Source organism: Chlorocebus sabaeus, chromosome 20, assembly GCF_047675955.1.
Source record: "Chlorocebus sabaeus isolate Y175 chromosome 20, mChlSab1.0.hap1, whole genome shotgun sequence".
Taxonomy (NCBI): Eukaryota; Metazoa; Chordata; class Mammalia; order Primates; family Cercopithecidae; genus Chlorocebus; species Chlorocebus sabaeus.
The window spans coordinates 89,844,538-89,969,591 of record NC_132923.1 but is presented as its reverse complement, the minus strand read 5'-3'; the positions used below and the strand labels follow the sequence as shown (position 1 = coordinate 89,969,591).

Here is a 125,054-nt window from a genome sequence, read left to right as displayed (position 1 = left end):
CTTTATAATAGAATGATTTGTATTCCTTTGGGTATACACCCAGTAATGGGATCATTGGGTCAAATGGTATTGCTTTTGGCATCTTTGTCATGAAGTCTTTGCCCACACCTTTGTCCTGAATGGTATTGCCTAGATTTTTGTCTGGGGTTTTTATAGTTTCGGGTTTTACATTTAAGTCTTTAATGTATCTTGAGTTGATTTTTGCACATAATGTAAGGAAGTTTTGGTTTTTTCCATATGACTAGCCAGTTCTCCCAGCATGATTTATTACATAGGGAATCCTTTTTCCATTGCTTGTTATTGTTGACTTGGCTGAAGATCAGATGGTTGTAGGCGTGCAGTCTTATTTCTGGGTTCCCTATTCTGTTCAATTGGTCTCTGTGTCTGTTCTTGCACCAGTACCATGCTTTTTTACTTACTGTAGTCTTGTGGTATAACTTGAAGAGGCCTGCAGCTTTGTTTTGTTTGTTTGTTTGTTTTCTTAGGATTGTCTTGGCTATTCGGGCTCTTTTTGGTTCCATATGAATTTTTTTTTTTTTTTTTTTTGAGACTGACTGTCACTCTGTTGCCCAAGCTGAAGTGCAGTGGTGTGCTCCCAGCTGACTGCAATCTCCACCTCCCGGGTTCAAGTGATTCTTGTGTCTCAGCCTCCTGAGTAGCTGGGATTACAGATGCCAGCCATCATGCCTGGCTAATTTTTGTATTTTTAGTACAGATGGGGTTTCATCATGTTGGCCAGGCTGGTCTTGAACTCTTGACCTCAAGTGATCCTCCTGCCTTGGCCTTCCAAAGTGCTGGGATTACAGGCTTGAGCCACTGCACCCAGTCCCATATGAATTTTAAAAGATTTTCTAATTCTATGAAGAATCTCAGTAGTACTTTAAGGGGAACAGCATTGAATCTATAAATTGCTTTGGGCAATATGGCCATTTTCATGATATTGATTCTTCTTACCCAAGAGCATGGAATGTTTTCTCACTTGTTTGTGTCATCCCAGATTTCTTTGAGCAGTGGTTTGTAGTTCTTCTCGAAAAGGTCCTTCACTTCCCCTGTTAGATATATTCCTAGATATTTTATTCTTTTGTGGCAGTTGTGAATGGGAGCTCATTCATGATTTGGCTCTTGGCTTGCCTGTTGTTGGTGGAAAAATAGTACACATTAATTGTTAAACAAAATTAAACAGACAGTAAAGGAAATTAAAACTGCCTGCAATCCCATTTGGTAATACTACTATTTTCCTTCAATATTTTGTCTATTCAACTTGTATATTTTTAAATTACTATTATCTCACATATACCTATGTAATACATTTCTAATACTGCTCTTTTCACCTAATATTAAATCATGAGCTTTTCCCTTATCATTAAGAAGTTATTCAAAGACATAATTTTAGTTACTACATAATGTCCCATTTTATGGGCGGTCCATACTTTATTTTACCTTTCTCTATTTTTGGCCACTTACAGTCTTCCCTTCTTTTGACTATGGTATTAAACATTCTTGTACATAAATCTCTTGTGCAATTTTTAAACATTTTCTTAGAGTTTATTCCTTTAAGTAGAATTAATAAATCAAAAAATATGAATGTCAGTGGGATTCTCGATTTATTCTGCCAGTGGAATTCTGTTGAGTCATTTCTTTTTACATCGCCTGGTGTTCTGTTAAGGTTTGAAAAAAAGTAAAATAGAAAAATATATGCCAAATTAGTTGTACTAATTTTGAATTTAAAACCCTTTTCGTATCATCATTGCTACAATTGAAAAAGATAACAATCCATAGCCAGCTTTGATAAAGATCATCACTGTAATTTTTTAGAGCAAAAACATCAAAGACTTCTCTGAAGCAGATCTCCAGGCTGAAGTGAAAACGTTCATGATTGCAGGACATGACACCACATCCAGTGCTATCTCCTGGATCCTTTACTGCTTGGCACAGTACCTGAGCATCAGCAGAGATGCCGAGATGAAATTAGGGAACTCCCAGGGGATAGATCTTCTATTACCTGGTAAGATCTGTATGCCTATTTCATCCTGAATTTTCTTCTTATACATTTGATTATTTCTCTCTTCTGGTATCAGTGAGTTATTGTGCATTGAGATAGTCTGTGTGCATTTGGGAGGGTAAGGGTGCAGGCTAGAGTCCTATGTTATTTAAAGATTATCACTAGTTTTTATATAGAAAAACATTGTGTCAGTCACACAGTATTCAGTATATGCCCTATTTTATTCCTTTCCTCACTTCAGGCAATGGTACAATTGCAGAAGGAATAGTGTGCCTGCCTTAATGATGTCACGGAAGGCAGGAATATAACAAACCCCTCTTTCTCCAACATGCAAATGGACTTCTTAGGACTCCAGCTTTTACCACCTTAGATTGCCCAAGTAAGATATTCAGTCACTTAATATGAAAGAAAATTCACACCCCTCTTCCTTATCACCATCTCTGAACCTTAAACACTGCCACCCCACAATGATGATTATCCTTGAGATGCTGCGTATTTATGGTGTTAATAAAACCAAACGGATCATGTTTTAAAAACTTTTAAAATGGTGAAACATAGAACACATTCAAAAAGTACAGGGAACAGATGTACAGCTTAGAATGTTGTCTAACAAACAGCCATATAGTTGCAACCCTGGTTTAAAAGAAAAAAATTGCACATGACCAGCACTGCTAAAAACCTCATGCCTGCCTTCCCATTACAAACCCCCTCTCTTTCTCCAAGATGTGAATGTTTTCCTGACTTTAATAACATTCATTCTTTGTTTTTGTTTATGGTTTCGTGGCTGCCATGCAGGGTGCCCTCCTTAGATAGCTGAGCACAGTTGCTTTTTTTTTTTTCTTTTTCAGTCTTCCAACACTTATAGAAACAATTCCTTGTGTTATATTCCTCTGTTTGAACTACCTACTGCAGTTTCCATTTTCCTCACTGATCCTTAAATGTAAGAGTTGCATTCATATAAATTACTACTACAGACCCCACAGTGAATGTCATGTAAAGAAGACAAAACTCATCTTCTTTTAAAAAATACATAAAATAACCTGTGTCTACCAATCACTAGCAGCTCTTCCTGTTCTTTCCCCATCCCAGCCCTGCATTTCAGAAATGCACATGAATGGAATCTTTGCAAATTAAATATTGATTTCCCATTTACTGACACACTCTAGTTTCTAGATTATTTTATTTTCCTATTGAATGATTTCCATTAAAATGTTTTATAATATTATGTTAAGCATTCAAATATATGCTAATCCAGAGACTTAAAATTTCTTTTAGGAATTGAAAAAATTAGGTAGACTGGACAAAAGATTGCATCAAGGCAATGCCTTCTGGTAAGGGATACCATCTTGTCTCTATGGATGCAGAAAAGAGCACAGTTGTCCATGATATCTTCTGAACCAATAGAAAGATAAATTTCCCCGGCCCCCAAAGAGATCAGAACAATAAAGATGCTGTTTTCAAATAGCAAATAACACAGGAAACCACAAATATGGAAATAAAGCCAGAAGGATATGTCTCAGACTCCCATAAGGAAACAAAACTTTATTGAATGCCTACTCTATAACAGACACTATACTATGCCTTTACATAAGAACTCTCCTTTCATCTTCTCAATAACATTATGAAGGAAGTATTGCTATGGTCAGTTTGACAGGAGAAAACTACAGCTCATGGAGATTATTCAGCTACTAGGAAGTGGAGCCAGGATTTGAAATCAAATGTGACTTGAACCCTAAAACCCAAATTTTCTAAAATTTAGCTTGTGGGAGTAGCTGCAGAAGACAGTTGGTTCCAGGGTGACTGCCATGAACACCCTCAGGTCTCCACATGTTGACTCTGTGGTAGTGGATGTCAGTGAAAGCCTTCATCTGACTTGCCAACACCATAGACCCAAAACACTGGGGACTTAGAAAGACGTAAGAACTGTCTCTAAATACATAAATAGTTGCCAAGGCTCCAAGAGTTTTGGGTCTGCTATTCAATGACTGAGAGATCTTGGGTATGTCACCTGATCTCGTTGAACTCCTCTTTACTCATCTGGAATTGAGTGTAACAATAATACTACATACATCACAAGGCGGGTGGTACAGATTCAATTATATAAAAGTAATAAAAGAACTCTGAAAACTATCAATTTATAAAGAAATTTTGAGTGTGCCAATGGGCAAAAGTCATAAGAAAGGTTTGGGTTCAGTATTCTGAAACACTTTTGTGAATGATAGCTGCCTAAGGATGAAATGACTTGCTTCCTGAGCTAATGGGTGCCTCCATTACTAGACAGGGACATTGCCAAAGTTCTTAATACTTAGGCAGAGGAAGGGCTCTCAACTGGGTCTAGACATGGGTTCATGGTTGACCAATGCCATGAAATCATAGACACATTGTTGGTGCTAGGAGCATGTACAAGTTTCTGGAGAAGATTCATGATATTATTCCTATTTGGGAAAATGTCTATGATTCAGAAAAGGTAAAAAATAAAAACAACACTTGATATAACTGGCAACTTGGTTGGACATATTACACTTTATGGAAAAAGTTTAAGGTTACTGTTCAAGAAACTGAGCACTCTTTTTTGCTTCTGTGTCACCTCCCAGTTGAGGGAACAAGAAGAAAGAGTCACAGTATTTTGTCCAAGCCTATGTGGCTCCTTCAGGATGCTTGCCCACCCCCTCCATTCCTGGTTTACAACTGGATATTTGGTAATGAAAACTACTCCTTTCTTTTCTCATGAACCTCTTAACGGTTTTTGTAAAAAGTAACAGAATGGGAAAAAATCACAAAGAAGAGTTATAACCAAGGATTATTATCCACAATATATAAAGAACTCATAAAAATCAGTAAGAAAAAGACAACTCTATAGAAAAACAAACATAGACAGTGTACAGATAAATCACAGAACAATACAAAGATAAACATAAATGGCCAACAAATGTTTTTAAAATTTTAAATAACTTAAATAAGGAAAATAGTTAAATAAATTACAGTACATTCTCATTACAGAATACCATGAAACCATGATAAGGAATGAGGTAACTTTTATTAAGTGAAAAAATCAATAACAATATAGGTACTGTCCAGCAATTTTCCATTGTTATTTTAAACAGCCCTGAAACAAACAGTAGAAATATACTGTTTGTACCAAGTAAAAGCAAACCGATCTTGATTATCAGGATAGAGAGGAAATGAAAAGAAAGCACTGATCACACCAGTAACAGCTGACAGCTTACTTTAACAAAAAGGTCCTGTATAGAGGAGTTTCAACAAGATAATAATTCATTTGTCTCCTACATAAACGTCTTTGGAAGTTAGATGGTCCAGAGATAGTCAAGTAGTTTGCTCTACAAGGTCATCCTGGCACCAAGGCTCCTTCTACACTGTTGTCCTGCTCTTTTCAATATATGGCTTTCAGTGAAAGATCTAAGATAGCTGCTCTAGCTCCTGCCACCAGTCGCCTTTACGAAAGTGGGAAGGAGATAAAAGCAAAAGGGAAGGCATGTACTTTCCTTTTGAAGATATTAGCTGGCTGTTGTACACATCACTTCTGCTCACAGTTCTGCTCAAAATCTAGTCACATGACACATCTCATTGAAAGAGAGGCTGGGAATTATGGCAACCACGTGCTCAGCTAACATTTCTATTTCTGTAGGAGTGGAGAAAGGATGTCCAAGGGACGTTGAGTCACCTTTGCCACAAATAGCTTATGTTTTAAACATGGACTGGGATGTGTCCTTTAAAATAGAAGCAGTATAAAGGGTGGTATTGACTAGGAAGGGTGTCACATCATTTACAGTTCAGTAATCAAGAGTCATTCAAATTTCCCACGGGCCATCTGAGTTAATTTATAAAGAAAATGGCAAGGCTCACCACAAATATAATTATTGCTGTAAGTTCTAGAATGCACCAAGCACACATGACCATAGGGGCTGTAGGCTTCCACTTACCCTGACTCCATGCTAAAGCACTGGACATAGGTGACAAATTAAACTGGTGGTCAGGGAAAGCTGCCCCCAATTATTGGTGATTGATATGGTTTGGCTCTGTATCCCCACCCAAATCTCACTGTAATCCCCATGTGTTGAGGGAAGGACCTATAATCTACACATGTGGAGGGAGGGAGGTGACTGGATCATGGAGGTAGTTTCCTCCATGCTGTGCTTGTGATAGTGAGTACCCGGAGATCTGAGGGTTTTATAAGTGTTTGATGGTTCCTTCTTCAAATGCTAGCTCTGTCACCTACTGCCATGTAAAACGTTCCTGCTTCCCCTTTTCCCATGGTTGTAAGTTTCCTGAGGCCTCCCCAGCCATGCCGAACTGTGAGTCAAACCTCTTTTCTTTATAAATAACCCAGTCTTGGATAGTATCTCTATAGTGGTGTGAAAATAGACTAATACAGTTATCTTTCCAAATAGTGCATATGGACACAGAGAAGGCAACAGGAAAATAGGATCTATATCAGTTATTTGAACCCTGCCAGATATTTTTATATGGGGTATTTGAGGCCACTACCTTTGAGAACTGAATCCTCTCTATCCCTTCATAAACTCTTGGCAGGATATGAGTTTTGTCACACTAAGCATGGCGACTCTTCTATGTGGTTAAGGGAATTCTTGGTCTCACAAGCTATCTTCTTTCTCATACTTAGCCTCTCTCCTTATTAGATGCCTCAGGGGCCTACACCACTTTTACTATAGGATTTAGTCATAACCAAAATGTCCAGCAAGGCAAAGTATTGATGACTGCATAGTGAGAGTAAACCAGTCACAAGTACTGTCAAAATTGTTCCTATAATCAAATAGGATATCTTTGGTTAGTCTTCCTAATCTTAGATTTCTCCCAGTCCCTAACCACCTATTTCCAATTAATAAGTCCTAGCTTCTTTACCAAATGCCACCCAAATCCATTTCACATTCATTTCCCTTCAACTTCACCCTTGCCAAGCCACCACCATCTCTCCTCTATACATTGCAACAGCTTCCTAACTGGTTTCCCTGTTTCCCCACTCTTGCCCCTTCTAATGCACTTACTTATTCTCCGTATAATGGATGTAAAACTTGCTTAAAATGTAATTCACCTCGTATCTCACCTCTGATGAAAGCCCTTCAAAGGCCTCCTCCTGCACTTAAAGACAAGTCTAAATTTCTGATTAGGCTCAAATGAGTGATGAATCTGGAAATTATGAAGGCATTTCCCTTCAGGCTGTACAAGATTACCACCAGGAAAATATGCAGAATATATAATATTCTAGATAAAGGCTTTCTTATCCAGGGCTCAAAACTCAGAAACCTTAAAAAATATAAGTATCTTACTTCATGAAAATTTAAAAGGTTTTATATAGTAAAAGACATCATAAATACAGTTTTTTTATGAAAAGTGACAGAATGGGAAAAATTACAAAAAATAGTTATAATCAAGGATTATTATCCATAATATATAAAGAACCCATAACAATCAATAAGAAAAAGACAATTCCACAGAAAAACAAGCATAAACAGTGTAAACAAAATAAATATAAACATAAATGGCCAACAAACATGTTTTTAAAAAACTAGAAATAACTTAAATGCCCAATAAGGAAAATAGTTAAATAAATTATAGTACATTCATACTACAGAATACCATAAAGCCATGATAAGCGATAAGGTGAATTTTTATTAAGTGAAAAAATCAATAACAATATAGGAATGATCACATCTATATGAACACATTGCTGTATTTTACATAAAAAATGTATAGGAAACAGCCGAAAGAATGCACACCAAATTATTCTGTTTTCAGGAAAAGCAGTAGGATTGGTCAGGGCATAGAATCTAGGCTATGTGAGGTGAGATTTAAAATTTTTATTCAACATGCTTTTCTAGTGTTGGGAATTTTTGATAGTGAGCATACATGCACTTATTACTTGTGTAATTCTGAAAACTATTTAAAAAACAACAGAAAATATAGGAAAGTCTATTGGTGTATATAGCATTAACAGTAGTGAAAGTTTAACAGAAGAGATCTGAAGATCTCCCAAAGTCATATAGAAACAGATCTAGCTGACACACTGTGTACCTAGAAATGATTTTGGATCATGTGTAGCTTCACAGAGACCCCTGTCCCACCAACCTCCAATCCTCCCACCATACATTGATCCCTTTCTATCTGCTTGGATCATTAGCTGTAAATTTAACTTAAAAGCAAAGTATATTTAATCATTGTACCCTGAGATCTAACATTCAGAGAGTTTCTTCAGGTGCAAATACATCGCATTCTTGGGCTTGAGGATAAAGTGGTTGGAGAAAGTAGGAGGCCTGGTGGGGTCTGGAGTCACTCTAAAGTGGAGCAGAATCAAAGCAATGGCCACCTTTAACTGAATCATGGCAAACTGCTGCCCGATGCAGTTCCTGAAGACAAGAGGGAAAGAAAGTGATACTTGAAAAAATGATGTGTCTTCTGACTATATTAAAATACTAGCACAAGAAGTCTAAAGTACACAGTAAAGCGACATTTTTCCACCTAATGCCATTGAAACTTTTGAACTTTAGACTTAAATTGTTTACTGTGAGAATGTGAGCTGGGAGGCTCCAACATGATGCCTTCCCTATAACAAGGTGGCAGTTGGAGTTACTCATGAAATTATTTCCTTTGCTTTGAAGGTGGACTGCATTGAGCCTATGAGCAGTAGCTTATATTGTGGGACTGCTTTTGAGGCATAGCCAGAAAGGAGGTGACAGAGAATAGGATTGTCCTTTGTAAAACTAACTGATCCTTTGGGGCTCAAATAGGCACCAAGATCTATGGTTCCCTGGAAGAATTTATAGAGCTGAGGAGCTGAAAGGAATAAACTACTCTCAAGTAAACATCTTTGGATACTTTGAGCAACGTCAAATTGTTCTCACCTTGATCCAGCTGAGAATGGTAAGTAGGCATAGGGGTGTCTCTGATCACAATTCTCCTGAGAGAACCTCAAGGGGTCAAAGACCTGAAATGAGAGGACAAGCCCACCACCATCCCCAAAACAACATGAACACATTTCTTCACCTACTACCTAGCACTGATCAAGAGAAATATAATGTGAACTGCATGTGTAATTTAAAATGTTCTGGTGGCCACATTTTTAAAACGTGAAATTAATCTGAATAGAGTTTATTTAATCAAAAATTTTCATTCCAACCTGTAATCAATATAAATAATTACTAAAAGGAAATGTTTCACATTTTTTTAGGGTACTACATCTTCAAAATCCAGCGCGTATTTTACACTTACAGCACAATTCAATTCCAACTGGCCACATTTCATGTGCTCAGTAGCCGTATGTGGCCCGTGGCTACTACACTGGGCAGTGCACCTTCATACCTGCAGACCTTACAGCCTCCCAGTTGATTTGTCTGATACCCAGGGAAACAAAAGTACTATGGTAAGTGGTATTATTTTCACTATGGAGATACATACACCTAGAAATGGATGTGCATCCACTTAGAAATCAAGCCTAAATGATTATGTGGCCAATTGTTACAGAGACATACACCTCAGCTTCCTATTACATGTAATAGATCTTAAACCTTAGTGGCTTTTGTGAAAGAAATCACTGATACACGTCAAGAGTGTTTCAAGAACATAGAATAGTTTTACATTTCTTTTGGCTTTTATGTTTATTTTTGTTTACTTTGTGTCATTTCCCTTAATTATATAGTCATTTCTGTGCTTAGCTACCAAAAAGTGACTTGCACAGCATTAGTTCTTAGAAGTATTTACGTACAAGAGAGAATCATACCTTTGGGTTTTTCCAGACAGCAGGGTTGTGGTGAAGACCCCAAATACTAAGAACCACGGTGATCCCTGAGAAAGGAGGGAAATAAAAGAGATTGCAGGAGAAACAGCAAGTTGTGGGCTACTGTTATACTGCTCTTAAACAAGACTTTGGTTCTTAAAGGGAAGAGCTAGCTCCTGGCAATGCTCTGCCTGCTGTAGCTGATGACACCAGTGAGGAACACCTAAGAAGATGCGGCTTGGGTTGGCACCTTAGCTTTCCACACAACAATTTACTTAATTCATGATTCTATCTTAAGTAGCTGTTGGTGTCATATCGAAGTGATAAACCATGCTTATGTTTTCTGCTATGTTTGGAAATTACTTAAATATTTGTTTTTTGTTTTTGTTTAGAGTCAGGGTCTGGCTCTGTCACTCAGGCTGGAGAGCAATGGTGTGAGCATTGCTCACAGTAACCTCGACTTCTGAGCTCAAGTGATCCTCTTGCCTCAGCCCCCCAAGTAGGCAGGAATACACGCATGCAGTACCATGCCTGGTGATTTTTTTTTGTAAAGACAGGGTCTCCCTATGTTGCCCAGACTAATCTCAGACTCCTAACCTCAAGGAATCTTCCCACCTTGGCCTCACAAAATATTGGGATTATATGCATCAGCCACTGTGCCTGCCCTAAATACCTCTTAATGGACTATTAAGCTCCTCCTGGAGACAGTTTGGGTATTAAAGCACAGAACTGGCTGGGCGCGGTGGTTCACACCTGTAATCCCACTACTTTGGGAGGCTGAGGAGGGCTGGTCTCAAGGTCAGGAGCTTGAGACCAGCCTGGCCAACATGGTGAAATCCCATCTCTAATAAAAATACAAAAATTATCCAGGCGTGGTGGTGTGCACCTATAATCCCAGCTACTTGGGAGGCTGAGGCAGGAGAATTTCTTAAACCTGAGAAGCAGAGGTAGATGTGAGCAGAGATGACGCCACTATCTTCTATCCTGGGCTACATAGCAAAAGTCCATCTCGAGAGGAAAACAAAAAAAGAAAAAAAAAAGCACAGAACTGTGATTCCATCATGCAGATCCAGTGACAAATTTCTACTGGTGCCGTTCACATATGGAAAGTAGAGAGAATTTTGGCAAATATCCATGTGGTTTGGGGAGAAACAGAGTACAAAACAAAGGAGAGAGAATTTGAGGGTTATTTGGTTTCCAGAAATAATTCTAGTTTCCAGAAATTAATTCTGGGTCTGTCAGCAAAGTTACAGTAACAGGCTGTAGGTGTTTGCCACAAGCAATCCTGTTTGCTTGCTTCCTAAGACATGAATTAACAGAACATTGAATCAGGTAAGTGAAAATATATCTCACATGGCCCCTCTGCTTCCTATAAGCCCTGCTCAAAAACCTGTGTTGTTCCAAAAAGCTCTAGGCTCCAGACTCAGGGCCTCTGCACGAGTTCTAGCTCTGCTCACATCAGTTAACCTCATCTATACACTGGGGCTCCCTTTGGATTTCTGGCCACATCAAAAGTATTTAAATGTTTTCAGTAAACTGTAAGTCATTGTATAAGCATCTGTTAACACTGGATTCCAAGGGGAAAAATGAGATAATGGGTTTAAAGGCTCTATATGAACTATTAAATGTTGCACATTTATAAAGGTGATATGATGATGAGGTCAAAGATCCCCCTTGGTCTTTCAGATAAAGATACTGGTGCTATTTTCTATGAAATTTCAGCTGGGTTTCAAACTCAGTCAAACAAAGGTTATCTTAGAAATGATGTCCCATAATGTAAGAGACCCTGGGTTGGATTCCAGAGACATGGATTCTGGGCTTAGCTTTGCTGCAACTGGATATGTGCCTTTGGGAAAGTCATTGAAATTCACATCTGATCAAAGCATTATCCTCTGAGCTCCTCATAGGTGATTAAACCTAAGCCACTCGTTAGCATTATCTTTTGATTTCTCCAAGTGTTAAGAGACTCACTAATCTTTGTCACTGTGGTCTCCAGGATCCCACAGCCTCTAGGAACTGCTTAGGAAAAGAACATAAAGACCTGCAGGCAATGTGCATCCATCTGGGAAAGTAAGTGGCTTGCTGAGATCTCTGGAAATGGATGGGACTGCAGGAATCAATCGGCACGTCTCCTTGATGCACATTGTGGTGTACGACATCTCACCCAGTTGGTCCCTGTGAGGATGAGGGAGGGGAGGGACTCAGATATCATATCCGGTTTAATTTTTTTCTGTTCTATGTTTGTTCCTGGTCATTATTACCCTCAGGTCAAAGCCAATTTGCCACTGGGCTATGTAACAGAATTTTAAAATGGGACTCTCTGTTTTAGGATGAGCTGAGGCCCCAGAGGCAGAGGAACCAAATAAATATATCATATATCTTTATTATAAAGTGAGCTGCTAAACTACCAGTAAAACATTTGCTAAGGAGATTTCTGAAAACCAGTTTTGCAACTCTTAGTTCATCATATAAAGTAATAATGCAAAAAAATGGCGAAGGATTGAAGAGGAGACGCTTAAGAATTTTGAGAGAAAAAATTCTTTAAAGTGTTGTTGGAATGCCAGAGTGCCATGGAAAAGGAAGGGTGCTTCCCCCATCTTAAACAAGAGGCTTCAAGAGAATCACTTAGATGATCTGACTTGTGCTCCTTGGAGATTGGGGAGTACAGGACTAACGTGAAAGGCTGTAACTCAGAACAGACAGAAAGGCAGAGGACAGTAGCAGAGGCAAGGCAAGGATGTGCAACTGTGTCCTTGAACCAATTAACTGGCAAGAGGGAGAGCTCTGGGACCAGCTTGAAAAAGACTCTGCCTAAGGACAAAGATTCTCTTGTTCCCTGAATCACCACTGGAAAGTTCTAGTGAGAGAGTCTCCAAGAAAGGGAGTTTCTCCTTGAGAGAAAAGGAAGCATGGAATATCCACCAAGCCCTTTGGTATGATCACAATATTACCAGCCCTTTACTCCTTATCCCCTTTCCTCCTAAAACCATTCCTGGAAGGGCCAGAAACAGCAGCTACTGGGTATTGGGGAGCTGGTCAGTAAGAATAAGTCAACGATAAACCCCTTGCCCATTGCTGGCTTCTAGGCCCAAAGAAGTACCAAGCTGGGATGGAAAGAAAAGCTCAAGTGGATAAGCATTTGAAAGTTTCATTACCACACTGGGCCAGACAGTTTAATTACTGACACAAGACTGTTCTTGTGATTTAAATGAATGAGAACTCTATGAGACCCACTCAGGATTTTTCCCCAGAGACTTGCTCTACACAGCAAGTTTAAAGTTTGTAAGTGGGAGAAAAATAAAGTTTTGTTTTTTTAAAAATTTGCATCCTACCTAGTTAGATTGGTTCAATAAAATGACTGCATATAGTCTGTTTACCTTACTGTGTTTTTATGTTTTTCTGATTACTTATTTTGAATGCAGGCTTTGGCCATTAGGTAATGTGAAATTCTAATTTTGAATTCTTTCTTCCTCAAGCTCAGGATAAATAAGAGTAATTCTGGCTGGGCGCAGTAGCTCACGCCTGTAATCCTAGCACTTTGGGAGGCCTAGGTGGGTGGATCATCTGAGGTCAGGTGTTTGAGACCAGCCTGGCCAACACAGTGAAACCACGTCTCTACTAAAAATACAAAATTAGCCGGGCATGGTGGCACGTGCCCGTAATCCCAGCTACTCAGGAAGGCTGAGGCAGGAGAATTGCTTGAACCCGGGAGGCAGAGGTTGCAGTGAGCCGAGATCATGCCACCGCACTCCAGCCTGGGCAACAAGAGCGAAACTTGGTCTCAAAAAAAAAAAAAAGAGTAATTCTGTTTACCCTGGCACTTTGCATAATTAAAAAAACAATTTTGTCCATTTCAATCATGGAACAAAAGTTATCTTCCAAAATGTAGGAGAGATAAAGACATCTCCAGATAAACAAAAGTTGAGGGTGTTCACCACTACTAGAACCACCTTACAAAAAAACACTAATATGAATTTTCCAAGTTCAAATGAAAGAATACTAATTAACAACATGAAAACTGAAAACAAAAATCTCACTGGTAAAGGTAAATACATAGTCAATTTAGAATACCCTAATAACGTAGTGGTGGTATGTTAATTACTTCTGTCTCTAGTATAAAGTTAAAAGCCAAAACTATGAAAATAACTGTTGCTACAATAATTTGTTAAGGGATACAAAATCAGGGGACACATCTCCAAAACTAGGTAAATTATGACATCAAAGACCTAAAATGGTGGGCAGTTGGCAGAGTAAAAGTGTATAGGTTTTTTTAAGTGTGGAAAGTTACGCTGCTATCAGTTTAAAATAGCCTTTTATAACTATGCTTCATGTAAGCCTCATGGTAACCACAAAGCAAAAACCTATAGTAGAGCAACCAAAGATAAAAAGTAAAAATCAAAGTACATCACTAGAGGAAAGCACCTAATCACAAAGGAAAACAGTAAGAGAGGAAGAAAGGAACAAAAGATCTACAAAACAACAAGAAAACAATTAACAAAATGGCAGTAGTAAGTCCTTGTCTGTCGATAATTACCTTGAATACAAATGAATTAAATTCTCTAATCAAAAGGGTGGCTGAATGAATGAATGAAAAAGAAAAAAAAAAAAAAAACAAGACCCAAGCATATGCCTCTACAGATTCTCATTTCATCTTTAAGAACACACATAGAGTGAACGTGAAGGGTTGGAAAAAATATTCCATGCAAATAGAAACCAAAAGAGAGCAAAGGTAGCTTAACTTTTATCAGAAAAAATAGGCTTTAAGACAAAAACTGTAAAAAGAGACAAGAAGACCATTATATAATAAGAAAGGGGTCAATCAATCAGGAGGATAAGATAGTTGTAAATAAATATGTACCCAAAATAGGAACACCTAAATATATAAAGCAAATATTAACCCTATTCAACAAACTGTGCTGGGATAATTGGCAAGCCACATGTAGAAGCATGAAACTGGATTCTCATCTCTCACCTTATACAAAAATCAACTCAAGATGGATCAAAGACTTAAATCTAAGACCTGAACCGTAAAAATTCTAGAAGATCAGAAAAACCCTTCTGGACATTGGCTTAGGCAAAGATTTCATGACCAAGAACCCAAAAGCAGATGGAAAACCAAGCTGAAACAAAACAAAACAACCCCAAACAATAAAAACAACAACAAGATAAATAGGTGGGACTTAATTAAACTAAAACGTTTCTGCACAGCAAAAGAAATAATCAGCAGAGTAAACAGACAACCCAAAGAGTAGGAGAAAATCTTCACAACCTATACATCCAATAAAGGTGTAATATTCGGAATCTACAGGGAACTCAAACAAATTAGCAAGAAAAAAAAATCCCATCAAAAAATGGACAAAGGACATGAATAGATAATTTTCAAAAGAAGATGTACAAATGGCCAACAAATATATGAAAAAATGCTCAACATCACCAATGATCAGGAAAATGCAAATCAAAACCACAATGCAGTACCACCTTACTCCTGCAAGAATGGCCATAATAAAAAAATCAAATAATAATAGATGTTGGTGTGGATATAGTGAACAGGGAACACTTCCACACTGCTGGTGGAAATGTAAACTAGTACAACCACTATGGAAAACAGTGTGGAGATTCCTTAAAGAACTAAAAGTAGAACTACCATTTGATCCAGCAATCCCACTACTGGGTATCTACCCAGAGGAAAAGAAGTCATTATATGAAAAGGACACTTGCACCTGCATGTTTGTAGCAGCACAATTCACAATTGTAAAAATATGGAACCAGCCCAAATGCTCATCAATCAATAGTAGATAAAGAAATTGTAGGATGTATATACAATGGAATACTATTCAGCCATGAAAAGGAACAAAATAAAGGCATTTGCAGCAACCTGGATGGAAATGAGACCAATATTCTAGGTGAAGTAACTTAGGAATGGAGAACCAAACATCATATGTTCTCACTCCTAAGTGGGAGCTAAGCTATGAGGATGCAAAGGCATAAGAATGATACAATGGACTTTGGGGACTTGGGGGAAATGGTGGGAGGGAGGTGAGGGATACAAGACTGACTACAAATTGGGTACAGTGTATACTGCTTGGGTGATGGGTGTACCAAAATCTCACAAATCATCACTAAAGAACTTACTCATTACCAAACACCACTTGTTACCCCCAAATCCCAAAATCTAGGGAAATAAAACAATTAAATTAAGACAAAAACACTGGTGAAAGAAATTGAAGAAAACACAAGTTGAAAAATACCCTGTGTTCATGAATTGGAAGCATTAATACTGTTAAAATATCCACACTACCCAAAGATTCACTGCAATCCATCAAAATTCCAATGGCATTATTCACAGTAATTGAAAAAAAAAAACCCTAAAATTTGATGGAATCAAAAAAACTCAAACAGCCAAAGCAATTTTGAGCAACAAGAGCAAAGCTGGAGGCATCGTACTACCTGATCTGAAATTGACTACAGAGCTCTAGTCACCAAAACAGCACAGTGTTTCTAAAAAAAGAGACATATAAACTAATAAAACAGGATGAAGAGCCCAGAAATACAGCCACACATTTATTGTCAACTGAGCTACAAAGGTGCCAAGAACATACAGTGGTGAAAGGACAGTAATTTCAATAAATGCTGTTGAGAAAACTGGATGTGCACTAGTAGAAGAATTAAAGTGGACCTTTATCTCACTCCATATACAAAAATCAACTGAAAATGGATTAAAGATTTAAACATATGACCTGAAACTATAAAACTACTAGAAAAAAAACATAGGGAAAGCTTCTTGATACTATTCTTGGCAATGATTTTTTGGATACCACTCTGGAAGTATAGTCAACAGAAGAAAAAATAGATAATGGTTTTGCAGCAAACTAAAAAGCTTCTGCACAACAAAGGAAACAATCAACATAGTGAAGAGACAATCTAAAGGATGGGAGAACATGTTTGCAAATGATATATCTGATAAGGGGTTAATATTCAAAATATATGAGGAACTCACACAATTCAATAGCAAGAAAACAAATAACTTGATTTAAAGATCAGAAAAACCTAAAATAACATTTCTAAAAAGAAGACATATGAGTGGCCAGCAGGTATATAAAAGAATGCTCAACATCACTAATCATCAGGGAAATGTAAATTAAAACCATAATGAGACATCACCTCATGCTCATTACAATGGTTATCACCAAAAAGACAAATATTGGTGAGGATGTGGAGAAAAAGGTAAATTAGTACAGCCATATGGAAAATGGTATGGAGTTTCCTCAAAAAATTAAAAATAGAACTACCATATGATGCAGCAATTCCACTTCTGTATATATAACCAAACAAAACGAAATCAGTGTGTTGAAGAGACATCTACATTCCCATGTTCATTGCAGCATTATTCACAATAGCCCAGATACAGAATCAACTTAAGTGTCCATCATTGGATAAATGAATAAAGAAAATGTGGCATATATATAAACAATGGAATATTCATTAGCCATAGAAAAGATGGATATCTTGTCATTTATGACAACAGAGATGAATTTGGAGGACATTATGCTAAGTGAAATAAGCCAGGCACAGAAAGATGAATTCCACATGATCTCACATGTGGAAATCTAAAATATGGAACTCACAGCAGCAGAGGGTAGAACAGTGGTTACCAGGGGCTGTGGGAGAATGGGGGATTACAGGGATGTTAGTCAAAGGATATAAAATTTCAGTCAGACAGGAGGAATAAGTTTAGGAGAAGCATGGTACAATATGTGATCGGAGTTAATAAAAATTTGTATACTTGAAAATTGCTAAGAGGGTAGATTTTAAATATCCTCATCACAAAAAATAAGTATGAGTTAATGAACACGTCCATTGATAGATTTAGTCATTCCACAATGTGTACATATATCAAAATATCATGTTGTATATCATATATATATACACACATATATATAACATGTATATGTACAATTTTTGTCAGTTAAAAAAATTAAAAATGATTACTTAACATTGTATTTTGTGCTATATAGATTAAACCTTTTAGTTTATGGCAGGAAAGGGCTTCTATTTCCTTATAAAATGAGATCTCTAATATACTTTTATAATGTCAAATTTGGTTTTACAAATGTTCCAATTGAGTTGACTTTTGCATATGAAATATGGTGTTTTTTATCTGGTCATGCTGCTGAGTTGTCCTTAGCATTTCCATCTCCCTGTCCCTTTGACCAGATTATGTCAGGAACATATTTTATCTTTGCAAACAGCATAACCTGGGCTTTATTAACAGCAAGATATGCTTAAAGTCTAGCAAAATAGAGATGACAGTTTCCACCTGGCTAACTCCTACTTAGCCTGTAATAGTCAGTTTAAGTGTCGTATACCCAAGGAAATCTCCTTGAGCTCCCATGCCAGGGTAGGTACTTGTCTTCTGTGACTTTGTGTTAGCCAGCACATATCTCTGTCATTGCCCTCATCATGCTACACTGCAATCTGGAGGTCTGTCTCCTGTCTCCTGTATTAGACCATGAGCTCATCGAAGACAGGGCCCACAATAAATCATAGTCATAAAAAAAAGTCTCAGTATTTAAAATGTCCTCAGTCCATATTTGCTCAACTCAGCTATAGTATATATCATCTAGTATTATGTTTGAAGTCTAAAATCAATCCTAAGGAATAAAATTGGTGACAAGCGGATGGGAGATGTCGAGAATGAGCCTTAGATAATGTAGCTAATCATGCAGCTCTCTCAGAAGAGGAACTCCACTTGAACCCTACTGTTTAAGTTCTAAGTGTCAGCATAGGGATCAAGTCCTCATTTTCAATGCATCACAGCCAAGGTGAAATAAAGAAATAAGACATTTCACACACCATTGATGAGAAAAACAATGACAGAGAATTTATGGATAAACTCCCCCCCCCGCCCCACCAAAAGACAAAAGAGAATAATAGGGAGCTCTCTTTAGAAAGAACAGAAAAGTAGCCTACTTCTTCTGTTTCACCTATACATATCCTGAGGCACTAGGGTCACTAAGGTACCAGGGCAAAAAATAAAGCAAAATCTCAGGGGGAAAACTAGGATGAAAAATTTAGGGGTGCAGATCTTACCAGGTTATAGAACACCCATCCCCCAGGATGCCCCTGACCTCCTCCCGGCATCTCTCTTGATGCTCAGGGTTCAGAGCCAGGCAGTAAAGGATCCAGGAGATGCTTGCTGCCAAGGAGTCATGTCCTCCCAACAAGAACATGCTCACTTCGGAGTGTACATCAGTATCTGAGAAGCTGCTACCATTTTCATCCTAGAAAGTACAATACAGATATTTTAAATAAAATGCCAGTTTATAAATGTTTGGATATACGACCACAATCATGATTTTAAGGGAAAAATCAGTTGTCAATAGGGGTTTAAATTTTAATTCAGTTCGACAAATACGTGGTATAAACCATATTCTGCCCAAAGAATAAAGGAGAACCAAGGTTAGATAAGAAAAGCAGGCCTTACAAAGAGGGCCCTCAATCAGTAGGCCCGAGAAATTCTCTTCAACTCCCAGATTCCCCAGGACCTTATCATCACAATTTTGTATGTTTATCCATGTGACCATTTTACATGATCCCCTAAAATCCATGTATCCATATGACAATCCCCAAAAGTTGTCAAATCCTTCGTTTAGTCTTTACTAATCCTCCTCTAGCGATAGAGTTGCAGAATTCTCTCTTTGTCTCAAATTGCATGAAGCCACTCATCAATTCAAAGTATGGTTAAACTTAGTCAGTCGGTTTTATTCTTGTCTCCCCATCCCATTCTCACTTACCCACCTATTTACATAATTAACTGGCCACTTGAGCAGGCTTAGAAATTTAGAAGATTCACCTTGGCAGAAAGGACAATATCCAGAAAATCCTGGTACTTCCTCTTCTGAGTGTTATCCTGCTTTTCCCCAGCCTGGAGGGATTTTTTTCTTTCCTGGATTATCGCATCTGGGTAGAAAAATAGTTTCCAATTACCAAAGTGACAGCAAAGTCAAATAAATTATAAAGCAAGCCATGGTTAATGAATAGCTCCAAATCTTGCCTGATTTCCAGATGTTTAAATAGATGTCATTTTCACAGATGGTTTACTTTCCCATCAAAGGGACTTTTGATCAAAGCTCCAAAGATAAACAACACAGATCAAAAACATAGTTTCTATCAGTATGTGGGCAATAAAATTAAGATGACTTCAAGTTTAGATGCAAGTGACCAATCATTCTTTTCTTCCTCAGTCTAATATTTTATCTTCATGGAAAAGTTATTAAATAAAATAGAATGAAATAGAAGGCAGGAAATGAAATGCCAATATATTTATAATTGAAGGAGTTGAAAGAAAAAAAAACCAAAAATATGGAACAGAGGTAATATTTATTTACTATTTTAAAAATTTCAAATTTTATTTTAGATACAGGGGTACATGTACAGGTTGGTTACATGGGTAATATGCGAACTCTCTGTACTTTCTGCTGAACTTTTTTGCAAACCTAAAACTTTTCTAAAAATAAGGTCTATTAATGTTGGAAAAAACCACAGAATCTCCTTAATTAAAACAGTGTGATTCTAGTACACTGGTAGATAGATCAATGGAATATAAGAGAACATCCAAATATACTCTCATCCAAAATAGATACCAGTACGTGTATCTGTTTAGAATGTGATAAAGATGGTTATCTCAAATCACTTGAAAAGATAAACTTTTAAATAATGTTGATGGGACAACTAGATAAACATTTGGAAAAATTAGATCAATACCTCATACCATATATGGGAATAAATTCTAAATGGAGTTTAGATCTCTGATTTAAATACGAAAAGAATGAAATTATACGAGTACCACAAGAAAATATAAATAATTTTCTCTACAACCTGGGTACAGGGCAGTGGTTCTCAACTGGGGGCAATTTTGGCCCTGGGAACATTTAATAATGTCTGGAGTTATTTATGGTTGCCACCACTATCAGAGCTCTACTACATCAAGTGGGTAGATGTCAGGGATGTAGCTAAACATCCTATAATGCACATGTCTTGACAATACGGACTTATCTAATCCAAGAGGCCATTAGTGCTGAGGGTTGAGAAACCCTGGAATAGAGAATGGCTTTTTGTGATTACTAAAAATCCAGATGCAATAAAATAAAATATTGATAAATTTGACTAAATAAAAATAAACAATTTTCAAAAATTAGCCAGGTGTGGTGGCGGGTGCCTGTAATCCCAGCTACTCAGAAGGCTGAGGTAGGAGAATTGCTTGAACCCGGGAGGTGGAGGTTGCAGTGAGCTGAGATCACACCACTGCACTCCAGCCTGAGTGACACAGAGAGACTCCATCTCAAAAAAAAAAAAAAAAAAAAAAATTGAAAAGGTTTTAAATTTTGAATAAATTTAACATTTAAATATTATTTTCCTGAATACTTTGCATTGTACTTTTTCATCATAATTGTATAATATTTAAAAAGTAAAGATTGTTTTTACAAAGTTCTGTATAGCTTCCCCCAGATCCATTCCTCTCTACTCCAGTGAAGCACACAAACATGAACATTTTCTGTGCGTGCCATGATGCAGACAGATGGGAATGGTTGCTACTTATAATGCCCATGTATGCTTTAAATTGTCAATAACCTGCTTCTCTGAGTGTCCTCTTCATAATATCTATGTGCCTGTGTGCATATATGTATGTGTAAATGTGCATATGTTGGTGTGTCTTGCAAAATTCCTGGAAGCAAAGACATTTAACATAATTATACTTTATATTTAACATCTATTCAGTGCCAGGCACTGTCTTAAATGCTTTATATTTATTAACCCACTCATCGTAACAAACCTGTGAGATTGGTTGCTTTTTAATCTCCATTTTCTAGATGACACTGAAACAAAGCAGTAAGTAACTTACTAGTAACTGCTAGTAAGTGGTGGAGCTGATGAAGGATTAATTCACTGCTTGATAAGTATTTTCCACTATGGCATTCGTGACAAGTAATGTTGAATTGCTTAAAAAGCTTAATCTATTTCAACTTTTGTGTTTATGCTTGCTAAAACTGTTTTTGAATCAAGATTCTTTCAGGTCCATGTCCATGTTTACGCTGTTCCTCTCTCCATCCCTATGTTGCATGGTTTTAGCCTGTCATTATTATTACTGCAATCGCTGTGCAAAAAGCCATATTCCATGTATATTTTCAAGTCTTAAGTGCCTACCTATATTTGTATTAATAATAATTATCCACAGTAAAAATAGTACATATATATATGAAAATTCTGATAAGACTTACTGCTATGGTTGAAGCAAAGCCTTATAAAGGACTCAAGTCAAATTTCTTTGGAGCAGTGTCTATATAAAAGCTCCATTAATAACAAAGATTCTTTCTCTCGTTACATTAAGGTTTATCCCTCTAGACAGACACAGTACAATCATGACAGCATATGGATGTGGGCAACCCAAACCCAGCAAATACCTGTGTACTGATTCAACACTCGGCTTAACTTCTGGAAGCGGTAGCCCTGAGGGCTGAGTTTGAAAATTATGTCACTGTGATACAAGAAACTGTACAAGCGGTGAAATATGATTTTGCCGAGTTCAAATATGGCTTTTACATAAGGATCATGGGTGCTAGAAGAGAAAGTTGGGATAATGCGTTAATAAACAACTTAGAAAATGTGTAGAAATATCTTTTTTGCTCTCCCACCACTGACCTGTTTGTCTGGCAGTTGGTCTCCTTGCTGAAAGCGCATTTCATGATTATATCCAGAGACATCAAGTTGATGTGCTCATAGACCTCCACGCTTGTGTTCTGAGTGCTGCAAATCTTCTCCCACTTATCCTGGCACAGGAGGTCAAGGTCAGCATCATCACCACCACCATGACCAAACTGCCTGCATTTGAAGGCTCCTGCCTGGCCCTGCTTTTATGATTTAAGGCAGACAAACCTGACCCAGCAGGAACCAAAGGTCACATGAGTAAATAAGCTATGTGCTTACTTAGGGCATGAGGAAGGGAAAAATACACCCAGCGGAGTGAGAAGGAGCACGGAGAAACCTGCATATATGGTAAATGGCTGAGTTAAAGATCTGTGGCTTTTCAGTTATTACCATAACTCTGCTTTCAAACAGACCAGAGTTCCATTAAAACAATCATTGACACAAGACCCATAATTCCAAGGGGTTTACCCCAGGGCTTCCTCCATCTTCAATTCCAAACTTGCTAGATGCCCTGCCACTGCTCTCAACCACCATAGCCACATTTAAAATAAACTGAGAACATTTTCAAAAACATTTTGGATTCAAAAGTGGGAAATGGAGCAAGTGTGGAGAGGAGCTGCTACAGGGAGCTGCCCCCAGCGAAGCCTGACCTGGTTTAACTTCCCCGCAAAGAGACCTACTCATACTGCTTGAAATGCTTTGCCTGACATTTTAAAACTGTCACAAGGTCCTTGGTTGAAAATGTATTTGTATAATAAGCATACTTTTTGTAAAAATTCAAATAAATTGATATTTTAAAAGTTCAGGTTGACCAATAATAGGTCTTAAGCACCTAGCCCCTATCTTAAGACCTATCGGTCAACCTGAACTTTTAAAATTTCAGAGACGCAGCAACCACAAAGGCAAAGAGAATCTTAAAAACTTTTCCCTAAGAAAAAAACTGTCTAGTCAAAGAGCTTTTATCTCAACTATGTAAGTTTTACTGAGAGCAAATGGTGAATTTAGAAGAAATGAGAACAGGAGGGAGGCTTCCAAGCTTGAGAAACTGGAATGATTCAGCAGAGGAAGGAAGTGTGAGGAAAATCCCACAGAAATATGTGGCTGAGAAATGAGGAGGGGAGGAAGCGCTCCGAGAAATAGAGAGAAAACTCCAATGCAGCTCCAGTGCAATCACTGGAGGATCTGAAATTGTGCTGCAGCTGAACAGCGCTAGAATCAGAAAAGGATGCTCTCCTCTCTCGCTAGCTTGCGCCGCAGTCTCTGGGTCTCTGCCTTGAGAACTCACACTGATGTTTTCACCACAATCCTGGCTGACTTCGGGTTCAAACTGCTTCTGTGAGTTTGGCTGAGAACCCAATCATTGAGCTGTTAACAGTGGTTTGTATGGGAACAGGGATGGGTTTGCACATGAAGTGAGAGGAAAACTTTGTCTTTGTTTGTGGTATTTCAAGTGTCTATGATGAAAGTGTATTAGTGAATAACTTGTCTGATTTCAAAATAAATAAGATTTAAAAATCAAAGCCATTGTACAAATAGAGTTTTGGAGTGGAACTCATTTGTAAATCCAAGACCACTCACAGGAATGTTTCCCTACAATGTTCTTCCGCCCCTTTGAAAGGTGTAGGTCAGGGCCTAGTGATCCTCCACCAACTACAAGAGGAAATTCACATCTGCAACTTTAATACAGACATTCTCTTTTGCTTGGTTCTTTATAGCCATTGCAAGTCTATGCCAATCTCCAAACCTTTGTTCATGCTCCCTCACTCTGCCTTGAATACTCTCATTCATATTACCTACATATTCAAGTCCAGCTTATATTTCATGGCAAATTTGAGTTTCCTCTGAATCTGAAGCTGTTATAGCTGCTTCTGCCACCCTTGCCTCTCACCTTGTGGAGGTTAACACAACTCCATCTTGGAAGCTAATCTACCTTCTTGACTTCCAATTAACTTTAGTTCCAGGAATGCTCTGAGATTTCCAGTTTATCTATTATTCCTTGTGTAAGAGCATGTACTTACAATAAATCTTGCCCTCAGGGCAAGTTCTTACTATTAATAATTTCCTCTGAAGCATGTGTGCCCCTCCCCATGGTCTATAATTCCTGAGTCTGGAGGGTAATGGCACAGGGATCCAACATCTTGTGTCACCACTGTGTGAAACAGCCAAGGTTTCTGTTTGAAAGCCTCTATTGAATGTTTCTTTTTAATAATCTGTCAGCCTTTTTCTTCAGCCTCTCGGTTTCCTCAGACTTTGGGGTAAGTTTGTACAGACCTGCCGTCCATTAAACACACCTATAGCACTTACTATCTAACTGTCACCATTTGGTACCTGGTTTGCTGCCATAAAATCTCAAAATATATTTAAGACAGAGGACCAGATCTTCTTTTTATTAATATTATCACCCAAAGAACATAACAAATTTTTAGACACCTATTGTTCAATGAGTACTTGTACATTTGTTAAATTTTTAGAAACTGAATTTTAATTTTCATGGCCCACGAAACATTAACCTAATATTGTCCATTGCTGGGAGCATTTTGCAATGCACCAGAGCACTTTTCCCCTTCACTTACCAGCATCGTTTTCACAGAATGAGCCATCACCTCGATGTATGCTTTCAGGATGTTAAAATGGAATCCAGGAGTTAGCAGGCGACGATGCTGGAACCACTTGGGTCCATCTAGAGCCAGCAGTCCTTTCCCTTGAGAAATAAAAGGTGGAAAACCTTATGCCATTTAATCAGATGAGATGAAGGAGAGATGAGGAACACAGGCAGTGTGGAGTAACCATGACCTACAGGCAGTCATGAAATAGTGGAATATCAAAGTAGCACTTGTATTAATATACAATGCAATTTAATAGATAAAGGTGAATTTAGAAGCTTCCTTCTGGGATGGATGTATTTAATACTGTGAGAAGAAGTTTCAAAGTCTAATAAATTTCAAAGCTTTATAAGATGAGCGTGCTAATCCTGAAATCACCAGTTGCTACCTATGTAGTAACTGAATAAGTGACTTCAACTTCGTGAGGTTTAGTTTTCTCAACAACGAACTATGATACTAAATACCTTTTTCCCTGTGTTGCTGTGGAGGTTAACTGAAAGTGAATACCTAAGGTAGCCAACCTTCTCCCTAGGTCATACTAGTAACACAGCAAGTAAATTCCTTTCCTTTCTACTCCAAACCAATCCATAAACTATATGATGAACACAAATTCACAAGGAAAAAGACAAGAGTGTCCACTCTGTCTTCTGATATTCCCTCCTTGAGCGCAGGTCTGGGAATGATACTATGTGGAAACACTTAATTAAGGCTAATGCTTCACAATCTTCTACTGCCAGACTGGTCATTAGGATTTGACTTTAAAAGGACTTTAAAGTTTATTAATACATAATTGATACCATTCATTGAGTGCTTACAACATGCCAGGCTCATGATGCATGATCTGTCACTCATACAATGGTGGCCATTACATTTAGTGCTAAAAATATGTATTTCATTTAATCCTCATAACAGCCCAGCAAAGTGACTCTCAACCTTATTGTCAAAGATGAGGAAACTAAGATAGGGAGAGATTAAATGGCTTCTCTAAGATCATATTTAACCAGTCAGTGCAGGAGGGGGCAAGATTCAAATCTAAGTGGTTCCTAATACAAGCCTATATTCTTTTCTTTAATTCATGTCTTGTTTAACATAAATACCAATTATGTAATTAAAGAGCTTAATTTATCAGCTGATAGAATATTGCCAAACTCTAGAGCAAAACTTTACTGATTTACATGTGGAAATAAAGGAACTCCAAAAAGAAAGGAAAACATCCAAGAAAACGAGAGAGAAGGATAAAGAAAACAAGAATGGGGTGGTGAGACTGCAGTTTGGGTAGATTTTTTTTGGTGGGGGTTGTGGACAGAGTTTTGCTCTGTCACCTAGTCTGGAGTGCAGTGGCACAATCTCCGTTCACTGCAACCTCCACCTCCTGAGTTCAAGCAATCCTCATGCCTCAGCCTCCAGAGTTGTGGGACTACAGGCACGTGCTACCGCACCTGGCTATTTTTGTATTTTTAGTAGAGATGGGATTTCACCATGTTGGCCTGGCTGGTCTCGAAATCCTGACCTCAAGTGATCCTCCCACCTCGGCCTCCCAAAGTGCTGGGGTTACAGGCATGAGTCACTATGCCCGGCCGAGGCTGCAGTTTTAAAGAGAGAGGGGACCGATTCACATATTTGCTGCCTTGAGAAGAAGACTTTGTGGGAGAGAAATGGATGAAGAAGTTTTCTGGGAAGTGGTGTTGTGTTGACCTTAGAGCTCTCCTTCAATCTTTCCCCTAGAAAACAGTATAGCTCTACCTTACACTCTTTATGCTTTTGAATTCAGATTTCAGTTCCTTTGGCATGCTCTGCTATGGAAAGGGGACTCTGAATGAGAGTGGGCTCTACCTCTCATTTGCACATACATACCAATAAGTGGAGGTAAGAATTTCTGCAGGTACTGGGACTTGGGATCTGCAGAGTCAAGTAGAGGAAACAAAAGACATCATTAGAGGGAGCTTTCATTATCAGTTCAAGTTGGTAACGGTTTTCTGGTTTTCTGCGTTTCCCTGCACCAACCACAAACAGTGAGCAAAAGAGAGCCCAGGGCTTACTTCCTGCTCCCTTTGGCAGCCTAGGGAAAGACCTGTGTTAGTCCTGGCTCAGTTTCAGAGAATAGCCCTATGAGGCAGGCAAGTACAGAAACCCTGATTCTTCCCTCGTTTACACTTCCTCCAACAGAAAGAGAGTTTGCCTGAGGGTTGCAAAGTTTCCATAACCATAGTTGGGACAACATATATTCTTTACAGAAGGCAAATTAAGGATCCGAGTGGAGGCCAGCAGACACCAGGTACTGAGGTGCCAATGCCTCTTGGTGTTTTTGTGAACCCCAAAGTGGAAGTGTTCTACTGTTCTTGTCCTTAATAGGTGAACATGAGACAAATCAGAGCAGGGGGACTGGAAACATGGAGATAGTCAGGACAATGCTCTTCTTTTATTAGGTTTTATTAGGAGTGGTGGATACAATGTACAGGAAACACTGAAAGATAAAAACCTTCATTTTACGAAGTTGACAGGGCAAAAACTGGACATTTTAGTATTACGCTATGAAATAATCCACAATGAAAGCCTTAAAAAAGGATTGGGTGGGGGAGGTAGATGACTCATACCTGAAAAGGGGGCATAGTTAAGAAATATGTGGAGAGGAAAGCTAAAATTTGGATCATAATCAAAAGGTTTGATGGGTAAATTAAGGACCTAACATTCAGGCTTACATACTGAACCACCAGAGGTAGAGTTACTGCTGATTTCCCACTCTCTTGAGACTTATGCTGGAAACCAGCGGTAGGAATGGGAAGTGTTGCTGACAGTGAAGTCATAAAATCCACAGAGGCTGCCGGGCGCGGTGGCTCATGCCTATAATCCCAGCACTTTGGGAGGCCGAGGCAGGTGGATCACAAGGTCAGGAGATCGAGACCATCCTGGCTAACATGGTGAAACCCCGTCTCTACTAAAAATACAAAAAATTGGCTAGGCATGGTGGCAGGCGCCTGTAGTCCCAGCTACTCGAGGCTGAGGCAGGAGAATGGTGTGAACCCGGGAGGCGGAGCTTGCAGTGAGACGAGATCACGCCACTGAACTCCAGCCTGGGCGACAGAGTGAGACTCCGTCTCAAAACAAAACAAAACAAACCCAGAGAAGGCAAGGGAAGCCTTGCCTGGCAAATCTGGTAATGCCAGCTGGGTTTTAAGTTACAAGGACCTCAACATGCCCATGCAGTCCTGAATAAGACAAGGGACTGGGGAGGACATGGGAATCCCCTTCAGTCTTGGTAGGAAACCTGTCACCTCCCCATACTTGCTCCTGGGTCTCTTAAAGACCTCAAACCAATCTTTGCTTTGGAATCTTGCCTATGGGTTTTAAGCATTTCACTTCTAGGAGGAATAGGTCCCAGAGATTTCCCCCTCTTCTTACCTGTTCTGCTCAGAAATGTCTTTGCATAGTCTGGGTCATAGATATAGAAAAATGCCTGAAAGGGCCCAATCCAGAAAGGGAAGGCACGAGGGTATTTTTCAATAATTTCCTCAAGCTTCTCCATGTTATCATCCTGAATAAACTGCAGTGAAAAAAGTGAAAGTAATTAGCCAGCCAGGCTGGACCTGTCCCCTCTTACAGACACAAGCTGAATTCAAGTGATAAGGTCACACAAGCAGAGGAGCCTGAGACTTTTCTGGAAGTGACATAACATGCTTTCTTTGGAACTTCTAAACTTGGGGGATAATTCTCTTAACAAAGTTAGTGTAGTTATCTTCTCAATATTAATATAACCTGTACCGCCAGACCAAGTCACTGTTGAACGACATTTACTGTGAACTCTTGTCCCAATAGAGGGTAAGCTGAGTCACACTCTCTGCCTCACTTGCCAACATCACACACTCAGACTGGAGTGGGATCTGGAAGCTAAAAGATGTATCTCCTAAGTGGGAAACTAACAGTTACTAAATGGGGCATGACCCTACATCCAGCTCACCATTTCTTCTCCCTGTTCCTCTCTCTCATTATGCACCACTGATTATTTCTCATGACTTAGTAGTAAATGCTTCTCTCTAAAAAATTGCCAACTCTATCTACAAAGAAAATCCAAATTCTCCTCCCAACAACAGAAGGTCCGTTTACACAGATGTGTGAAGCTTAAAGCCAACTCAAATACAAAACTTTCAGCTTCCAACATTTACAAATGAGAGTGCAAATACTACCACCGGAGAAGGACTTTTTGCTTTTAGAAGCAGATGAGTAACGGGTCATTTACATTGTTTCTCTAAATCACTGAAAACAAGATTCATTTACATTTGCTTCTTGTGTAAAGTGGAGGGCACCTGCGCGTGTGTGTTTTGGTGTGCCCATCTATACACTTGAGCATGATGATGGGAGTCCCCAGCTGCAAAGTAATCTGAAGGCTGCCAGATTTTTCCTCATGTGACCAATCACACGTATCTGCTGCAGGATTGTTTGTTCTCATCCTCAGGAGAGGAGGACAACTCTGGCTCCCATTTTTCTCTGTTATCATTTAGCAATTTTAACCCATAAAGTGCTCTCTGGATAGTTCAAGGCCACTGAAAGGTTGAGACTCTTGAAATCTAGTTTCTAAAATACTGCACTCTTTTTTGCTAATGTTGCCATAATCAAGCCAGTGATAAGCGCCCACCATCCAGAGTAGTGGTTTTCAACAATGTGAATATTTTTTCATTTATTCATTCACAAACAATAAACACACAAGTATTTACTGAGTGTCTATCACATGTACCAGGTGGTAGAGATACAGAGAAATATAAGAAAGACAAGGCCTTTGCCCTCATGGAAATTATAAACTAATATGACAATTGTTTGTTTAGGTAAAAAACTTTCATAAATACCCCAGCCACATGGAAGTATTTCATTATACTTTTTAAACTCCTGACTAGACAAAAAGGACAGAAAACTATTGTGAATCCTGTACTATATTTAACTTATATTTTTTCATCCCGAGAAGCATCTAAATATACTTGAAAATGGGTACTACATATATTTAGTAAACATTGTTCAGAAACATTCAGAAAATGCACAGTGCCCCCAAATAGCAACAGCTAACATTTATCAAGCACTGCTATGAACTAGGCGCTGCTAAATGCTTTCCATGTTTTATGTTATTTAATAGTTACATCAAGAACCCTATGAAGCAGATATAATTACAATCCCTATTTTACAGATGAGGAAATTGAGCCCTACAGACTAGGTTAAATGATCTGTCCAAGTGTGTACAACTGGCAACCAGTAATGAGGATTCAAACTCCAGTTTAACTCTGGAGCCCAAGTGCTTTATACTACTTAGCTACAAAGATGCTCTCTGCAGTACATCCAAGTACACACACAGACACACAAACACAAACACACACACTTGCATATATACATCCTAGGTCCCATATGTTGGCTGAGATTCAGTGACCTATTGAATAAATGTCAAACCTTACCTGGCCTACTCTATGTAGTAAATTGATCTTTGAATAAATGAATTTTCTCAGCACCTAATATATTTATGCATTCAACAAAGGATTTACTGAGCACCTATTATGCACCAGGAACTGTACCATGCACTGGGTTTATAGTGGCAAACAAAGACCCTCCCTCTCACAGATTTTATACTGTAGTTAGTGGTGGATAATAAACGAACAAGCAAAAGAGTACACAGTATAGTGTCAGAGACTGATAAGGCCCAAGATAATAATAACAGGGCTGGAGATAGAGAGTACTAGAAGTCCTATTTTAGTCTGAATGGTCAGGGCAAGCGTCTTTTAGGAGGTAACATTTGTTCAAAGGCCTGAATAACTTGCAGGGAGAGTAATACAACCACAGACGTGCATGTTCAAAGCTCTGAGGGAGGAATATCCTTGGCATGTTTGAAGAATAGTGAGAAGACCTGTATTATTAAGAGTAAGGAATGAAATTTCTCATCTTGTATGGAATTTTCCCTACACACACTTTATCCTTCTGTAATCTTACGACTATACTTAAAATGTTACCGTCTTTAGACAGAAGGAATAAGTTGCGGTGTTCAATAGCACTGTTAACAATAATTTATTGCGTATTTCTGAAGAGCTTGAAGACGTGAAATGTTCCAAACACAAATAAATAATAAATGATGTTAGAAGTGATGAATACCCTAAACACCCTGATTTGATCACTGTACATTATATGCACGTATCAAAATATCACAGGTACTCCATAAATACGTACAGTTATTATGTGGCAATAAAATGTTACTGACTACGTAAAATAGTTTCACCTTTTGAGCCTTAGAGACTAGATTTCCTTGTGACTTAGGTGAATCACCACAAGGACCCAGATCTGAGTAAATGGGGAGGGTAGGTAATATTAGTTTGATAGGCCTGTCACCTCTAATCTGCAAAATTCTGATAGAAACCTCTCAACAACAGAAAAAATAACTTAGTGACAGTCAAGAGGGAATATGGACTCTAAAACACTATGAATGCAATAAATAATCTGAAATGAAATTAAGACACAAGAGCTTCAAAAAGAATGAAACAGAAATTTAACAAAAGAAATGCAAAATGAAATGTATACTTTGAAAAATACAAAAACATCGTTAAAAAAATTAAAGAAAGCTGGGCGTGGTGGCTCACTCCTGTAATCCATTCACTTTGGGAGGCCGAGGTGGGTGGATCATGAGGTCAGGAGTTCGAGACCAGCCTGGTCAATATGGTGAAACCCCATCTCTACCAAAAATACAAAAATTAGCTGGTGTGGTGGCATGTGCCTGTAGTCCCAGCTGCCCAGGAGGCTGAGGCAGGAGAATCACTTGAACCCGGGAGGCGGAGGTTGCAGTGAGCCGAGATTGCACCACTGCACTCCAGCCTGGGCGACAGAGCAAGCCTCTGTCTCAAAAAAAAAAAAAAAAAAAAAAAAAAAGACAACCTAAATAAATGGAAAGGCTTTCTGTGTTCATGGATCAGAAGACCTAATATTGTTAAGGTGGCAATAATCCCCAAACTGATCTACAGATTCAATGTAATCCCTAGCAGAACCCTAGCTGGTTCCTTGTAGAAATTGATAGGCCAATTCTAAAATTTATATAGAAACCCAAGGATTCCAAATAGCCAAAATAATCTTGGAAAATAACAAAGTAGGGGGACTCATACTTCCTGATTTCAAAGCTTACTACAAAGCAACAGTAAGGCAGTGTGGTAATAGCATAAGGATAGACATATAATTTATTTATAATTTTTAATTTTTGTGCATACATAGGTGTATATATTTATGGAGTAAATGAGATTTTTTGATACAGACATGCAATGTGAAAAAGGTACATCATGAAGAATGGGGTACCCATCCCCTCCCTTCAAGCATTTATCCATTGAGTTGCAAACAATCCTATTACACTCTTTATTTAAAAATGTATAGTTATTATTGACTATAGCCTCCCTGCTGTGCTATCAACTAGTAGGTGTTATTCACTCCCTACCTCCTCCCCTAGCTCCCCACTACCCTTCCCAGCCTTTGGTAACCATCCTTCTACTCTCTCTGTCTGTGAGTTAGGACAGACATACAGATCAATGGATTAAAACTGAAGATTCAGAAATAGACCTTGACATTTATAGTCAATAGATTTTTGACAAGGATGCCAAAACAATTCAATGGAAACAACAGACGACATAGTATCCAAGACACAGTAGAGATACATAACACAGGACAGCAACAATGGAGAGTCCTAGAACAGTATCTCCATACCAAGCTTAAAGAACAACCAGTCCAGACTGGAAAAGGAGGAGAGATCCGTGGGAAAAATATCTCCAGAAAAACGAACAGATTATTTGGCATGTTTGCATTCTTGGAAATATTATTTAGATGTGTTTGACAGATCTATTAGAGCATTTGGAAAAAAAATACTGACAGATATTGAAAAATGAAGCAGATTAGAAAAGGAAGAATTTAACAATATTGTGGGGGTGGGGGAAAGTTCTATGAAAAAATAAATAAAATGCAAGAGGACCATTTAGATCAGCAGTAAATAACATTTGCATAATAAAAATAATACAAATAGAGGTTTTTCTATTTAACTAAAAAATACAATACAATATAGTTATTGGGACAGTGGAAGATGAGGTGTGATTGCCTGTCATAAAGAAGTTCATAGGTGGATGTTGTCTTAGTACATTTGTGTTGCTGTAAAGGAACACCTGAGGCTGGATAATTCATAAAGATGATTATATGCGTTACAATTCTGCAGGCTGTACAGGAAGCATGGCATTGGCACCTGCATCTGAGGAGGACCTCAGACTGCTTCCACTCATAGTGGAAGTGAACAGGAGCAGTTGTGTGCAGAAATCACACGGTGAGACAGAGGAAGAGAGAGGGGAGTAGGTGGCAGGTTCTTTTCAACAATCAGTTCTGGGGGGTGAAGAGGGCCTAAGAGAGTGAAAACTTATGAAGGAGACAGCTGCACCAAGACATTCATGAGGGATCCATCCCAATGACCCAAAGATCTCCCATCAGATCCCACCTCCAACACTGGGAATCAAATTTTAACATGAGGCTTGATGGGGACGAACAAACCATATCTAAACCACAGCAGATGTCTAAACTTATTAAAGTAATAGATGCAATATAGTAATATTATTTTACAAACAAAGATTTAAATACCAGAGAAAAACGATAAAAGAGTTGAAAGTGGTTGCTTTAGATAGGAAAGACTAGAAAGTGGGGGAAACCAAAGGATCCTGCAGTAGCTCTGCGGGAATGCCTTCCCCACACCACCCGACCATCCTTTAAGACTCTGCTCAGTCCTTCACAGACTTTCCTTCCTCCTCTAGGCGGAGATGTACACTTTCCTGCGATGGATATTCCCTTGTCTTTGGGCCTCTAGTAAAGCACCCATTGCCTTAAATTTTCATTTTCTCTCTGTGGCCTAAGTCTGCACCTGACTTGGGAGGTGCAGGGAAGGCATTTAGCTTCTCTTTGTAATCTTAGTACCTATCACACAATTGCCACTCAGAGTCGGCTGAATGAATAAAAACCTCAATTAGGGTGGGAGTGGATTTAAAAGACAGGAGAGACCAAAAGCTAACAGTCTCCCTTTTCAAATTTCCATCAACCAGTATTTCTTGAGTGGCTGGCTGGGGCTGCTCCTTATTTCACAAGAATCTTAGGAAAAGAAAATTGTCTCTGGTTAAAATGGACTAAGGGTGCCAACAATTGGGATCGATTTTGCATATTTTCTGCAATTAATAAGTTATTTAGAATAACATGCTATTTTTAAAGCAACACATGTGGAAGGTTTGGTGAAGCAGGGAGAGACAGACCTGAGTTACACGTCGCTTTCTTTTTCCATATTCAGGTTCTTTAAATAGGTCTCTCCCAGCCCCCAAAGCTTCCTCTTTAGTGGCCTTTCCCTGTGGGGCTGCGGGAAAGCAAGTCTCCAGAGCAAGGAAAAATGATGCTGAGAGCCACAGGCGGGGCTGGAAAGGCCAGTGCAAGGCGGAGGGTCCCCAGGGATGGAAGGAAGCAGCCGTCTCTCCGCAGGCCGGGCTCCTCTGCCGCACCCTCCTCCGCCCATCCCTCCTCCCTCCTCCCTCCTCCCTCCCATCTACCTTCTGGTGCCCAAGGAACCAGTGGGTGGGGGGCGTTGGGAAGGCGCGCAGGTCCCGCAGCAGCCTCTGCCTCCGCAGGTAGAGCTTAATGGTCTGCAGCAGCCCCAGGGCCAGGCAGAACACGAATGCCAGGTAAAAGGGCCGCGCCCAGCGCGTCTCCAGCCAGGAGAATTCCATGGCTCTGCGCACCGCCGAACGCCGGCGGCTTCCGGGGGCGCGGGAGAGGGTGCCCTTTCTCCCGCCGGGAGCTGGCGTAGGGTCGCGCAGCCCACCGCCTCTCTGGGCTCTCGCGAAGCTTCTGACTCCCGGGAGGGGAAGGGCAGTGGGAGGGGCAGCTCAGGCCCGGGGAGAGGAGGCAGGCTCGCGTGCGGGATTTCTAGCCCGTTACCAAAGCGCGCACGCTTGGTTCAGCCCAACTGCTTTTGCGTTCCTGGAGCGTTCTCTTTTAAGTCGAACAGTTTTCAGTCACGGGATCTGAATTTATATTGTAAAATAATACCAAAGCTGAGGTCATTGTTTTTCTTCCTTATCAAAATTAATAAATGGCTGTGCAAGAGATTTTCTTTTCCATTCTCGCATTCTACCAAAATTCCCAGGGGGTAGAGGTAGCGGGAGGTGTACGATCATTATTCCTTTATCCTGTGGCCTGCCTAGTGGTGTTCCGGTAAATGGTTTACAACTAGTTTCCACCCTGATTCCCAGCGTGTACCAACATCCACCATGAGCTAGTTCAAGCTGCCAATACGAGGGCACCGAACACTGAACGGGGAAGATATGCACAGTAGCGTACCATTATCTAGTAATTCCACTATACAGGTAGAGTCAGGGCCTGCTACATAATTTATGAATCTCAGTGCAAAATGAAAATGTGGGATGAAAACTTTATTAAAAATTCTAAGATGACAGAGCATTAAACCGAGCATATGCCCTTCTGGGTTCACAGCCTTGTGTTGCTGCTCGGGTCCCATGTCCATGAAGGGCTGCCTCTAGATGCCAGAGACATAAACTCGAGTACAGATAACAGAAAAATGTAGTAAAAATAATTTGGAAGTGATGGTTTTAGTATGTATAATCTATTAGGTGGTGAAGTAGGATCTAACAGGCCTGACTTCCCAAGCTGCTGTCTCCCCCCACCTCCCTGTCCCAGCAATCTTTATAGGCATTGCCCACATTTGATTCATTTATTCATTGATTTAGGCTAAGACAGGCATATGTTAGGTGTTGATTGAGAGCCCTGAACAATAAACCCAATCTCTGCTACAATTCCCTGTTCTCCCTATCACTGCCTTTCCCCTATCTCCCCACCCGCCGCCCCCATTTCCTTAAGCCTATGCTCCACTCTCTGGAGTCAGATTATATTCGTCAGGTAAGTGATTAAGGCAGGCTCCAAGGGTGGTGACTTCATCTGGACCAAGTTTGTCCTGGCCCCTTGCATGTTCCATTAAGCCACACGCAACAAGTGTTTCTGCTCCTTCTTTCCCAGACTTCCCTACTTCCTACCTAATTCCAACCCTCAACTAGATGTTGTTATTTGACAGGGTCTCAGAATCCTCTGGCTTACACAGCTTCTTCTGGGTAACTCATGGTATTTCGGCTTTGCATATTATTCCTTTATGCCCTATTCCTTCCCCAAATTATGATGGTTGTATGGTGGCCCTCATATGATCTCATGGTGATAGGGCTGAAGACGTCAGATCCATGCTCTGCCCCAGAGCTGGTTTCAGCTTTGTGATATCTTGCCTGGTCTGGTCCTTGGGTTCTTCATGGGACTGAGGAATAGTATGTGTGGTTGGTGACCTTCTAGTGAGTTCTCTTGGCAGGGTCAGAGCCTGGGGACCCATTGGCTCACCTATTCCCACCCAGGTTCTTGCTGGTGGTGTGACTCTATCTGAGGCTTGGACAGTTCCATGCAGTTACTCTTCTGCTCCAGGGCCAGTTGCCCCTGTCTGGCACCATTCCATGTGCTTCCAGGGATAACAGAGGAACTCTGGAACTTTTGCACTATATTTAGGAGCCTAAGAGAGGCTTGAAGGTGTTGAAGAGGCTTGAAGTTCAGGCCTTCTCTGCTTCACTGCCATTTTCACTCTGGTTTCCCCAAAAAAAAGACGCAAGGTGAAATCCCCTGTGCTCTCAAGTTTCCCTTCACTCTATCTAAACCCCAATCCCAGGATTTTAGCCTACAGGGGAAAAATTAGATACTCTCTTGACGACCTGACCTCTGCCACTTTTTGCCTCAGTCCACCAGGCTGCAAGAGGTGGGTTTTCCCCACAACCTGCATTTCATGTGGTAGAAAATATCCTTATGTTATTACTTGTGTTTTTGCTATCCCTGGTGGAGAATAAAGTTCTGTAATCTACTCCAACAGGGCATGCTAATAGGAGAGAAAGGAATTTAGAAAATTATTTATTCTGGCCAAAGACTAACTTTTGATACTTGCTACAACTCAAAGATATGATTCTGGAGACCAAAAACAAAGCAGTGCCTCCTTCCTTTTTTGGCATTCCTGCACAAATATCTACTGAATTGAATTTTCTTGGCTACAGTACAGGGAATTGGAGATACCAAAAAAATCCCATCAACATGGATAGTGGTGCCTCTAGATGGAAATAAGCCCCATGAGACTCCCAGAAGGAGGCCTGTGCCTCTACCAATGCTCATCTGATGGCTACTTCCATGTCAGACACGAGAGACAAGAAATGAAAGTCATCGAGGGGCTGCTTCAATCCTACACACAGCCCAAAGAAAACCATACATTTGTCTACAAACAGCGGTGCAAGGTAACCTTTGACTGAAATTATGATAACTCAGTATGGCAACCTATGTCTTTGATCCATTAAAATGTGGAAGTATATTATTACTTAATAATGAATGAATTTTAAGACAATGGAACCATGGGGATAAAAGTCTAGAAGTTTGTGGAACTGTATCCCAGGATAGCAATGCAGCCCACCAATGTGGGGTTCCAGAGATTTACTGTTCTCTGATTTGCTCATGTGCTCAGTTAGTAAACATGGGCTGAACACTTACTGTGTCCCAGGCGCTGTGCTGGGCACTTGCTGGGAGCTCAATGCACAGGGGAGACAAGGGTCACTTAAGTACTTTTAAGGTAGCTGTCACAGAAAGTGATGCTGATATCCTTGCCAGACAAAGGAGAGAGTAACGAAATCTGTCCGGGCTAGGGGAGATGCAGGTGAGGAGAAAATGTGAAAAAAGTTTTATAACTGAGGAGATGCTTTTATCCATTCATTCATTTACTGAGTGAATATGTATTGAGAACTGACCATGTGCCATGTATCGCCCTGAGCCCTGGAGATGTAGCCTTGAACAAAATCAACCTGGCCCGGCCTTCATGTGGCTTAGGGTCTAGTGGAGCTGTGTCTTAAAATGTCAGAAAGTGTCTTCTACATGGACAAGGTGGGAAAGGGCATTCTACATGGTGGAAGAGTGCATGAACAGAACGTAAAACGGCCTGAGCTAACTGGATTGTGGGAGCTCTTCAGCATGGCTAGAGCTTCAAGTCTCAGAGAGAAGGATGGGTGCTAAGACCACATATAGGTTGAAAGTCAGATCATGAGAGCTTGGTAGGCCCAGTAAAGAAATTCAGACTTTACTTAAGGCCATGGGAATCCACTGAAAGGATTTAAGGTGGAAAATGACATAGCTAACCAGTAGATTATTCTGAAAGCTACTTGAAATATAATAAGGACAGTTAAATAGTTACTGTATCCTCACTAAGTGCCAAGTACAATTCTAAAGTGATTTATATGTACTCAGTTATTTCTTCCTCATAATAATCAAGGTAGATGTTACCATTATTCCGTTTTACCTGTATGAAAACTGAGACACAGATTATGCAACTTGTCCAAGGACATCAGATAGTAAAAAATGGTGTCAGGATTTGAATCTAGGCAGTCTAACACTAGGTCCTGAGACCTTAACATTTATGAGAATAAATTGGGATGGGGAAGGTAGTGGTAAGACTAGAACTAGGGAGATCAGTTCTGATGCTATTGCAATATTCAGATAAGATATGATGGTGGCCTGGACTGGGGTGTTGCAGTGGTGTGGCAGGCCAGGTCTCACTAACACAGGCCTTCATAATAGCTGTTTCAGCATTGGCTGAATTGTTAAGTTAAATATTAAGAAACTGATAGAGCCGGTGCCCTTATACAAAGGCTGGAATGTAACAAAAGCCCACCAAGAGTTTTGCCTAGGCATTTCCTGGGCTTTGAAGCATGACAAGATAATGAAAGAATTCTTATCAGGACCCATTTAGGATTAAACAAGTTTTATTGGGAATCTGAAGAAACTCCCCAGGCCTCCACAAACAAGTTTATTGGGGGTCTAAAGGAACTCCACAAACCTCCATGATTTAGCAGGAGACAAGATAAGTGTAATCACCCCAGCACCTGGGCCCATTTACATTAAGTAAATTTACTGAGGCTCCAGAGGAAGGTCTTCAGGACTCAGATTTCAGTTATAGATTAAAAGAAGTTAATCACATATGTCTTTAGATGAATGCACACTTACACATAGACATATAGCTTAGAAGGTATATAATCTCTGAAAAAACTTTGTAATTTTGAGTTTGGTGATATTCCCCAGGCTTTCTTCCTGTAACCAGTTACAGAAATAAAAACTCTCTTCCTCCCCAGTTCATCTGCGTCTTCTTATTGGGCTGCAAGAATAAGCAACCTGACCCTCAGTTTGGTCTGGGAACAAATTTGGTGAGGCAGCCAGGAGCCACTGGGACGGTGCTGTTTTCAACCGTCAGCGGCTTGGGATGAAACAGTCTTCAGGAGGATCCCAGCAGCTGCTGGGTGAGAGTTTCCCAGGGATCCCTTCTGAGGGCTGTCCCATGTGCAAAATTGCATGTCCCTCCCACTGTTGGGGAAGACTGGAGATCAGGGGTGAACGTGCTGGAAGGGTTAGATAATTGGATTGTATGCCAGGAGTCTGTTGCTTTCCTATCTGGGCTCGTTAAGCCACTTGTCTGGTACAGCCAGGGGAGCGATAAGGCTTGCTCATACACCCACTTTGCATTTTGGTTAAGATCAGGTTTTGTGTTGGTTTTGAGTCTGTTCTGCCTGAATGCACTCCCCCTGGTGTTTGTCTGAATTCTGTCTCCACTTGTTTGTGTATCTGTCTTGTCTCTTTTGATACCATGTAAGCTTGAGTATAAGAGGTGTCAGGTCCATCCCTGCTGGGAGCCCTCTGGGAAGGAAAAAGGTTTTTCTTAAAGGAGCTCAATGATTAAAAGTCAGCTTAATTAAAAGGTAACATCTAAGATGTGTATATGTATGTGTGCATGTGCATGTGTTTGTATTAAAAGGCTTTCATATTTTTGTTTTTTCTCTTCTGGGACCTTGTCTTTTTTGAGCAAAAGTTTTTTTCTTCTCGGTTGTCTGAATTGTGTTTTACTTATTAACAGCTGTTGCAACAGAGGCTACTCTTGGTTTTTTTTAAAAAAAGGTGTCATTTAGACACTTAGAAATGTCTTTGTTTGAAAAAAAAAGTTTAATGCACTGTAAAAGTATCACATGGTCTAGTCTGATAGTAATTCTCCCTTTTTGAAAACCCAAGATTCAGTGTGGGCTCTGGCCAGAGCTCAAAGATCCAGTTAAAAGATAGGCAGTCCCTGTCTAAATAAAATTGGTCTCCTAATATAGTCCTATAATACATTTCTATAATTTTATATTTGATCTGGCATCCATCTTTAATCTCCCTCTAGCACCAGCAGGCTTTTTCTCATTACTTTGAGATGTAAATCTTGCCATCTGATTTCTCACCTAAAAGTTGTTTCCTTCAATATGCAGATTTAGGGCATCTATAAAATGTACTTCTATTGTCATGCCTAATATGTCTATGTATTTATGTGTTGTATACACAATGTTTCACTACTGAAAATATAGAAAAGCTCTAATTAATTGGATTAAGGAAAATTAAAGGTGCTTAAATCAAATACTTTAACAGAAAAAAGACTAGTTGAATGCTTTTTTAAGATTATGTGACTTAAGTAAAATCTTTAATAAATAAGCTGACTTTAAAAGTATTGGTAAAGTAATAATAGAAATGTCTTAGGAATTGCCAGCATACATTTTTGTTTGCATTTGTTGATCGAGAAACTTCATACTTATCCCTGCCAAATACTATAAGGTGTCAAAACTTGGCATAGAGGTTACAAAACTATAAACTCAGCCCCAAACAGAATGATCTTTGCTTTTGTAATTTTTAATAGATAAAACATTAATATTGTTTTAATAAATATAGATACATCTTAAATTCTTTGGCAAAATGCCATAACTCCTAATCTTGTGGCTTTAGGCAGTCTAGTCCACAGGCATGAAGGAGGTTTGTTCTGGGAAAGGACTGTTACCATATTTGTTTCAAAGATAAATAAAAACTAAGTTAATGAACAAGAACTTCCTGGAGGTTAGAAGCAAGATGAAGTCAGTTAGGTCAGAACCTTTTCACTGTCTCAGTTATAATTTTGCAGTGGCAGTTTCATAACTTTAAATAATGGCTATCACAGTTTTCATAAATAATCTAAGTAAACAATTAAATTAATGAGGTAAATGCAATGGAATAAATACTCACAAATAAACTTGTCATAATTTAGAATCTAAACATATTAAATTACATAATAGATATTTATTTGGATATTTTCCAATAAAAATATATTGTGGGAAAACATTCTTTCTAAGATGGTGTCCCTTTTTAAAGGTAAATAATTTTTGTCTAATTCAAAGCTTATTTAAAGGTTATCTAGAAAACAAGGCAAAAGGAACCAGGAAATAAGAGAGATATAAAGAAAGTTATAAAAAATAAAAAGGTATTTTTTAGTAAAAAAGCTTAAAGAAAAATAATTTTATATGAAAGAGAATCTTGTGTGGTAAATTTAGTGCTAGAATAAAATGACAGGTTGTTTTAGAAAGAGGGATGTAGAACAAGTCAAGAAGTCCAAGCATGTCATAGATGGTCTGTGTAAGTCATGAAAGAATTTATGTAAAATTGATGTACAATTTAAAGGTAATTAGGCCTCCTAAATGCTTCATAGAATGCCACTGTGATTTTTAACTGCACAGTTTGCCTGGTTTATGGCTAGGTAAGACCTGGGACACATTGAATTTGATGCTGGAAAGAGTCGGACCTTATCTGCACTCCTGTCTGGGTCCTAGGCTCCACATCTAGTACATAATTAAAATCCCAAACTTACCAAAGTTTTCACCAAAAATAAAGGTTGCTGAGAGTTAACAGTGTAACATGTGTTTGAGACTACTAAAAAAATAGTTTTACATGCAAGATGTGTAAGAAAAGGAAAACATACTTTTGGTAAAAAGATTATAAGAAGGTGTGGGAATGTGGATTTTTTGCCTAAATTAAAAGGTTAAAGGATTGTTTTAAGTTAGATAAAACAAAGCTAAGGGTTTAAGCAAGTTGCAGAAGGTTTATGAGAAAATTAATTGTAAAAGAAATTCTATGTGTAAACATATTGGCTAATGTTAAAGTGGTATTTTTCAGTTTTTCCATAAATTGAACATTAAAATAAATTCACAGCAGGTTTCTCTTAGAGCATTAACCTGCTCTTTAACAAGAATCTTTTGTAAAGGATTACAAAAGATTTATGGAAATCTTACCTTATGGTCAAACATTAAAATTGGGTAAATATGTCTATAAGGTTTTATTAAAAATTTGGCTTAACATTTAATAGTACCCAAATGTAAACATAAAATTTGGCTTATTTGGTACAAAATCATACAGGAAGCATTGTCAAATATAAAATGGTGTTTGGCTTTTTTGGGCTATATTTGTATAAGTGTGTTATTGGTATGTGTTCCAAATTATGGGAAACTTCTATAATTCTGCTATATCTTAGTGTAAATTATCAGTAATAATTATAATTGTTATGATAAATTATTTTGTGCCACAGAGGTAACAGATTTCCTTGTCAATTGTATTTTTAACTATGGCTACCCTAAAACTTTTTGTCATCCATAAACAATTGTTGTCTTGTTTTGGTCCTCTTTAGAAGGTGGTTTTGCAATCAGCTATGAAGCTCTAACAGGTGCTCTTGAATGCAGGTTTCTGATAACTTTGGAGATTGTAACATCTGAATAAAGGAAAAATGTTCAGAACTCTTGAAGAAATAAAATATTCATTGATATCAAGCAGAACAAGAATTAACTGCATAAACTAATAAAAAACTGAAGTGATCTTTTTGACTTTTTGCTTAAAATGTTGTTGATCTTTTGTTTTCCTTTTCAGAGTCAAGGAAACTTTTCTTTTGAGCTATGAACAGCTTTTAACAATTAAGCAAAGTATACTAAGTATACTACTATGAGCAAAATTTGGAACATATTTGTTTCTCTCTACTTGATTTCTCCAGAATCTGAAAACCATTTGTGAATACTCTTAATTATAGTTATCTGCATAAGGGCAATAAGAATCTCTTTTCTTTTGCAACAGACACAATTGGAGAAACTAGTTATTTTACCAAGGCTTTGACTGTAATCGCCTGCTTTCCTTTAAGAAATCAAATTTGACTTGTGAAGTCAATAAAATTCCCTAGAGGAAATGCCTCATACCTTGTCTCCACAGTCCCTGTACTGGGTTTCTGACCTGTGGTAAGTAAAGAATGTCACTTTCTAACAGGTTCCAAGTTATCTTGGAACCCCAAGAGGAGAGAAATTTACTCAACTCATAGGTATTTAAGGGTACAAATCAACAGCACAGCTTGGTGCTAAAAAAGTCTTATCTAAGATTCCTTGTATGGAACAGAGTTCCATCAAAGCCAATTTCAAAAGAGCTTATGTGAAAAAAAAATTCTTCTTTCTGCACGTTATACAAATAACCAGGTCAAGTACAATAAAGCAAACCAGTCTTACCATGATTTGTCTTTAGTAAAAATGGGAGACTGGAAAGAGGAAAATTATGTTTCAAAACTATAGTGCACTTGTTGTTAGATTCTAGTCTTGTCTAATGTTTTTCAGTTTTTATTATTTTCTACAGTTTGGGTTGAATTCTGATTTTTCTGGCTACAAGTCTCCAAAATAATGTTTTCAATTTTTTCCTTTTTCCCCATTTTTCCTGACTGGAAGTCACTGAAACCTAAACCTTGTGTTATTAAAGCCCTGCAGACTGAAGACTAGACAACTTAAACTTCAGAAGAAAACAGCAGCAACCTATTTATATGTGTTGCTGTTGCATATTGTTATGTTTCAGCAGGTATTGCCTCTGAGCCCCTGAAACAGGGAGTACTACTGGGAACAGGTCAACCTCTTCCACTCCAACGCTGCATTCAGTGCTCCATAATGTTGACTCCCTCTCAGCAGGATGTAGCCAGAAAGATTACTACACCCCATCTCACTAAAATTCTCATGATGACTAAATATACAAACATGATAGAAATCATGCAGAAATTGACAGTGGAGATTGTGGCAAGTCAGGTCTTACTAACATAGGCCTCTGTAACAACTCTTTCAGCATTGACTGGTTAAGTTACATATTAAAAACTGATAGAGCCAGTGCCCTTATACAAAGGCTGGAATGTAACAAAAGCCCACCAAGAGTTCTATAGAAGGCATATAAGCTCTGAAAAATCTTTGTAATTTTGAGGTTTTCTGGTGATATTTCCTAGGCCTTCTCCCTGTAACCAGTTACAGAAATAAAAACTCTCTTCCTCCTCAGTTCATCTGCATCTCATTATTGGGCCACAAGAATAAGCAGCCTGACCCTCAATTTGGTCCAGGGACAGTGGTACAGATAAGCAAGAACGAATGAGAGAGGCATTGGGGTGTGTTTTTGATGGGAGTTGATGACTGGATGTAGGCATAGTAGGAAAGTCTAGGACAATCCCTATGTTATGTGAACCCCCAACATTTGAGACAGGTCACAGTTAATTTAGAAAATTTATTTTGCCAAGGTTGAGGATGCGCACCCATGACACAGCCTCAGGAGGTACTGATGACATGTGCCCAAGGTCGTCAGAGCACAGCTTGGTTTTATACATTTTAGTGAGACATGAGACATCAATCAACATATCTAAAATTTAACATTGGCTCAATCTGGAAAGGCAGGACAACTTTCCAGATTGTCACAGGTAGGTGAGAGACAAGTGGTTGCATTCTTTTGAGTTTCTGATTAGCCTTTCAGAAGAGGGCAATCAGATATGCATTTATCTCACTGAGCAGAGGGATGACATTGAATATATTTGGTGGCAGGTTTGCTCTAAACAGTTCGCAGCTTGAATTTTCCCTTTAGCTTAGTGCTTTGGGGGCCCAGGATATTTTCCTTTCACAGTTTCTGTTCACTGAGATAGAAAAGGCAAGAAGAATCTATCTTCCCCAGTCCCACCCCCATCACCATCCCCTGCCCTATATGTCTTTTGCTCTTCTCAAAGTGTTCCTCAAAAACACTTTTTGTCTGTTTCTCATGTATTTCTTTAACCACCAGCCTACAGGAATCTATTTCATGAACAAATAAAGTCTTGGTTTTTATGCTTCTCATTTGATACTTCACCCTGTTTTCATTTGTCATTCATTCCACAGTCAGAAATTCTAGGAGAACGGTTTGGAGATTCTTCAAAAAACTAAAAATAGAGCTACCATATGATCCAGCAATTCTACTGCTGGATATATACCCCAAAGAAAGGAAATCAGTATATCAAAGAGATATCTGCACTCCCATGTTTGTTGCAGCACTGTTTGCAATAGCGAAAATTTGGAAGCAACCTAAGGGTCCATTAACAGATGAATGGATAAAGAAAATGTGGTGTAAATACACAATGGAGTACTATTCAGCCATAAAAAAGAATGAGATCCTGTCATTTGCAACAATGTGGATAGAACTGGACATCATTATGTTAAGTGAAATAAGTCAGGCACAGAAAGACAAACATCACATGTTCCCACTTACTTGTGGGATCTAAAAATCAAAACAATGGAACTCATGGAGATAGAGAATAGAAGGATGATTACCAGTTGGGGGTGTAGGGGAACAAAAAAATAGGAAGAATGAATAAGACCTAGTATTTAATGGCATAACAGGGTGACTGTAGTCAATAACAATTTAATTGTACTTTTAAAAATAACAAAAGGATATAACTGGATTATTTGAAGCACAATAAATCCAATTTACATGATGTGATTATTATGCATTGCACGCCCATGTCAAAACATCTCATGTACCCCATAAATACATACACCTACCATGTGGCCAGAGGCTCACGCCTGTAATCCCAGCACTTTGGGAGGACAAGGCGGGTGGATCACGAGGTCAGGAGATCAAGGCCATTCTGGCTAACATGGTGAAACCCCATCTCTACTAAAAATACAAAAAATCAGCCAGGCATGGTGGCGGGCACCTGTAGTCCCAGCTAATCAGGAGGCTGAGGCAGGAGAATGGCATGAACCCTGGAGGCAGAGCTTGCAGTGAGCCAAGGTTGTGCCACTGCACTCCCACCTGGGTGACAGAGCGAGACTGTCTCAAAAAAAAAAATAAATAAATAAAAAATAAATAAAAAAATCCTGTACAGCTTCCTACCTTATCTCTTTGCATATTCAGCTTATCTTCCTAATTAGTCTTTAAAGCACCATGATGATTTAAACGTTTTTTTTTTTTTTTTTAATTTCTTGAATTCTGCCTGGTGCCCGTCTTTGAGCTGGGCACACAATAAATGTTTTATAAACATTTATTTCACTTGAACTGAGGAGACATACCAGGGGTGAGGGAGGTTGAAGAAACAGCAGGGTGAGAAATGTAGAGCAATGACCTACAAAGCAAGTGGGCAATGAAGAAATGGAGATATCCCAGGTCAAGAATTTTGTCTATTAAGAGAATAAGTTTTAAGCTAGAGGGTGGGAAGGTTGGTAAATAGAAAATGAGTAAAGTAAAATAATGGTTATTCTCAAGAGAGTGAGCCTGGTGCTTGTTCCTCATGGAGGTAGCACTAATAGGAAGGATAGAAGGTTCTGAGAGAGGGGCAGTAAGAGAGAAAACACATGGCCGGGGAGGCTGAAGGGGATGAATGGGGCATTGAATAGAATGGATGAGCCAGAAGGGAGGAGGCACAGAAACTTCATAGATGGTCAGTCCTAGCTATTTTTTTTAGACAGTCTTGTTGTGTCACCCAGGTTGGAGTACAGTGGTGCTATCACTGCTTATTAAAGCCTTGACCTCTTGGGCTCAAGCAATCCTCCCACCTCAGCCTCCTGAGTAGTCCTAGATATTTTTATGGAAGCATCAAGGTTGGAAAGTGATCACTTCATTCTGCCCCTAATTAACACAGTAGTTTTGGTTTTGAAGGGGTTCAACTGGGAACACAAACACATAATCATAAGAGAAAGAATGGGAGGAGGAAACAGGCAGATTATATCTCCAATGCTGGATAACCTGAGGTTTTTTTAGAGAATCCTAAGGCCTCTTCTGCCATGGCAGGGGCAGGGATTGAGAACAGCTGCTATGGTTATTGCTGGGGGCATTGACAAGCAAGCTGTTAAAAGACTTTGGAACCAGTAGAATTTACATAGTAAGTTCCATGCAAAAGGCCACTGGCACATGGTTCCATCATTTTCTCCAGTCAACAGCCTGGAAGTAAGAGAATAGAAAGTTTCAGTAAGGAAGCACAGAGCCAGTTCTTACTCTCACTGTGTTGCACTGTCCCTCTGCCAATGCTGGGAAATACCAGGATACAAAAATGTATCAAAGGTAGGCCAACACACAATCTGGTGGAGAGGACAGATAGATATGGAAAGCAGTGTTATGGTAAAACGGATTCATGCTACAACTGCACAGACCCACATGGGTTATCTGGATCTAGTCCTATCATACAGATAAGGAAATGAAGTCCAAAAGTAAAAACAAAAAACAAAAAAAGGCTACCCCTAACCTCCTTCTCTCCAGACTGAGAATTCCAAGGTCACCTTTCCTTTCTCCATGTGACCTGTGAGCTATACCACCTGTGCTGGTCTTTCCAGTTCCTTTGAAGGACAGGGCAGTGAAACCTTAAATGTATCCAACAGTGTTACTCTGTTTCATCTCCTCTGAAGGCTCATACTTCTCCACCCAGTTTTTAAAATGTTGGGTGGAGAAGTGTGAACCTCTAGAGGAGATGGAAAAGAGGCAAGCAGAGAGGTGTGAAAGAAACCAGGATCATCCAGTGTGAGATACAGAGAGGCTGAGACACTTGAAACGAAAGATGAATGATGAGTTACAAAACAAAGATAAAGTTTAAAATGTGTTTATTGGAATTCATATCATGGAAGTCAGTTGTAAACTTGGGAAGAGGTGTTGAAATGATAGAAACAGAAATCAAAATAAAGTGGGTTGAGAAGAAATTAGGAGGGAAGTAAGGAGCTGTGCAGAAGTGTCAACCACTTTGAAGAGTTTGACTGTGAGAGGAGAGTTGGAATGCTTCTGGATGGGGATCTCAGGGATTTGAGAGTGAAAGAAGTTTAAAGTCTCTCTTCCTCTCTCTATTTCCTATCCCAACCTCACCCCCAATTCCTAGTAAGTGAGGGTGGGATTCATAGTGCAGTCACTGGCTTTGAAGGTAGGAGGAAGAAGAAAAGGTTTGGGCAGATGTAGAGTTTCATATTTTGTAGTACTTTAAGCCACAACACAGTGTAACACAAAATGCAAATCGCATAAAATCCCATTAAAAATCTCCAGTCATAGACAGTTTTGAATGATACTAATATTATTTAATTTTACAATGTTAATATGCAGTATCTATTTTCCTTATTAAATATAAATAGGCCAACTCAAAATTATTAAATTTAAGAGTACATTGAGGGCCTGGTGGAGTGGCTCACACTTGTAATCCCAGCACTTTGGGAGGCCGAGGTGGGCAGATCACCTGAGGTCAGGAGTTTGAGACCAGCCTGGCCAACTTGGCGAAACCCCATCTCTACTAAAAATACAAAAATTAGCCAGACATGGGGACAGGTGCCTGTAATCCCAGCTACTTGGGAGGCTGAGGCAGGAGAATTGCTTGAACCTGGGAGGCAGAGAGTGCAGTGAACTGAGATTGTGCCACTGCACTCCAGCCTGGGTGACAGAGCAAGACTCCATCTCAGGAAAAAAAAAGAAAGAGCATATTAAGGTCAACTAAAGTCATTTAAACTTAACCTTCCCCATCTGATGAAAGAGTTTATTTGCTTAACATCAAATTAAATAAATTGCTATTTTGGATAATAAGTTAAACAATTGACTTACTTAATAGTAAGCAAATGCCTTAAGCAATTCTCATATTTGTCCAACTTGGGCATGTTTCAAAAATAATAATATTGTTTGAACATCGCGTAAGTAACGTAATTTATGGTGTAACCGACACATCACCTTCTGCCAAGTTAGACTCTTATCTGGAATAATAATAATAATATCAAATAACCCTGAACTCTTACTATGTGCCAGGCATCTTACATATGCTATCTCCATTCTCCCAAGTAGGCCTCACTATTTTCACTTTACAAATGAGCAAGTTGAAGCCTGAGAAATGAAATAACTTGACCTTAGTCATATGTGGCTCCTGAAGTCTGTCTTCTGTATCATATCGTGCCTGCAATGCATCCTAAGACCTCTCCCCTACCACTTTTTGACATTATACAGACTTATATAGTGAGTCATAAATTTGCCAAAATTTATGGCAACTAGCAGCTCTTGGGGCTGCTTTGCCTATTCAGTAGCCATTCTTTATTCCTTTACCTTCCTAATAAACTTGCTTTCACTTTAAAAATAAACAAACACCACCAACAACAAACTCAGAGTGAACCAGCCACAACAACCTACCATTTGAGAAGATGGCATGGTGCCCTTTCCCCTAGAATGAAACTGAGAGCTGGTGACTACTTATTTATGTGCTGATACAGAACAACAAAAACAAAATGTAGGAAAAAAATGTTTAAATGTATAGAAACAAGTTAACTAGGAAGACTAAGCAAAGGACTTTATTTTTTGTTAGAGACAATGGGACTTTGGGCAAACTGATTCTTAGACTTGTAATTTTTCAAACATTCACTCCCAAGTACCAGGAAGTGGAAACTATAAGAACTTACCTACTATGTCACTTTTACATATATTTTATCCTTCAGTCCTCCAGACCACTCTGTGAAATGCAGGACAGTATAAGCCTCATTTCACAAATAAGGACAAATAAGCTAAAAAAAACCCTGGTCCCTGGTTCAGTGGGCTCTTGGGTGCTGTTGCAAAGGGACTGGCATGTGTATTATTTCACATCTATGCCATACCTTTTTTATTTTTCCAGTCTGGTTTTTTTTTTAAAAAAAAAAATATCGATAGTTTTTTAAAATTATTATTATATTTTAAGTTCTAGGGTACATGTGCACAGCCTGTAGGTTCGTTACATATGTATACATGGGCCATGTTGGTGTGCTGCACCCATTAACTCATTTACCTTACATATTTCTCCTAATACTATCCCTCCCTGCTCCTCCCACCCTACGACAGGCCCCATTGTGTGATGTTCCCCACCCTGTGTCTAAGTGTTCTCGTTGTTCAATTCCCACCTATGAGTGAGAACATGTGGTGTTTGGTTTTTTGTCTTTGCCATAGTTTACTCAGAATAATGGTTTCCAGCATCATCCATGTCCCTACAAAGGACATGAACTCATCCTGTTTTATGGCTGCATAGTATTCCATGGTGTATATGTGCCACATTTTCTTAATCCAGTCTATAATTAATGGGCATTTGGATTGGTTCCAAATCTTTGCTATTGTGAATAGTGCCCCAATAAACGTACATGTGCATGTGTCTTTATGGCAGCATGATTTATAATCCTTTGGGTATATACCCAGTAATGGGATGGCTGGGTCAAATGGTATTTCTAGTTCTAGATTCTTGAGGAATCGCCACACTGTTTTCCACAGTGGTTGAACTAGTTTAGAGTCCCACCAACAGTGTAAAACTTCCTATTTCTCCACATCCTCTCCAGCACCTGTTGTTTCTTGACTTTTTAATGATTGACATTCTAACTGGTGTGAGATGGTATCTCATTGTGGTTTTGATTTGCATTTCTCTGATGGCCAGTGATGATGAGCATTTTTTCATGTGTCTGTTGGCTGCATAAATGTCTTCTTTTGAGAAGTGCCTGTTCGTGTCCTTTGCCCACTTTTTGATGGGGTTATTTGTTTTTTTCTTGTAAATTTGTTTGAGTTCTTTGTAGGTTCTGGATATTAGCCCTTTGTCAGATGAGTAGATTGCAAAAATTTTCTCCCATTCTGTAGGTTACCTGTTCACTCTGATGGTAGTATCTTTTCGCTGTGCAGAAGTTCTTTAGTTTAATGAGATCCCATTTGTCAATTTTGGCTTTTGTTGCCATTGCTTTTGGTGTTTTAGACATGAAGCTCTTGCCCATGCCTATGTCCTGAATGGTATTACCTAGGTTATCTTCTAAGGTTTTTATGGTTTTACATCTAACATTTCAGTCTCTAATCCATCTTGAATTAATTTTTGTATAAGGAGTAAGTAAAGGATCCAGTTTCAGCTTTCTACTTATGGCTAGCCAATTTTCGAAGCACCATTTATTAAATAGGGAATCCTTTCCCCATTTCTTGTTTTTGTCAGATTTGTCAAAGATCAGACGGCTGTAGATGTGTGGTATTATTTCTGAGAGCTCTGTTCTGTTCCATTGGTCTACATGTCTGTTTTGGTACCAGTACCATGCTGTTTTGGTTACTATAGCCTTGTAGTATAGTTTGAAGTCAGGTAGGGTGATGCCTCCAGTTTTGTTCTTTTGGCTTAAGATTGTCTTGGCAATGCGGGCTCTTTTTTGGTTCCATATGAACTTTAAAGCAGTTTTTTCCAATTCTATGAAGAAAGTCATTGGTAGCTTAATGGGGATGGCATTGAATCTATAAATTACCTTAGGCAGTATGGCCATTTTCACGATATTGATTCTTCCTATCCATGAGCATGGTATGTTGTTCCATTTGTTTCTGTCCTGTTTTATTTCACTGAGCAGTGGTTTGTGGTTCTCCTTGAAGAGGTCCTTCACATCCCTTGTAAGTTGGATTCCTAGGTATTTTATTCTCTTTGAAGCAATTGTGAATGGGAGTTCATTCATGATTTGGCTCTCTGTTTGTCTGTTATTGGTGTATTAAAATGTTTGTGATTTCTGCACATTGTTTTGCATCCTGAGACTTTGCTGAAGTTGCTTTTCAGCTTAAGGAGATTTTGGGCTGAGACCATGGGGTTTTCTAAATATACAATCATGTTATCTGCAAACAGGGACAATTTGACTTCTTCTTTTCCGAATTGAATACCCTTTATTTCTTTCTCTTGCCTGATTGCCCTAGCCAGAACTTCCAATACTATGTTGAATAGGAGTGGTGAGAGAGGGCATCCCTGTCTTGTGCCAGTTTTTAAAGGGAATGCTTTCAGTTTTTGCCCATTCAGTATGATATTGGCTGTGGGTTTGTCATAAATAGCTCTTATTATTTTGAGATACGTTCCATCAATGCCGAATTTATTGAGCGTTTTTAGCTTGAAGGTTGTTGAATTTTGTCAAAAGCCTTTTCTGCATCTATTGAGATAATCATGTGGTTTTTGTCTCTGGTTCTGTTTATATGCTGGATTATGTTTATTGATTTGCATATGTTGAACCAGCCTTGCATCCCAGAGATGAAGCCCACTTGATCATGGTGGATAATCTTTTTGATGTGCTGCTGGATTCGGTTTGACAGTATTTTATTGAAGATTTTTGCATCAATGTTCATCAGGGATATTGGTCTAAAATTCTCTTTTTTTGTTGTGTCTCTGCCAGGCTTTACTATCAGGATGATGTTGGCCTCATAAAATGAGTTAAGGAGGAGTCCCTCTTTTTCTATTGATTGGAATAGTTTCAGAAGGAATGGTACCAGCTCCTCCTTATACCTCTGGTAGAATTTGTCTGTGAATCCATCTGGTCCTGGACTATTTTTGGTTCATAGGCTATTAATTATTGCCTCTATTTCAGAGCCTGCTATTGGTCTGCTCAGGGATTCAACTTCTTCCTGGTTTAGTCTTGGGAGAGTGTACGTGTCCAGGAATTTATCCATGTCTTCTAGGTTTTCTAGTTTATTTGTGTAGAGGTGTTTATAGTATTCTCTGATAGTAGATTGTATTTCTGTGGGGTTGGTGGTGATATCGCTTTATCAATTTTTATTGCATCTATTTGATTCTTCTCTCTTTTCTTTTTTATTAGTCTTGCTAGCGGTCTATCAATTTTGTTGATCTTTTCAAAAAAACCAGCTCCTGGATTCAATGATTGTTTGAAGGGATTTTTGTGTCTCTATCTCCTTCAGTTCTGCTCTGATCTTAGTTATTTCTTGCCTTCTGCTAGCTTTTGAATGTATTTGCTCTTGCTTCTCTAGTTCTTTTAATTGTGATGTTGGGGTGTCTATTTTCAATCTTTCCTGCTTTCTCTTGTGGGCATTTAGTGCTATAAATTTCCCTCTACACACTGCTTTAAATATGTCCCAGAGATTCTGATATGTTGTATCTGTTTTCTCATTGGTTTCAAAGAACATCTTTATTTCTGCCTTCATTTCATTATGCACCCAGTAGTCATTCAGGAGCAGGTTGTGCCATCCATGTAGTTGAGCAGTTTTCATTGAGCTTCTTAGTCCTGAGTCCTAGTTTGATTGCACTGTGGTCTGAGAGACAGTTTGTTATAATTTCTATTCTTTTACATTTGCTGAGGAGTGCTTTACTTCCAACTATTGGTCAATTTTGGAATAAGTGTGATGTGGTGCTGAGAAGAATGTATTTTCTGTTGATTTGGGGTGGAGAGTTCTGTAGATGTCTATTAGGTCCACTTGGTGCAGAGTTGAGTTCAATTCCTGGATATCCTTGTTAATTTTCTGTCTCATTGATCTGTCTAATGTTGACAGTGGGGTGTTGAAGTCTCCCATTATTATTGTATGGGAGTCTAAGTCTCTTTGTAAGTCTCTAAGGACTTGCTTTACACATCTAGGTCCTCCTGTATTGGGTGCATATATATTTAGGATAGTTAGCTCTTCTTGTTGGATTGATCCCTTTACCATTATGTAATGGCCTTCTTTGTCTCTTTTTATCTTTGTTGGTTAAAGTCTGTTTTATCAGAGACTAGGATTGCAGCCCCTGCTTTTTTTGTTTTCCATTTGCTTGGTAGATCTTCCTCCATCCCTTTATTTTGAGTCTATGTATGTCTCTGCATGTGAAGTGGGTCTCCTGAATACAGCAAACTGATGGGTCTTGACTCTTTATCCAATTTGCCAGTCTGTGTCTTTTAATTGGGCCATTTAGTCCATTTACATTTAAGGTTAATATTGTTACATGTGAACTTGATCCTGTCATTATGATATTAGCTGGTTATTTTGCTCGCTAGTTGATGCAGTGTCTTCCTAGCTTTGATGGTCTTTACATTTTGGCATGTTTTTGCAATAGCAGGTACCAGTTGTTCCTTTCCATGTTCAGTGCTTCCTTCAGGATCTCTTGTAGGGCAGGCCTGGTGGTGACAAGATCTCTCAGCACTTGCTTATCTGTAAAGGATTTTATTTCTCCTTCACTTATGAAACTTAGTTTGGCTGGATATGAAATTCTGGGTTGAAAATTCTTTTCTTTAAGAATGTTGAATATTGGCCCCCACTCTCTTCTGACTTGGAGAGTTTCTGCAGAGAGATCTGCTGTTAGTCTGATGGGCTTCCCTTTGTGGGTAAACCTACCTTTCTCTCTGGCTGCCCTTAACATTTTTTCCTTCATTTCAACTTTGGTGAATCTGACAATTATGTGTCTTGGAGTTGCTCTTCTTGAGGAGTATCTTTGTGGCGTTCTCTGTATTTCCTGAATTTGAATGTTGGCCTGCTTTGCTAGGTTGGAGAAGTTCTCCTTGATAATATCCTGCAGAGTGTTTTCCAACTTGGTTCCATTCTCCCCGTCACTTTCAGACACACCAATCAGACGTAGATTTGGACTTTTCACATGATCCCACATTTCTTGGAAGCTTTGTTCATTTGTTTTTACTCTTTTTTCTCTAAACTTCTCTTCTCACTTCATTTCGTTCATTTGCTCTTCAATCACTGATACTCTTTCCTCCAGTTGATCAAGTCGGTAACTGAAGCTTGTGCATTTGTCACGTAGTTCTTGTGTCATGGTTTTCATCTCTATCAGTTCGTTTATGGACTTCTCTGCATTGGTTATTCTAGTTATCCATTCTTCCATTCTTTTTTCAAAGTTTTTAGTTTCTTTGCACTGGGTACATAGTTCCCCCTTTAGCTCTGAGAAGTTTGATCAACTGAAGCCTTCTCTCAACTCGTCAAAGTCATTCTCCGTCCAGATTTGTTCTGTTGCTGGCAATGAACTGTGTTCCTTTGGAGGGGGAGATGCGCTCTGATTTTTTGAATTTCCAGCTTTTCTGCACCGCTTTTTCCCCATCTTTGTGGTTTTATCTGCCTTTGGCCTTTGATGATGGTGACGTACTGATGGGGTTTTGGTGTGGGTGTCCTTTCTGTTTGTTAGTTTTCCTTCTAACAGTCAGGACCCTCAGTTGTAGGTCTGTTGGAGTTTGCTTGAGGTCCACTCCAGACCCTGCTTGCCTGGGTATCAGCAGCGGAGGCTGCAAAAGATAGAATATTGCTGAACAGCAAGTGTTGCTGTCTGATTCTTGCTCTGGAAGCTTTGTCTCAAAGGTGTACCCAGCCATGTGAGGTATGAGGTGTCAGTCTGCACCTAGTGGGGGATGTCTCCCAGTTAGGCTACACAGGGATCAGGGACCCACTTGAGCAGGCAGTCTGCCCATTCTCAGATCTCAAGCTCTGTGCTAGGAGAACCACTGCTCTCTTCAAAGCTGTCAGACAGGGCCATTTACATCTGCAGAGGTTTCTGCTGCTTTTTGTTTAGCTATGCCCTGTCCCCAGAGGTAGAGTCTACAAAGACAGGCAGGCCTCCTTGAGCTGTGGTGGGCTCCACCCAGTTTGAGCTTCCCAGCAGCTTTGTTTACCTACTTAAGCTTTAGCAATGGTGGGTGCCCCTCCCCCAGCCTTGCTGCTGCCTTGCAGTTAGATCTCAGACTGCTGTGCTAGCAATGAGGGAGGCTCCGTGGGCGTGGGACCCTCCAGGCCAGGCTTGGGATATAATATCCTGGTGTGCCTTTTGCTAAGACCCTTGGTAAAGCACAGTATTAGGGTGGGAGTTACCCGATTTTACAAGTGTTGTGTGTCTGAGTTTCCCTTGGCTAGGAAAAGGAATTTCCTTCCCCCTTGCACTTCCCAGGTGAGGTAATGCCTCGCTTTGCTTCAGCTCTCACTGATTGGGCTGCACCCACTCACCAGCACCAACTGTTCGACACGCCCCAGTGAGATGAATCCAGTACCTCAGTTGAAAATGCAGAAATCACCCATCTTCTGTGTCACTCATGCTGGGAGCTGGAGGCTGGAGCTGTTCCTATTCAGCCATCTTCGGCACCCCCCTGAACAATCCTTTGATCACTGTTTTATCTTAACATATGCTTACCATATATGCTAGATTAATACTGAAAATATAATGAATATGATTATATAAAATTATTGTATAATTTAAAATGTTTACATTAATTCATTTTATTCTGTAAATATACTAAATTATTTTACAAATCTGCTTACTGAGTGATACAAGTTATGCACATTGTCCATGGAAATTGTCGTATTTATGACTTCCAGAGATTTTACACAATGTGTAAACAATAACCGACTGAAGTTTCTGCAGGCAGTATTGTGCCCATAGCTCTACACAGCAGAGAGACAGAATCTGACCTTAGGTCAAGTCTTGGGGAGAGAACAAGAATCTGGATCAGAGCCCAGGTCATCAGAAACAGTTCCAAATTCCTAACTTGTACTGGTACCTCCAGAACTACATGGTCTCTGTGGTTGTCCTGCCCTTCGCTCCCACTGCAAAGACTACAACTAAATGAAAGCATTCATCTATCTACCCTCGTTGATAGTTCCAACAGGACCAGGAGCTACAACAGACTCGAAAATGGGTGGAGACATTCCCAAGTGCCTGTCCTCATTGGCTATGGGGAGGCAAAGTTCGTGTCCAGCTCTATGACCCTGACTACATGAAGGTGATTCTGGGGACATCAGGTGAGATTGAAACTTCATCCTGACTGCATCAGCTCTTCCCTGCTGATACATGCCCCTGGGTCTGTAAAAACCCAGTAGAAAGTGGCAGTTCAAATGTTAATGTCTAAACCCTGTCCCAACCATTCACAATGCCCACAGTCTAGGCTACAGCCAGAAGTATTTACTGAGTATTGAATGTTTAAAACAACCGTGTGGGGGTAAATTTGCTGTTTTTCCTTTTCCTTCTTGCTGTTTTAAGCTAATACATTGCCACATGTCTCACAGATATGTGGGTATATGCATATGGTACTGGTGTTGATCTATAATTTTGAGATTTTGGTTCTTATTCTCATTTTCACTCATCAATGAATTATGACATGGATTTGGTAACTATAACTCCTTCCAGTCCTGGGTCACTGGTAGACTAAGCCACCACCAATGGCTCTGTCTTACCCTCTGGCCTGGAGGACATTGCCTATGTTTCTTACCAACTCCTTCCTAGATCTGTGGGTGTTCTGCTGCTGGAACACTGAATCTGACTTCCTGAGCCCACATTGATCTTTATGGCAGACATGGAAAGGGACAGGAGGCAAAATGGGAAATGACACAGGTCAAACTGCCAACACACAGACATTATCAACTGATAGAAGCCCATGGTCTGAACCACAGCTACCTCTGGGGATGCCAAATTTAGTAGTAGTAGCTCCCAGTTTCCTGTAAAGCCTTGTCTTATCTCTCAGACTCCAAAATTCCAGAAAACTGTAGATTCCTGGCTCCCTGGGTTGGTATGTACATGTAAACTAGGACTGCTCCCCAGTTCCCCATCTGCTCCCCAGTTAGATTTGCCAAGAGCAAACTCTTTGGCTCACAGAGAACAAAAGGTGAGGGGCCACCACTGTCATGACCCATCCCTAATCTAGTTTCATGTCCCTTCTTTTAACAAGACCCTCACCCTGTCCTAATGCTGGTGTGAGCCCTCCTCAGGCTCAGCTTCTTCCACTTCACTTCTCAGTTCTCTCCAGACATCCTCAGCCTGATATTTATTTAACAACTGCCCACAACTCTTTCCAAACTTCATCTCACAACTGTCCTAATCACAGGGATGTATCAGCCCAATTAGGACATTCCCATACCTGAAATGCACCTGCTTTCCCTGCCATAGCCCACGAAGTACCTTCTAGGTTTTCTCCCCTCAGAAACCACCTTGTCTCCTTCCCAAGAGATCCCTTTCATCCTGCCTCTCCCCAACACACATACACACACCCATCTCTTGGCCCAGGGTATGGTTTGCCCCTGCTGAATGGGCAGAAGTGGCACCAGCACTGGCGGATGCTGACCCCAACATTCCATTATGACATCTTGAAGTCCTACATGGGGCTCATGGCGGACTCCATACACATGATACTGGTGAGTCCATCTTTCTCCCCTCCAGACATCCAATCACAGCATGCACTCTCACCAATTTCACTCTCAACTCTGTGTCCCACAGACAGCCATAGACACAGCCAAACAGAATAACACACTCAGACCATTACTGTGAGTAGGGTTCCCCAAAAGTGATGTGATAGCAGAGCACCCAGGCATCAAGTTTCATCCACACTTTGCTCATTGTCACAGGGAATGAGGATCACAGTGGATAAATTCTGCCTCCCACTTTGAAATCTTCAGCGCAGGGTACTGGAGAGATGGTCAATCTACTGGACATCAGGACACCCTACCCCTGATGGCCTTGACAATGTCATCTCCAGTGTCAGGATGGACAGGCCAGGATGTCACTCACTGAGGCTCTGGCCTGGGACCCAGAGCTTTCTGCATGGATTTGAGCCGTGCATGCAGTGAAAGGGACACCAGCTCTTCATTCTCAGAGCCAGAGCTGCCATACCCTTCTCTCCTTTCCAGACTCTGATTTCTCACTCAACTGTGCTCAGCAAATATTTCACGAATGAAAGTTAATTGAAGTCCCTGATATGCCTCCATTAGGCACCTATATGAGCCTTTTTTTTTTTTTTTTTTTTTTTTTTTGAGACGCGTAGTCTTGCTTGTCATCCAGGCTGGAGTGCGGTGGTGCAATCTCGGCTCTCTGCAAACTCCACCTTCCAGGTTCACCCCATTCTCCTGCCTCAGCCTCCCGAGTAGCTGGGACTACAGGCGCCCGCCACCATGCCCAGCCAATTTTTGTATTTTTAGTAGAGACGGGGTTTTACCATGTATATGGGCCTTTTAGACTTCCTATTGTTTTGACACTTGTCCCCCTAAAGTTGAGATGCAATCAGTCTCGCAGAACAAGCTCAGTTTTCAAACACTGAAGAGTACTCCTATTATTTATTCATAAACAACAATAAAAAATGTTTCCAGCCAACTATAGGGTATAACTGAATCTAAGAATACAAAACTTACTTCAGGCTATTGTGAGCAAACATGGTTAATGCTGCATTAAAACTTTGAAAACTAGGTATTGGTTTACACATATTGATTCACAATACCAATATCAGCACTACATCTGCTCTTAAAATGAGGGATCCCAACCATGATATCTGGAGATAAAGGGAAAAGCCAAGCCCTATTAGCAAAAGACTTCTGGGGAATTAAGAAGGTCCATGCCCTCTCCCACTACAGGACAAATGGGAAGAGCTCATTGGCCAGGACTCCCCTCTGGAGATCTTTCAGCACGTCTCCTTGATGACCCTGGACACCATCATGAAGTGTGCCCTCAACATCCAGCTGGACCGGTCAGTGATAACTCTCCAGCTGTGGGGTTCATGTTCTTATCAACTGCATGGACATACCTGAGAGGCAGGTGGGGCAGCTTGTGGGCTCACCTCCACAGGAAGAAAGACTCAGCCTATGACAAAGCTCTAATCCCAGACCAGATCAAACCATGCTTCAGCTAAGGATTCCTTATCCCTAGTACAGGTAGACCTGACTGTTCACAATATCTTATAAAAACCTCAGGATCACAGAGCTCTAAGACAGAAGAAACAAGTGCCTCAGTGATGCCTGTCCCGTGTTTGAAGCTATCTCCATCCAGATTCCACATTGCCTCCAAACCAGAGGCCCCTTTGACTTTGGTCTCTTCTGCATCCTTTCCCTCAGGGATATCCAATCCTACATCCAGGCCATTGGGGACCTTAAAAAGCTGTTTCCCGCACGAGCAATGTCTTTCATCAGAATGACACTATCTACAGCCTGACCCCTACCAGCTGCTGGAACCACCGTGCCTGCCAGCTTGTCCATTCCTCTTCTTGTCTCCTCCCTTCAACAGGCACAGCTAAAGGAGGCTGCCCTGACTCATCACACACAGCCAGGCCCCCTGTGGTCCCTGCAGCAACTGGGACACACCCATGACAGAGATTTCCATAGAGCAGGGGCTGGGAGCTGAGATGTTAGGGGCAGGCACTGTGCAGGCATTTACCTGTGTCCCCACATGGGGATGGTTACCTGAGACCCCATCCAAGCAGCATTCAAGCAGCAGCCCCATGGGTTGTGCCATTGCGGGGAGGCCTGCCCTGCCTCACACAGCACTAGAATTTTTACTCCTGAACATGCATCCACACCCACACTCATGCTGAGGTCTACCGGGCACCCACATGGGGGCAGGTGAACCGCTGGACCTCCTGGGGGCTGCTGACACTCTCAGCTCTGTATGGTAACCACTGTTCTGGAACAGATCGAGTGATCCAACTGAGGAAGGCTCACCTGAAAGAGGAGGGGGAGCTGGAGAAGGTCAGGAGGAAGAGCAACTTGGATTTCCTGGACATCCTTCTCTTGGCCAAAGTGAGTGTGTGTAGGAGAGGCCAGAGGCTTTTCCCAAAGCACAGAGCAAGAGACTAACCCTGCACTCTTACCTCGGCCTCCCCAGATAGAGAGTGAGAGCAGCTTGTCAGACAAGGACCTCCGTTCTGAGGCAGACACATTTATGTTTGGAGGCCATGACACCACAGCCAGTGGCATCTCCTGGATCCTCTATGCTCTGGCCACACACCCCAAGCTTCAGCAGAGGTGCCAGGAGGAGATCCAGAGCTTCCTGGGGGATGGAGCCTCCATCACCTGGTGAGTGAGGGTTCAAGAGATGCAGGAGTCATGCTCTCTCTGTAGGGGGTATTCACCTGGTCTTCCCAGGCCCTGCTGATGTTCAGGATGGACTTTGTTTCAGGGACCACCTGGACAAGATGCCCTACACCACCATGGGCATCAAGGAGGTGCTCAGACTCTACCCACTGGTGCCAGGCATTGGCAGAGAGCTCAGCACCCCCATCACCTTCCCTGATGGGCACTCCTTGCCCAAAGGTATGAACTTCTCCCATCCACTCACCTAAGCTCTCCACAGGGAGATGCGGAGGGTCAGGAATGCACCTGTGCTTCAGCAATTGCAAACCTCTCTGAGCCTCCCTTTCCTTGTCAAAAAATGAAACATATTTTATAGTTAGGATAAAGAATTTGAAATGCCTGGCAAAGAGCTTGAACCACCAAAAGTCTGATAAATAAATGTCAGCCTCTGCATGTGGCCTTGGGAACAAAAGCCCTAAAATTCTATTCCATGAGATGTGGAGAGCTAGAAAGAATCAGACACAGGCACAGGGAGATGTGGTTCTTTCCTGATCGGGTTAAGGCAAATGAGGGAGATCAGGAATCATAAGTCATGGGTCAGCTGTTGTCCAGCTTTTGAGGAGCCCTCAGATTGATGACAGAGAGCCACTGATGACCGTATTTGAGACCACTACAGTGGACAGAATCCACCAAGGCTCAACCCCCATTGGGTCTGGTCTCGGTCTTGTTATATTCTAGTTGTGTGACCACAGGCAAGACAATCAGCCTCTGAGACTGAGGTAGCTCCTCTGAAATTTGGGAATAAAGGAATGTCTTCCTTGGATCATTGTTGTGGGTATTGAGTGAGTTCATGTATATTCCCCAGTGGCCCTTGGAGGCATTTGATGAAGGTAGGTTCGCAGTGCACTTACTATAAACAGTAAAACACCAATGCTTTCTTGCTTCTCATTCCTGGATTCATAGTTTTCTACTCATCCTTTGAGCTCACATGCTTAACCAAGCTCAGCACCCCTGTATCATCCTGCTCAAAGTGATTATTTGAGGCAAAACTTGTCCCCTGCTGCATGAGGGACCAGGCCACCTCATGGATATGATCCATCTTCTCTCTCTCTTCCACACCCTCCCCACAGGATTGAAAGTCACTCTTTCCATTTATGGGCTTCACCACAACCCAAAGATGTGGTCAAACCCAGAGGTAAGAAGGCCTTGGAGGAGGATGATCTCTCAGGCCCAACACATTCTCCTGCTCAGGGGATCCTGTCTCCTTATGGGTAGGTAACAGAGGTTGAACTCTTATCTGTCCTGCCCTGGTGCTCTCTCTGCAGGAGTTTGACCCTTCCCGCTTTGTATCGGGTTCTGCTTGACACAGCCATGTTTTCCTGCCCTTCTCAGGAGGATCGAGGTGAGGCGCCATAATGCTGGTAATGGAGGTGGAGGTGGAGGTTGAGAAACAGGGGGAGGCTCTGGGCACACAGCTGATGCTTATGGCTCCCTAATTCATATGTGCCATCTTCACCTACACCCTTGGATGCTGGTGTTTGTGGGAAGGAAGTCTGATGCTGATGTCTCTGTGTACAAAAGAAAGACGGCATTTCAGGGCACAGGACGGCGACCTCGCTCCCTCTGCTTTTTCCAATGTCCAGCCAAAATTCACTGAGTGTGTGTGTTCTGAACTTTCACGTATTCTGGTGTTTCCCTCATTTGAGGAGTATGAATTTTCAATATTACACTTGTTCAGTCAATTAAATTGTATATATTAGCATTTCTCAATTTTCAGAGATATTAAAGTCAATTCTCTCTCCCCTACATATTGCCATTGCAGCACACTACCATTTCTACTTAATTCACCCATGTGTTATGTGAAAAAACTGAAATATTTGCATATATTTAGAATTAAGGTGCCTTGCTAGTCCTCCCTTACAAGCCAAAAAAGTGAATGGTTAAAACAACCGTTTGCAGAAAGTTTTATACCCATATGCATTGTCTCAAATATTTTGCTATCTTGTCCAACAAATGTCCACTGTGTTATAGTGTTCACATATTTGTGTCTCCTTTCCCATTTGGCAAAATTGTTTTTGTGCAGTGGGTTCTCTATGCCACGATCCCATAGGCCACATAGCAAAATGTTGACAAACACATGAAAATGAGAACAATAAACTGCCTTTGAGGAAAACCCTCTTTTCAGTATATGACAAATAACATTTGAAGACTTATGTGTGTGGATTATGAAACACACTTGAAATAGTTGCTGAGTTGGACATATGCACTCCAAAATAACTGCTGTGGAAATCCTCAGGGCTACAGGAAACATCGTATGAAAAGCAAATGCCAAGAACTAAGTAAATTGTTATTAGAAACATAGTTTTTCTAAATGAGTAATTATGTGAATTCTCCCGATGGTGAGTCCACTTTCACACAATGGTTGTTAAGCAGATGTTCCAGAAAGTCCTTCTCCAGCACTGTTTTATCCCAGGATGCCAACTTCCTCGTAAACAGTGGCTGTTAATCATGTTGCTGCCACTAGAGGACAGGAGAGCATCCCCAAGCTCCATTTCTAGTCCAGAACTAATATTTACTCTCAGTGTATTTCATTCTATTTTATTCTTTTTAAACTTAATTAACTTCATTCAAATATATAAGTATTTATTAAGCCTACCTCTGTGGGTTAGGCCCTGTGCAGCATGAGGGGAAAACAGGAAAAAGGTACTGTCCCTGCCTCTAGGAGTTCATAGTCAAGAACAAAAATGTGTTGTTATGTAGAAACATATTGTATGCTCCAGGCACACATCACTCCCTCATCCATCCTTTCACTTATTCAGTCACTGAGTGACTGAAGGACTGGCCTGCCCCTCCACACCTGTGGGCATTTCTTGTCAGGTGGAAGGAGAGACTTGGGAAAAGAAAGAGACACAGAGACAAAGTATAGAGAAAGAAAAGTGGGCCCGGGGGACCGGCTCTCAGCATATGGAGGACCCGCGCCAGCACCAGTCTCTGAGTTCCCTCAGTATTTATTGATCATTATCTTTACCATCTCAGAGAGGGAGGGGGAAGTGGCAGGAAAATAGGGTAATAGTAGGGAGAGGGTAAGCAGGAAGACATATGAATAAAGATCTCTGTGTCATGAATAAGTTTAAGGAAAAGTGCTGTGCTTTGATATGCATGTATGCAAACATCTCCATAAACATTTCCGTGCATTAAAGAGCAGCATTGCCGCTAGCGCTAGCATGTCTCACCTCCATCCAGCCCTAAGGTGGTTTTCTCCTATCTCAGTAAATAGAACATACAATTGGGTTTTACATTGAGACATTCCATTACCCAGGGACGGGCAGGAGACAGATGCCTTCCTCTATCTCAACTGCAAAGAGGCCTTCCTCTTTTACTAATCCTGCTCAGCACATACCCTTTATGGGTGTCAGGCTGGGGGACAGTCAGGTCTTTCCCTTCCCATGAGGCCACATTTCAGACTATCACATGGGGAGAAACCTTGGACAATACCTAGCTTTCCTAGGCAGAGGTCCCTGAGGCCTTCCACAGTGTTTGTGTCCCTGGGTACTTGAGATTAGAGAATGGTGATGACTTTTACCAAGCATACTGCCTTCAGGCACTTGTTTAACAAAGCACATCGTGCATAGCCCCAAATCCATTAAACCTTGAGTCACCACAGCACATGTCTTTGCAAGCACAGGGTTGGGGGTAGGGTTACAGATTAACAGCATCTCAAGGCAGAAGAATTGTTCTTAGTACAGAACCAAATGGAGTCTCTTATGTCTACTTTCTACATAGACACAGTAACAGTCTGATCTTTCTTTTCCCCACAAGTGACTCATTGAGTGTTCCTGTTTCTGGCACTGTCCTAGGCACTGGACTGTTTATGGATGGAGCACAGATGCCAACTGGGGGCTTGAGGTGGGAGAGGCACAGTTGGCAGGGAGTGAGAGGCAGCTGGGTCCTGGCCTTAGCCTTGAGGATGTGGCAGGCATAGGTGGAGTGAGGATGCTCCCAGCCATCTCCACATGAACAGGGCTAGGACGTGGGCTGGATGTCCATGGTCCAGGCACCTGGTAAGAGTTGGGTGAGGCAACACCTACGGAGGGCTTGGCTGCTACCTGGGATGCTGTCCCCTCTTTGAGGAGTGTGGGAGAATCTGAGCTGGTCTGTGGCTTCAGTGTGGAGGAAGGGCAAGCAGGGACCCAGAAAATCCAGGTGAGAAGACTGAGGGACAGCAAGGAGGGACATTTCTGGAGTACAATTAGAAGGCTACAGGTGCTGGTAGGCAGATGGGTAAGCCTGGACCATGGAGTGGGAGGAAGGTGGGGTAACAGTTGAGGGCCACCTACCTAGTGTCCTCCCAGGAAGCCTTCCCACTACCCATCTGACTCCCCTCTCCCACCCATCTGGGTCTTTCTCTAAGAATCCAGGTCTCTGTGTACCCCTACATGGAGAGCACTGGAGAGTGTGCCTCCCCTACCTTACAGGGACCTGAACTGGGCTCTATACTGGGGAACCACACACTGTCTGTGGAAGAGTGAACAAACCATTGATTAACTCTATGACAATTCATGTAATTAAACTCTGCGTTAGAGCCCTGGACTTCCTGACAGAGGGTTATAGGCCTGCTCAGAGCAGAGACAGGAGTTAGGAGCTAGCCCTGGAAGATTGGCAGACTCTGTCTAAAGTCAAGGAAAAGAGTGAATTGAGGCCTGGGTAGAGGGGCATGTGGGCTTTAGGGAAAGGATTTTGGGGCTGGGCACATAGAGGAAGACCCTAAATCCCCAGTTCAAGGGTGGAGCTCAGAGATCAAAGCCTGCCTAGCTCACAATAGGGCCTGAGGCCATTTTTCAATTCATTGTCTCTGCCTGGCCCAGGAACTGCATCGGGAAACAATTTGCCATGAACTAGCTGAAGGTGGCCACGGCCCTGACCCTGCTCTGCTTTGAGCTGCTGCCTGATCCCACCAGGATCCCCATCCCCATACCACGAGTTGTGTTGAAGTCCAGCAGTGGGATTCACCTGAATCTCAGGAAGCTCCCTAACCCCTGTGGGGACAAGGGCCAGCTCTGAGGGCCTTCACCTGCCATCCTCTCTTCCTGACCCCTGCTGCTGTCCCCTGCCTGTCTGCCCACATCCTGCTTTCTATCTGGCCACGTGCCCTTCTTCTTACCTGTTTGCTGTCCTATTTCTGTCTTCCAGTCTGTCTTCCCATTTCTTATTCACCTTTCTCCAGGCTCCCTACATGCTTGTCTATCTATCTCCTACCCACCTGCATCATTGGCTTTCCATCCAACACCCAGTCTTCTGCCTGCCCTCCAGCCTGTCTGCCACTACACCTGTCTATCTCCTGTCTGCTTGTCTGTACCATGTAGGCATTTTCTATTGCTGCTGAAATAAACTACTGCACTTTAGTAATTTTAAATAATAGAAATGTATTATCTTATAGTTCAGTAAGTCAAAGTCAGAAATGGGTTTCACTGGATGAAAACAAGTTGCAGACAGGGTCAACCCCTTTCCAGGGGTCTAGGGAAGAGTCTTACCCCTTACTCTTTCAGTTCCAGAGCTGCCTTTTTTTCCCTTGGTATTGGCCCCTCTCCCTCTTTGAAGCCAACAGCATTTCAAATCTCTTTCTCTCTCTTACTGTCCTCACATCTCTTTCCTTCTAGTAAGGACTTTTGCGGTTCCATCTAGTTCATTCAGATAATCCAGAATAATTTCACCATCTCAAAATCCATTGCTTACTACTTCAAAGTCCATTTTGATATATGCCATCACATGATAATGCATTCCATGTATTAGGATGTGGACATCATCTAGGGTCTTGATTCAGCCTAGCACAGTTCCTGTCTGATTGTCATTCTATATGTTCATCTACATTTGTCTTGTAAGGTAGCTGGCAATCTGATTGCTATTCACAGAACCCCTCTGTCTTCACTCTTCTATGGAATAAAGTGCACAAGGTGTATGTGTCTGCATTTCCTTCAGAGGAGAGAGACAGGAGAGAAGACACCAAGGGGGAGGAAATATAGTGGAGACAAGTCTCTTTAGAGGAGGAAAAAGAGAGTTGATATCTTCCCTGTGGTGTAAGGACCCCAGAAGGGATTAACCCAGCTTACCCTGCTTCATACAATTGCATGCCTGTGACCCATGATGCCCACACCATACCCAGCTCCTGAGGCTTTCTTGGCAGTTTAGATAAAGGATTTTTCTCTAGGAGATCAGAGGGAGAAGCTCACATCTATAGGGGAAAGATTCCAGACCTCTATTCCATTCAAGATTTAGCTTTCCTCATATGAGATGAATCAGAGCAGGGCTGAGCTAAGGACCTATCTTAGTGTGTTTTGTTTTCCTACAACAGAGTACCTGAGGCTGGGTCATTTACAAAGAAAAGAGGTTTCTTTGGCTCGTGATTCTGATGGCTGGAGGGCCCAAGATTTGGCAGCTGAATCTGGTGTAGTCCTCATGCTGCTTTCACCCATGATAGAAAGAATGAGAAGCAGCCATGCACACAGATCACATGGTGAGAGAGGAAACAAGAAAGAGACACCAAGAAAGCTGCACTCTTTTCAGGAGCCACTCTCCTGGGAATACAACCATTCCACCTAGAGTGAGAACTCACTCACACCTGCGAAGTAGGAAGGGGACAGTAATTTATTTATTTATTTTATTATTATTACCATTTTTTGAGATGGAGTTTCACTCTTGTTGCCCAAGCTGGAGTGCAATGGCATGATCTCGGCTCACCACAACCTCCACCTCCTGGGTTCAAGTGATTCTCCTGCCTCAGCCTCTCAAGTAGCTGGGATTATAGGCATGTGCCACCACACCACACCTGGCTAATTTTGTATATTTAGTAGAGACGGGGTTTCTCCATGTAGGTCAGACTGGTTTCTAACTCCTGACCTCAGGTGGTATACCTGCCTCAGCCTCCCAAAGTGCTAGGATTACAGACATGAGCCACCATGCCCGGCTGGGGACAATAATTTATTTATGAAGGATCCATCCCCATGATCCAAACACCTCCTCACTATGATGCATCTCCAAATGGTGTCACACTGGGGATGAAATTTCCAACAAGAGTTTGATCAATGACACAATCCCAGCCATAGTGGGGCTGCAGTGAGCTTAGCAGGAAAGCCTCAGAGGGCTGGTCTGGCATGAGGGCTTCTGGCACCCAGCTTTTCACAGCTCAAATGAGACTGAGGAAGCAGCCATCCCAACCACATGACCAGGCACCTGTCAACGTCCCTCATATATGAGACCTGCATGCTCCTTAGGAGGCTCACAGAGTACACAGTTGTTCAGCAAGCACTAGGAGGAGCCCAGGTAGGCAAAGAGGTTGTCAGACTCCAAGCCCTCTTCCCCATAGCACAACCTCTCAGTAGTCCCCTGCCTCTCTGACTGGCTACCCTGAGGGAGCAGGAGCGTCCTTAACCCGGTTCATACTTGGCAACTGCCTGAATGCTGGTGTTCCTAACCCTCAGCTCTGCTTCACCACCTGGCCTCTATGCATTTCCACCAGCTTCACTGGGTTGGTGGCCCTGTTTGCACCAGACTCTCTCAATCCAGACCTTGCTTCTCTTGCTGGATCTGAGCACAGGTGTCCCTTCAACTCCTCCCCATTCCCAGCCCAGGGCCCTGGATGCCATAGACAGATCTTCCTCTGCCTGAGATGTGACATCTCATTCTGATGTACCCTGATGGGCTTCTCTCCCAGTTGGTGCCTGCAGCCAGGACCTCCCTCCAAGCCTTCTGGGCTCCTGGGTTACCAGGATAGTTCAGCCATGCTCTGAGAAGGGACAGGAAAGGGAAAATCTGAACAGTCAGTGATCAGCTATGGTTAGAGGGAGAGGAAGGATTGGGCCAGGATAGTGAGTTGGGAACCTCCTGAACACGATGCTTAGCAGATTCCCCAGAATTAGGTGGTACACAAGGGCTAATGCCGGCCATGCTCACAGAGCACAAGGCACTGGGCACTCACTCTCATGACTACCCCTAGTACCTGGGTGAAAAGAGAGAGGTGAAGAATAAAAGTGAAAGCCTCATTTGGATGGGAGAGATGGAGACTGGAGCATGACCAAGGAGAGAGGAAGGTGGACAAGGAGGGGGACACTGAATATCCACTTGTAAAATAATGAAGGTAGACCCTTACCTACACCATATATAAAGTAAAAAAAAGGATAGGAAAGCTAAAAGACAGCCTACAGAATGGAAGAATGTATTCACAATCCAAATAAGAATATATGAAGAACTCCCAACACTCAACACCAAAATACTACAACCCCATTCAACAATCAGCAAAGGACTTCAATAGACACTTCTGTAAAGAAGATATGCAAATGGTCAATAAGCACCTGAAAAGATGCTCAACTTCATTAATCATTATGGAAATGGAAATGAAACCCACAATGAGATACCACTTCATACCCTTTAGGAAGTCTGAAATTATTTTTAGTGGAAAATAACAAATATTTAACAGGATGTGGAAAAATTGGAACTCTTACAAATTGCTGGTGAACATAAATTGGCATATCAATTTGGAAAACAGATTTGTGGTTCCCGAAAAAGATAAAAGCACAAGTACCATAGTATCCAGGCTATATATATATATACCCTATATATCCTAGCTATATAACTAAAATAATTGAAAACAGGGATTTGAACAGATACTTGTGAGCGAATGTTCATGGCACCATTATTCACAACAGATGTAAGAAAGAACTCAAATGTCCATTAACAGACAAATGGGTACACAGAATGTCCCATATACATACAATACAATATTATTTCATGGTACTGGTACCAAAACAGAGATATAGACCAATGGAACAGAACAGAGCCCTCAGAAATAATGCCACACGTCTACAACCATCTGATCTTTGACAAACCTGACAAAAACAAGAAATGGGGAAAGGATTCCCTATTTAATAAATGGTGCTGGGAAAACTGGATAGCCATAAGTAGAAAGCTAAAACTGGATCCCTTCCTTACACCTTATACAAAAATTAATTCAAGATGGATTACAGACTGAAGTGTTAGACCTAAAACCATAAAAACCCTAGAAGAAAACCTAGGCAATACCATTCAGGACATAGGCATGGGCAAGGACTTCATGTCTAAAACACCAAAAGCAACGGCAACAAAAGCCAAAATTGACAAATGGGATCTCATTAAACTAAAGAGCCTCTGCACAGCAAAAGAAACTACCCTCAGAGTGAACAGGCAACCTACAGAATGGGAGAAAATTTTTGCAATCTACTCATCTGACAAAGGGCTAATATCCAGAACCTACAAAGAACACAAACAAATTTACAAGAAAAAAACAAATAACCCCATCAAAAAGTGGGCAAAGGATATGAACAGACATTTCTCAAAAGAAGACATTTATGCAGCCACAGACACATGAGAAAATGCTCATCATCACTGGCCATCAGAGAAATGCAAATCAAAACCACAATGAGATACCATCTCACACCAGTTAGAATGGCAATCTTTAAAAAGTCAGGAAACAACAGGTGTTGGAGAGGATGTGGAGAAATAAGAACACTTTTACACTGTTGGTGGGACTGTAAACTAGTTCAACCATTGTGGAAAACAGTGTGGCGATTCCTCAAGGATCTAGAATTAGAAATACCATTTGACCCAGCCATCCCATTACTGGGTATATACCCAAAGAATTACAAATCATGCTGCTATAAAGACACATGCACACGTATGTTTATTGCGGCACTATTCACAATAGGAAAGACTTGGAATCAACCCAAATGTCCATCAATGACAGACTGGATTAAGAAAATGTGGCACCTATATACCATGGAGTACTATGCAGCCATAAAAAAGGATGAATTCATGTCCTTTGTAGGGACATGGATGCAGCTGGAAACCATCATTCTCAGCAAACTATCACAAGAACAGAAAACCAAACACCGCATATTCTCACTCATAGATGGGAATTGAACAATGAGAACACTTGGACACAGGAAGGGAAACATCACACACGGGGCCTGTTGTGGGGTGGGGGTAGCAGGGAGGGATAGCATTAGGAGACATACCTAATGTAAATGATGAGTTAATGGGTGCAGCACACCAACATAGCACATGTATACATATGTAACAAACCTGCATGTTGTGCACATGTACCCTAGAACATAAAGTATAAAAAATTAAAATATACATATCCCTACACATTAATTTTGCACCATTGGTTTGATGTGAATATTTCTTATTAAAAAACAACAAACAAAGAAACAAACAAGAAACAGGAATGAGGTTCTGATTCATACAACAGCAGGAATGACCTTGAGAACAGTATGCTAAGTGAAAATAACCAGACATAAAAAGACAAATATTGTAATAAGTCTGCTGATAGGTAGAGGAATAGGCAAATTCGTAGATCCTAAAGTCGATTAGAAATAACCGGGGACTGGGGAAAGTCAGATTGGGGAAGTGTTGCTTAATGGTTACAGTTTCTGTTGGAGTGAAGAAAATGTTTTGGAAATAGGTGGTAATCAGGCTTCTAAATCATCATGAATTTCATTAAAGCCACTGAACTGTACAATTTAAATTGGTTAAAGTGTCTACTTTTATATTCTGCAACCTCCGCCTCCCGGGTTCAAGGGATTCTCATGCCTCAGTCTCCCAAGTAGCTGAGATTACAGGCATGTGCCACCACACTCAGCTAATTTATTTTTTTTTTTTTATTTTTAGTAGACAAAGGGTTTCACCATGTTGAAAAGGCTGGTCTTGAACTCCTAACCTCAGGTGATCCACCCACCATGGCCTCCCAAAGTGCTGGGATTACAAGCACGAGCCACCACACCTGGCCTGAATTGAGTTTTCTTAATGACAGTCCTGGGAGCGGGGAGAGGAGCAGATGATAACATCTGTTGGGAGGGATCTGTTTCATACCAGGCACTTTGTAAAGCCAGATCATTTCATCTTCCCAGCTCTTTATTAAGATTAAGATTATTGTCACTATTTTGCAGAGGAGAATCAGATCTATAAGACTCCAAAGCCTCCTCTTTCCCACGCATCACAATGCCTCTAATGTGCTGAGAGGTGTGCTCTCCGAGTGACCGGCCAGCGTATTCCTCACCAACAGGCTTGTCCTCCTGTCACTCCCGAGGCTGCTTTAAGTTTGCTCTGTGCTTGCTTTGGCCCTCAGATAGGGGAAGCCTGAGCCTCTTGGAACGTATCTGTGTCCATTGCCTTAAGTGGATTTTCACCTACCCCTCCCTGTGGAGGCTTCTGAGCTAGAAAATACAGAAGTCAGATGATGGCAGTTAAGTGTATCCAGCTCCATGGATGAAAATCAAACCAGGGTGCTTTAACTGCAGCAGGAGGAACTGGGATTAGCTGTGGGATAGGACTTCTGCTCAGTGAGAGATGCTAAGTTATAGGAATGAGCTAGGGGAGGTAAGTGTGGAATTCCCTTTGAGAAGCCTTTAAGAACAAACTAAATATTCAACCCTCTGGGGCTTACTGGGGAGAATTAATGAGACCCCTTGTGACAGCCCTGCTAAGCCTCCCTGGAAAACTACAAATCCATGATGTCAACTGGTCATTAAACTCCAGGCTTTTGTTTCTTGATAAAATTTAATTTAGGCCAGTAGGTGGCAATAAGTCAACAGAAATGAGGCCGTGTAGGGCTTCTTTGAACCTTGAGAGAACACATTAAAAGCAGTCTGGAAGGTTGCTTCTGGGAGCAAGAGGGGGAACCTTTCTGTGAATCCAGTGCTGATTGAGGTGCAATTAGCAGATCCACTAATGGGATGCCTCTCCTGACTCTGTTAAGTTCTGGGATACATGTGCAGAATGTGCAGGTGTGTTACATGGTGGTTTGCTGCACCCATCAACCCATCATCTACATTAGGTATTTCTCCTAAAGCTATCCCTTCCCTAACCCCCCACACCTAAGAGGCCCCAGTGTGTGATGTTCCCCTCACTGTGTCCACGTGTTCTCATTGTTCAGCTCCCACTTATGAGTGAGAACATGCAATGTTTGGTTTTCAGTTCTTGTGTTAGTTTGCTGAGGATGACGGTTTCCAGCTTCATCCATGTCCCTGCAAAGGATGTGAACTCATCCTTTTTTATGGCTGCATAGTATTCCATGGTGTATATGTGCCACATCTTCTTTATCACGTCTATCATTCATGGGCATTTGAGTTGGTTACAAGTCTTTGCTATTGTGAACAGTGCCGCAATAAACACGTGTGCATGTGTCTTTATAGTAGAATGATTTCTAATCCTTTGGGTATATACCCAGTAATGAGATTGCTGGATCAAATGGTATTTCTAGTTCTAGATCCTTGAGGAATCACCACACTGTCTTCCACAATGATTGAACTAATTTACAGTCCCATCAATAGTGTAAAAGTGTTCCTATTTCTTCACATCCTCTCCAGCATCTGTTGCTTCCTGCCTTTTTAATGATTGCCATTCTAACTGACTTGTGGTGGCATCTCATTGTGGTTTTGATTTGCATTTCTCTAATGGCCACTGATGATGAGCTTTTTTTCAATACATTTGTTGGCTGCATAAATGTCTTCTTTTGAGAAGTGTCTGTTCATATCCTTGACCCACTTTTTGGTAGGTTTTTTTTCCTTGTAAATCTGTTTATGTTCTTTGTAGATTCTGGATATTGGCCCTTTGTCAGATGGACAGATTGCAAAAATTTTCTCCCATTCTGTAGGATGCTTGTTCATTCTGTTTTCCATTTGCTTGGTAGATCTTCCTCTATCCCTTCATTTTAAGCCAACATTCATATTCAAGAAAAACAGAGAACACCACAAAGATACTCCTTGGGAAGAGCAACTCAAAGACACATAATCATCAGATTCACCAAGGTTGAAATGAAGGAAATAATGTTAAGGGCTGCTAGAGAGAAAGGTCGGGTTATCCACAAAGGGAAACCCAACAGACTGGTTTAGTCTTGGGAGAGTATAAGTGATGAAATTACAAAAAAGGCAAAAATTGACAACTGGGATCTAATTAAAGAGCATCTGCACAGCAAAATAAACTATCATCAGAGTGAACAGACAACCTACAGAATGGGAGAAAATGTTTGCAATCTATCCATCTGACAAAGGTCTAATATTCGGAGTCTACAAGGAACTTAAGTTTACAAGAAAGAAGCAAACAACCCCATTAAAAAGTGAGCAAAGGACATGAACAGATACTTCTCAAAAGAGGGTATACATGCACCTAACAAACGTATTTTTCAAAAAAACTCAACATCATTAGAGATATGCAAATCATAATCACAATGAGATACCATCTCATGCCAATCAGAATAGCTATTATTAAAAAGTTAAAAAAACAGCAGATGCTAGCAAGGTTGCAGAGAAAGAATGAATGTTTTTACTCTGTTGGTGGGAGTATAAATTAGTTCAACGATTGTAGAAGACAGTGGCAATTCCTCAAAGACCTAGAGGCAAAAATGCCATTTGACCCAGGATTCTCATTACTGAATATATACCCAAAGGAATATAAATCATTCTATTATAAAGATACATGCACGTGTATATTCATTGCAGTGCTATTTTGCAATAGCAAAGACCTGGAATCAACCTAAATGTCCATCAGTGATAGACTGGATAAAGTAAATGTAGTGATGGCAGTGGTGGCTCATCTGGAGTTGCCACTGCAAAAACACCAGCTGCAGCATGGGAGGCATGGCTGGGGTTGTAAACTCTGCCAGCCTGGTGGGACTCAGGAACAGGTGGGAGCCCCAACCTTTGCCAAGTTAGTGGGGTGGGAGCCCCAGTCTCCCGGATGCAACTGCAGCCACCTAACCATGACCCTAGACCTGAGAATCCCTGTGCTCTCAGGGGCCCAGAAAACCCCTGTCCCCACAGGCTTGGAAGGGCCTGCTCCCACTGTCTGGCCTCTCCCCACTCCTGGTGCCCACTCTGGTGCAGAGCAAAGTTGTGGCCAAGCCTAAGTGCTGTTGCAACCCAGTCAGGTGTGCAAGCACTGAGGGGGCACTGACATGCTAGCCCCCTGCTGCCGTGGCCCCCTCTGGACTTTGGGTGCCAAGGGTGCCAATGAATATTGTGGGGGGAGGCTGAAGGGTGAGTAAGGGTGGCTCAGTGTAGGCCTCCAGGCACACTTGGCACAAACAACCTGGGCTCCATGGACAGCATGTTGATGATGGCAGGAGGCCAACAGGCTCTTGCACACAAAGGGGAGGGTCCTGGTGAAACCCTACCTTCAAGCCAGGAGGCCAGGCTCCCAATTCTACGTTGAGTTCATGGCCCAGACTTAGAACTTATGGTGCATTTTTTGGGCCCACCCATGGCCACCCACGGACCAATCAGCATGCACTTTCTCTCTTCTGAGTCGATAAAAACCTTGAAGTCAGCCAGGCTCAGACAAATGTTGAGACTACCAGCTGTGTGAATGAGATACCCATTTTGGGTCTCCTCAACTCATAGGGATGACTTGCCTGTGGAAAGGAGTTATATGCACTGTGGGTCTCCTCTCTGCTGAGAGCTGGACACTGGTCAGATGGCCTGCCTGTGGAAAGGAGCTATCCACTGCAGGTCTCCTCTCCACTGAGAGCTGGACACTCATTAGGACAACCTGTCTGCAGAAAGGAGCTTCCCACTTTGGGTCTCCTGAGAGCTGTTCTGTTGCTCAATGAAGCTCCTCTCTGCTTTGCTCACCCTCTAGTTGTAAGCGTACCTCATTCTTCCTGGACATGGAACAAGAACTTGGGACCCACCAAATGGTGGGACTGAAAGAACTGTAACACAAACAGGGCTGAAACATGCCCCCCACTTGCCACATTGCAGGTGATGGGGAGAGATGAGCTGCAGCCCTTTGGGAAGCCCAGACCTAGGGCCTCTCTGAGCCAGGGCTGTGACACCCCCTTTGGGGCTCTGCGATTCCTGACATCCCCAAGCTTCCAGGCACCACTGCATTCCCCAATGCCTGCAGGGGAAGCTGCTTGTAGTATGCCTGGTCCAGCTACAGCCTTGCATGGAGCCAGTGCCTGTACTGGTGCCTGAAGCTGCTCACCCCGCCACAGCCACCATACCCAGCAGCTATGTGCAGTTGCCAGACCCCATGCTCACTCACACAACCCTCACCACTCTGCATCTGGCTTGCCCTTGACAGGCATGAACCCAGGCTGGTAGCATAAGCGGAGCACAGCCTGCCAGGCCGAGTGGGCAGAACAAGCCCAGTGGGTCCATGCAAAACTCAGGCCAAGGTGCCACTGGCCATAGAGATTTCCAGCTGGAAAAATGACACCCCAAGGATCCTGCTACAGTGGTATGTGCACATCATGGAATACTATGCAGCCATAAAAAGAAATGATCTCATGTCCTTTTCAGGGACATGAACGGAGTTGGAAGCCATTATCTTCAGCAAGCTAATTCAGAAACAGAAAAACAAAAACTGCATGTTCTCACTTATAAGTGGGAGCTGAATGATGAGAACACATGTTGGGAGAACAACACATACTGGGCCCTGTTGGGGGTGGGTTAGGAGGAGGGAGAGCATCAGGAAGAATAGTTAACTGATGCTGGGCTTAATACCTAGGTGATGAGATGATCTGTGCAGCAAAGCACCATGGCACACATTTACCTATGTAACAAACCTGCACATTCTGCACATGTACTCCTGAACTTAAAAGTTGAAGAAAAAATATAAAAACAATAAAAAATAAAAATCATAAATGGGATAAAAGAGAGAAGAAAAAAATCAATACAAACACAAACATATTCATAACAAAATAAGAAATAATCATAACAATTACAGTCCTTGTTTGTATCAATGATCTCATGGTCACAGCTCTCATTTATAACTATCTTGCACCATGATACATTCCATATGCCCTTTGCCTTCAGCAAGCACCTTAATCAGTTATGCTTTTTTTGCCTGCTATAGTGATCCAAACCTTCATTGTTGCAGGATTTAGGTCATTAGTAGTCCTGCCTCAATTGGATTGTCATATTTTTCCATTTACTTTAATCACAGGGCACTACACTACTAAGACATGCCCTGTGGTATCTCCTATATTCCAGGCACACTCTTCCTTAAGTTCATTGGTAAAAGACCTACCAATTTCACATAGATAATCAATGTCAATCACCCCAGTTAGACTCATAACTCTCTTTGATTCAGAGACATGAGAAACCCAAAGTGGTTAGGGAGCCATCTTAACTTCAAGTTCAAGAGTGTAATTGGGCCGGGCGCGGTGGCTCAAGCCTGTAATCCCAGCACTTTGGGAGGCCGAGACGGGCGGATCACAAGGTCAGGAGATCGAGACCATCCTGGCTAACACGATGAAACCCCGTCTCTACTAAAAAATACAAAAAAAAAAACTAGCCGGGCGAGGTGGCGGGTGCCTATAGTCCCAGCTACTTGGGAGGATGAGGCAGGAGAATGGTGTAAACCTGGGAAGTGGAGCTTGCAGTGAGCTGAGATCCGGCCACTGCACTCCAGCCTGGGCGACAGAGCGAGACTCCGTCTCAAAAAAAAAAAAAAAAAAAAAAAAAAAAAAAAAAAAAAAAGAGTGTAATTGGTGTGTCTCTGGGTGGAAACATTCCTCTCTTCAGAACTGAGACCTCTAGGCACACAGTGGACAATTTTGTAGAGCAGAAAATTTTTTTTTTGCTATTAAAGCAGTAGTGGCAATGGTGAGTTGTTCCATTCCTATTTCCATCCCTGGATTGCTGGATCCATGAATCTTGGCTATGAAAGACACAATACCAAATATTGGACATTACTTGATAGCATACACAGCCTGCTGAAGAACCTTATGCCAGTCTTACAAGGTATTGCCACAAAACTGCAGTTGTTTCTGAAGTTATTTCTCTGGATCTGAAATGCATAAATAAAAAAGATAGACTCAGCAATTGACAAAAAAGATTAAACAGAATTTAGAAGTTTGATATCCCCCGCTTCATTTGAATCTTCCCATATGTCCTCATTCCAATTTTCAAGATCCCATTACTTTCATCAATGCTCTCATTTTAATAGAAGACACCCTCCAAGGTTTAGAATTTAATTTGCATTTTAATTCAGGCACTGGTAGGATAAGAGTCTGCATTTAGTTTTCAGATACTTCAGTCTGCAGTTACATAACATAAGGAGGGTTTCTTTCATGACAAACACAGAAACTTTCAGGTCATTTGCACTGGAAATTTGAATGCTGATCTCATCTTTTTCTTTCTCCACTTTATCTAGTGAAGTTAAGAGAAACCAGACAATCTTTTTTTTCTTTTTTTCAATGAGTTGAAGCTCACAACCAGCCAATCTTAATATGTTCCTTAATTTTACTAAAATGTTATAAAGTATCAAATATGTGGTCACCCAGAACCTTCCCTTCTATGAGGTTGCCTTTTATAAGGCATTTGATGTGTAGTATCCCATGATATTTTGCTAATCTCTATTGAGACATCATGCCATGGACTACCAGTGTCCTCTTTACCACTGAAACCAGTAATTGGTTACTTTTTAACTAGTCAGATTAGGGAACAAATTCCAGGAAACCCAGAATCAATTCAGAAAACTCATGCTTGACCTGGCACGGTGGCTCACGCCTGTAATTCCAACACTTTGGGAGGCTGAGCTGGGCAGATCACTTGAGGTCAGGAATTTGAGACCAGCCTGACCAAAATGGTGAAACCCCTTCTCTACTAAAAATACAAAAAATTAGCCAGGCGTAGTGGTGTGCACCTGTAATCCCAGTTACTCAGGAGGCTGAGGCAGGAGAATCACTTGAACCTGGGAGATGGAGGTTGCAGTGAGCTGAGATCAGGCCATTGCACTCCAGCCTGGGAAAAAGAGTGAAACTCCATCTCAAAAAAAAAAAAAAAAGAAAGAAAGAAAGAAAAAAAGAAAGAAAGCTCATACTTAAGATTCAGTGTCTCCAGAATCAGTCCTTAGACCAAAATGTGTCTTAATCAGGGATATACCAGAGAAACATGACCAGTGGAAGAGATGTCTATCCAGGGTAGAAGACAACCTGGCAAGAGAAAGTGCCTGGGTCCATGTCCCCTGCCAGCCAGCCAGAAGCTCTCCTGCCCCCTTCTCTGACTCCCCAGAAAGCAACTGATCCTAAGACAGGCACAAAGAGGCCAGGCTGCCTGTTTGATGGGATAACCAACTCAATAGGGCAGGGCAGAGTCCTGGTCACTCAGCACCAAGGGTCTGGGGTGGGTGAGGCAAGAAAGGCAGGTGCTCATTCACCAATCCACTGGAGGAAGAATTCATACGCATTGGGGCCTGAGGCTCTGCAAGTGAAGAAGTTGGTTGGGTCAAATAGAGACTAGGGAATTCCCAGAAGAGGCACCTTGATAAGTAAAGTGAGAACCTCAGATGTCCAGGCATAGAACGCAGGTCCAGGCCTCCCTCCCACATCATAGCCTGAGCTCTTTGTTTTCAGGAAGAGCAACTCTCCCAAGAACACCTCACTCCTGGGGCTACACACAACTTTGACATAGTTGGGCTCATAAATGTTCTGGAAGCCAGTGAACTGTTCAAACCAGAGTGGGTGAGTGTAGAAAAACTGGTGGGCCCACGACACCACTTTGTTCAGGCTCCCCATCTGCTGGATCTGAAATGACAGAAGGCCAAGGCCACTTAGGAATCCAGTATCACCAGTAAGGCCCGAAGTCTCTGGGATGGCAGGGGAGGAGACTGCCCAGGCATTCTGTGGGAGCTTCCCTCCCTCCTCCTATACCCCCCTCTCCTAAACATTTCCGGTTTCAGTGCCCACTCCAGCCCCACATCCACTGTTCTAAGTCCAAGCCACCCTCTTCTCACACTGGGGTTAGCTCAGCAACCTCCAAATTAGCCAACTTGTTTCCACCTCACACCTGCCACCAACTCTGTACTGCGCTGCAGCCAGAAAGCACTTTCTTGTCCACATTAAAGCATTTTCATTATAAAAGTAATAGTTGCTTGTTGTACAATAAATCACCTCGATTCCATCCTTGTTGTATCATTCAAAACATTTAAAAAAATTTTTCAAATTGACACATAATAATTGTACATATTTAGAGGTACTTTGTGATGTTTTCATACATACAATGTATAGTGATCATTGGCAATTAGCATAGCCATCATCTCAAACATTTGTCATTTCTTTGTGTTAGGAACATTCAATATGCTCTCTTCTATCTGAAAATATATATTGTTTTTAGCTATAGTCATCATATAGTGCTATATACATGAAAACTTATTCCTCCTGTCTAGCTGTAATTTTGTGTCCTTTAAAAAAATCTCTCACTATTCCTCCTTTCCCAGACTCTAGTAACCTTTGTTCTACCTTTTACATCTATGAGATCAACTATTTTTAGCCTCTGCATAAGGGTGACAATACGTAGTTTCTGTTCCTGGCTTATTTCAATTAATATAATATCATTCACTTCCTTCCATGTTGCCACCAATGACAGCATTTTTTAATAGCTGAACAGTAGTCCATTGTGTGTATATACTACACTTTCTTCATCCAGTCACCTGTTGTTGAACACTGGATTGATTTCATATGTTGACTATTGTGAATCATGCTGCAATAAGCATGCAATAAGCATGAAGGTACAGATAGCCTTTCAGTACACTGATTTTCCTTCCTTTTCTTTCCTTTTCTTTTGATAAATACCCAGTAGGAAAACTGCTGGATCATGTGTGAGTTCTATTTGTAGGTTTCTGAGAAACCTCCATGTCATTCTCCATAGTGGTTGTACTACTGTACATTCCCACCAACAGTGTATATGAGTTTCCTTTTTTTGGCATCCTTCCCAGTGTTGTTTTTGTCGTCGTTGTTGTTTTGTCTTGTTGGTAACAACTATACTAACTGGGATATGGTCTGTCATTGTGGTTTTGATTTACATTTCCTTAAAGATTAGTGATGTTGAACATGTTTTCACATACCTGTTGACCATTTGTATGCCCTCTTTTGAGAAATATCTGTTCAGATCATTTGCTTATTTTTAATCAGATTTTTTTCTGAGGTGACATGTTTGAGTTTCTTGTATACTGTGGATATTAATCTGCTGTCTGATTAATAATTTGCAAATCTTTTCTCCTGGCTATCTTTTCACTTTATTGATTATTTTCTTTGATATGCAGAAACTTCTTAGCTTGATATAATCTCATTTGTTCATTTTTCCTTTGGTTGCCATTGCTTTTGAGGTGTTATTCATAAAATTTTTTCCCAGACCAGTGTCCTGAAGCATTTCCACCATGTTTTATTCTAGTAGTTTTATGGTTTCAGGGCCTTAAATTTGTGTCATGAATCCATTTTGAGTTGATTTTTGCATCAAAAATAGGGGTGAGAAATAGGGGTCTAGTTTCATTCAACTACTTATGGATATCCAGTTTGCCCAGCACCATTTATTAAAGAGACTGTACTTTCACAATGACTGTTCTTGGCACCTTTGTCAAAAATCAGCTGACAATGGATATGTAAAGTAATTTCTGTGTTTTCTATTCTCTTGCATTGTTTTATGTCTGTTTTATGCCAGGACTATTCTGTTTTGGTTATTATAGCTTTGTATATATTTTGAAGTCTGATAGTGTGATACCTCCAGTTTTGTTCTTTTTCTCAGCATTGCTTTGACTATTAGGGTCTTTTGTGGTTCTCTATGAATGCTTGAAATTTTTTCTATTTCTGTGAAGAATGTCACTGGTATTTCGATAAGGATTGTATTGACCCTGTAGATTGCTTTGTGCAGTGTGCTTATTTTAACAATATTAATTGTTCAAGTTTATGAACATGGGATGCCTTTCCACTTTTAATGTGTGCCCTCTTTAATATCTTTTATCAATGTTTTATAGTTCTCAGTATATATACTTTTCACCTCCTTGGTTAAATTTATTCTTAGGTATTTTTTGTAGCTATTTTAAATGGAATTCCTTTCTTAGTTTTATTTTCAACTAATTTATTATTCATGTATGTAAATGCTACAGGTTTTTGTATTTTGATTTGTATCATGCAACTTCACTGAATTTGTTTATTGGTTGTAACAGGTTTTTTGTTTTTTGGTAGAGCCTTTTTTTTTTTTTTTTTTTCAGTTGTGAGATTTAATAGAGGGAAAACAGAGCTCCCATAAAATGGGAGGTGACCCAAAGGGGATTGCCATTGCTGGCTCAAACACCTGGGTTTATATTCTGATCATTGTCCCTCTCACTGTGCTCTCAGACAATAGATGATTAGCTATTTATTTACCTCCTGTTTTTGCCTAATTAGCATTTTAGTGAACTCTCTTTACTACCTGATTGGTCCAGTGTGAGTTAACTTGCAAGCCCCGTGTTTAAAGGTGGATGTGGTCACCTTCCCAGCTAGGCTTAGGGATTCTTAGTTGGCTAGGAAATCCAGCTAGTCCTGTCTCTCAGTCCCCCTTCTCAACAGGAAAACTCAAGTGCTGTTGGGGAGGTTGGCCGATGACCACTGTAACTGCTTCCTGCTGAATTGGGGCATAGTAGAGGTCATGCAGTCGAGATTTCCTCAGGAGGGGTGCCTTTGATGTCATCAACATCGGAGCATGGGCTAGCAGGCTGGTCCAGGGGTCTGTGGTAGATCTTAGTCATGGACTGCATGTAGGGCTCCATTTGAAGAAATATTTGTAGTTTTACAGCTTTGATTCTGGAAGAGACAAGCTTAACAAGGAGGTTAAAGATACAGGGATTGAAATGTATGGCCTGCAGTGCAGAGGATTATTTCTTTGGCACACTTCACAGGCCCTGACTATCTGCTTGATAGTTTTGAAAAAGCCTGGTCTAGTAAATAGTAATTTGGCCATCTGATGGGTGCTATCAATGCCTAAGTGAAAGGTTTGGTGAAGGGTTTTAAGTAATTTCCATTGGTTAGCTGCAGGCAAAAGTATTTTTCCTGCTTCAGTGGCTAGCCATTCTGAGGAGAGGAAACTATGTCCTTGTGAGGTTCCCCATTCTACTTCTGCTGAGTACTGGGGCTTGGTTTCCTGGAGGGGATTATCCCATACTAGGGGTCCTTCTATAAGCATTTCTAATGGAGGGGCCCACCTTGTGGCCCTTTTGGCTTCAATATCCACTTGATTGTTCCCTTCTATTTCCCTTTCCTTTCCTTTCTGATGACCCTGGCAGTGTAAGACTGCCACCTCTTTAGGTTCCTGTACCACCAATAATAATCTCCTAATGGCTTCCTGATGTTTGATAGGTGTTCCCTCGGAAGTTAGGAATTCCCTTTCTCTCCATATTGCTGCATGGGCATGGAGGACTAGGTAAGCAGACTTAGAGTCTGTGTGCATATTTACCCTTTTTCCTTCTCCTAATGCTAGCCCGAGTGAGGGCTATTAGTTCTGCCAGCTGAGTGCTAATTCCCGGAGTGAGGGGATTACTTTCAAGTATTCCATTATCACTAACCACTGCGTACTCCACTTTTCAAAGTCCTTTTTCTACAAAGGAACTCCCATTAGTATACAAGCTGAGGTCGGGATCAGTCAGGGTAACCTCTAGAAAGTCCCCTCGAGTGGCATAGGTTTGAGCAATTACTTGTTGACAGTTGTGTTCTATTTTTTCTTCATTGTCTGGAAGAAATGTGGCTGGATTGAGTTGCACAAGTGCACAGTTACAACACTGGTCCTTCAAGTAATACAGCCTGATATTTAAGCAAATGGTTGTCTGACAGCCACAAGTCTCCTTTAGCAGTGAGTAAGCTGTTCACATCATGAGATGTCCACACAGTAAGATCTCTTCCCTGTATCATTTTAACTGCTTCAGATACTAAGACTGCTACTGCTGCCACTACCCCTAAACAATGAGGCCAACCCTTTGCCACTACATCAATTTCCTTACTCAGGCATGCCACATGTTGCAAGCTCGTCCCTCGGACCTGTGTAAGGACTCCTAGAGCTATTCCTGTTTTTTTCGGTGACTTATAAGGAGAAGTCTTGCCATGTTGGCAAGCTTAACACTGGGGCTTAGGCTAGGGCCTTCTTTAGGCCTGGAAAGCCGCTTCTGCTTCAGGTGTCCATCTTACTAAATGGACGTTGGCTTTCTGAGTTTCCTTAATTAGTGTATATAATGGTCTGGCTATTTCACAGTACCTGGGAATCCATATTCAGCAGAAGCCTGTTATGCCAAGGAACCCTCTTAGTTGCTTTAGGGTTTTGGGATGAGGATAAGCCAGAATAGGCTGGCTACATTCCTCTCTGAGGGCCCTGGTGCCTTTGGATAATTTTAGCACTAAGTAATTAACCTGCTGTGAGCAGAGCTGAGCCTTTGGTTTGGAAATCTTATAGCCACAGGTGGAGAGGAAATTAAAGCATGCTTAGGTGGCTTGATGGCACAAGGTTTCTGGACAGGTGCCTAAAAGTAAATCATCCAAGTGTCAAAGGACAAGAGTGTCCAGGTATGAGAACTGGCTCAAGTCTTGGGCTAATGTCTGGCCAAATAGATGGGGGCTCTCCCTGAACCCTTGGGGTAAAACAGTCCAGGTAAGTTGAGACGCTGTGTTCGAAGGATCTTCAAAGGCAAACAAGAATTGAGAGTCAGGATGTACAGGGATGCAGAAAAAGACATCCTTAAGGTCCAGGACTATAAACAACTCTGCTTCATCTGGTATTTGGGAAAGCAGAGTATAAGGGTTACATACAGCTGGGTATAGAGGGACAACGGCCTCATTGATAATCCTGAGATCTTGCACTAACCTCCACTGCCCATTGGGTTTCTGTACTCCTACAATTGCAGTATTGCAGGGGCTATTGCATGGTTTTACTAGGCCTTGGGCTTTTAGGTTCTTAATCCTTTGGAGCCCTTGTTGGGCCTTGGGTCTAAGGGAGTACTGGCTTTGGTAGGAAAAGGAGGTGGAATCTTTTAGTTTAATTTGAACAGGGCAGGCATTCTTTGCTCATCCATATTGTCCTTCTGTTGCCCAGACTTCAGGATTAATTCCTTCCTCAAGCAGGGGACAACAAATGGGTATTCCTTCTCCTATGTTCAGGTATATGATGGCCCCTGCTTTTGCTAGAATATCTCTTCCTAACAAGGGAGTGGGGCTTTCAGGCATAATTGGAAAAGCATGTGAAAAGAGTAAAGTTCCTCAGTCACAACTTAGTGGCTGGGAGAAGTATCTAGTGACTGGCTGTCCTAGGACCCCTCAGATAGTGATAGATCTGGAGGACAGTTGTCCGGGACAGGAAAGTAAGACTGAGAAGGCCATGCCAGTGTCCAGGAGACAGTTAACCCCCTGGCCCTCAATGGTCAAACATACCCAGGGCTCTGTGAGGGTGATGGCATGGGCTGGTGCTTACCCCAGGCACCCTCAGTCCTGCTGCTGGATCACCTGGTTAGTGGCTTCTGACTCAGAGGACCTTCATTCCCTGGGGCAGTGGGTCTTCCAGTGATTCCCTTGACATAAGGGGCATGGACAAGGGGACAGCTTATTTCTATTTGGACAATCTTTTTAAAAGTGTTCTTGTAGAACGCACTAGAAGAAAGCCCTATTAGACACTTGATTTTTCCAGGCTTTCCGTGTTCCAGAGCCTCCAAAGTCTGCTTACCTGAGGGCCATGACTAAAGCAGTGGCCTATTTCTTATCTCGTTTCTCCCATTCCGCTTGCTCTGCCTGATCTCTATTATAAAAAAACAAGGTTGCCGTGTTCAATAGTTCTAATAGCTCTATTAGAAGCCATGGGTCATGGGGCTATGAAGCCAGTAACTAAGTTTTGCTCCAGGCCTAAGGTAGACTCTTGAAGTTTTTTTCTAATGTCAGCAGTGGACTGAATGATAAACTTATCCTTTAAGATTAGTTGGCCTTCAATAGAGTCAGGTGACAGAGAGGTGTGCTTCTTCAATGCCTCCCTTAGTTTCTCCAGAAAGACAGTAGGATTTTCTTCCTTTCCCTGTGTTATAGTGGATATCATAGAATAATTTTTGGGCTTCTTCCTAGTTTTCCTTAGTCTTTCTAGAACACAAGTTAGTAAATGTCGGTGGCACCAATCTCCATGTTCTGATTCTGCATCCCAGTGAGGGTCTACACTGGGAACTGCCTGCAGACCTGTTGGGAATTGTTCTCTTTCTTCTGTTGTCATCCTATCATTGACCTGACTGACATACCAGAGATGACCAAACTCTTGGGCTATAGTTATGGCATCACTTCTCTCATTTGGGGTTAGTGTCTGATCTAGCAGTAACATTATATCTCTCCATGTCAGATCAAAGGATTGTCCTAACCCTTGTAAAACATCAATACAGACAAACAAATGCTGAGAGATTTTTGTCAACACCAGACCTGCCCCACAAGAGCTCCTGAAGGAAGCACTAAACATGGAAAGGAACAACAGGTACCAGCCACTACAAAAACATGCCAAAATGTAAAGACCATTGATGCTAGGAAGAAACTGCATCAACTAACTAGCAAAATAACCAGCTAACATGATATTGACAGGATCAAGTTCACACATAACAATATTAACCTTAAATGTAAATGGGCTAAATGCTCCAATTAAAAGACACAGACAGGTAAATTGGATAAAGAGTCAAGATCCATCAGTTTGCTGCATTCAGAAGATCCATCTCACATGCAGAGACACACATAGGCTCAAAATAAAGGGATGGAGAAAGATCTACCAAGCAAACGGAAAACAAAAAAAGGCAGGGGTTGCAATTCTAGTCTCTGATAAAACAGACTTTAAACCAACAAAGATCAAAAGAGACAAAGAAGGCCATTACATAATGGCAAAGGGATCAATCCAACAAGAAGAGCTAACTATCCTAAATATATATGCACCCAATACAGGAGCATCTAGATTCATAAAGCAAGTCCTTAGAGACTTAGACTCCCATACAATAATAATGGGAGATTTTAACACCCCACTGTCAACATTAGACAGATCAACAAGACAGAAACCTAACAAGAATATCCATGAATTGAACTCAAGTCCACACCAAGCAGACCTAATAGACATCTACAAAACTCTCCACCTCAAATCAACATAATATACATTCTTCTCAGCACCACATCACACTTATTCCAAAATTGACCACATAGTTGGAAGTAAAGCACTCCTCAGCAAATGTAAAAGAACAGAAATTATATGAAACTGTCTCTCAGACCACAGTGAAATGAAACTAGAACTCAGGATCAAGAAACTCAAACAAAACCGCACAACTACATGGAAACTGAACAACCTGCTCCTGAATGACTACTGGGTACATAACGAAATGAAGGCAGAAATAAAGATGTTCTTTGAAACCAATGAAAACAAAGATACAACATAGCAGAATCTCTGGGACACATTTGAAGCAGTGTGTAGAGGGAAATTTATAGCAATAAATGCCCAATAGACAAAGAACAAAAGATCTAAAATCAGCACCCTAACATCACAAATAAAAGAACTCGAGAAACAAGAGCAAACACATTCAAAAGCTAGCAGAAGGCAAGAAATAACTAAGATCAGAGCAGAACTGAAGGAGATAGAGACACAAAAGCCCTCCAAAAACTCAATGAATCCAGGAGCTGGTTTTTTGAAGAGATAACAAAATTGATAGACCACTAGCAAGACTAATAAAGAAGAAAAGAGAGAAGAATCAAATAGATGCAATAAAAAATGATAAAGGGGATATCACCACCAACCCCACAGAAATACAAACTACCATCAGAGAATACTATAAACACCTCTACACGAATAAACCAGAAAACCTAGTAGAAATGGATAAATCCCTGGACACATACACTCTCCCAAGACTAAACCAGGAAGAAGTTGAATCCCTGGTTAGACCAATAACAGGCTCTGAAATTAAGGCAATAATTAATAGCCTGCCATTCAAAAAAAGTCCAGGACCAGATGGATTCACAGCCAAATTCTACCAGAGGTACAAGGAGGAGATGCTACCATTCCTTCTGAAATTATTCCAATCAATAAAAAAGAGGGAATACTCCCTAACTCATTTTATGAAGCCAACATCATACTGATGCCAATGCCTGGCAGAGATACAACAAAAAAAGAGAATTTTAGACCAATATCCTTGATGAACATCGATGCAAAAATCCTCAATAAAATACTGGCAAACCAAATCCAGCAGCACATCAAAAAGCTTATCCACCATGATCAAATGGGCTTCATCCCTGGGATTCAAGGCTGGTTCAACATATGCAAATCAATAAATGCAATCCAGCATATAAACAGAACCAAAGATAAAAACAACATGATTATCTCAATAGATGCAGAAAAGGCCTTTGACAAAATTCAACAGCCCTTCTTGATAAAAACTCTCAATAAATTTGGTATTGATGGAACGTATCTCAAAATAATAAGAGCTATTTATGAGAAACCCACAGCCAATACCATACTGAAAGGGCAAAAACTGGAAGCATTCCCCTTGAAAACTGCCACAAGACAGGGATGCAGTCTCTCACCACTCCTGTTCAACATGGTGTTACAAGTTTTGGCCAGGGCAATCAGGCAAGAGAAAGAAATAAAAGGTATTCAATTCGGAAAAGAGGAAGTCAAATTGTCCCTGTTTGCAGATGACATGATTGTATATTTAGAAAACCCCATGGTCTCAGCCCAAAATCTCCTTAAGCTGATAAACAACTTCAGCAAGGTCTCAGGATACAAAATCAATGTGCAAAAGTCACTGGCATTCTTATACACCAATAACAGACAAACAGAGAGCCAAATCATGAGTGAACTCCCATTCACAATTGCTTCAAAGAGAATAAAATACCTAGGAATCCAACTTACAAGGGATGTGAAGGACCTCTACAAGGAGAACTACAAACCACTGCTCAATGAAATAAAAGAGGACACAAACAAGTGGAAGAACATTTCATGCCCATGGATAGAAAGAATTAATATTGTGAAAATGGCCATACTGCCCAAGGTACTTTACAGATTCAGTGCCATCCCCATTAAGCTACCAATGATTTTCTTCACAGAATTGGAAAAAACTAGTTTAAAGTTCATATGGAACCAAAAAAGAGCCCACATTACCAAAACAGTCCTAACCCAAAAGAACAAATCTGGAGGCATCACACTACCTGACTTCAAACTGTACTACAAGGCTACAGTAACCAAACAGCATGGTACTGGTACCAAAACAGAGATATAGACCAATGGAATGGAACAGAGCCCTGAGAAATAACCACACATCTACAGCCATCTGATCTTTGACAAATCTGACAAAAACAAGGAATGGGGAAAGGATTCCCTATTTAATTAATGGTGCTGGGAAAACCGGATAGCCATAAGTAGAAAGCTGAAACTGGATCCCTTCCTTACTCCTTATACAAAAATTAATTCAAGATGGGTTACAGACTGAAATGTTAGACCTAAAACCATAAAAACCCTGCAAGAAAACCTAGGCAATACCATTCAGGACATAGGCATGGGCAAGGACTTCATGTCTAAAACACCAAAAGCAATGGCAACAAAAGTCAAAATTGACAAATGGGATCTAATTAAACTAAAGAGCTTCTGCATAGCAAAAGAAACTACCATCAGAGTGAACAGGCAACCTACAGAATGGGAGAAAACTTTTGCAATCTACTCATCTGACAAAGGGCTAATATCCAGAACCTACAAAGAACTCAATCAAATTTACAAGAAAAAAACAAACAACCCCATCAAAAAGTGGGCAAAGGACATGAACAGACACTTCTCAAAAGAAGACATTTATGCAGCTAACAGACACATGAAAAAATGCTCATCATCACTCACCATTAGGGAAATGCAAATCAAAACCACAATGTGATACCATCTCACACCAGTTAGAATGGCAATCTTTAAAAAATCAGGAAACAACAGGTGCTGGAGAGGATGTGGAGAAATAGGAACACTTTTACACTGTTGGTGGGACTGTAAACTAGTTCAGCCATTATGGAAAACAGTGTGGTGATTCCTCAAGGATCTAGAACTAGAAATACCATTTGACCCAGCCATCCCATTACTGGGTATATACCCAAAGGATTATAAGTCATGCTGCTATAAAGACACATGCACACGTATGTTTATTGTGGCACTATTCACAATAGCAAAGACTTGGAATCACCCAAATGTCCATCAGTGACAGACTGGATTAAGAGAATGTGGCACATATACACCATGGAATACTATGCAGCCATAAAAAAGGATAAATTCATGTCCTTTGTAGGGACATGGATGCAGCTGGAAACCATTCTCAGCAAATTATTGCAAGAACAGAAAACCGAACACCACATTTTCTAAGTCATAGGTGGGAACTGAACAATGAGAACACTTGGACCCAGGAAGGGGAACATCACACACCATGGCCTGTTGTGGGATTGGGGGAGGGGGGCAGGATAGCATTAGGAGACATACCTAATGTAAATGATGAGTTAATGGGTGCAGCACACCAACATGGCACATGTATACATATGTAACAAATCTGCACATTGTGGACATGTATCCTAGAATTTAAAGTATAATAAAAAAGACAAAAAATTTCAATTAAAAAATATATATAGCCATCAGCGTTATATGAGAATTTACCTAGGTCTATTTTAATTTGCTTCAAGTCTGACAGGGAAAAAGGTACGTATACTCTGACTGGGACAAATTTTCCAGAATACATCTTAGGGGCGATTTTGCCTTGGGGTGATTTTTCCCATCTGAAAATAAAACACAGGGATGCCAGCACCCCTAGTCATTTTCTGATGAGCATTAGTCCTAGAGCATCCTCTATAGTCCTAATGCTTATTCCTTTCCAAGGTGCATAACCACCCAGGGACCTCTGCTTATTGGATTAGCTACTTTCAATGACGTAGCAGTCCTCCACCTATTTTCCTGCCTTTCCTGACCACAAAGAAAGGGGTCTGGGCTACTGGATTCTAGAGGTCCTTTACCAGCATGCCCAACATTGCCATTGTGCTCAGAAGTGGGTTCCATTCTAGGGTGTGTAACAACCTGTGGAACTCTGCTTATCAGATTAGTTACGCTCACCAGTGGAGCAGTCCTGCACCAGTTTTCCCACATTCCCTGACCACAAAGAAAGGGGTCCAGGCTGCTAGATTCTAGTGGTCTTTTACCAGCACGTCCGACATTGCCTTTGCCCTCAAGGGTGAGTTCTAGAGCTGGGCTGGGTTCCTGAGTATTCCATAATAACGAAGTTGCCGCATCAAGATGCATTCCTACAGACCACTGTTCTCTCTTATGCAAATTCGTTTGACAGAGGGTATGGGTAGCCTTTTGGGTCAGGAATGAGATAGAGTTTTGGATTCTGTAAGTACTTTAAGGCTTGGCTGAGTGCAAACGGCTCTCATGTTTGAGCAGACCAATTATTAGAGAATTTTCTTAACTCTGCTTCTACAGGAGTTTCCCTCAAGTATTGAATACCCATTGTGTTTTTTCCTCAGTCACCTGGGAGGAAACATCTATTGTCCTGTCCTGAAGGGAGTTCCTCTTAGGTCTGGTTGGACTTGTGTATGGTAACTAAGATTTAAATCCCCTGTTAGGAAATCTGCTGGATTAAGGGAATTTTCACTGGTTAATGTTAAATTATCTTTTTCTAGCAGAATAACCCCATACTTTAAGACTTTTGAGTTAGTAAACTACACTTCTTGCTGTTTTGACTTAGGATACTTCTGACCTGGTGAGATGGGCTTACAATGAGGTTTCCTCTAAAGGCTAATTTTTTACTTCCTTCAGTTAGCAAAGCAGTTGCCGCTACAGATTGAATGCATATGGGCCATCCGCAGGTTCCTGGGTTAAGGATTTTTGATAGGAAGTCTACTGGTTGTCAGTGGCCTCAGTGCTTTTGGGTTATGCCCTTGTTTACACCGACAACAAAGTGGTATTGGAGTGTTATAGGGTCATGGAGAAAACCTTCAATTATCAACTATAGGTTTTTAATTTACCCTGGCTTTTAAAGAAGCCATGTATTTTTTCAAAAAAATACACTGTTTTTTCTTACTACTTCTATCTTTCTCTTTCTCTCTTTCTTTCTCTTTTCTGTCTTTGTAGATGGATTTTGGAAACACAGTGGAAGGATGTTCACTCGTTGTCCCCATTTGCCACTATAGGAATATGCACCTCCCTTTTATTTACTCAATTTGCTTTCATCCTGATCTATTATGTTGTTGTAGACCCAGTTCCAGTTGTTAAAGTACTAGGTTATCAGTTCTAAGGCCCTGGCAAGGGTGGTGGTGTTATGCCCAGACCGTTTGTTCCCCAAAGGAGACCACCAGAGTCCAGAGTCAAAGCCAAGCGGCAAGGATCTTTTACTGCAAGTTCGAACTTGGTCCCTCCCTTCCACAGCATACAAGAGGGCCCCAAACAATGCAAGTTCTTGCTTTTTATAGCCCGATGTAAATAAGATACGTAAAGTTACAGAGGAACAAGGGAATTCTTTTGGTTACAGCATTACAATTGGTTTACATTTTAAGTTATACATTTAGCAGTTTTCTATTGGTTCCTGTGCTTTCAGTAAAACCACAAACGGCTGTGTCCTTATCGGGGACTTTTCCAGGTGGTGTTTGTACTGGGCTCAGGAAATTAAGAGATATATGGTGGGATGTGTTTGTACTGGGCTCAGGAAATTGAGAGATATATGGTGGGATGTGTTTGTACTGGGCCTGTTTGTGTTGAGCCTGGGACTGAGGAATGTGCTTTGTGTTGAGCCCGGGGCTGAGGAATGTGCTTTGTGTTGAGCCCGGGGCTGAGGAATGTGCCTGATTTCTTTCAGTGGGGAATGGGTCCCACATAACTTTCCATGTGGAGAACTGTATGACTAAATAGGGAGGGACATCAGGGACAAGACGCCCTGGGTTCATAGCCTAGGGGCCTAACGAAGCAGCGTAGAGCTTCCTCATATCTCTTTGGAGATACAACCTGCACTTGGAGGATGAAGTGAAAACCTGAAGCATTAGTATCTAGGAGGCAGAGATCAGAGGAAATAGATTCAGAAGTAAGGAGAATTTTGGAGCTACACATTCAAGAAATTCATGGTCAGGACCCAGGAGGTATGGGTCAGAAGGAAAGGTAGGGGCGCATGCATGGGCGACTGTTGAGTAGAAACTTCTGGCTGCACCATGATCTCAAGCAGCTAATGCCAGGAGTTCGGGACAAGAGCTTTCTGCCTCTAGTCGGACCTCAGCTTCCCCAGGAAAACTGAAAGGGGAAGCTGGTTCCAGGCAAACCAATGCTCCCAACCCAGAAAAAGTTGGGGCTTGTTAGAAAGTCCTTTCCCAGACAGCCTCACACCTGAATCTCAAGTCTGGTGGCCATGCTAATTGTTTTTAACTGGAAGACAGGTGCCTGGTATTTTCCTCCAATTCTAAGGAAGGATAGGACAGAATAGCAAGAGAAAGTGGTCCAATATTACTCACCATTTTGGAGGTCCCTTCGTGGTCACCAAAACGTTACTGGGGGTTTCCTTGTTCTTAGAGCTCGCAAGTTGGTGGTGGGCCACTTCCAAGATTGCGGCAAGCCTCTTGTTCTCTGACTTGGGGTCCTTGGCCTCACTGATTCCAGGGAATGGAATCTTGGGACATGCAGTGAGTGTTATAGCTCTACTAGAAGCCATGGGTCACAGAAGAGAACTGTGGAACACAGCGACTAGTGTTCAGCTAGATTAGGATGAACTCGGGCACTTAACCATGCAGGAACAATGGCGAGTCTTTAGTCCGATTGGGAGTGGCAAGGGGTGCCTCCCTGGATCAGGAGTGCCATGGACACCCTGCCAGATCCAGAGCTGTGGAAGTCAGTGTCAGGACTGGAACGATGGCAAACAGTAGTGATGGATGGCGAGGAAAAGCTCAGCTCAAGTCATAACAAACATAAACCAGAAGAGTATGCAGTTTTAAGATTTAATACATTGAAAACAGAGCTCCCATAAAATGGGAGGGGACCCAAAGGGGGTTGCCAGGTTTTTTCAATATATAATATTATGTCATCCGCAAAAAAGGACAATTTGACGTCTTCCTTCTTAATTTAGATGTCCCTTATTTCTACTTTTGCCTAATTGCTCTAGCTAGTGCTTCCAATACTGTGTTGAATATGAATGGTGAGATAGGGCATTCTTGTCTTGTTGTAGTTCTTAAAGGAAAAACTTTCAGCTTTTTCCCAGTTTGTTAGCCACAGGTTTTTTGTAAATGGCCTTTATTGTGTTTAAAACATTTTCGTTGAGGACCTGCATGTGCAGGGCTCTGTTCCAGACATCTCAGAGGACAGAGACCGAAATCATTCTGCCCTTTCATTCTATGGGAAATACAGATAATAGACAGACAATTGAGTAAAATAATCACAGACAGCAATGAATGCTGAGAATAAAGACAGTGCTATGAGAGACACTAAAGGGAAGGACCTGCTTAAATAGGTGATCTGGGCAGGCCTCTTCTCATAGACAAGACTCATGGTGAAACTCGAAGGATGGTGAGACTCTGGCTGTGTGAAGCACAAGGGAGGAACATTCAGTGTGGGAAGAACAGCAAGCAAAAAGGCTCTGGGGTGGAAAAGATCATGGTGTATTTTAGGAGCTGCCCCATGGTGAGACAATTGCCTCAGAAGAGGCTGAAGAGATCACACAGATGGTGACATGTGCTGTATATCAGGGGATGATCAAAATGCAGAAGGATAATGGCTAAAAACACTTTGCTCCATGCCCAGGACCTAGCAAGTATTATCCTAAGGAAATGATACTCAGACACTAGCAAAACTGAAGTTAGAAATTTGAAATGATGATCCTGACACTCACACTTACATGCTTTGTAATCTGAAAGTCACTTAACATCTCTGGGCCTTGGTTCACCTGTCTGTAAAATCAGGTTAATATTAATGACACCTAGTAAATTAAGGAGTAGCTGTGACTGTGCTTAGCAAAGGTTAAGCACTCAGCAAATACAGAAGAGACATTTTGAGATTTAATGGCATGCCGGCACTGTGCAAGGTACTGAGGTAAGAAAACCTCCCTTTCTCAGAATCACGTCTGCCTCTCATTCCAGGTAGGAAGTGATGATACAGAAGGTCCTCAGCTAAGACTAAACATATTTCTTTGCCTTTCATCAGACTAGAAAAGCAAGTAAATATTTAAGTTTTAAAAGTTTGTGCCTGGAAGATACAGTTTTTGTAGAGCAGTAAAAGTAAACAAGAAATGTAAAGTTATATCAGCATCAAACTCACCTTTAGCAAAACCTAGAAATCAAGTCCCTGGACTGATCTACCCACAGGAGTAACTGCTTCAAGACGCCACCAAGGGGCATCTTGCTGTTCCCTCCTCTGCCTTGGCTTGCCTAAACACTGAATCAGGAAATACCCAGCAACACAAATATCAGTTTCATTTTTACAATGTGGCACTCAAAACTGAACTGAGTCTCTTCAGGATGGTGATATAACCAGTTCAAAGTTTTGCCTTTTCCAAGTGTCACTCATTGATTCAATCTGTAGGCATTTCTTGGGCATCATCAACAGACACAGTCATCTTCTTCACGCGATGGGAAGCAAAGGACATAGCAGCTGAGTTATGAACTTTCAGGAGGTTTTGTGGAGATATCTGAGTAGTAAATAAACGGGATAGGCCAGGCTCAGTATCTCACACCTGTAATCCCAGCACTTTCGAAGGTCAAGGTGGGTGGATCACCTGAGGTCAGGAGTTTGAGACCAGCTTGGCCAACATGATGAAACCCTGTCACTACTAAAAATACAAAAATTAGCCAGGCATGGTGGTGGGTGCCTGTAATCCCAGCTACTCAGGAGGCTGAGGCAGGAGAATCACTCTAACCTAGGAGGATGAGGTTTCAGTGAGCTGAGATTGTGCCATTGCACTCCAGCCAGGGAGACAGAGCAAGGCTCTGTCTCAATAAACAAACAAACAAACAAGGGGGATAGATATATACTTGTTGATAAGTCTTGACAATCACAAGCACACTTTTCTAAGGCTTATACTCATACACTACATATGACTCTCTATTCTGCTTTTATCACTTTCCCATATGCTTTACTCCTACCATTAAGCATTCTCCATAAACATCACTTTCAATGACTGTGCTACACCTAGCCCCGTGGTTGCCATTCATTTTCTCACAGGAGCTGCCCTGGATAGTGAGACTTGCATTTATGCCAATATGTGGAGTTCATAATGTGACACATCTTCCTGCTATTTGGAAGCACTGAATAAAACATAGCAAACATGAAATGCCCCCTGGAAATTTCAGGGACTGCCATCTGGACTGGAGGCTTAACTTAATCATGACCTCCTTTAAATGAATGGTTAACAGCAAAGTCTCTGGAGCCTGACTGCCTGGGTTACAATCCTGGCTGTACCTCTTACCAACTGGGAGATTCTGGACAGGGAGCTACCCTGATTGTGCCTTAGCTTTCCCACCTATAATATGAAGATTTTTTTAAAAACCTCTTTTGTAGAGTTTTTGTGAAGAAAGCATGTAAAGTTTTGGCTTCATGGCCAGAACATGTTGGCCATTACCACATTATGAGCCCAACTCTAAAGAAATTGAGAATTTAGGGAGGCAAAAAAAAAGCACAACGAGAATTCAAAGCCAAAATCTCTGACTTCGGAGCTACTGTTGCTTATGCTATGGGAGAAAAACAGGTGCTGAGCCAAGTAGGGAAAGAGTCAGGGTCCAAGGGTCCCCAGTGGGGGTTAGGGAGGCAGTGATGGGTGGTGGAAGGTAGCCACAGAACTAGGGGAGGTTGGGTGGAATGAAGGGTAAATGGTTACACGTCCCTACTGTTTGGTTTGGATAGGAGCCCAGGATTTGAGGCAGAAAGAAAAGAACTCTGATTCTCTGAGTTCTGTAATGAATCACCTGCCATGAGCGGGGCAAAGGAGGAAGGTGTTGGGCATAAGAGTTTACATGGATTAAGGAGCAGGAGGAAATGGGGCCCCTGGGAGAGCTGACTTCCAAGGAATTCTTTCTGAAATCTACTTTGATTTATGTTCCGAATTGATGACCTTTGGTATGACCTTGTGGAGATAATTATGAAAAAAAGTAAGAGGAGTGGTAATTTGAAGATGAGCTTGTCCCATTTCTGCTCTTTCATGTATGATCTCCATGAATCTGTCAGTGCTTTTTCCTTGTTCTAGTATTTACCAACTGGTAAACTCCTGTTCATCCTTAAAGACCTCTTTACTTATTTATTTTCTGTTTCTCTGAATGGCCCAAGTCTACAATTTATTCCTTCAGTACACCATCTATAATGTTTTAACACAATAATTTATTTTTCTTCCTTTTGCTACTAAACGGTGAGGGTAAAAACACCTTTGTTTTTGAATAAAGAAATGAGTGAATAAGTGAATAATTCTATGAGATATTCAGAGAAGTGCCTGTAATCCCAGCACTTTGGGAGGCCAAGGCAGGTGGATCACGAGGTCAGGAGATCGAGATATTCAGAGAAGTGATTGTTATCCCACCCATTTTAGTTTTCTAGGGCTATTGTGAAAAAATACCAGAAAGTTGGTGGATTAAAACAGTGCAAATCTATTCTCTCATAGTTCTAGAGGCCAGAGTCTGAAATCAGATTTACAGGGCCAAAATCACAGTAGTAGAAGAGCCCCGCTCTTTCTGGAATCTCTAGGGCAATTTCATCCCCTTCCACTTCTAGGGGCAAATTTATTCCCTTCCACTTCTGGCTCCTGGTGGCTGCTGGCATTCCTTGCTTTGTGACCACATCACTCTATTCTTCAAAGTCAACATCTTCAAATATCTTTTTCGTCTGTCTGCACATGGCCTTCACCCACGTATGTCAGACATTCCTCTGTTCCCTCTTATGAAGGGAAATAAATGATTTCATTAAGGGCTCATCTTGATAATCCAGGTTAATCTCACAATCTTTAGTATAATCATATCCTCAAAGACCACTTTTCTAATAAGATAACATAGACAAGTTTCAGAAATTAGCACCTGATACCTTTTGGAATCACTACTCAGCTTTGCACAGTCTGCCTTCTATTTCCCAAAGACTCACATCCAACCACATGCAAAATATATTCATCTCTTCCCAACAACCCAAAAGCCTCACTTCTTTATAGCATCAATTCCAAAATGTCATCTAAATATCCAAGCTCAAAAGTATCATTTTATCTCCTAAGTTATCTAACTTAGGTACCTGTGAGGTGCTGGGTATAAGCCATCCTTGAATAAAATTCCTCTAAAATTCTGGAGCTGTGAAAGTAAAATCCAACATATATAAAGGGTTGCCTTCTTCTAGCTTCAAATAACATGTTCCTCATTTCCTTGTGAGTTCTCATCAGAAGTACTTTTAATGTTACTTTTCCTACTAACATTCTGGTATGATAATGTAAATATTCTCCAAATCATTAGAAGCTTTTTCATCCATGCTTCTCATTTCCTTCGAAACCCTCATGAGAAGCATTTTAATGTCCATGTATCTGCCAATAGTGAGTTTAAGGCAGTCTGTGCTTTTCTTATCAATGCACTTCAAAAATCTTCCAGTCTCTACCTATTCTTCAATTCCAAACCCAATTTTACATTTGTGAGTACTTATTACAGCACACCTCACCTCTACTACCATAATTATTTGTCTCCTGTAACAAACGACCACAAACGTGGTGATTTAAAATGACAGAGTCAGGCACAGTGGTGCGAGTCTGTAGTGCTAGCTACTCTGATAGCTGAAGCAGGAGGGCTGTTTGAGCCCAGGAGTTTGAGACCAGTCTCAGCAACTTAAAGAAGACCCTGTCCATAAAACAGAGAGAGAGAGAGAGAATAAAAATAGAAATTCATTATCTCACTGTTCTGGAGGCCTGAAGTCCAAAATCAATATCCTGGCTAAAATCAAAGTGTCAGCAGGGCTGTGCTCCCTCCAGAGTTCTGAGGCAGAATCCATTCCCTGCCTCCTACCCACTGCTGGCTGCCAGCATTTCAAGGTTTATGGCTGCATCCCTCCCATCTTCAAGGTCAGCATCTTCAAATCTTTTTCCATCTTATCTTTGCATGAACTTCCCTGTGTGTGTCGTATCTCCCTTTACGTTTAGAGCTCACTTTGATAATCCAGGATAATCCCCCCATCTTAGTCCTTAATTTCATCACATCACTTCCCAAATAAGATATCCTTTACAGGTTCTAGATATTCAAACTTGATATCTTTGGAGGTCATCACCCAGCCTACAATAATCTTCCTGCTGACCCTCAAAGATGGCCACCCCCCATCAAAATGCATTTGCCTCATCCCAACATTCCAAAAGCCTCAACCCATTACAGCATCAGCTCAAGTGCAAGATCTCATCTACGTATCATAAGCTTAAAACTCTTTTTCATGTCCCTAGTGGAATAATTGATGATATAATGGAGATTGGCACATCACATGTCACATATATAGGGGTAAGGTTAGTGGTAATAATTTTATTCGTAAGGAATGTATGAGTTGGCCATATGAAATGGTGGGTATTATGGCCACACTTACAGAAATAAAACTTTTAGCAGTAAAGCCTTAATAATAAAAATAAATTGTGTGGTTTCTGGAATATAAAGATTATAAAATAATGACCCTGAAAATAAAGTTATTTTAGGAGTATTCTTCTTATTCAGATAAGAATAAGCACATGGTCCTGCTGCATATTTAACATTAAACCCTGACACAAGCTATGTTTCCCCCTCAGTTAAACTGACTAGAGCACTCAAGTAGTTTCTTCTGAAACTGAAATAAATCCCCTTATGGTAAGCGACCATGATGTAAAAATTAATCACAAATATTATTGGGTAATTGTAAGGGTAGATAGTGTAAAGGACACACTTATCAATATAATTGATAGTAAAATGATTGCTAAACTTACTTCATATGAAATTATGCTGTTGCTCCTCATGCCCTCATTGAAGAAAATATATTTTGAATTTGAAGCTCATTTATATCTTAGCATGGAATATACACCTAGACTTGATACTGATAAAATAAATAATGTCCCCAAGTTTATATTAATTAATGGATGTGGCATAGGGAAAAGAACTGTATTATTAATGTCAAGGTAAGAGATTGAATTGATAAGTAATAATATAGAGGAAGCTGATGGTTATAATGAGTCTTGAATAAACAATTGAAAGCATTGGCAATTGGTTGTAGCAGTTTATAGGGAGCAGTAACACTAGGTTCTTTTCAAAACTGTGTATGTCTTAAAAGTTTTTGGGCAATTCATGTTAAGAATGCTATCACTAATTAATCAGGAATAACTAATAATGTTTTATTAATAATGAATATATTGGTAAGAAGAGGATTTGAACCTCTAATTACAAATGCCTAAGTTTGACACAAATCCAGACTGTCACCTTAACAAGTCCTGTTGGTGTTAACTTAATGTTTATTATTTACTTTAAGATTGTGTCATCTATTTAATATATGGTGACATTGAAAAGTTTGGCCCTGTTTCTGTTGTCCTTTCTTTGGAAAAGAGGCCAGTCAGGAATGGTATCTCTGTTACTGCAAGGCTTCCAGTATTTAGTGAGAATATGATAGAAGACAAAGTTTTAAATTGTTCTATTTTCAAAGATATTGCTCATCATCTAAAGTGTGAATAAGGAATCCAGAGGACAACAATAATAAAGCTTTAAAGAATGCTCACATAGCCCAAATAGCCAAAGCCACACTAAACAAAAGAAAACAAAAAACAAAATGGAGGTATCGCATTGCCCAACTTCAAACTATACTAAGCAGTTACCAGAACAGCATGGTTCTGGTACAAAAGCAGATGCACAGACCAAGGGAACAGTTCAGAGAACTCAGAAATAAAGCTATGCACCTACAGCCATCTGATCCTCAGCAAAGTCGACAAAAACAAGCAATGGGAAAAGGACTCTCTATACAATAAATAGTACTGGGAAAACTGGGTGACTATATGCAAAAGAATGAAACGACCCTGACTTTTCACCACATAAAAATTAACTTAAGATGGATTAAAGGGGCCAGGCAAGGTGGCTCACGCCAGTAATCCCAGCACTTTGGGAGGCCTAAGCAGGCAGATCACGAGGTCAGGAGATCGAGATCATCCTGGCTAATACAGTGAAACCCCATCTCTACTAAAACTACAAAAAATTAGCCAGGAATGGTGGCAGGCGCTTGTAGTCCCGGCTACTCAGGAGGCTGAGGCAGGAGAATGGCATGAACCCGGGAGGTGGAGCTTGCAGTGAGCCAAGATCGGAAAAAAAAAGAAAAAAAAAGAAAAGATGGATTAAAGGTTTAAATGTAAGACCTCAAACTATAAGAATCCTAGATGAAAACCTAGGAAACATGATGATGTACATCAGCCTTGAGAAAGAATTTATAACTAAGTCCTCAAAAGCAACTGCAGAAAAGGAAAAATTGACAAGTGGGACTTAATTAAAATGCTTCTGCACAGCAAAAGAAACTATAAACAGAGTAAACAGATAACCTACAGAATGGAAGAAAATATTCATAAACTATGCATCTGACAAAAGTCTAATATCCAGAATCCCTAAAGAAATTAAAGAAATTCATTTTTAGAATTTAAAGAAATTAAACAATTCATTTTTTTATTATACTTTGAGTTCTGAGATACATGTGCAGAACGTGCAGGTTTGTTACATAGGTATACATGTGCCATGGTGGTTTGCTGCACCCATCAACCCGTCATCTCCATTAGGTATTTCTCCTAAAGCTATCCCTTCCCTAATCCCCCACCCCCGACAGGCCCCGGTGTGTGATATTCTGCTCCCTGTGTCCATGTGTTCTCATTTTTCTACTTCCACTTATGAGAACACGTGGTGTTTGGTTTTCTGTTCTTGAGTTAGTTTGCTGAGAATGATGGTTTCCAGCTTCATCCATGTCCCTGCAAAGGACAGGAACTCATCCTTTCTATGGCTGTATAGTGTTCCACGGTGTATATATGCCACATTTTCTTTATCCAGTCTATCATTGATGGACATTTGGGTTGGTTCCAAGTCTTTGCTACTGTGAACAGTGTCACAATGGACATACATGTGCATGTGTCTTTATAGTAGAATGATTTATAATCCTTTGGGTATATACCCAGTAATGGGATTGCTGGGTCAAATGGTATTTCTGGTTCTAGATCCTTGAGGAATCGCCACACTGCCTTCCACAATGGTTGAATTAATTTGCACTCCCACCAATAGTGTAAAAGCATTCCTATTTCTCCACATCCTCTCCAGCATCTGTGGTTTCCTGACGTTTTAATGATTGCCATTCTAACGGGCATGAGATGGTATCTCATTGTGGTTTTGATTTGCATTTCTAAAATAACCAGTGATGATGAGCTTTTTTTGCTATGTTTGTTGGCCGCATAAATGTCTTCTCTTGCAAAGTATCTGTTCATATACTTTGCTCACTTTTTGGCGGGGTTGTTATTTTCTTGTGAATTTGTTTAGGTTCTTTGTAGATTCTCGAAATTAGCCCTTTGTCAAATGGATAGATCACAAAAATTCTCTCCCATTCTGTAGGTTGTCCTGTTCACTCTGATGATAGTTTCTTTGCTGTGCAGAAGCTCTTTAGTTTAATTAGATTCCATTTGTCAATTTTGGATTTTGTTGCCATTGCTTTTGATGTTTTGGACATGAAGTCCTTGCCCATGCCTATGTCCTGAATGGTATTGCCTAGGTTTTCTTCTAGGGTTTTTATGGTTTTATGTCTAAAGTTTAAGTCTTTAATCCATCTTCAGTTAATTTTTGTATAAGGTGTAAGGAAGGGACCCAGTTTTAGTTTTCTGCATATGGCTAGCCAATTTTCCCAACACCATTTATTAAATAGGGAATCCTTTCCCCATTGCTTGTTTTTGTTAGGTTTGTCAAAAATCAGAATTGTAGATATGTGGTGTTATTTCCAAGGCCTCTGTTCTGTTCCATTGGTCTACATATCTGTCTTGGTACCAGTACCATGCTGTTTTGGTTACCGTAGCCTTGTAGTATGGTTTGAAGTCAGGTAGCATGATGCCTCCAGCTTTGTTCTTTTGCTTAGGATTGTCTTGGCAATGTGGGCTCTTTTTTTGTTCCATATGAAATTTAAAGTAGTTTTTTCTAATTCTGCGAAGAAAGTCAATGGTAGCTTGATGGGAATAGCATTGAATCTATAAATTACTTTGGGTAGTTTGGCCATTTTTACTATATTGATTCTTCCTATCCATGAGCATGAAATTTTTTTCCATTTTTTGTGTCCTCTTTTATTTTGTTGAGCAGTAGTTTGTAGTTCTCCTTATAGAGGTCATTCACATCCCTTGTAAGTGGTATTCCTAGGTATTTTATTTTCTTTGTAGCAATTGTGAATGGGAATTCACTCATGATTTGGCTTTCTGTTTGTCTATTATTGGTGTGTAGGAATGCTTGTGATTTTTGCACATCGATTTTTGTATCCTGAGACTTTGCTGAAGTTTCTTATCAGCTTAAGGAGATTTGGAACTGAGACAATGGGGTTTTCTAAATATACAATCATGTCATCTGCAAACAGAGACAATTTGACTTCCTCTCTTCCTATTTGAATATCCTTTATTTCTTTTTCTTACCTGGCCAGAATTTCCAATACAAGCAAAAAACAAACAACCCCATTAAAGACACAGACACTTCTTTAAAGAAGACATATGAGCAGCAAACAAATATTTTTTTAAAAATGCTCAACATCACTAATCAACAGAAATGTGAATCAAAACCACATCTCACACAAGTCAGAATGGCTATTATTAAAAAGTTTTGATTAATTTAAAAATCCTAAGATGGCCAAATAGGAACAGCTCCAACCTCCAGCTCCCAGTGTGAGCGACACAGAAGATGGGTGATTTCTGCATTTTCAACTGAGGTACTGGGTTCATCTCACTGTGTCGTGTCAGACAGTTGGCGCTGGTCCACGGGTGCAGCCCAACCAGCAAGAGCTGAAGCAGGGCGAGGCATCGCCTTGCCTGGAAAGTGCAAGGGAGAAGGGAATTCCTTTTCCTAGCAAAAGGAGACAGCTTTGAAGAGAGCAGTGGATCTCCCAGCATGGAGGTTGAGATCTGAGAACGGACAGACTGCCTGCTCAAGTGGGTCCCTGACCCCTGAGTAGCCTAACTGGGAGACGTCCTCCACTAGGTGCAGACTGACACCTCACACCTCACACCTCACACCTCACATGGCGGGGTACAACCCTGAGACAAAGCTTCCAGAGCAAGAATCAGACAGCAACACTCACTGTTCAGCAATATTCTATCTTCTACAGGCTCCGCTGCTGATACCCAGGCAAACAGGGTCTGGAGTGGACCTCAAGCAAACTCCAACAGACCTACAGCTGAGGGTCCTGATTGTTAGAAGGAAAACTAACAAACAGAAAGCACACCCACACCAAAACCCCATCAGTATGTCACCATCATCAAAGACCAAAGACAAATAAAACCACAAAGATGGGGAAAAAGCAGTGCAGAAAAGCTGGAAATTCAAAAAAATCAGAGCGCATCTCCCCCTCCAAAGAAACGGAGCTCATTGCCAGCAATGGAACAAAGCTGGATGGAGAATGACTTTGACGAGTCCAGAGAAGAAGGCTTCAGTCTATCAAACTTCTCAGAGCTAAAGGAGGAACTACGTAACCAGCACAAAGAAACTAAAAACCTTCAAAAAAGATTTGAAGAATGGCTAACTAGAATAACCAATGTAGAGAAGTCCTTAAAAGAACTGAGAGAGATGAAAACCATAACAGGAGAACTACGTGACAAATGCACAAGCTCCAATAACTGACTCGATCATCTGGAAGAAAGAGTATCAGCGATTGAAGATCAAATGAATGAAATGAAGTGAGAAGGGAAGTGCAGAGAAAAAAGAGTAAAAAGAAATGAACAAAGCCTCCAAGAAATATGGGATTATGTGAAAAGACCAAATCTACGTCTGATTGGTGTGCCTGAAAGTGACAGGGAAAACGGAATCAAGTTGGAAAACACTCTGCAGGATATCATCCAGGAGAACTTCCCCAACCTTGTAAGGCAGGCCAACATTCAAATTCAGGAAATACAGAGAATGCCACAAAGATACTCCTTGAGAAGAGCAACTCCAAGACACATAATTGTCAGATTCTCCAAAGTTGAAATGAAGAAAAAAATGTTAAGGGCAGCCAGAGAGAAAGGTTAGGTTACACACAAACGGAAGCCCATCAGATAAACAGCAGATCTCTCGGCAGAATCTCTCCAAGCTAGAAAAGAGTAGGGGCCAATATTCAACACACTTAAAGAAAAAATTTTCAACCCAGAATTTCATATCCAGCCAAACTAAGTTTCATAAGTGAAGGAGAAATAAAATCCTTTACAGACAAGCAAATGCTTAGAGATTTTCTCACCACCAGGCCTGCCCTATAAGAGATCCTGAAGGAAGCACTAAACATGGAAAGGAACAACAGGTACAAGCCATTGCAAAAACATGTAAAAGTGTAAAGTCCATCGATGCTAGGAAGAAACTGCATCAACTAGTGAGCAAAATAACCAGCTAATATCATAATGAAAGGATCAAGTTCACACATAAAAATATTAACATTAGATGTAAATGGACTAAATGGTCCAATTAAAAGACACAGACTGGCAGATTGGATAAAGAGTCAAGACCCATCAGTTTGCTGTATTCAGGAGACCCATCTCACATGCAGAGACACACATAGGCTCAAAATAAAGGGATGGAGGAAGATCTACCAAGCAAATGGAAAACAAAAAAAAAGCAGGGGTTGCAATCCTAGTCTCTGATAAAATAGACTTTAAAACATCAAAGATCAAAAGAGACAAAGAAGACCATTACATAGTGGTAAAGAGATCAATTCAACAGGAAGAGCTAACTATCATAAATATATATGCACCCAATACAGGAGTACCCACATTCATAAAGCAAGTCTTTAGAGACTTACAAAGAGACTTAGACTCCCATACAACAATAATGGGAGACTTTAACATCCTACTGTCAACATTAGACAGATCAATGAGACAGAAAGTCAACAAGGATATCCAGGAATTGAACTCAACTCTGCACCAAGCGGACCTAATAGACATCTACAGAACTCTCCACCCCAAATCAACAGAATATACATTCTTCTCAGCACCACATCACACTCATACCAAAATTGACCACATAGTTGGAAGTAAAGCACTCCAAAGCAAATGTAAAAGAACAGAAATTATAACAAACTGTCTCTCAGACAACAGTGCAATCAAACTAGAACTCAGGACTAAGAAACTAAATCAATACCGCCCAACTACATCGAAACTGAAAAACTTGCTCCTGAATGACTACTGGGTACATAATGAAATGAAGGCAGAAATACACATATTCTTTGAAAACAATGAGAACAGAGATACAACATACCAGAATCTCTGGGACACATTTAAAGCAGTGTGTAGAGGGAAATTTATAGCACTAAATGCCCACAAGAGAAAGCAGAAAAGATCTAAAATTGACACCCTAGCATCACAATTAAAAGAACTAGAGAAGCAAGAGCAAGCGCATTCAAAAGCTAGCAGAAGGCAAGAAATAACTAAGATCAGAGCAGAACTGAAGGAGATAGAGACACAAAAAACCCTCCAAAAACTCAATGAATCCAGGAGCTGGTTTCCTGAAAAGATCAACAAAATTGATAGACCGCTAGCAAGACTTATAAAGAAGAAAAGAGAGAAGAATCAAATAGATGCAATAAAAAATGATAAAGGGGATATCACCACCGACCCCACAGAAATACAAACTACCATCAGAGAATACTATAAACACCTCTACATAAATAAACTAGAAAACCTAGAAGAGATGGATAATTTCCTGGACACTTACACTCTCCCAAGACTAAACCAGGAAGAAGTTGAATCCCTGAATAGACCAATAGCAGGCTCTGAAATAGAGGCAATAATTAATAGCCTCCCGACCAAAAAAGTCCAGGACCAGATGGATTCACAGACAAATTATACCAGAGGTACAAGGAGGAGTTGGTACCATTCCTTCTGAAACTATTCCAATCAATAGAAAAAGAGGGCATACTCCCTAACTCATTTTACGAGGCCAACATCATCCTGATACCAAAGCCTGACGGAGATACAACAAAAAAAGAGAATTTTAGACCAGTATCTCTGAAGAACATCAGTGCAAAAATCCTCAATAAAATACTGGCAAACTGAATCCAGCAGCACATCAAAAAGCTTATCCACCATGATCAAGTGGGATTCATCCCTGGGATGAAAGGCTGGTTCATCATCTGCAAATCAATAAACACAATCCAGCATATAAACAGAACCAAAGACAAAAACAACATGATTATCTCAATAGATGCAGAAAAGGCCTTTGACAAAATTCAACAACCTTCATGCTAAAAACTCTCAATAAATTCGGTATTGATGGAATGTATCTCAAAATATTAAGAGCTATTTATGAGAAACCCACAGCCAATATCATACTGAAAGGGCAAAAACTGGAAGCATTCCCTTTGAAAACTGGCACAAGACAGGGATGCTCTCTCTCACCACTCCTATTCAACATAATGTTGGAATTTCTGGCCAGGACAATCAGGCAAGAGAAAGAAATACAGGATATTCAGTTAGGAAAAGAAGAAGTCAAATTGTCCCTGTTTGCAGATGACATGATTGTATATTTAGAAAACCCCATGGTCTCAGCCCAAAATCTCCTTAAGCTGATAAGAAACTTCAGCAAAGTCTCAGGATACAAAATCAATGTGCAAAAATCACAAACATTCTTATAAACCAGTAACATACAAACAGAGAGCCAAATCATGAATGAATTCCCGTTCACAATAGCTTCAAAGAGAATAAAATACCTAGGAATCCAACTTACAAGGGATGTAAAAGACCTCTTCAAGGAGAACTACAAACCACTGCTCAGTGAAATAAAAGAGGACACAAACAAATGGAAGAACATACCATGCTCATGGATGGGAAGAATCAATATTGTGAAAATGGTCATACTGCCCAAGGTAATTTATAGATTCAATGCCATCCCCATTAAGCTACTAATGACTTTCTTCACAGAATTGGAAAAAACTGCTTTAAAGTTCATATGGAACCAAAAAAGGGCCCACGTTGCCAAGACAATCCTAAACCAAAAGAACAAAGCTGGAGGGATCATGCTACCTGACTTCAAACTATACTACAAGGCTACAGTAACCAAAACAGAATGGTACTGGTACCAAAATAGAGATATAGACCAATGGAACAGAACAGAGCCCTCAGAAATAATACCACACATCTACAGCCATCTGATCTTTGACAAACCTGACAAAAACAAGAAATAGGGAAGGGATTCCCTATTTAATAAATGGTGCTGGGAAAAGTGGCTAGCCATAAGTAGAAAGCTGAAACTGGATCCTTTCCTTACTCCTTATACGAAAATTAATTCAAGATGGATTAGAGACTTAAATGTTAGATGTAAAGCCATAAAAACCCTAGAAGAAAACCTAGGTAATACCATTCAGGACACAGGTATGGGCGAGGACTTCATGTCTAAAACACCAAAAGCAATGGCCACAAAAGCCAAAATTGACAAATGGGATCTAATTAAACTAAAGAGCTTCTGCACAGCAAAAGAAACTACCATCAGAGTGAACAGGCAACCTACAGAATGGGAGAAAATTTTTGCAATCTACTCATCTGACAAAGGGCTAATATCCAGAACCTATAAAGAACTCAATCAAATTTACAAGAAAAAAACAAACAACCCCATCAAAAAGTGGGCAAAGGATATGAACAGACACTTCTCAAAAGAAGACATTCATACAGCCAACAGACACATGAAAAAATGCTCATCATCACTCACCATCAGAGAAATGCAAATCAAAACCACAATGTGATACCATCTCACACCAGTTAGAATGGCAATCATTAAAAAATCAGGAAACAACAGGTGCTGGAGAGGATGTGGAGAAATAGGAACACTTTTACACAGTTGGTGGGACTGTAAACTAGTTCAACCATTGTGGAAAACTGTGGCGATTCCTCAAGGATCTAGAACTAGAAATACCATTTGACCTAGCCATCCCATTACTGGGTATATACCCAAAGGATTATAAATCATGCTGCTAAAAAGACACATGCACATGTATGTTTATTGCAGCACTATTTACAATAGCAAAGACTTGGAATCAACCCAAGTGTCCATCAGTGACAGACTGGATTAAGAAAATGTGGCACATGTACCCCCATGGAATACTATGCAGCCATAAAAAAGGATGAGTTCGTGTCCTTTGTAGGGACATGGATGCAGCTAGAAACCATCATTCTCAGCAAACTATCGCAAGAACAGAAAACCAAATACCACGTGTTCTCACTCATAGGTGGGAATTGAACAATGAGATCACTGGGACACAGGAATCGCAACATCACACACTGGGTCCCATTGTGGGGAGGGGGCGGGGGAAGGATAGCATTAAGAGATATACCTAATGTAAATGACTAGTTAATGGGTGCAGCATACCAACATGGCACATTTATACATATGTAAGAAAGCTGCACGTTGTGCACATGTACCCTAGAACTTAAAGTATAATTTTAAAAAATAAAAATTTTTTTAAAAGTTTCAAATCAACATACGCTGTCTAGGCTGCAGAAAAAAACCTTAATGTGTATACATTATTCCTGGAAATGTAAATTAGTTCTGCCACTGTGGAAAGTAGTTTGGAGAGTTCTCAAGGAACTTAAAATAGAACTACTATTTGACCCAGCAATCCCAATGTTAGCTATATATCCAAAAGAAAATAAGTTGTTCTACCAAAAAGATACCTCTACTTCTACATTCATCACAGCACTATTCACAATAGCAAAGACATGGAATCAAGCTTTGTGTCCATCAATGGTGGACTGGATAAAGAAAATGTGATACATATACAGAGTGGAATACTAGGCAGCTGTAAAAAGTAATGAAATCATGTTCTTTGCAGTAACATGGATGAATTGGGATGCAATCATCCTAAGCAAATTAACACGGCAACAGAAAACCAAATACCACATGTTCTCACTTATAAGTGGGAACTACGTGTTGGGTACTTATGGACATAAATATGGGAACAATAGACACTGGAGACTACTAGAGGGGTAGGTACAGATATGAGTAAGCATTGAAAATTTGACCAATATATGCCATACTCACTACCTGAGTGGCAGAATCATTTGTATCCAAACCCTTGGCATCACACAATATAACAGTGTAAAAAACCTGCATACATACCTGAATCTAAAATAAAAGTTGAAATTATAAAAAGATGAAAAAAAAGAATGCTCATGCACAGATATGCATGTAAAAATGCCAGGGAGGGTTAATTCATAGCAATAGTTACTATTTAACCTACTTTACTTGAGGTTGGCAAAGCAATCATTTTTTAAATATTAATTTCTGTTCACTACAGATTGTTCTCAACAAAGTAGCCAGGGCTCCTGAACAGAGTGCAAAGTTCTGATTGTGTAATTGTATACCATTTAGGATGAAAGAGAATTGATAAACATGCTCCTGCTGTGGCTATAGTACTAGACTGAAGTAGGACTAAAATTGCTCTAGGACTCTCTCCGGTAGAGAAGGTAAACCTATCAATGGGGGAAAAAATCATAACTAACATTATGTAGAATTTTTTTAATTGTCATGTATATGAACTGAGAAAAAAATCATGCTATGGATGTTATGAGACCAATCTCCCCAATGGAATAAAATAAAGTACTTGAACAGCTGCCATATTAGCATCTGTTTGTCCATATCATCATCCAGTTAATAGAAAGACATAATTCCCAGTCCTCACTCAATATATAGATGGAAGTGGTTTTTATGGTAAATAAAATTAGATTTAAATAAGACAAAAGTAATGATTCAGGACTTGGTTAATGTTAAGTTTAAATGTACATATCATATTAAGAATTTTCTTTGATGTATAACAGAAAAAAGTGCTACTGAATGAACATTATTGCAATGTAGTAAAGCAGAATGTAAATTCCTTGAGGTGAGCATTCAAGTCTGTTTTCCTCACAGCGGTGCCCACACACCAAGCATACTGCCTGGCACACAGTAAATGCTCATTAAATATTTGTGAGGTACATGGACAGAGGAATGTGGTAGACAGCTGATGAAGCTTTTCTTCCACTGTTCCCCTAGGAACATATGGATCCTAGGAACTAGGATCCATAGTCAATCAATTATGAACCCTGAGGTCCAAGTTCTGCCCTCCCCCTTCACTCTCCCCACAAGTGGGCGGGACAATCCTCCCAGGACTTCAGCACAGGTGGACAGGGGTGGGCAGGGAGAGGTAGGGGCACTCAGAGATCCAGCAGGTGCTACACCATGAGTGTCTCTGTGCTGAGCCCCAGCAGACTCCTGGGTAGTATCTCCGGGATCCTCCAAGTGGCCTCCCTGCTCATTCTGCTTCTGCTGCTGATCAAGGCTGCTCAGCTCTACCTGCACAGGCAGTGGCTGCTCAAAGCTCTCCAGCAGTTCCCGTGCCCTCCCTCCCACTGGTTCTTCGGGCACTTCCAGAAGGTAGGGAGGAACTCAATGGGGGAGTGGGAGGGCAAAGAGGGATGGGGCTCTGAGATCCTGGTCACAAAATCCATAGAGAAAAGCCTTGTTTTGTAACAAACATGAGGCCTCAAAGGAACACCCAGCCTACCTCTCTGGTGTCAGCTTGTCCCAGTCATGAGGAGCTCACTCCTCCCATGAAGCCCATCCTGCTGGTCCTCAGCTCTATCACCCATGCCCTCCTTCTACAGATACCAAGTGTGTCTTGGCAGTCCTGCACGTGGAGGGCAATGCCTGATTGTCTCCAGGCTGATTACCCCATGAGCCTTGGCTTTTCTCAAAGAACAAGGTTTCTAGATGCTCCCTGCCCAGTCACTCAATGCCATCCTCTCTGCCTGGCCCTGTGTTTGCCTGGGAGCACAGACAACCATCTGAGGAATCCGTGCCGTGAGGAGTTCATGGTCTGTGAAGAATACAGGCAGGAATTTGAGAAGGTGCCAGACTGTAGGAAAAGAGCTCACTCTGCTGGGGTGGATATCTGAGGCAGAGATCTGCTGGTGTAGGGAACCAACTGGCTAAGTAAGTTTCCCCAAGACTCACGGAATTTCCACAACACGTGATTTAGGACCTGAAAACCTGACAATTGTGGGTACACATGAAGGGGGCAGCCTGCACAATGTTCTCCAGGTGAGGACACTGGTGTCTGAGTTGCACATTGAACAGTGTCTGTTGACCTCCTGGCTCTCCTCCCACACACCCAGACTGTGAGCTCCCTGGATGTGAGCATGTCATCCCCTCCCTGTGCCCCAGCAATCAGCAAAATTCTGGCACACCTTGATGGTCAGCTCAGGTGTGTAGAGCAAGCTTGTCCAACCCATGCCCGGTGGGGCTGCGTGTAGCTCAGGATGGCTTTGAACGTGGCCCAACACAAATTCATAAACTTTCATAAAACATTATGAGATTATTTTGCAATTTGTTTGAGCTCATCAGCTATCATTAGTGTTAGTGTATTTTATGTTTGGCCAAAGACAATTCCTTTTCTTCCAATGTGGCCTAGGAGAAGGAGAGCCAAAAGATTGTACATGCCAGGTATAGAGGAACAGAGGAAGAAGAGAAAGGAGCAGCAAGAGGGCTGAGGAGGGACACAGCCCATCCCCTGTGCACTACTATCCCTGCATGGGGAGGGGGGCAGGTAGGAACAGAGCAAGGTAAGGGGCTGCATGGAGAGGGACTCACCAAGGTGCTATGAATTGAACATACTTAAGTGGAGATAGAGGTTGCAGGGAGCTGAGGCCTGTTGTTTCTCAGCAAAGGAGGCAACATAGTTCTCAGCAGAGCAGAACCAATGTGGGGACCTGACAGTGTTCAAGCCCTATATGGACTGGTCCCAATACCACTCTGCCTTCTTTCCCATTCTCCTCCTTCACCATATGTTACTCACTACCTCACTACCTGCCTATGCATTTCAACCTCTAGGCCTCTGATCACACTGTGCTTGCTACCTGGAATTATCTTCTCACTCATATCTATCTGTCAAGGCCCAGCACCAAGCTACCTCCTTCATGAAGGCCTCCTGGGCCTCCCAGTAGTGAAGGGCCAACTCTTTTTTCTATGGGCTATCCTTCTCAAGAGGCCAGAGCAGTGTTAACTTGACTCAGTTATTTTTCTGCAGTGTCATAAGTGTGGGCTTCTTCTGGGAGAGACCATCTCAGATTTATCTTTGTAACCCAATAGTCCCTCAGTAGATGATGACTCAATGAGTGAGGAAGAGCTTTCTAATGTTCAGTTCTGAGTTAGGTCCCTCTTCAAAGCTTCCCCAGATGCTTGTCCTTCCTTCCATCTCATGTCCATAATCCCCTACTGCACAGCCTCTAATCTTCCTTACCCCCCAACTAGACTGAAAATTCCACACAGATAAGGACCACAGCTGTGTCCTAATGCAGTGCCTGAACCACACTGGGCACATAGTGTGTGCGCAGTAAGCGTGTACTGAATGAAGGAGCCTGCCCCACAGTAGGGCAAACTGCCTCAGAGCTGGAGAATATGATTGTCAGAAGGAGGTGGGCAGACATTAGATACTTATGTGGTAGACAGTTGCTTTGAGTTACTAGAAGCAGTTGAAATAAAGAAGAGTTGGCTACATGGAGCATCACTAGGACCCAATGTCTATGAGGGTTGCAGATGAGATTAAAGCAAAGCTGAGTCTTTAAAGCTGAGGAGAGGTGGCTGCTCTGTGGCAGAGGGGAAGGGCATTTAAGGTAGGGAAAAGAGCAAGTGCCAGGGCCCAGAAGAGTGAGCAGGTGTGTGAATCAGCAGCAGTGGTGGCATTGGCATTGGAGCTGAAACAAACAGGTGATGATGGAATTGCCAGCAGGGCTAGAGGCAAGAAAAGAGAAGTTGAAGCCAGAAAGCCAAGGGCTTTGTGATCCACATCGAAGAGTTTAGAAAGATGACTGCAGGCAGCAGGGAGCTCATAATTCATTGATAAATGAAAATGCAAATAAGAAACTCAAATCTCAAAATTATAGTCCAAAACCAGCACCATATGCATATACCCAGACTCTATCCCATAAATCTGCACATTTTCAACATGTAGAATACTATTATGCCCACAATTTTATAGTTAGTCTTTTTTTGCTTAGCCATACACATCCCAAATGCTATTTTATCTTAACAAATATTTACCATATATGCTGGGATAATATTGAAAATATAACAAGTATGATTATATAAAATTATTGTGTAATTTTAAATGTTTGTATTCATTTTATTCTCTAAATATACTAAATCATTTTACAAATCTACTTATCAAGTAATATGAGTTATGCACATAGCCCATGGAAATTGTTGTATTTAGGACTTCCAGAGATTTTACACAACATGAAGACAAAGGCTGACTTAAGTTTCTGCTGGCAGTATTGAGTGAGGGCTCATAGCACTTGGCCTAATGTCAAGTCCTGGGGAGAGAACAAGAATCTGGATTATAGCTCAAGTCATCAGAAATTGATCTAAATCCGTCTCCAACTCCCAGCGCGAGCGACACAGAAGACCGGCGATTTCTGCATTTTCAACTGAGGTACTGGGTTCATCTCACTGGGGAGTGCCAGACGATCGGTGCTGGTCAGCTGCTGCAGCCCGACCAGCGAGAGCTGAAGCAGGGCGAGGCATTGCCTCACCTGGAAAGCGCAAGGGGGAAGGGAATCCCTTTTCCTAGCCAGGGGAACTGAGACACACAACACCTGGAAAATCGGGTAACTCCCACCCCAATACTGCGCTTTAAGCAGACAGGCACACCAGGAGATCATATCCCACACCTGGCCGGGAGTGTCCCACACCCACGGAGCCTCCCTCATTGCTAGCACAGCAGTCTGTGATCTACCGGCAAGGCAGCAGCGAGGCTGGGGGAGGGGCGCCCGCCATTGCTGAGGCTTAAGTAGGTAAACAAAGCTGCTGGGAAGCTCGAACTGGGTGGAGCTCACAGCAGCTCAAGGAAACCTGCCTGTCTCTGTAGACTCCACCTCTGGGGACAGGGCACAGTAAATAATAACAAACGCAGCAGCTCTGCAGACGCAAACGACTCTGTCTGACAGCTTTGAAGAGAGCAGTGGATCTCCCAACACGGAGGTTGAGATCTGAGAAGGGACAGACTCCCTGCTCAAGTGGGTCCCTGACCCCTGAGTAGCCTAACTGGGAGACATCCCCCACTAGGGGCAGTCTGACACCCCACACCTCACAGGGTGGAGTACACCCCTGAGAGGAAGATTCCAAAGCAAGAATCAGACAGGTACACTCGCTGTTCAGAAATATTCTATCTTCTGCAGCCTCTGCTGCTGATACCCAGGCAAACAGGGTCTGGAGTGGACCTCAAGCAATCTCCTACAGCTACAACCTACAGCTGAGGATCCTGACTGTTAGAAGGAAAGCTATCAAACAGGAAGGACACCTACACCAGAACCCCATCAGTACATCACCATCATCAAAGACCAGACGCAGATAAAACCACAAAGATGGGGAAAAAGCAGGGCAGAAAAGCTGGAAATTCAAAAAATAAGAGCGCATCTCCCCCGGCAAAGGAGCGCAGCTCATCGCCAGCAACGGATCAAAGCTGGACGGAGAATGACTTCGACGAGATGAGAGAAGAAGGCTTCAGTCCATCAAATTTCTCAGAGCTAAAGGAGGAATTACGTACCCAGCGCAAAGAAACTAAAAATCTTCAAAAAAAGTGGAAGAATTGATGGCTAGAGTAATTAATGCAGAGAAGCTCACAAACGAAATGAAAGAGACGAAAACCATGGCACGAGAAATACGTGACAAATGCACAAGCTTCAGTAACCGTCTCGATCAACTGGAAGAAAGAATGTCAGCGATGGAGGATCAAATGAATGAAATGAAGCGAGAAGAGAAACCAAAAGAAAAAAGAAGAAAAAGAAATGAACAAAGCCTGCAAGAAGTATGGGATTATGTAAAAAGACCAAATCTACGTCTGATTGGGGTGCCTGAAAGTGAGGGGGAAAATGGAACCAAGTTGGAAAACACTCTTCAGGATATCATCCAGGAGAACTTCCCCAACCTAGTAGGGCAGGCCAACATTCAAATCCAGGAAATACAGAGAACGCCACAAAGATACTCCTCGAGAAGAGCAACTCCAAGACACATAATTGCCAGATTCACCAAAGTTGAAATGAAGGAAAAAATCTTAAGGGCAGCCAGAGAGAAAGGTCGGGTTACCCACAAAGGGAAGCCCATCAGACTAACAGCAGATCTCTCGGCAGAAACTCTTCAAGCCAGAAGAGAGTGGGGGCCAATATTCAACATTCTTAAAGAAAAGAATTTTAAACCCAGAATTTTATATCCAGCCAAACTAAGTTTCATAAGTGAAGGAGAAATAAAATCCTTTACAGATAAGCAAATGCTTAGAGATTTTGTCACCACTAGGCCTGCCTTACAAGAGACCCTGAAGGAAGCACTAAACATGGAAAGGAACAACCGGTACCAGCCATTGCAAAAACATGCCAAAATGTAAAGACCATCAAGGCTAGGAAGAAACTGCATCAACTAACGAGCAAAATAACCAGTTAATATCATAATGGCAGGATCAAGTTCACACATAACAATATTAACCTTAAATGTAAATGGACTAAATGCTCCAATTAAAAGACACAGACTGGCAAACTGGATAAAGAGTCAAGACCCATCAGTCTGCTGTATTCAGGAGACCCATCTCACACGCAGAGACATACATAGGCTCAAAATAAAGGGATGGAGGAAGATTTACCAAGCAAATGGAGAACACAAAAAAGCGGGGGTTGCAATACTAGTCTCTGATAAAACAGACTTTAAACCATCAAAGATCAAAAGAGACAAAGAAGGACATTACATAATGGTAAAGGGATCAATTCAACAGGAAGAGCTAACTATCCTAAATATATATGCACCCAATACAGGAGCACCCAGATTCATAAAGCAAGTCCTTAGAGACTTACAAAGAGACTTAGACTCCCATACAATAATAATGGGAGACTTCAACACTCCACTGTCAACATTAGACAGATCAACGAGACAGAAAGTTAACAAGGATATCCAGGAATTGAACTCATCTCTGCAGCAAGCAGACCTAATAGACATCTATAGAACTCTCCACCCCAAATCAACAGAATATACATTCTTCTCAGCACCACATCGTACTTACTCCAAAATTGACCACGTAATCGGAAGTAAAGCACTCCTCAGCAAATGTACAAGAACAGAAATTATAACAAACTGTCTCTCAGACCACAGTGCAATCAAATTAGAACTCAGGACTAAGAAACTCAATCAAAACCGCTCAACTACATGGAAACTGAACAACCTGCTCCTGAATGACTACTGGGTACATAACGAAATGAAGGCAGAAATAAAGATGTTCTTTGAAACCAATGAGAACAAAGATACAACATACCAGAATCTCTGGGACACATTTAAAGCAGTGTGTAGAGGGAAATTTATAGCACTAAATGCCCACAAGAGAAAGCAGGAAAGATCTAAAATTGACACTCTAACATCGCAATTAAAAGAACTAGAGAAGCAAGAGCAAACACATTCGAAAGCTAGCAGAAGGCAAGAAATAACTAAGATCAGAGCAGAACTGAAGGAGATAGAGACACAAAAAACCCTCCAAAAAATCAATGAATCCAGGAGTTGGTTTTTTGAAAAGATCAACAAAATTGACAGACCACTAGCAAGACTAATAAAGAAGAAAAGAGAGAAGAATCAAATCGACGCAATTAAAAATGATAAAGGGGATATCACCACCGACCCCACAGAAATACAAACTACCATCAGAGAATACTATAAACACCTCTACGCAAATAAACTGGAAAATCTAGAAGAAATGGATAATTTCCTGGACACTTACACTCTTCCAAGACTAAACCAGGAAGAAGTTGAATCCCTGAATAGACCAATAGTAGGCTCTGAAATTGAGGCAATAATTAATAGCCTACCAACCAAAAAAAGTCCAGGACCAGATGGATTCACAGCTGAATTCTACCAGAGGTACAAGGAGGAGCTGGTACCATTCCTTCTGAAACTATTCCAATCAATAGAAAAAGAGGGAATCCTCCCTAACTCATTTTATGAGGCCAACATCATCCTGATACCAAAGCCTGGCAGAGACACAACAAAAAAAGAGAATTTTAGACCAATATCCCTTATGAACATCGATGCAAAAATCCTCAATAAAATACTGGCAAACCGGATTCAGCAGCACATCAAAAAGCTTATCCACCATGATCAAGTGGGCTTCATCCCTGGGATGCAAGGCTGGTTCAACATTCGCAAATCAATAAACATAATCCAGCATATAAACAGAACCAAAGACAAGAACCACATCATTATCTCAATAGATGCAGAAAAGGCTTTTGACAAAATTCAACAGCCCTTCATGCTAAAAACGCTCAATAAATTCGGTATTGATGGAACGTACCTCAAAATAATAAGAGCCATTTATGACAAACCCACAGCCAATATCATACTGAATGGGCAAAAACTGGAAAAATTCCCTTTGAAAACTGGCACAAGACAGGGATGCCCTCTCTCACCACTCCTATTCAACATAGTGTTGGAAGTTCTGGCTAGGGCAATCAGGCAAGAGAAAGAAATCAAGGGGATTCAGTTAGGAAAAGAAGAAGTCAAATTGTCCCTGTTTGCAGACGACATGATTGTATATTTAGAAAACCCCATTGTCTCAGCCCAAAATCTCCTTAAGCTGATCAGCAACTTCAGCAAAGTCTCAGGATACAAAATTAATGTGCAAAAATCACAAGCATTCTTATACACCAGTGACAGTCAAACAGAGAGCCAAATCAGGAATGAACTTCCATTCACAATTGCTTCAAAGAGAATAAAATACCTAGGAATCCAACTTACAAGGGATGTAAAGGACCTCTTCAAGGAGAACTACAAACCACTGCTCAGTGAAATCAAAGAGGACACAAACAAATGGAAGAACATACCATGCTCATGGATAGGAAGAATCAATATCGTGAAAATGGCCATACTGCCCAAGGTAATTTATAGATTCAATGCCATCCCCATCAAGCTACCAATGAGCTTCTTCACAGAATTGGAAAAAACTGCTTTAAAGTTCATATGGAACCAAAAAAGAGCCCGCATCTCCAAGACAATCCTAAGTCAAAAGAACAAAGCTGGAGGCATCACGCTACCTGACTTCAAACTATACTACAAGGCTACAGTAACCAAAACAGCATGGTACTGGTACCAAAACAGAGATATAGACCAATGGAACAGAACAGAGTCCTCAGAAATAATACCACACATCTACAGCCATCTGATCTTTGACAAACCTGAGAGAAACAAGAAATGGGGAAAGGATTCCCTATTTAATAAATGGTGCTGGGAAAACTGGCTAGCCATAAGTAGAAAGCTGAAACTGGATCCTTTCCTTACTCCTTATACGAAAATTAATTCAAGATGGATTAGAGACTTAAATGTTAGACCTAATACCATAAAAATCCTAGAGGAAAACCTAGGTAGTACCATTCAGGACATAGGCATGGGCAAAGACTTCATGTCTAAAACACCAAAAGCAACGGCAGCAAAAGCCAAAATTGACAAATGGGATCTCATCAAACTAAAGAGCTTCTGCACAGCAAAAGAAACTACCATCAGAGTGAGCAGGCAACCTACAGAATGGGAGAAAATTTTTGCAATCTACTCATCTGACAAAGGGCTAATATCCAGAACCTACAAAGAACTCAAACAAATTTACAAGAAAAAAACAAACAACCCCATCCAAAAGTGGGCAAAGGATATGAACAGACATTTCTCAAAAGAAGACATTCATACAGCCAACAGACACATGAAAAAATGCTCATCATCACTGGCCATCAGAGAAATGCAAATCAAAACCACAATGAGATACCATCTCACACCAGTTAGAATGGCGATCATTCAAAAGTCAGGAAACAACAGGTGCTGGAGAGGATGTGGAGAAATAGGAACACTTTTACACTGTTGGTGGGAGTGTAAACTAGTTCAACCATTATGGAAAACAGTATGGCGATTCCTCAAGGATCTAGAACTAGATGTACCATATGACCCAGCCATCCCATTACTGGGTATATACCCAAAGGATTATAAATTATGCTGCTATAAGGACACATGCACACGTATGTTTATTGCAGCACTATTCACAATAGCAAAGACTTGGAATCAACCCAAATGTCCATCAGTGACAGATTGGATTAAGAAAATGTGGCACATATACACCATGGAATACTATGCAGCCATAAAAAAGGATGAGTTTGTGTCCTTTGTAGGGACATGGATGCAGCTGGAAACCATCATTCTTAGCAAACTATCACAAGAACAGAAAACCAAACACCGCATGTTCTCACTCGTAGGTGGGAACTGAACAATGAGATCACTTGGACTCGGGAAGGGGAACATCACACACCGGGGCCTATCATGGGGAGGGGGGAGGGGGGAGGGATTGCATTGGGAGTTATACCTGATGTAAATGACGAGTTGATGGGTGCAGCACACCAACATGGCACAAGTATACATATGTAGCAAACCTGCACGTTGTGCACATGTACCCTACAACTTGAAGTTTAATAATAATAAATAAATTAAAAAAAAAAAAAAATCCACATTTTCAAGAAAAAAAAAAAAAAAAAAAAAAAAAAAAAAAAAGAAATTGATCTAAATCCATAACCTCCGCTACATGGCTCCTGTGGTTGTCCTGCCCTTCACTCCTGCTGCAAAGACTAGAAGTAAATCCAAGTGTTCATCTGTCTACCCTCGTTGACAGTTCCAACAGGACCAGGAGCTACAACGGATTCGGAAATGGATGGAGACATTCCCAAGTGCCTGTCCTCTTTGGCTATGGGGAGGCAAAGCTCGTGTCCTGCTCTATGACCCTGACTATATGAAGGTGATTCTGGGGAGATCAGGTGAGCTAGAACTCCCATCCCAACTGCAATGTCTCTTCCCTCTTGACACATGCCCCTGGGTCTGTAAAATTCCAGAAGAGAATGGCTGTTCAAACATCAATATCTGAAACCTCTCCCATGCATCCATCAATCCCACCATGCCCAGGCTGTAGTCAAAAATATTTACTGAATAGTGAATGTTTAAAACAGTATGTGGGGCTGAATTTTTTATTCTTTTTTCTATTTCTCTATTAAGAAAATTGAGGTTCTCTGAAATGTAAATTGCCCCAGATCTGTAAAACAAATTTCATACCCACATTGACTTGGGTTTCAAAGCTCTAATTGTTGCCTGTCCTGGTATGCAGGTAACTAGGAAAACATCAATGTAGAAAAAACCATGGCTCTGTATTATTCATTGTCATAGAAGACCTAGCCTATGTGTCTCACCAGTTCACCTTCCTAGCCCTCTGGGTGTTTTCCTGATGGAACACTGAGTCTGTCTTCCTGAGCTCACACTGACCTTCAGGATAGAAATAGAAGTGGATGGGAATCAAGTGGGAGATGACATGGGTCAAACTGCCAACTGACAGACACCAAGAACTGATGGCTGCCTCTGAGACTGCCTTGCTTAGTAGCTCCTAGTTTCCTATAAAGCCCTTTCTTACCTTTCAGACCCGAAATCCCATGGTTCCTACAGATTCCTGGCTCCATGGATTGGTATGTGTGCAAACTAGGGCTGTAGCCCACTCCCTGGTTAGGTTTGAGTTATTTCTTTGGCTCACAGAGAACAATAGATCACGGGCCACCACTATCATGACCCCATCCCCAAATCAAGCCTCATTTCCTTCTTCTAACAAGACCCTCACCTCTTCCTAGTGCTGGTGCAAACCTTCCTGAGGCTCAGCTTCTTCCATTTCATGTCTCAGTTCTCTCCAGACACCCTTGGCCTCACGTTTATTTTACATCTGCCCACAACCCTTTTCAACCTTTATCTCACAGCTCACATCATAATCACATGGATGTAGCAGCTCAATCAGAAAATTCTCATGCCTGGAACGTACCTCCTTTTCCTACATTTGCCCATGATGTGGCTTCTTCTGGATAGTCCTCTCCCCAAGAAGTCAAATTTCTCCCTCCCAAATAGTCACCAGTCATCCCTAGGTCCCTGCAGCCCCTGACACACACACATACACACATTCATGTCTACCTTAGGGTACGGCTTGCTCCTGTTGAATGGGCAGACATGGTTCCAGCACCGACGGATGCTGACCCCAGCCTTCCACTATGACATCCTGAAGCCCTACGTGGCGCTCATGGCAGACTCTGTACGAGTGATGCTGGTGAGTCCATGTCTCTCTGCTCTCCCCACACCCACTCACAACACACACTCTCATGAACTCCATTCCTAACCCTGCGTCCCACAGGCGGCTATAGACATAGACACATGGAACAACACTCTCATGTCATTGCTGTGAGAGTAGAGGGTTCCCCAGAGTTGTATAAGGTAGGAGAACACCCAGGCATCAGGTCAGATCCACACTTTGTTCCCCACCATAGGAATAGAGGTTCGTGGTGAACACAAGGCCCTTCTCCTCCCACTTTGAAACCTTCAGCACAAGGGACTGGAGGAGTGTGCAATCTTGTTGAACAGCAGGACTTCCTATGCTGGCTGGCCTGTGCAATGGCAACCTCAGTGGCAGCATGGACAGGCCAAGATGTCACTCACCCAGGCTCTGGTCTGGGGCCCCAGGTTTCTGCATGGATCTAAGCCACCCTTGGAAGGAAATGAACACCAGGTCTATGTTCTCAGAGCAATATCTGCCATAGCATCATCTCTGATCAGGACTCTGATTTCTCACCCAACTGTGCCCAGCAAATTTTGATGAATGGAAAAGAATTGAAGTCCCTGTTTTCTCTACAACAGAGTGCCCATACTAGCCCCTTAAGCTATCTTTGGCACTGAAACTTTCCTACTAGTCCCTCAGAACTAGCTCAGCTCTCAGAACACTGAAGAGTCCCCCATTATTTATCCCAGAACAACAATAACAACAAAATTTTCACAACCATATGTCCTAACTGAATCTCAAAATTCAATACTTAATCCATGCTATTGTGAGAGGATCTGTTTAATGTTGTACTAAAAGAATTAGGCGTCAGTTTACCAACACTGGCTTTACAGTCCCAGTTTCTACAACGCATCTGCTCTGTAAAGGGAGGAATCCCAACCAAGATATCTGCAAGCTACAGGAAAAAACAAGATATCTGCAGGTACAGGAAAAAGCCAGGCCTTATTAGCAAAGCACTTCTTGGAGATTAAGAAGGTTCATGCCCCCTCCCACCACAGGACAAATGGGAAAAGCTCCTTGGCCAGGATTCCCCTCTGGAGGTCTTTCAGCACGTCTCGTTGATGACCCTGGACACCATCATGAAGTGTGCCTTCAGCCACCAGGGCAGCGTCCAGGTGGACAGGTCAGTGATAACCCTCCAGTTGCAGGGCCCTTGTTCTTATCAAGTGCAGTGCACATACCTGAGGGACAGGTAGGGGAGCGTGAAGGCTCACCTCCACACAAAGGAAGAGTCAGTCTCTGACCAAACTCTAATTCCAGTCCAGACCAAACAAAGTCTCAGGAACAGATGCCTAATTCCTAGCACAGGTGGACCCTGGTTGTTCATACCATCTGATAAAGGCCAAAGGATAATAGGGCTGTAAGACAGAAGAAACATTGCCTCAAGGCTGCTTGTCCCCATTATCTGAGGCTGCCTCCTCTCAGACCGCATTCTACTTCCGGGTAATGGGCCCACCCCTACTATGGTCTCTTCTTCATACTCTCCCTCAGGGATTCTCAGTCCTACATCCAGGCCATTAGTGACCTGAACAATCTGACTTTTTCCCGAGCGCGGAATGTCTTTCACCAGAATGACACCATCTACAGCCTGACCTCTGCTGGCCGCTGGACACACCGCGCCTGCCAGCTCGCCCATCAGCACACAGGTTCTGTCTCTTCCTCTTGTCTCACGGCCTTCCCCAGGCACACAAAAGAACCTGCCCTGACTCCTCAGGCAGAGAAGGTCCCTAGGAACCCTGCAGAAGCCAGAACACATTCAGTCTGGGGAATTCCCTTGGTCAGGGGCTGGGAGCCAAGATGTGAGGGGCCAGATTCTGTGCCTTAGTTTATCAATGTCCCCACATGGAGGTAACTGAATGAGACCCTGTCCAAACAGCATTCAAACAGGGCCTCCATGAACTGTGCCACTGGAGGAAGGGTTGCCCTGCCTCACACAGTACTAGAGCTTCCACCCCTGACCCTGCACCCACACTCACATTCATGCTGAGATCTACCAGACACCCACATGGGGGCACTTGGGCAGCTAGACCTCCTGGGGACTGCTGATGGTCTCAGCTCTGCCTGGTAACCATTGTTCTGGTAAAGACCAAGTGATCCAACTGAGGAAGGCTCAACTACAGAAGGAGGGGGAGCTGGAGAAGGTCAAGAGGAAGAGGCACTTGGATTTCCTGGACATCCTCCTCTTGGCCAAAGTGAGTATGCATAGGAGAGGCCTGAGTCTTTACCCAGAAGTACAGAGCAAGTACAGCCCTGCACTTTCACCACGGTCTTCCCAGATGGAGAATGGGAGCATCTTGTCAGACAAGGACCTCCGTGCTGAAGTGGACACGTTCATGTTCGAGGGCCACGACACCACAGCCAGTGGGATCTCCTGGATTCTGTATGCGCTGGCCACACACCCCAAGCATCAGGAGAGGTGCCGGGAAGAGATCCATGGCCTCCTGGGTGATGGAGCCTCCATCACCTGGTGAGTGAGGGCTCAAAAGATGGGGTTCCCTGCCTTCTCTACAGGGGAAGCCCCTGGTCTGCCCGGGCCTTGCTGATGTTCAGGATGGGCTTGTTTCAGGAACCACCTGGACCAGATGCCCTACACCACCATGTGCATTAAGGAGGCACTGAGACTCTACCCACCGGTGCCAAGCATTGGCAGAGAGCTCAGCACTCCCGTCACTTTCCCTGATGGGCGCTCCTTGCCCAAAGGTATGAAATTCCCCCACCCTCTCACCTAAACTCTCCACAGGGACATGTGGTGGGTCAGAAATCCATGTGTGCTTCAGAGTTCTGCACATCTCTGGGTCTCCCTTTTGTATTAAAAAAATCAAAAACATACTTTGTATTTAGGATTAAGAATTTGAAATGTCTGGCCGAGAGCTTGAACCCACCAAAAGTTCAAGAAATAAATGTTAATCTCCGAATGTGGCCTTGGGTCAGTAACTCTAAAATTCTACTCCTTGAGATGTGTGGGGCTGGAAAGAGAATCAGACAAGGGCAGAGAGGGATGTGCTTCTTTCCTCATGGGGTCAGTGCAAAAGAGGCTGATCAGGAATCTCATTTCCCGGGTCAGCTGTTGTCCAGTCTCTGAGGAACCCTCAGGTTGATGGCAGAGAGCAGCTGATGACCAGATCTGGGGCCACCAAGTCGCAACCCCCCCGGTTCTGGTCCCAATCCTGCCATAACCTAGTTGTGTGAACATAGACAAGACAATTGATCTCTCT

At 41.3% G+C, this 125,054-nt stretch overlaps 2 protein-coding genes and 1 pseudogene across 4 annotated transcripts in view; 2 read left to right on the top strand and 1 right to left on the bottom strand.

Moving 5' to 3' along the window:
- Window positions 1–5,041: 5,041 nt before the first annotated feature.
- On the bottom strand, window positions 5,042–79,526 carry CYP4X1 (cytochrome P450 family 4 subfamily X member 1). Of its 3 annotated transcripts, none has more exons than XM_037999470.2 (12): window positions 78,941–79,526; window positions 28,460–28,601; window positions 26,915–26,959; window positions 25,031–25,158; window positions 22,452–22,579; window positions 22,214–22,368; window positions 19,606–19,712; window positions 18,843–19,033; window positions 11,794–11,927; window positions 9,756–9,820; window positions 8,881–8,963; window positions 5,042–8,385 (listed from the first exon to the last, which is right to left on the bottom strand). In XM_037999470.2, the coding sequence occupies exons 1-12, from the start codon at window positions 79,112–79,114 to the stop codon at window positions 8,211–8,213; spliced, it is 1,527 nt and encodes a 508-aa protein (XP_037855398.2). In that variant the 5' UTR covers window positions 79,115–79,526; the 3' UTR covers window positions 5,042–8,210. The 3 variants fall into 3 exon arrangements, with proteins under 3 accessions (XP_037855398.2, XP_007977046.3, XP_007977047.3); XM_007978855.3 differs by lacking the exon at window positions 78,941–79,526 and adding an exon at window positions 34,627–35,004; XM_007978856.3 differs by lacking the exons at window positions 26,915–26,959; window positions 78,941–79,526 and adding an exon at window positions 34,627–35,004.
- LOC103225928 (cytochrome P450 4A11-like) lies at window positions 37,243–66,039 on the top strand (annotated as a pseudogene).
- Window positions 79,527–110,885: 31,359 nt separating the features above from the next.
- LOC140709248 (cytochrome P450 4A11-like) overlaps window positions 110,886–125,054 on the top strand; it is an 18,422-nt gene continuing 4,253 nt past the window's right edge. Inside the window, 7 exon segments of the mRNA XM_073007330.1 lie at window positions 110,886–111,080; window positions 120,373–120,514; window positions 121,166–121,210; window positions 121,706–121,833; window positions 122,838–122,962; window positions 123,925–124,031; window positions 124,351–124,539. Of these exon segments, the coding sequence (XP_072863431.1) occupies window positions 110,886–111,080; window positions 120,373–120,514; window positions 121,166–121,210; window positions 121,706–121,833; window positions 122,838–122,962; window positions 123,925–124,031; window positions 124,351–124,539 (931 nt within the window).

Bases quoted from the DNA above. Each gene is read 5' to 3' on its own strand.
- CYP4X1 (XM_007978855.3), bottom strand. From the start codon at position 34,803: ATGGAATTCTCCTGGCTGGAGACGCGCTGGGCGCGGCCCTTTTACCTG. The intron at 9,821-11,793 runs GTCTTTATGTTC...CTCCTTTCTCAG, and splicing joins TGGATGCACATTGCCTGCAG to GGATCACCGTGGTTCTTAGT. The intron at 8,964-9,755 runs GTATGATTCTCT...CTCTCATTTCAG, and splicing joins CTGTCTGGAAAAACCCAAAG to GTCTTTGACCCCTTGAGGTT.